The sequence below is a fragment of the Cibotium barometz genome, chromosome 53, assembly GCF_041138505.1.
Source record: "Cibotium barometz isolate CiBa-2024 chromosome 53, ASM4113850v1, whole genome shotgun sequence".
NCBI lineage: Eukaryota > Viridiplantae > Streptophyta > Polypodiopsida > Cyatheales > Cibotiaceae > Cibotium > Cibotium barometz.
The window spans coordinates 6,425,933-6,570,111 of NC_141098.1; the positions used below are offsets into that span (position 1 = coordinate 6,425,933).

The 144,179-nt window shown below is 38.4% G+C and overlaps 1 protein-coding gene across 1 annotated transcript in view; it reads right to left on the reverse strand.

The window, feature by feature from the left end:
• Window positions 1-140,243: 140,243 nt before the first annotated feature.
• The window catches only part of LOC147608234 (protein MANNAN SYNTHESIS-RELATED 1-like), a 5,011-nt gene continuing 1,075 nt past the window's right edge, over window positions 140,244-144,179 (reverse strand). The window contains exons 3-6 of the mRNA XM_086788867.1: window positions 143,830-143,900; window positions 141,967-142,052; window positions 141,287-141,869; window positions 140,244-140,715 (exon numbers count right to left, since the gene is read on the reverse strand). Coding sequence (XP_086644993.1) covers window positions 140,386-140,715; window positions 141,287-141,869; window positions 141,967-142,052; window positions 143,830-143,900 — 1,070 coding nt within the window. The 3' untranslated portion in view covers window positions 140,244-140,385. The remainder of the gene's footprint in view (window positions 140,716-141,286; window positions 141,870-141,966; window positions 142,053-143,829; window positions 143,901-144,179) is intronic.

Consider the following 144,179-nt stretch of genomic DNA (forward strand, 5'->3'; position numbering starts at 1 on the left):
CTATCGAATCTCCTCAAATTCTTAGCAGTATCTGCGTAGGCCCCCATTCCAAGACATCATTTCTATGTTGGGTTCCAATCAAGGTTTGAGACTGCTTCTCAAAACTTCTCAAAACTCTGAAGAGGAAAGGCAAGCTCATCGGTAGCCGCATTGTAGGTCAATAGCAGGGAATCGAACCTGTCTCGCCAATATTGGGCAGTCTCATTGTGTTGTTCACTATGGCTGCTCGTTGCCTCTTCTGCATCCTTCCTAGCATTGAAATTATTTTGCAATTCTTGCATCAATAGCCTGGTTTTTGCATTCTCCTTTCTCAGTTTCTCTATCATATCATCTTTCTCAATGTTCAATGGGTTCTGCATGCTACAAATCCGTTTGTAGAGAGGAGCTCCTCTTTGGATGTTTGATTTGCAAGTGTTTGCTTTGTCCTTTCTAGCTCTTCCTTTGCATCGTCCCCATCCGTTCGAATATCTCAAGGCTGCTAATTTAGCTCCTCGATGTGCTTCTCTGTTTCTTCTCTTTTCTATTTTTCTATCTCTACCAATCTTTCAATGGCCTCAGCTTGCTCTCGTGCTTGCAAGGCCTTCGCTTCTGCCTCCTCTACCCTCGCTTCTACACCCTTCCTGAGGGTTCTCTCATGTTGGGTTGCGTATGCTACATCGGTGGCTTTCATGTTCAGAGTTTTGATCTGCTTCTCGACTTGCTCAACGCATTTTTTGAGGTGATTCCCCATCAGGTACATTCCAACACTCATTGCTTGAGGTGATAATTGGGATTTGCCATTCAAGAAATTGTGCAAGTTAAGTAGCATGCTCTTGGAGATTGCTTTCGAGAAAGAGATCGGATGTTTATTCACTATCTCTATTGTTGCCTTGAACATGCCAGAAGTTTACTGTTCCCATCGTATCAGGAAAGAACTGCCTTATTTTTATCAACTCTTTATGATAATCATCAGGCAATCTTGAAACCTTGATTCCACCATCTACACTAATCTGAGCGTCAGGGAATAAATCTAAAACATCCTTTTTCTTCCACTTCTTCTCCAAGAATAATGCTTACAAGTCACCTCCATGATTTTTTAGTGCCTTTTCAATCAATCCTTCATCGATGTTGATCTTGTTACCTTTACAGATGATGAATCCATCCTTCGTGTCCACTGAATCTATCAACTTGGTGAAGTTGACAGAGATCTCTGAGGAGGAGCTCCCGTAACTCGTGATATCAAGCCGGGGGGAGATCATGTTGTGAGAAGCTCTCCGATTGTGAAGAGGGGTTCTGAAGGCTATGTGAGGAGCTCTCCGCCTATGCAGAGGGGTTCTGAAGGTTGTGTGAGGAGCTCTTGGCCTGTGCAAAGGGGACTGACACGTTTTGGAACTTGGTGCGTCCGGGGGGGGATTCATTGTGAGAGGGGATAGAAGTTTCAAGAAGAGTGCAAGGGAGTGTGAGAGGGGATAGTTGCAAGAAGAGTGCAAGGGAGCAAGGAAATGGAAGAGTGGAGGCTTAAGTAGAGTGGGGAAGGTAATTAGACCTTAGCCAGCCACCACATTGGCATATTGAGGACAGACCCATTGATTATAATTCACCTTAATTGAAGGTGGATCATGATGGCGGCTCGAATTTCGATTGAAGGAAGACCACCACCAGGCTTGCATGCAATTAAGTTCAGTGCAATAAATGCTTAAGTAGAGTGGGGAAGGTAATTAGGCCTTAGCCATCCACCACGGTGGCATATTGAGGACAGGCCCACTGAATATAATTCACCTTGATTAAAGGTGGCTCATGAGATTATCTGGACATCTGCCACCACCGAGCTTCTAATTATTAGCCCACCGGGCTTGCATGCGATTGAGTGGCGGCTTGGATTTTGATTGATTGCAGGAAGACCACCATTGGGCTTGCATGCAATTAAGTTTAGTGTAGTAAATGACCAGTTGCTCAGATTATTCAGACCACCATCGGGATTCCAACAGGATTTGGATCAAAGGTGCAGTCGGGTGCAGTCGGCTGCATGAGTATTTGGATTTCATTAAGATTAGAGTGCCATTAATTACCTAATACCAGTCATGATCATTTGGAGGGCACCATAGAGTCGATTCAGTCACCGCGCACTGGCATGTGAAGCTCTATCTTTGTGAAACCGATGATCATATGATACACTGAAGTGTTGCATATGTAATTCTAGTGCTAGCTTTATCACTTGATGACTTATATTGTCAAAGGTAGGGTTAGAAGTAGAGGATACCACTCTATTCTTCTCGGTGGTTAGAATGAATCCTTTAATCTAAACTTCTCCACCTTTTATTGTTATATCTTCCCTTACCATCTAATGGGTGATTATCACTTGAACCTAGCCGCCATCATATTTAGTTAGCAAGAACTTATTGTTATTGTCAATAGAGTGTACTAGTTCCAAGGGCCTTTTAATGTCCTCTCCCCATGGTGGCAATTCAAAGTAGTCAAACATGTTCATTCTTTGAAACAGTTCCACTATGTAAGGATCTTGTGTGTGCATGTTAAAGTATTCTTGGTTTGACACATACACAAGCACATCTTTACCACCATCGACATTGACAAAGAACGCTCTCACGATCTCCACTATAGCTATCCACATTATAGCCTTGTCAACCCATCTTTTCTCCACATAAATATATAAGTAGAGACTATATGGGATGGATTTTTTAGCTATGTCACCGTTGCCCTATGATTTCTCGTCCATGTTTTCACCTAGGTTGTGTCTGATTCAATGTGTCCCAAGCACCCAATGCTACCTAGGTTGAAAAATTATATAAGTATTGGATTTATGGAAAACTTTTGCAAGAGTTTGAATAGCCTAGAGCTATGTGTGATCACAAGGTGTGTGCTAAGCACTAGTGAGAACATTGGATGAGAAAAAATGCTCATGAATCATTGTACCTATAGCCAACATCCTCGGGGTTTAACAAAAACAGAAAATACCTAGAAAAGGTGTGTGTGTGTGTGTGTGTGTGTGTGTGTGTGTGTGTAGAACCTACCCAATATAGATGTATCACGCATAGGTAGGTTGGAAAAAAGCAAAGGTAGTGTAAGATTCCTCCCCCAACCCCTTTTTGATGTCTAATATCTTCCCCTGTAATCAATCCCTCTTCAGAAATATAAAGACCTTGTTTCTAACTGTTTTAGCCTAGAGAGAGAATATTCAAATTATGAATATTTTTGGATAGAAAAAATAACTCATCTTATTAAAATAAGTTCCCCTGAAACAGAAATTCAAAAAGAATTTTCCAATGTGCAATTGGAATTAATTGGGAATAGGTATAAAGAACCTTAGTCTAAGGGTCTAGATTTTCAGAAATTTTTGGATTATGGTCCAATTAAGGTTCCTATGGGCCAATAGCATCAATCCATGTGTAGGGAGGAGATAAATCCAAATTGTAAAAGAAGATACCCAAAAATGAGTAAATGCTCACATAAGATGAAGAGTTGAAAATGTACAAGGTTTATTAGTAAAAAACTATGAACAATAAAATTTTGACACATATGTAAGGAAGGAGAGTTCTTTGAAGAAGGTGCATATTTCACATAAGATGAAGAGTTGAAAATGTACAAGGTTTATTAGAAAAAAAACTATGAGTAATAAAATTTTGACACATATGTAAGGAAGGGGAGTTCTTTAAAGAAGGTGCATATTTCACATAAGATGAAGAGTTGAAAATGTACAAGGTTTATTAGTAAAAAACTATGAGCAATAAAATTTTGACACATATGTAAGGAAGGGGAGTTCTTTAAAGAAGGTGCATATTTCACATAAGATGAAGAGTTGAAAATGTACAAGGTTTATTAGAAAAAAAACTATGAGCAATAAAATTTTGACACATATGTAAGGAAGGGGAATTCTTTAAAGGAGGTGCATATTTCACATGCTTAAATGAGTTTTAAACTCAAAAATAATGTGATATTTTTATCTCTCATCTCTCTTGAACCAAACCAAATCAAAATGAAACCAAATCGAATCAAAAAGTAACCAAACTAGGTCCAAATCTAGTCCAAATTCAACCAAACTGACTTGGAAAATTCTAGAATCAGTTTGTTTGGTTAGGAGCTCAATTTTTCCTATAAAGAGAAGCCTTCTCTTGTTGAAAAATATATAGTGTCTTATGCATTGTTACTCTACTCTACCTAAGCCAAGAACTGTGAATTCTTTAATAATTCACTAGTTTTTGATACTTCTCTCTTTCTTCAATCCCCATTGGTGGCTCCATCAAATACTAAACCAATTGATTGGTTGGGGGCCTCTACCGTGATCAAAGAATCAAGCAAATTATAAGATAAGTATAGTGAATTTTGATCTTTTCTATAATTTCTCAATGATTCTCTCTTCTCAACCCCTCTCAAGCTTGAGAAGCTTAATTGATATGGTTTTTGAAATGCTATTGAAGTTAATTAATTAATGATATTAAAGAATTACATAAAATTCTATTTATATTTAATTCTAATGGTCTTTCTCTTTCTCACTTAAGAAATGGTCATACTCATGACCCTTTTCAATCCAAATGAAGCTTTTCATAACGCTTTTCCTTAATCCAAGATTTAAGCTATGCTTGAGGCCAAATTAATGGCTTTTTTCTATGCTTTTAGTTTATGTATATTGATGATTCAATCCATTATGGATTGATGATCCAATTAGAGACCATTCTAATTATTTCCTTAATGATAAGTTTACCCCTTAGAAAAAATTGAGATTTATTAGTCATAGTAGCAGAGCTATGGCAAAATTTTTATAGAAATTACGCATAAAATAATTTCATTCAAAGCATAAAAAGAGGACTTCCTACCATATTCTAGGAACTATCATCCTAGATTAATTAAAAGAATTTTATTATGCATGGAGATGTGGATGTATGCATGTAGAAGTAGATGTATAGATGAGGATGTAAATGGAGATGTGGATGGATGCATGTAGATGTAGATGTATAGATGTAGATGTGAATGAAGATGTCGATGTATGCATGTAGATGTAGGTGTATAGATGTAGATGTGGATGTGGAGGTGGATGGATGCATGTAGATGTAGATGTATAGATGTAGATGTGAATGGAGATGTGGATGTATGCATGTAGATGTAGATGTATAGATGTAGATGTGGAGGTGGAGGTGGATGGATGCATGTAGAAGTAGATGTATAGATGTAGATGTGAATGGAGATGTGGATGTATACATGTAGATGTAGATGTATAGATGTAGATGTGGATGTGGAGGTGGATGGATGCATGTAGAAGTAGATGTATAGATGTAGATGTGAATGGAGATGTGGATGTATGCATGTAGATGTAGATGTATAGATGTAGATGTGGATGTGGAGGTGGATGTATGCATGTAGATGTAGATGTGGATGTAGATGTGGAGGTGGATGTATGCATGTAGATGTAGATGTATAGATGTGGATGTGAATGTGGAGGGGAGGTATGCATGTAGATGTAGATGTATGGAGGTGAATGTGAATGTGGATGTGGATGTATGCATAGAGATGTGGATGTATGCATGTAGATGTGAATGTACGCATATAGATATAGATGTATGGATGTGAATGTGCATGTAGATGCGGATGTATGGATGTGGATGCATGAATGTGCATGTAAATGTGGATGTGAAAATAGATGTATGGATGTAGATATGGATGTATGGATGTGAATATATGATATGTGATGTGAAGGAATCTGAAATGATGAGATGGAAAATGATGTGATGGGATGAGTATACATATAAATGGAATATGGAATAAGTAATGTAGATTGATGAGGGATAATGTGGAAAAATGAGAGTTAATATAGAAACTGTATTTGTAAACTGTTTGTAAATGCTGTTGTAAATGATTGTTTTATGTCAAGAATGCTGGGGGGAGCATTTTGGCCGTCTTGTGATTAAGGTCGTGATGATAAAGTTGCAACTGTTGACGGAGAGTCAATGAAGGACGTCTCGCGTAGCAAGGTCGGCCGAGGTCTTGACCAACCTCGGTGCGATTAAAATGGTGAGCTTCCGGTACGGTGGATGAGGGGCCAAGGAAGCGGCCTATGAGTGAAGCGCTAGGTCACCTGCGAAGGATCCTAGAGGGTGCTGACCATACGGTGCTCGGGCTCTGGGTCGCCTAGGATACCCACGCGTGCGTCGAGGAAGATATTGGAACAAGAGTAGGAGTTGTTTTCTGAAATCGGGCATGGATCTGGTTGATTGACCTTGCTGGTCTTCAATGGATGAGTCCATGGCTCTTTATATGGATCTGTTGGTTGATCTTGCTGATCTTCAATGAGAGTCCATCTTGATAAGTGATTATATTGCCGAGTATTATGGGCTAGGAACTATCAAAACGGCCCCTGAGCGTTCTAGTTGTCAATGATGCCATAGATACTCTGATGAAGGAATGATGGGAAATTAAGAATCAATTGGATAAATTGGAAGATGGTGATCAATGATACTATGGTTTTATTAAAGGATTGCTTTAAACTGGTTGAATCTGTGAAAAGGCAATTTGTGACTAGTTTTATTTTTGCATGAACATCCGGCTAGGGGGTCTTGGAACTCTTTTCCTTGGTACCCGGGACAAAACCTAACCAAATTCTTAATTGGATCCCATCACTACAGTGGTTGGGCGGTTGGCTAACCCGTGGGACTGGATGGGGTTAGGCTGGACTGATGGATCTGTAAATCGAGACTCAAACTTTTGTTTTTACGATAGATAAAATAAATCCCGGACAGTAACTGTTCTATGGATAGGAATCAACGGCTGTGCCTCTTGAATGGGAAAAAAAGCGTTGACTCCAATGATCCAAGTGCAAGTTTCTCCCTTGATCTGACCAAGTATCTTATAGATGTTATTGGATCAGCTCGATCAGAAATGATCTTGACTACGTTAGAGTAAAAAGTTATCCTGGTGGAATCGCCCGTGCTTTCCGGTAAAGGAAGTTTTTACGGGTTCGGTTTTGGAACAACCGACGGATTAGTCTCTTATCCGGATATCCGTGGGTGAGGCCCCGAATGTGGGACCCCTGTTGGGATGGTAGAGATGCGCAGGCTCATGCCTTGATTGCGCTGTCTGTCAAACGTACCATTATCCCACATATTCGCTCTTGCAGGACTTCTAAGGATGCTTGGGATGTACTTGCCACATTGTATCAGGCAAGAAATGAGGCTCGTGTTGCTTATCTCCGAAAACAGTTGGAGAGTGAGCATATGAACGAAGGTGATTCAATGGATAGCTTTTTGACAAAGATCAAGGATTTCAAAGAGCAGCTCATTTCTGCAGATGAAATCCTGTCAGACAGTTCACTTGTGCAGACTGTTTTGAATGGTCTACCAGATTCTTATCAGGGTTTTGCTTCCACTCTTCGCTTGATGATGAAAGGCAATCCCAATGCCTTATCATTTGAGGAGTTAGTTTCTGTTTTGCTGCAAGAAGACCAGTCAAGGCAAAACAGGAATATTATGCGTGTCGCAGATCAAGCTTTTGTTGCTAGTCAGAGAAGCGGGAAAGGTAAAGCTGGCTTTTCTTCTAGTAAGCAGAAATCTGCAAATGCTGCGCAATCAAAGAAGGAAGACAAAGATGAGAAGAAGGGTGACAAACAGAAGACATTTTGCAAGTACTGTAAGGGAAATGATCATGTCATCAAAGCGTGTCCTAAGCTGGCTGTGAAAGAGGCTAAGAAGAAAGAGGCTGGTATGGCTGTTGCAGATGCCTCTCCTTCTAACAATGAATCTGCTAATGTTGTGCTAGATACGGAATGGGCATTCAATGCGCAGTGCAGTTATGACCCATCTTTGCATGACACATGTATGTCTGCAGTAGATTCAGATGTATGGTACTTTGACAGTGGTGCCACTAAGCATATCACCTCGCAGCGCAGTTTATTCACTTTCCTTGAGTCTGCTCCCACAGGGAATACTGTCACTTGTGCCAATAACTCCTCTTATCCCGTTAAAGGAGTTGGACAGATTGTGCTGAATGTTGCAAATGGCAACACCTTTACACTTTTTGATGCATTGTATGTGCCAGGGATCAAAAAGAATCTGCTGTCAGTCTCCGCATTTGCCAAAACAGGTTTGGTTGTAAAATTTGTGGATGACAGATGTACTGTTCATGATCTCTCTTGTGGTGACATCATTGTAGCATCTGGTTCACTATGTCGAGGGCTGTATAAGCTCAATATGGATGGCAAATGTGTAGAGGATTCAGCATGTGCTATTATGGATACGCAGGCTATTTCAAATGCAAAACTGTGGCATGCACGTTTTGGTCATCTGAATTTTGCAAGTTTGCTGCGCCTGCAGAAATCTGAAATGGTGTCTTCTTTGCCTAAGCTTGAGGCACCTGTCAAGCATGTTTGTGAGGGCTGCATATTGGGTAAAATGCAGCGTGCTTCCTTTCCCAAAGATGGATCAGTGAGAGCTGAACGCAGATTGCAGCTTGTTCACAGTGATGTTTGTGGTCCCATGCAAACTCCATCATTTGGAAACTACCTTTACTTCGTGACTTTCATTGATGATTTTACCAGGCATGCATGGGTATATCCTTTGAAGGCAAAGTCCGAAGTGTTTTTGTGCTTCAAACAGTTTTTGGTTATGGCTGAAAATGTGTCAGAAAGTAAGATGGGCACCCTCCGTTCAGATCGAGGGGGGGAGTATATGTCTTCAGAATTTAATGCATTTCTGGCTGAGCGTGGGATAAAACACCAATGTACAGTGCCTTATACACCACAGCAAAATGGTGTGGCTGAGAGAAAAAACAGGTCTCTCATGGAAATGGCAAGATGTATGGTTAAGAGTCAAAGTCTACCACATGGTTTTTGGCTTGAGGCTGTCATGTGTGCCACTTATGTACTAAACAGGTGTCCCACCAAAGCATTACAGGTTGTCACTCCATATGAGGCTTGGCATGGCCGCAAGCCATCTGTTGGCCATTTACGTGTTTTTGGTTGCCTGGCATATGCATTAGTGCCTGTGCAACATCGCAGAAAATTGGATGACAAAGCTGTCAAATGTATTTTTGTTGGATATAGTGCTGAGAGCAAAGGCTATCGTTTGTATCATCCACAGACAAAGCGCATTTTGGTTAGCCGTGATGTTGTATTTGTGGAAGATGCAGTTCAGCCCTTGGTTTCATGTACTAAGGAGACAGATATCAGCTCACGTGATGTCTATGATACATTGTTGCCTCTTTTCAGTGGTGCACAGTCAAGTGCAATACCTCATGAGGCAGTTTTTCAGCCTATGCAGGTTTTAAATGATGGCACAGATCAGCCTATATCTGATGCAGATGTGCATGATGCACTTGAGGATGAGAGACAAGAGATTGAGGGCTCTAGGAATATGCCTAGATGGCTGGTGCAGACTTTGCGTGACAGCAAGTTAGATGCCCCTTTGTCTAGTCGCACTCGTTCTGGCTCTCATGGTGCCTCTTATGCGTCAGATTGTTATGCATTGGCTGTTTCTAGTATGTGCGATGAAAGTGAGCCTGTTTCATTTGATGAGGCACAAAGTTCAGAAAATTGGATGGCTGCTATGCAAGCAGAATACGATGCTATTATGAAGAATAGTACATGGTCTTTATGTGACTTGCCCCCTGGCAAGAAGGCCATTGGCACTAAGTGGGTATACAAATTGAAGCGTAAGCCTGATGGCACAGTGGATCGCCATAAGGCTAGGCTTGTTGCAAAAGGTTATGCTCAAGAGAAGGGCATTGATTTTGATGAGACTTTTGCTCCCACATGTCGTATGACCACTGTTCGTAGCATCTGTGCATTAGCAGCTCATAATGGTTGGCATGTACATCAGTTGGACATAAAGACTGCGTTCTTAAATGGAGATTTGCATGAGGAGGTGTATGTATCGCAGCCTCGTGGTTTTGTTCAAAGAGGGCAGGAAAACAAAGTGTGCAGGTTAAAAAAGGCTTTATATGGTTTAAAGCAAGCTCCACGAGCTTGGTATGAAAAAATACATGCATATTTGACTGCACATGGGTTTCAGAATAGTCCAACAGAAAGCACTTTGTATGCTAAACGTGTGTATGGTGTACATCTAATCATTGCTCTCTATGTCGATGACATGCTGCTCACAGGACCAAATGAGAGTCATATTGCTGATTTTAAGGCTGATTTGAATGCCTCTTTTGAGATGTCAGATTTGGGGCATTTGCATCATTATTTGGGGATACAATTTAAGCAGTGTGATGGAGGTATTGCTTTGTGTCAGACAAAGTATATTGAAACATTGTTGCGGAGATTTGGCCTTGAAGACTGCAAGCCTATTGCTACTCCAATGGAGACAGGTTTGAAGTTGAGTCTTCATGATGCTGGAGATCACTTTGATGTCACACTCTATCAGACAGCTGTTGGTTGCCTCATTTATGTATGCATTACGAGGCCAGACATTCAGTTTGCAGTCTCACAGGTGAGCAGATTTATGCATAGCCCAGGCATTAAGCATTGGCAGGCAGTGAAGCGTATCTTTCGCTATTTGAGTGGTACTCGGCATCTTGGGTTGTTTTATCCCAAGGGGGGATCATTGCCGCCAGATTTACATGCTTTTTCAGATTCTGACTGGGCTGGTTGTTATGACACACGCGTGTCCACGAGTGGTTTTTGCTTCATGCTTGGAAGCTCATGCATATCATGGTTGAGCAAGAAGCAGCCTACTGTGGCCACTTCTAGTTGTGAAGCTGAGTACAGGGCAGCTTTCACAGCTACGGTTGAGTGTTTGTGGCTCAGACGCCTTATGGCTGATTTGGGTGTTGGGCAGCCATCTGCCACCACCATCTTCACTGACAGTCAGAGCGCATTGGCAGTTGCGCGGAACCCAGTGTTCCATGCTCGTACGAAGCACATTGAGGTGCACTACCATTATGTCAGGGAGAGACTCTCTGCAGGAGAGATCAGTTTGGCTTATGTGCCAACACAGGATAACCTTGCAGACCTTTTCACAAAGGCTCTGCCTCGTGAGAAGTTCGAAGCTTTTCGCAAAGCTTTGGGCTTACTCCCTTTTGTGGATTCGTCCACATAGCTAGACACTTCCCTATACATGAGTGCTAGCTCTTGTTCACCGCATCACTCCAGGGGGGATTTGTTACCATATTATAGTAGTGATGTGTGTGAACACACTTAGGACCGCCGGGGCACTTTTTCCCTCACTAGGAGGTTTTTTCCCCCGTGCATTGTATATACGCCCATTATCTTCTAGGGCTTGTTATCTTTCATTTTTGGCACTCATAATACACTACTGTGTTGTGCTCAAGCTTCCTTATCTTCTTGAAGTTGTGTGTGCATTCCTGCAACCCTAATTCCAACAATAATTTCTCAATGATTCTCTCTTCTCAACCCCTCTCAAGCTTGAGAAGCTTAATTGATATGGTTTTTGAAATGTTATTGAAGTTAATTAATTAATGATAGTAAAGAATTACATAAAATTCTATTTATATTTAATTCTAATGGTCTTTCTCTTTCTCGGATCTGGGGGAGCTCAGATATTTCTTGGGCATTGAGGTGATTAGGTCACCACATGGTATTGGATTATTCAGAGACAGTATGGTTTGGATATGTTGTTCAAGTATGGTATGACAAGCTGTAAGCCTATCTCACTGCCATTGGATCAGAATGGCAAGTTGAGTGCACATTCAAGAGAGATTTTAGAGAATCCTACTATGTATAGGTGCATAGTAGGAAGCTTGATCTACATGACGATCACCAGGCTAGATTTGAGCTATGCTATTGGGTTGGTGAGTCAGTTTATGCAGGTTCCTCGGATGCCACATCTGGATGCATTGAGACGCATACTGAGGTATGTGAGGTCTACTTTGCATTGTGGACTATTTTATGAAACTGGACAGAGATATGTGTACATGGGTACACAGATACTGATTGGGCTGGTAGTATCTCAGATAGAAGATCTACTAGTGGCTTCATGTTTTCTTTGGGGAGTGCTGCTGTGACTTGGAGCAGCAAGAAGCAGCCTACGGTTGCTCTATCTAGTATAGAGGCCGAGTACAAAGGTGCTGCTATGGCAGCATGTGAGGTAGCTTGGTTGAGAAAGCTACTTGCAGATTTGGGTCTATCACTGGATAGACAAGTTGTCATTTTTTGTGACAACATTAGCATTATACAATTGTCCAGGAACCTAGTTTTTCATGCTCGCACGAAGCATATAGAGGTCCACTACCATTTTGTTAGAGAGAAGGTTTTGGCAGGAGATGTTGACCTTGTTTATGTCAGCACACAGGATCAGGTCGTTGACATCTTCACCAAAGCATTGGGTACAGAGAAGCTCCGCAGGTTTAGGGCTTCGCTTGGTGTACATGAAATGGAATTGAGTTCGAGGGGGAGTGTTGAGATATCGAGCTCATCCAGTGAGGCAGTGGACACTGATGACCCGCCTGTGGGATAGGCCCCACACTTACACCACTAGCATGGTTGGTGAGATCATTGGTGATATGCGGCCAGTGGGATGATAGGCTGTGTGGTGATAGCCATTCTACTGGCATAGTTATAGCGCCAGCTCATTTAGTTGGGTTCACACTATAGAGAACCCTAGTATGTATTTGGTTGAGTACTTTTTCATTGTGTGTACTCTTATCTTTGTATATGGTGTGTTGAGTGTTGTGTGAGAAGAAGAATATTTTCAGCCTCTCACCTTGTGTGTTCTCTTTTAGGGTTTTGCTAGTGTGTGTGTGCTTGCAAGAGCTCAAGCTCTCTTCTCCCTGCATCTTTTCACGAGTGAGGGACCTTGCTCCATGCAAGAAGTGCTACTTCCGCTGCTAGCACCCTTGAATTCGTTGCTTGAATTCGTTGCGCGGTGGGGGCAGGGATCTTGCAAGATTAATTTAGAAGCATGACAAATGCCAGTAGTGCTACAAAACCAACCAAAATGGAGGAAACTCTTCATCAAAAAATATAAGACCATCAAGGAGTATGCTAAAGTGCCAAGGAATATGTTGATTGATCCAATCTTTTGCCCGATGAAGCATAGGTACAGCTAGAAGGAGTTTGAGAAAGTAGTGGCAAGGAATCCCAATGCCCTCAACTAGCCAAAGCTACCATCTATTTTTGGAATTACAGAATAGGATCATGGAGAATTTTTTAGAAAGACAAAACAAGACCAGAAAGATGATTAGAGGTATGTGTGCATAGATCGCTTATGGCTTAACTAGTCCATACTAGTCTCATCTAATCCAAGAGTGTATGCTTGTTGATGGGAGTGTGTGTGTGTATGTGTGTGTGTGGTTTGAGAGAAGTAAGTGGATTCCCCCATTGCTCTTATGTCCAAGTGGTTGAGAGTAGTAGATTGAGGAGGAGTAGGGTGGCTTGCCAATTTATAGCATTTCCCTTCTATATTAGCTTCATTACTTGCCTCATAGAGTCTGCTTCTCTATTCTTCTATGAATTGAGCTCTCTCACTTGTTTATGAGACACTGCGATGCCCTAAACGGGTTATGCAATCCTTGGATAACATTTTGTTTGAGGTGTAGCATCTTCCCTATGTGAAAGACACCCTCCCTTACCCAATGGCGCCGGTGTTGGGCTTAATTGCGGGATCCACATGTGGCCATTGTATTTATGATCCATGTCTGCTCCAGAACCCATGGTGGCAGGAAACTCAAATATTAATTCCCCATCATAGAATCTAGGAAGCTCATTCACCTTAAACACCCGTGGTATATGTCTCACCAGCTTTGTCAAAGCGTTCTTCTTTCTCATGTTCAATCAGAACTCTATAGTGATTTTTGGTTTCAAGGGTGAAAGTACTTCATGGTTGGGTAACTGGGTGTATAGAGGCACTGCATCTAATACATATGTCTTCAGTAGCATAGTATCATCAGAGTTTGTTGAACTTTCAATATTCACATAATTAGAGGTACCAATTGATGAATTGGATTTTGAGCTTACACATACCTCATATGTAAGAGATATCAGGTCATTAAGAAGGTAGAGCTCCTTGCCTTCTATATCTTGAAGTGGAACAAGGGCAACACGTGTCTCTTTATCTGCTATGAGTGTGATCGCTACCCTTGAACTGACGGGGTGAACATTTTCGAATAAGAAATTCTTTTTTCACAAAGCCTTTGCCATTACTCAAAGGCACCCTCATCTCACATGTATCATTGTTGGGGAAAATAAGCACAGCCTCCATAATAGAGATAGAGAGAGAGGTGTGAGATAGAGAGAGATAATGAGGGATGTGTGCATGTGTGAGAGAAAGAAAGAGAGAGAGACAATCACTAGTTAGGAGGTCCTAAATAAATAATTACCAAATATCATTTACGTTACCGTTTGTATTAGGGTTAGGGTTAGGGTTAGTGTTAGTGTTAGTGTTAAGCATTCTAACTTAAATGTTAAAAAAAGTAAAAAATTTAAAATTTAAAATTTTTACCCAAAAAAATATTTTTTATTATTCTTTTACTGTTTTTATTTTATGATCTTGTCGTTCCTCCTCTCTATCAAACTCTCAAACACACACACACACACACACACACACACATCACATCACACCTTCACCCTATCAACACTTGCCATACTAGAAATCATTTAGGCTAGTATAGCATATCTTAAGCTTCATGAAAGTACTCTAGATGCATTTTTTGAGTCCCAAAATCCACCACCACCTAAAGCGAATGAGGGAAGATCAACTCCATTATACATATCCTAAAAGATATGCTCCATTATAGCTAGTAAAGCACATCTTAAGCTTCATGAAAGCAATCTTTGCCCCCCATATTGTAAGGTTCCTCCTCAGCCTGAATAACAAATAAGCCTCTACTTCAATCCCTTGCAATCATTCTATTTTCTGAATACAAGAAAATATTATTTTTCCTTGTTTTGGCCTAGTGAGATTTAAAAAAATTCTAGAGAGTGGTAAATCAATATTGGGATATTTTTGGGTAAATAAATTCTACAAATATCAAAAAAATGTTTCCTTGAAATAGAAAATCAAAATAGATTTACCAAGGTGCAATTGGAAAAATGATTTGGGCGACATTAGCCTAAGGGTCAAGATTTTTCAAAAAAAATTAGATTATGGTCCAATTAAGGTTCCTATGGACCAATAAGATTAATCCAAGTGTTGGGATAAGATAAATCCAAAGAATTAAAAAAACCCAAAAATGAGTAAATGCCCACATAAGATGAAGAGTTGACTGAGTACTTGATTTATTAGTTAGAAATTATGAAGTATTAATAAAAAAATGAGATATTTTGGAGTAATCATTCATTTTTGACACTGTAAGATTCCTCCCCCAACCCCTTTTTGATGTCTAGTATCTTCCCGTGTAATTAAATCCCTCTTCAGGAATATAACAGATCTTGTTTCTAACTGTTTTAACATAGAGAGAGAAAATATTCTAGAGAGAGAATATTTAGATTATGAATATTTTTGGATAGAAAAATAACTCATCTTATCAAAATAAGTTCCCCTAAAACAGAAATTCAAAAAGAACTTTCCAATGTGCAATTAGAATTAATTGAAAATGGATATGAAGAACCTTAGCCTAAGGGTCTAGATTTTCAAAACTTTTGGATTATGGTTCAATTAAGGTTCCTATGGACCAATAAGATCAATCCATGTGTGGGGAGGAGATAAATCCAATTTTGTAAAAGATGATACCCAAAAATGAGTAAATGCTCACATAAGATGAAGAGTTGACTATGTACAAGGTTTATTAGTAAGAAACTATGAGTAATATCAAAAATATGATATATTTTGGGTATCCAAAAATGAGTAAATGCTCACATAAGATGAAGAGTTGAAAATGTACAAGGTTTATTAGTAAAAAACTATGAGCAATATTAAAAATATGAGGTATTTTGGGTATCCAAAAATGAGTAAATGCTCACATAAGATGAAGAGTTGAAAATGTACAAGGTTTATTAGTAAAAAACTATGAGCAATATTAAAAATATGAGATATTTTGGGTATAATGATTCCATTTTGACACATATGTAAGGAAGGGGAGTCCATTAAAGGAGGTGCATATTTCACATGCTTGAATGAGTTTTAAACTCATAAAAATTGAGATATTTCATCTCTCCTCTCTCCTAATTCAAGTCTAGTTGCAAAAAGTTAGCTCAACTGACCTAAAAATGGTCAAAAATTGACCAAACTAAGTTGGAAAATTCTAGAATCAGTTTGTTTGGTTAGGAGCTCACTTTTTCCTATAAATAGAGGCCTTCCCTTTGCTGAAACTCAACAATGTTTAATGCATTGTTACTCTACTCCACCCAAGCTAAGAACTATGAATTTATTAATAATTCATTAGTTTTTGACATTTCCCTCTTCCAAAGATTGGTGGCCACTCTTGTTCAAACAAGAGTTGAACCCTCAAACCATCAAGCCAAAGGAAAGCTATCAAAGTCATTAGTAAGTTGGTGATTCTTCTTTTCTTGCACTTATTTTATAGATGCTTATGGTTTCAAATGATTTTTATGCTTTATGTCTTCTCTATAATGTTAGGCCTCATTACAAAAGGCATTCCCCTCTCTTCTCTAAGCAAAACCAACCTTTCTCTATCCTAGGTGAATGGTTAATTGATTAATGTCAAGTATTTATAATGTTGTTTCAATCTAATGAAACAAATGTTTACTTTAGGATAATTTCAATACTTTTGGTGCATTTTAATTAGTTAGAAATTTGAAAAATGGTCAGCCATACAAAGGAGGTTATGGCGAAATTATTTAGAAATTAGTGAAATAAAATTCATCTTTCTAAAAGAATAATCCTTAGGGTTTCTATATTCTAAAGTATCATTTTCATGCATAAAAGATGCATTTTGAGTACATGCATAAAGGATAAATTATTATTTTAATGTAAGAGTGTTACTTTTATCATATTTAGATTTCATGCATAGAGGTATGCATAAAAATTGATTATTTTATTATTAAAGTGTTACTTTTATCATATTTAGATTTCATGCATAGAGGTATGCATAAAAGTTGATTATTTTATTATAAAAGTGTTACTTTTATCATATTGAATTTCATGCATAGAGGTATGCATAAAAGTTGATTATTTTATTATAAAAATGTTACTTTTATCGTATTTGAATTTCATGCATAGAGGTATGCATAAAGGTTGATTATTTTATTATAAAAGTGTTACTTTTATCATATTGAATTTCATGCATAGAGGTATGCATAAAGGTTGATTATTTTATTATAAAAGTGTTACTTTTATCATATTTGAATTTCATGCATAGAGGTATGCATAAAGGTTGATTATTTTATTATAAAAGTGTTACTTTTGTCCTAATTGAATTTCATGCATAGAGGTATGCATAAAAGTTGATGATTTTATTATAAAAGTGTTGCTTTTATCATATTTGAATTTCATGCATAGAGGTATGCATAAAGGTTGATTATTTTATTATAAAAGTGTTACTTTTATCATATTTGAATTTCATGCATAGAGGTATGCATAAAGGTTGATTATTTTATTATAAAAGTGTTGCTTTTATCATATTTGAATTTCATGCGTAGAGGTATGCATAAAAGTTGATTATTTTATTTATAAAGTGTTACTTTTATCATAAATGAGTTTCATGCATAGAGGTATGCATAAAAGAAAATTTTTATACTAAAAGTGCGATTTTCATCATAAATGGATTTTTTGCATAAGTTAGATGCATAAGAGAAATTCTTTTATTCTAAAAGAGTAATTCCTACTAAATTGAATTTATGCATAGGAAGATGCATAAAAGATTGATTTTAATGCAAAAGTGTCATTCTCATTTAAAATGAATTTATGCATAGGAAGATGCATAAAAGATGGATTTTTAATCCGAGAGTGTTATGGGATAAGGTAAGAAGTTTATGTGATGGGATAAGATGTATATGGGTTGTAATAGGGTGAGAATGGATGTGAATGTGGATGTGTATGTATGGATGTATGCATGCAGATGTGGATGTATGAATGTGGATGTGGATGTATGGATGTGAATGTGGATGTGTATGTATGGATGTATGCATGTAGATGTGGATGCATGAATGTGGATGTATGGATGTGAATGTGGATGTGGATGTGTATGTATGGATGTATGCATGTAGATGTGGATGTATGCATATAGATGTGGATGTATGGATGTGAATGTGCATGTAGATGTGGATGTATGGATGAGGATGCATGAATGTGCATGTAGATGTGGATGTATGAATGTGAATGTGGATGTGGATGTATGCATGTAGATGTGAATGTATGTATATAGATGTGGATGTATGGATGTGAATATGCATGTAGATGTGGATGCATGAATGTAGATGTATGGATGTGTGAATGTGGATGTGGATGTGGATACATGTATGGATGTGAATATATGATATGTGATGTGAAGGAATCTGAAGTGAGGAGATGGAAAATGATGTGATTGGATGAGTACACATATAAATGGAATGTGGAATAAGTAAAGTGGATTGATGAGGGATAATGTGGAAAAATGAGAGTTAATATAGAAATTATATTTGTAAACTGTTTGTAAATGACTGTTTTATGTTAAGAATGCTGGAGAAGCATTTTGACCGTCTTGTGATTAAGGTCGTGGAGACCTAACTGATAAAGTTGCAACTGCTGACGGCGGAGAGAGGAGGGGAAGAGAAGGAGAAGGGGAAGAGGAGTACAGGGAGAGAAGGAGGAAAGGGGGAGAAAAGGGGAGAGGGAAAAGGTATCAGAGCGAATTGGCTAATAAAGATCAACTGAGAAGCCAAATATGTCAAAGATTTATCAAGTAGCACAAAAAGGTTGTAATTGTGTGATATAATTCATACAAATTGATATTCAAACTAATTTCGTAAATTAGTAATTGGGTCTTCAAATGGAAGTACCGCAATTCTATGGAACCCTGACTTGCTTGAGGCTTAGACATGATGGTATTTACCCTCTATAATTCCAAGTATCATGACTAACCGTATATACCGAGGGTATAACTGCAGCTCTTTATCGGCAGGATATACGAGTAAATCTAAGACTTGAAATTATATCCAGATGATGATTTTGAATGTGGTTGATATGACTTTTAATTTTGTTTGAGAATTGATGAATTGATTTGGATTCTGATTGAAAAATGATGATTTCTGAAATTTAGTTGAAATATAATAACCTGAGCGAAACCACAATGTGGATGATTGGGACGAGTCCCTGCTGTGATGATATTCATAACTAGAATGATGATAATGATTTCAGCAAATCACTATGAGATTAGTGGATTGTGCTGTCAAATTGCTACTGTTAACACTTGACACGGTAGATCAAGTTAAGGGATGATAAATTGAGAACTTACTTGTCTGAAATTTCCGTGGAGGAATGTTCATAAAGAAATTTTTCGGTCTAATGGACCATTATCGTGTTAAAGATATGAATGATATGATTTGAATAAATTGTTATTTAATGATGAGTTCTATTTAAGGGATAATTATCCCCGTATTCTATTGGGTTGACCAAAATATAAGGAACCCCAGAATAAATTGAATCTTAAGAAAAAGAGTTGTCCTCTAACTTGCGAGATAAGGACATCTCGCACTTTTTTAAGTGGGGTAGAATGTAAGATTTCTCCCCAGCTTTTGAGGTATTCAGAAATAAGAACCTCCCTTCTGATCTTATAACTATTCTCTCTCTACTATATAAATTTTTGACAAAATCATGAGACGAGGAAACCGTAGCCGCCAGCAGCCAGACCCTGTCTCTGAAGATGACGAACTTGACCCTGACGTTCGCAAGGCTCTTCATAGGACTCACCCAGGAGGAGAAGGGGAGAACCTGGGTGAGACTGTCGAGAAATGGGTGGAAGCCATGGAAGAGTATTTTGACGTCACAGGTTATAATGAGCTGAGCAAAATGGCTCTTGGCTGGTTGAAAATAGTGGAAACAGCCAGGGTAGCATGGAGGAACCACTGTGACACCAACCATCTGAACAGAAATACTCAATCCTGGAACGACCTAAAAACCTATTTGAGAAAGAGATTTTGTTCCCCTAGATTTTTGGAAACCAAAATGAACGAATTTTTAGAGCTAAAGCAGGAGAACAAAACCATTGAAGAATATCACCAGCCTTTGCTCTTCTACTCAAATACTCACCACCTCTAGATGAAGAACAGCTCATGGCCAGGTTCATTCGGGGAATGAACGAACCCTTGGACACACTGGTCAAAAATGCCAAGCCAGTGTCCATGGCTGAAGCAGTAAAAATGGCAAAGGATTTTGCCAAAGCCTTTGTAATAAAGGTCCCACCAAAGCCTGCACCCTCTAACTTTAAAAGATTCCAAGCCCACGGAAGTACTTCAAACTTTCCACCCCTAAAGAGGCAGCAAGGGCCGATTCAAAATCAGCATGCAGGAAGATTCCAAAGTGAAGGAAGACCCTTCCCCTAGAATACTTTCTCAGGAGGCCCACCTATTGTAAGGATTCAGATTGACGATGAGCTCAGAAGTGAGAACCGGCGTTTTGGATGCCAAGGTTTTGGTCATCAGTTAAAAGACTGCCAACGCCTGCCATGTCAAGGGGACAGGGAAGTCTAGGGCCCCGAATTCAGAGACCAATCCCTTCATACCAGTCTAATCAGGGTCCATCTCACCCAAGCCAGGGTTGTTGAAATATACAAGTGAATAGGGTGTGTGTGGGAACAAGCTCTTGTATAGAGGCTGTAAAAGAGGAGATGTAATTGTGAAAGAACCTGTGAAAAGGTGAGAAGAATCTACTGGGAGAGAATAAAGGGTAGCATGAGAGAATTTAGGAGTGTGGAGATATTCTGGGAGATATTCAGGGAAAAGAGAAGAGGTGGAGAGAATCAGGCAAGAGGTGGAGAGAATTTAGGAGTGTGGAGATATTCTGGGAGATATTCAGGGAAAAGAGAAGAGGTGGAGATATTCTGGGAGTGAATCATGGAGAAATCAATGGGATTTGATGCTTGATGTAAACTCTATAAATTGAGGCATAGCCCTAATGAGAATTTGCTGGTTTTTGAGTATCCATGCCTACATTAATCTATTTGCTAATTATTCACTAATTACATCTTAATCATTTGCTAATCACTTTGTTAATGATGTTGATTCTAGTGTTTGATCCACCATAGCTCATCATTTTGCTCAAATTTCAACATGGTATCAGAGCCATGCCTAGAATCAACTAGGTTTATGAGCCCATTAGTTAATTAATTAGGATTAGTAGATAATTAAAAAATCAATTTTTAGTGAGTTTTTCACCTTCCCCTTCACCCCCAGCCAGTGGAGGATCTCTAGCACCTAGCACACATCAAATTAGGGCAAAAGCTTCTAACCATAGCTAGCTAAGATCCTTGGCTTCAAGCCCATCAAGAAAACGTAGCAAACCGCTGCGCGGCGGGTTCAGGAGAACTTCACGTTTTTTCCAGCGCTGATTTTTCTGAGTAAATTGCAGATCTCCACTTCATCAATTCAAATTGATTCAATTCCTCCTAGCCCAAGGGGTAATCAAGCATGCTCTACAAGTTGGTGAAGACAGAATTTAGTTTCATTTGGCCAGCGCAGACTTTTCTGATGAAATTACAGATCTTGTGCTCATTAAATCAAATTGCTTCAATTCCTCTTAGCCCAAGGTGTTTTCAAGCATGCTCTACAAGCTGGTGAAGATAGAATTCAGTTTCATCAAGTCTACAGTGAGATCCAAGCTCTTCATCAAATCTGCAGGTGACTTTGGTAAAACAGAGATTAAGCTTTCATTATTTGGTCAAATCTTGTGTTTCTTGGCTTAATCCTTTACTAGACTCATTGCTATTGATGCCTTTGAAAGCATTTGAGCTCATTTGAAGTGGAAGGCACCAGATCTGGACTCCCCGCATACTCTGTTTTCTGCACACAAACCAAAGTATTAATTTGCTAATCAGTGATTAATCAGTGCTAATCACTGTATTTTGGTGCAATTGAGGGTTCAAATTAACCATTAGGTATCTGATACAGATCCCTATAACTTCAGATTGCAAATCGGAGTTGGTTTGATATCCCAACCATCCCATACAAATTGGTTACCCTTGATTTAATGTAATTTCTGGTAAAATTATGCTGATAAATTTGTGAAAATCATCATTTTGCATTTAACCTTTGGTTAATGCCTATAAATCTCACTCAAATACAAGATTATTCACAGCCAGAGTTGTATTTGGAATGTGCATGAGAATGAATGCTTTACGCATTATGTATTGGGCACATTACATCAGTGTAAAAATGGGAACAGACACTGCCCTTGTCCGGAATAAGGCAAGAGGTGAGACCTCCCACATAAATTTGGGTTTGCATTGCATAATGAGAAAAGATAAACATAAAAAGCCCAAAGGAACTGTCAGCAAAACATTGAAACATGTTGCTCACATGGAGCAAAAAGACCTGACGGACGACCTCATGGCCCCAGCCATGAAAGAAGAAGAATATCTCTTCCCAAGAAGAGGATCCACACCGAGAAGAAGATCTGAAGGAAGACATGGACACGAGAAGAGAAGCTGCCACAAGAAGAGAAGCTGCCCCAAGAAGACTGAAAGAAGAGACGGACGCGTGGAGAGAAGCTACCACGACAAGAAGACTGAAGACAAGAGAAGATGTGAGGCTCCAAAGAGTGAGGAGCCATGTGAAAATCTCTGAGAGAGAGAGAGAGAGAGAGAGAGAGAGAGAGACCCCACAACCCAATGTAACCTGCCCCAATAAAGTAAAACCACCTCTGAGCCACCGATGATGTAGGCCACGTGGTAGATGTATGTGTGAGCACTTTAGTCAAGGTCGCGGGCACTTATAGTAGCCTTGGACACATTGAGAGAGAGAGTGTCAAGGACTATGGAGTTTAGGGACTTGAGGCACTGGTCGCGGACTGTTAAGTAAGAAAGAAACTTGATACAGGGTCCAGGTGTGCTGAGATAACTTGAGGGGAGGAGTAGACACTGGTCGCGGACTATCAAGTAAGGGGAGGCAAACTTGGTATAGGGTCTAGGTGTGCTAGGATTATTCACTTGAGGGGAGGTGTTGAAATATACAAGTGAATAGGGTGTGTGTGGGAACAAGCTCTTGGATAGAGGCTGTAAAAGAGGAGATGTAATTGTGAAAGAACCTGTGAAAAGGTGAGAAGAATCTACTCGGAGAGAATAAAGGGTAGCATGAGAGAATTTAGGAGTGTGGAGATATTCTGGGAGATATTCTGGGAAAAAAGAAGAGGTGGAGAGAATCAGGCAAAAGGTGGAGATATTCTGGGAGTGAATCATGGAGAAATCAATGGGATTTGATGCTTGATGTAAACTCTATAAATTGAGGCATAGCCCTAATGAGAATTTGCTGGTTTTTGAGTATCCATGCCTACATTAATCTATTTGCTAATTATTCACTAATTACGTCTTAATCATTTACTAATCACTTTGTTAATGATGTTAATTCTAGTGTTTGATCCACCATAGCTCATCATTTTGCTCAAATTTCAACAAGGGTAACCCCAGAAGAACTCTAACCCCCCAGAATAACTCTAACCCAACCATCTGTCTCTGTCCAGAGTAACCTCAGAAATCCTTTCCAGAACAGGAACAACCAAAGAGAAAGAATTCCACCTCAGACTGCAACAGCCAAAGCAGTCACAATTTCAGATGAAGTAGAAGAGGAAAAAAGGGCAGATCTATACTGCAATTGAAAACCAAGGGCTTAACCGACAATTCTCAAGTCATCCATACTCCAGCAGAATACCAGGGAAAAATCGACCGTCCACTTCCAAGGCGTAACGCTGGAAGTGATTGAAGAAGAAGAAGAAGATGAAAGAGATCATACTCCACCTGCGAGATGAGGACATCTCGCGTTTTTTAAGTGAGGTAAAATCTAAGATTCCTCCCCCAACCCCTTTTTGATGTCTAGTATCTTCCCGTGTAATTAAATCCCTCTTCAGGAATATAAAAGATCTTGTTTCTAACTGTTTTAACATAGAGAGAGAAAATATTCTAGAGAGAGAATATTCAGATTATGAATATTTTTGGATAGAAAAATAACTCATCTTATTAAAATAAGTTCCCCTGAAACAGAAATTCAAAAAGAACTTTCCAATGTGCAATATTAGAATTAATTGAAAATGGATATGAAGAACCTTAGCCTAAGGGTCTAGATTTTCAAAAATTTTGGATTATGGTTCAATTAAGGTTCCTATGGACCAATAAGATCAATCCATGTGTGGGGAGGAGATAAATCCAATTTTGTAAAAGATGATACCCAAAAATGAGTAAATGCTCACATAAGATGAAGAGTTGACTATGTACAAGGTTTATTAGTAAGAAACTATGAGTAATATCAAAAATATGAGATATTTTGGGTATCCAAAAATGAGTAAATGCTCACATAAGATGAAGAGTTGAAAATGTACAAGGTTTATTAGTAAAAAACTATGAGCAATATTAAAAATATGAGATATTTTGGGTATCCAAAAATGAGTAAATGCTCACATAAGATGAAGAGTTGAAAATGTACAAGGTTTATTAGTAAAAAAACTATGAGCAATATTAAAAATATGAGATATTTTGGGTATAATGATTCCATTTTGACACATATGTAAGGAAGGGGAGTCCATTAAAGGAGGTGCATATTTCACATGCTTGAATGAGTTTTAAACTCATAAAAATTGAGATATTTCATCTCTCCTCTCTCCTAATTCAAGTCTAATTGCAAAAAGTTAGCTTAACTGACCTAAAAATGGTCAAAAATTGACCAAACTGAGTTGGAAAATTCTAGAATCAGTTTGTTTGGTTAGGAGCTCACTTTTTCCTATAAATAAAGGCCTTCCCTTTGTTGAAACTCAACAATGTTTAATGCATTGTTACTCTACTCCACCCAAGCTAAGAACTATGAATTTATTAATAATTCATTAGTTTTTGACATTTCCCTCTTCCAAAGATTGGTGGCCACTCTTGTTCAAACAAGAGTTGAACCCTCAAACCATCAAGCCAAAGGAAAGCTATTAAAGTCATTAGTAAGTTAGTGATTGTTCTTTTCTTGCACTTATTTTATGGATGCTTATGGTTTCAAATGATTTTTATGCCTTATGTCTTCTCTATAATGTTAGGCCTCATTACAACAGGCATTCCCCTCTCTTCTCTAAGCAAAACCAACCTTTCTCTATCCTAGGTGAATGGTTAATTGATTAATGCCAAGTATTTATAATGTTGTTTCAATCTAATGAAACAAATGTTTACTTTAGGATAATTTCAATACTTTTGGTACATTTTAATTAGTTAGAAATTTGAAAAATGGTCAGCCATACAAAGGAGGTTATGGCGAAATTATTTAGAAATTAGTGAAATAAAATTCATTTTTCTAAAAGAATAATCCTTAGGGTTTCTATATTCTAAAGTATCATTTTCATGCATAAAAGATGCATTTTGAGTACATGCATAAAGGATAAATTATTATTTTAATGTAAAAGTGTTACTTTTATCATATTTAGATTTCATGCATAGAGGTATGCATAAAAATTGATTATTTTATTATTAAAGTGTTACTTTTATCATATTTGGATTTCATGCATAGAGGTATGCATAAAAGTTGATTATTTTATTATAAAAGTGTTACTTTTATCATATTAAATTTTATGCATAGAGGTATGCATAAAAGTTGATTATTTTATTATAAAAATGTTACTTTTATCCTATTTGAATTTCATGCATAGAGGTATGCATAAAGGTTGATTATTTTATTATAAAAGTGTTACTTTTATCATATTGAATTTCATGCATAGAGGTATGCATAAAGGTTGATTATTTTATTATAAAAGTGTTACTTTTATCCTAATTGAATTTCATGCATAGAGGTATGCACAAAAGTTGATTATTTTATTATAAAAGTGTTGCTTTTATCATATTTGAATTTCATGCATAGAGGTATGCATAAAGGTTGATTATTTTATTATAAAAGTGTTACTTTTATCATATTTGAATTTCATGCATAAAGGTTGATTATTTTATTATAAAAGTATTGCTTTTATCATATTTAAATTTCATGCGTAGAGGTATGCATAAAAGTTGATTATTTTATTTATAAAGTGTTACTTTTATCATAATTGAGTTTCATGCATAGAGGTATGCATAAAAGAAAATTTTTATACTTAAAGTGTGATTTTCATCATAAATGGATTTTATGCATAAGTTAGATGCATAAGAGAAATTCTTTTATTCTAAAAGAGTAATTCCTACTAAATTGAATTTATGCATAGGAAGATGCATAAAAGATTGATTTTAATGCAAAAGTGTCATTCTCATTTAAAATGAATTTATGCATAGGAAGATGCATAAAATATGGATTTTTAATCCGAGAGTGTTAGTCTCCTTAAATGGAATTTATGCATAAAAAGATGTGTATGAGATGAGATAGGAAGTGATAAGAGGTGTATGAGATGTGATAAGATGTGTATGGGATGAGGTAAGAAGTGTATGTGATGAGATAAGATGTATATGGGTTGTAATAGGGTGAGAATGGATGTGAATGTGGATGTGTATGTATGGATGTATGCATGCATATGTGGATGTATGAATGTGGATATGGATGTATGGATGTGAATGTGGATGTGTATGTATGGATGTATGCATGTAGATGTGGATGCATGAATGTGGATGTATGGATGTGAATGTGGATGTGGATGTGTATGTATGGATGTATGCATGTAGATGTGGATGTATGCATATAGATGTGGATGTATGGATGTGAATGTGCATGTAGATGTGGATGTATGGATGAGGATGCATGAATGTGCATGTAGATGTGGATGTATGAATGTGGATGTGGATGTATGCATGTAGATGTGAATGTATGTATATAGATGTGGATGTATGGATGTGAATATGCATGTACATGTGAATGCATGAATGTAGATGTATGGATGTGTGAATGTGGATGTGGATGTGGATACATGTATGGATGTGAATATATGATATGTGATGTGAAGGAATCTGAAGTGACGAGATGGAAAATGATGTGATTGGATGAGTATACATATAAATAGAATGTGGAATAAGTAAAGTGGATTGATGAGGGATAATGTGGAAAAATGAGAGTTAATATAGAAATTGTATTTGTAAACTGTTTGTAAATATCTGTTTTATGTCAAGAATGCTGGAGAAGCATTTTGACCGTCTTGTGATTAAGGTCGTGGAGACCTAACTGATAAAGTTGCAACTGCTGACGAAAAAGAAGAATCACCAACTTACTAATGACTTTGATAGCTTTCCTTTGGCTTGATGGTTTGAGGGTTCAACTCTTGTTTGAACAAGAGTGGCCACCAATCTTTAGAAGAGGGAAATGTCAAAAACTAATGAATTATTAATAAATTCATAGTTCTTGGCTTGGGTGGATTAGAGTAACAATGCATTAAACATTGTTGAGTTTCAACAAAGGAAAGGCCTCTATTTATAGGAAAAAGTGAGCTCCTAACCAAACAAACTGATTCTAGAATTTTCCAACTCAGTTTGGTCAATTTTTGACCATTTTTAGGTCAGTTGAGCTAACTTTTTGCAACTAGACTTGAATTAGGAGAGAGGAGAGATGAAATATCTCAATTTTTATGAGTTTAAAACTCATTCAAGCATGTGAAATATGCACCTCCTTTAATGGACTCCCCTTCCTTACATATGTGTCAAAATGGAATCATTATACCCAAAATATCTCATATTTTTAATATTGCTCATAGTTTTTTACTAATAAACCTTGTACATTTTCAACTCTTCATCTTATGTGAGCATTTACTCATTTTTGGATACCCAAAATATCTCATATTTTTAATATTGCTCATAGTTTTTTACTAATAAACCTTGTACATTTTCAACTCTTCATCTTATGTGAGCATTTACTCATTTTTGGATACCCAAAATATCTCATATTTTTGATATTACTCATAGTTTCTTACTAATAAACCTTGTACATAGTCAACTCTTCATCTTATGTGAGCATTTACTCATTTTTGGGTATCATCTTTTACAAAATTGGATTTATCTCCTCCCCACACATGGATTGATCTTATTGGTCCATAGGAACCTTAATTGAACCATAATCCAAAATTTCTGAAAATCTAGACCCTTAGGCTAAGGTTCTTCATATCCATTTTCAATTAATTCTAACTGCACATTGGAAAGTTCTTTTTGAATTTCTGTTTCAGGGAAACTTATTTTAATAAGATGAGTTATTTTTCTATCCAAAAATATTCATAATCTGAATATTCTCTCTCTAGAATATTTTCTCTCTCTATGTTAAAACAGTTAGAAACAAGATCTGTTATATTCCTAAAGAGGGATTTAATTACACGGAAAGATACTAGACATCAAAAAGGGGTTGGGGGAGGAATCTTACATTCTACCCCACTTAAAAAACGTGAGATGTCCTCATCTCGTAGGTGGAGTATGATCTCTTTCATCTTCTTCTTCTTCTTCAATCACTTCCAGCGTTACGCCTTGGAAGTGGACGGTCGATTTTTCCCTGGTATTCTGCTAGAGTATGGATGACTTGAGAACTGTCGGTTAAGCCCTTGGTTTTCAATTGCAGTATAGATCTGCCCTTTTTTCCTCTTCTACTTCATCTGAAATTGTGGTTGCTCTGGCTGCTGCAGTCTGAGGTGGAATTCTTTCTCTTTGGTTGTTCCTGTTCTGGAAAGGATTTCTGAGGTTACTCTGGACAGAGGCAGATGGTTGGGTTAGAGTTCTTCTGGGGTTACCCTGGCTTGGGTGAGACGGACCCTGATTAGACTGGTATGAAGGGATTGGTCTCTGAATTCGGGGCCCTGGACTTCCCTGTCCCCTTGACATGGCAGGCGTTGGGCAGTCTTTTAACTGATGTCCAAAACCTTGGCATCCAAAACACCGGTTCTCACTTCTGAGCTCATCGTTCTGAATCCTTAAAATAGGTGGGCCTCCTGAGAAAGTATTCTGGGGGAAGGGTCTTCCTTCACTTTGGAATCTTCCTGCATCCTGATTCTGAATCGGCCCTTGCTGCCTCTTTAGGGGTGGAAAGTTTGAAGTACTTCCCTGGGCTTGGAATCTTTTAAAGTTAGAGGGTGCAGGCTTTGGTGGGACCTTTATTACAAAGGCTTTGGCAAAATCCTTTGCCATTTTTACTGCTTCAACCATGGACACTGGCTTGGCATTTTTGACCAGTGTGTCCAAGGGTTCGTTCATTCCCCGAATGAACCTGGCCATGAGCTGTTCTTCATCTAGAGGTGGTGAGTATTTGAGTAGAAGAGCAAAGGCCTGGTGATATTCTTCAATGGTTTTGTTCTCCTACTTTAGCTCTAAAAATTTGTTCATTTTGGTTTCCAAAAATCCAGGGGGACAAAATCTCTTTCTCAAATAGGTTTTTAGGTCGTTCCAGGATTGAGTATTTCTGTTCAGATGGTTGGTGTCACAGTGGTTCCTCCATGCTACCCTGGCTGTTTCGACTATTTTCAACCAGCCAAGAGCCATTTTGCTCAGCTCATTATAACCTGTGACGTCAAAATACTCTTCCATGGCTTCCACCCATTTCTCCACAGTCTCACCCAGGTTCTCCCCTTCTCCTTTGAAGGGTCCTGGCTGAGTCCTATGAAGAGCCTTGCGAACGTCAGGGTCAAGTTCGTCATCTTCAGAGACAGGGTCTGGCTGCTGACGGCTACGGTTTCCTCGTCTCATGATTTTGTCAAAAATTTATATATTAGAGAGAGAATAGTTATAAGATCAGAAGGGAGGTTCTTATTTATGAATACCTCAAAAGCTGGGGAGAAATCTTACAGACACATTGGTAAGGAGAAGGGGGCCCTTCAAGGAGGCACCTATTTCACATGTGTGGATGAGTTTTAAACTCAAAAATAATAGGATATTTTTATCTCTCCTCTCTCCTATTAAGACACTAAGGTTATGTAGAAGGGGAAGAGACCATTTTCTCAACATCTCCTGGATCAAACCAAATCAAAAAGGGAGCCAAACTAGTCCAAAACTTGTCAAAATTCAGCCAAACTGAAGTTGGAAAATTCTAGAACTCAATTGGACTCAGTTAGTGGCCTCCCTCTCACCGATAAACAAACCCTCATTCTTTTGTACTCAATTGGACTCAGTTAGTTGGACTCAGTTAGTGGCCTCCCTCTCACCGATAAACAAACCCTCATTCTTTTGTATTCTCATCTGTAAACTAAACTATGCCAGTATTACTCTGAGATAAGCTTATTTTCTATTATCCTCTACAAATTGAAGATGTTGGAGCTTCTCTCTCTCTTTAATCTTCCTTGGAGTATTCATCAACATACCAAACCAAATGATTGGTTAGGGGCCTCTACTTTGATTAAAGAATCAAGCAATCTAGGAGGTAAAGTGTGGTTTATGGTCTTCTTTTTTTTAATCTCCAAATTTTTCTCTCTTCTCAACCCCTCTCAAGCTTGAGAAGCATTCAATTAAATGGCTTTTTAATACAATTGAAGTCTTTAATGAATTGTAGTAGTGATAAAACACATAAATTTCCATTAATGCTTTTAAGCATTTCTCTCTCCCCCCCAAAGAATGGTCATTTCTATGACCTATTCTATATTCAAATGACACTTCTCATGAAGCAATTCTCTAATCTAAAAGTAATTTCTATGCTTGTCAAAGTGAGGCCAAATAAGTGCCTTTTTAATGCTTTTATGATATTTAATTCATGGAAAAATTAGGAATCAAGTCCATAACTGGATATTGATCCAATTAATGGTTATTCTATCATATGATATCACTAAACTTTATGTTTTCAAAATTATTGAGAATTATCAGTAATAGCAGCGGAGCTATGGTAAAATTTTTAAAAAATTAATACATAAATCATTTTCATTCATAATATGAAAAGAGGACTTCCTACCATATTCTAGGAGTAATCATCCTAGATTATTTGAATGATTCTCATTATAATCATGGAAAATTTAATTTTTATGTTTATGCATAAATAGTTAATTAGTAGTAAAAAGAGAAATTTCTAGTAATTCATTTTTATGTTAAAAGAGTAATCCCCATGACAATGGAAATCCATGTATTCCAATGAAGTAAGAGAAAAATTGGGATGCTAAAATAATGTATATTTTATTTAAAAATTAAAGAAGGATTTTAGTTAAATTTATCTTTTTGCATAGATAAGTTTAAATGATGAAAGAAGAATTCCCACCATATTGGAATTCAAATATTTAAATGAGGAATGTGTAATTCCTAATGTAAAGGAATTAATAGAGATTTTTATTTAAATTTTAAAAGAAAATTTAGTTAAATTTATCTTTTTGCATAGATAAGTTTAAATGATGAAAGAGGATTTCCCACCATATAAGAATTCAAATATTTAAATGAGGAAAGTGTAATTCCTAGTATAAAGGAATTAATGAAAATTTTTATTTAAATTTTAAGAGAAAATTTAGTAAAATTTATCTTTTTGCATTCTTTTTGCATAGATAAGTTTAAATGATGAAAGAGGAATTCCCACCATATTGGAATTGAAATATTTAAATGAGAAAAGTGGAATTTTTTAGCTTAATGAAATTAATGGATATTTTTATGTAATTTTAAGAAGAATTTTAAATAGATTTACTTTATGGTAAAAGAGGAATTCCCATGATAATTGGATTGCACTCATTAAAATGAGAAAAAGAGGGATTTCAAGTTTATTAAAAAAATGGGTATGATATTTAGTTAAAAAGAAGAATTTTTATGATAATTAAGAAAAGATGGATTTGAATTAAATTTTAGTGTCAAAAGATGAAAATGGTAGTTTCATATTGGGTATATATATGGTATGCCTACCTTAATTTTTGCATGAATCGCCGGCTAGGGGGCTTGGGAACTCTTTTCCTTGTCGGTACTCGGGAAAAAACACAACCAAATATTTATAAAGGAATCCCACCAATACAGTGGTTGGCGGGTGGTTGGCTAACCCATGGGCCGTAGGCTGGATCAGAGGATTCCTGAGAAACAACTAGATACGATTAGTTATGTTAATTAGTTTAAATCCTCATGAGAAGACCTTGTTCTGTGGGAGGGGTTCAGCCGGCTGTGCCTCGTAAATGAGGGAAAAAGTGGTGATTCCATGGACCAAGTGCAAGTCTCTTCTTGATCTGACTATGTGACTTCACGTTCAGTCAGATCACTTTAACTAGTTAAGACTTTGACTCGTTCGTTAGAGTAATTCCCCCGTTAGAAGATTTTTCCCATGATGGAATTGCCCGCGCCTTCCGGGCGAGGGGACCTTGGTACGGTTAAAATGGTGCGCTTCTGGTACGATGGGCAAGGACTGACAACGCGGTCCCTGAGTGAAGTGCTAGGACACCTAAGGAGGATCCTAGAGGGTTTTGACCAGGCGATGCACGGGCTCGCGGTTGCTAGGACACCCATGTGTACGTCGAGGAAGATTTTGGATGGACTAAAAGGAAAGATTTTTGAGAACCAAATTCTGATACTGGATCATTGGTTGGCCAGCTTGTCTTCAATTTGTTATAGATGGTAATTTGTTCTATTGAAGGATTGTTTTAAAGCCAGTCGAATTTGTTATAAATGGTAATTTCATATTGGGTGTGTACGTGGTATTCCTACCTTAATTTTTGCATGAATCGCCGGCTAGGGGACCTGGGAACACTTTTCCTCACGGTACCCGGGCAAAAACACAACTAAATATTTATAAAGGAATCCCACCAATACAGTGGTCGGGTGGTTGGCTAACCCATAGGCTAGATCAGAGGATTCCTGAGAAACAACTAGATACGATTAGTTACATTAATTAGTTTAAATCCTGAGAAGACCTTGTTCTCTGGGAGGGGATCAGCGGCTATGCCTCGTAAATGAGGAAAAATGCGGTGATTCCATGGACCAAGTGCAAGTCTCTTCTTGATCTGACTATGTGACTTCAGGTTCGGTGAGATCAGTTTAACTAGTTAAAGACTTTGACTGGTTAGAGTAATTCCCCCGTTAGAAGATTTTTTCCATGGCGGAATCACCCGTGCCTTCTGGGCGAGGGGAGTCTTTCGGGCCCGGTCTCGGAGGGCGGTCTCGTAGGGACCGCCCGGGCTAGCCTCTCGTCCCCGGACATTCGCAGGCGAGGCCCCGAGTGTGGATCCTTGCCCCGCGCGGGAGGCGGCCGACGCTGCTTCCGCCCGCCGACAGGGCACCGCGGAGGGGGCAGGGACCTCACACACATATAGAATAAATTTTCTTTTAAGCATTATTAATCAAAGTGAGTGCACTTCCATAGACACATTTTTTTGAGTCCCAAAATCCGTCATCTCATTGCCTAAAGAGAAGGAGAGGAAAGATTGTTGTTAACAATTTCAAAAGGGATGCTACATCCAACAGTGTATACAGGGGGAGGGTATGTCAGTATTAAATATGTCAACAACAATAGTGTATCTAGTCTAGACATCAAGATAGACAAGCGAGGCAGCTGAGGATAGCAAACGAGACAGCAACATGGGCATCATAAGGCAATTTGACCAGTGTGACCAATGGGGCCAATGGTTGCACAACTTTTTAGAACAGTTTTGAATGCATTAGGTGAATGCAATGGTTGGACAAGTATCATCCTAATTTTCACATCTTGTCTAATGCTAGTGGTTTTGCCCTAGGTGGTGCTCTTATGCAGAAATTTCATGCAATAGCCTATGAATCCAGAAATCTCAGAACGCATGAGAAAAATTATGATGTCCATGAATTAGAGTTACTCTCAGTAGTTTATGCTTTAAAGTTGTGGAGACATTATCTCTTGGGACAGAGATTCACCTTGATGTGATAGATCATCCAAGTCTGAAGTGGATCTTCACCCAAAGGGATCTCAACATGCGTCAAAGAAGATGGATGTAGACCTTGCATGAATTTGATTTTGAGATTAAGTACCGACTAGGGAAAGAAAATTTGGTAGCGGCGGATGCGCTCAGTAGGAAGGCCTCCTTGCTTACAACAACATTGGTGTCAAATCCATTGATGAGTGAAGCAATAGAGAAAATCATGCAGGACAAATTCTTTGCTCCTATTGCTACCCTACTAATGTAGCAAAGCAAGACTCCTCATGAAATGAGTCAATTTGTTGGAGGATGCATGTATTATAATAATCGGCTATACATTCCCAATAATGAGGAAATTAAAGGAAATATTCTAAGAGACGCCCATGACAGCCTGATAGCTGGACATCCAGGGTTTATAAAAACCTACATGTCAATGAAGAAAAGCTTCTTTTGGCCAAGACTCAAAAAGGATGTACTTGATCATGTGCGGCAATGCTTAATGTGTCAGAGAGTCAAGGCACAGAGAGTCAAGATGCCAAGAAAGCTACAACCCCTAGACATTCTACATATGAAGTGGGAATGTATCAATATGGATTTTGTTACTGGACTACCTTCAATGCAATCAGGTTACAACTCCATTTTTTGTGGTAGTTAACAGACTAAATAAGGTTGCCCATCTGATTCCAGTAAAAGAAACCTACACTACAGTGGATGTTGCCAGAGTGTTTCTGAAGGAGATTTTTAGATTGCATGGCTTAATTAGGAGGATAGTAAGCAACAGAGATCCTCAGTTCACATCGAGATTCTAGACTGCATTCTTCGAAGCAGTGGGAACTTTCTTGGATCTCAGTACACCCCACGAGACAAATGGCTAGATTGAAAGAGTGAATCAGGTAATAGAAGATATCCTTTGGTCATGCTATCAGGGAGCCCAAGAAGTGGTTAAGCTATTTGCATTTGGTTGAATTTGCTTACAATGCTTCTTATCACCGAAGTATCAGGATGAGTCCTTTCAAATCTCTGTAACGAACAGGATTTCCTTACACCATTAACTTGGTCCGACCCATTGACCAAGGTCAAGATGTCTAGACAGATGCTTGATGAAATGGAGCAGCAAATACAATCAATCCGAAAAGATATTAAGGCCGCCCAGGATAGGCAAAAGCAGTATGCTGATAAAAAGAGATCAGAGAGAGTATTTGAAGAATCAGATATGGTCTTCACTCGAGTACGACCCAAAAGAAGTTCTTTATCTTTAGGGAAGTACAAGAAGCTCTCTCCCAAACACTATGGACCATATGATGTTATAAATAAAGTAGGAGGTTTAGCTTATGAACTTCTTCTGCCTCCCCATCTCAAGGTACATAATTTATTCCATGTCAGTTTACTTAAGAAGTATGTACCCAGCCTGAGTCACATGCTTCATGAGGATGAACAATTGATTTCTCTGACTCAAGGCCAGATGGTACTCCAACCTGAAGAAATCCTTGACATTCGGGAGAAGATTCTCAGGAGCAAAGTCCTCGAAGAAATTTTGGTCAAGTAGAAGTTCTTCCCTTTAGAGGACGCCACTTGGGAGAAAGAAGAAGAGTTGGTAAAGGATTACCCCCACTTTGAGAGATGAGGACATCTCACGTTTTTCAAGTGGGAGAGGATGTAAGATTCCTCCTCATCCCTGAATGATATATAAGCTATTACCTCAATCCCCTGTAACCATCCCCTATTTCCAAATGCAAGAAAATATTGTTTTCCCTTGGCCTAGAGAGAGGAAATGTTCTAGAGAGAGGTAATTCAAAATTAAGATATTTTTGGATATAAAATTTATCCTAATATCTAAGATGCATTTCCCTGAAACAAAAGTTCAAAATAAATTTTCCAATGTGCATTAGGAATTAATTGAATATGTGTATTAAAGGCCTTAGCCTAAGGGTCCACATTTTCAAAAAAAATTGGATTAAGGTCCACATAAGGTTCCAAGGGGCCAATACGATTAATCCAAGTGTTGGGATGAGATAAATACAAAGAATAAAAGAAAATACCCCAACAATGATTAAATGCTCACATAAGATGAAGAGTACAAGGTTTATTAGTAAAAAAATTAAGGTTTATTAGTAAAAAAATGAGATATTTTGGTAAAATGATGGTTTTTTGACACCTCAGTAAAAGGAGGGAAAGCCACTTGAGGTAGGCACCTTTTTTATCATGATTACTTGGCTTTTTTAATTCAAAACAATGTGATATTTTTATCTATCCTCTCTCCTGGTGCAAACTAGATCAAAAAGGGAGCCAAACTGATCCAAATCTTTTTCAAATTGGATCAAACTAAAGCTAGAAAGCTCTAGAACCCAGCTGGACTTGGTTAGTGGCCTCCCTCACCTATAAATAGGCCCTCATTCCTTTGTGTTTCTATCTTTGAGAAATACCATGCCAATATTATGTTTAAATTAACATATTTCTATTATCCCTCTACTAATTTGCCTCTTCTCTTGAGAGCTTTGGAGCTTCTCTATTCTCCATCCTCTCTTGGAGATTACCCTCCCCCTCTTGGTGGCCAAGTACTTGCTTGGGGGCTTCACTTCTATCCAAAGAATCAAGCCAAATTCAAAGCTAAACTTAATTTAATGGTTGTTTTTCAATTCTCTCAACAATGATTTTCTTCTTCTCAACCCCTCTAAAGCTTGAGAAGCTTTTAAAGCAATGGTTTTTTCTTCAAATCAAGCTTTCCAAAGATTCATAATGTTTAATTAGATTAATGTTAATCTCTATGCTTAATTATAATATTTTCTTTAAGAAAATCTCTCTTTTCGAAAGATTAATTATTCTTATGGCTAGACCCTTGGTAGAAGGATGATTCTTAGTGATAATCTCTTTACCTCAGAAGGATGATTCTTAGTGATAATCTCTTTACCTTAATCCAAAATCTAGGCTTGACAAGCTAGAGAAAGAGATTAATTTTTTTTATGATTTTTAATCTAGAAAAAAGAATGATTAATTCTTTTAAACTTGTTTATGATATAGGAGAATCATATGAATTCATCCTAAATTGAAAGAGGGTTATGCAAACATTTTCAAAAATGAGGAATGGTTATTTTAGTCTAATCAAGAGAATTAATCATAATTATGGTTATAATTATGCTATGTATGCATAATTTAATTTTAGTCTAAAAGAGGAGTTTCTATCATATTTTCATTACAAGTTTTCATTTTAAATAGAAAATTGAATATTCTCAGTAATAGCAGCAAAGCTATGGCAAACATTTCGTAGAAAAAAAAGATAAATCTTATTTTTATGCATAATTTTAATAAAGAAAAAAGAGGAATTCCTATCATATTCTAGGTATAGAGATTTTATACTAAAAGAATGATTTTTATCATATTTATGAAAAATACTTTTATAGTATTTATGCATATTTATTTAATTAAAGAAAAGAGAAATTTTTGATATATTTATTTTCATGCATAAAAATTTAGATGTAAAAAGAGGAATTCCCATGATATTTGAGATTTGATCATTTAAATGTTAAAAGAGGATTTTTTGCCATATTCCAAGATATGAAATTTTTTATTTATTAAAAAAAATAATTTTCATTGCATTTTAACGAGAGAAATGTATATATTAATTTTGATGTTGAAAGATGAATTTTCACCATAATTTCAGGTAGGAAATTATGGTATATTAATGCCGAAGATCAAATTGATGAAAAGAATATTTTAGATATTCCTATATGGATAAATCAATAAAATGATGTGTATTCATAATCGGATTATTGGAAAAAGAGTTATCTTTATAAAATCCCTTTATTTTCAAATAGAACTATTTTTAAACCTATTGTGGTCGAAAAGAATGAATTTTTATAAAGTTGGAATTTTCCTTACGGTTGGAATTCACCGTGTTAATTTATCAGTTATAGAAGAAAAGTTCGTAGGAATCAAAGTTAGAAATAAATCGAATAATTCATGGTTAGACCAAGACCACATGAGCTAGACCAAGACCACATGAGAATGGTGGGCCATAAAGATACTTGCCCATCTCTCGAATCTGAATCAAGAAAAACCTCGTAACCAATTCCAAATCTTCGTACGAAGAATAGACTATCGGCTGAATTAGAGAAGTTTTCCTTAGACCCGATATCATCAAGAAATGAGCTGGAAATTCATTGAAATTGATGGGTGAATTACCCTGATAGGGATTTCTGATTTTCATTAAGAAAGTTGGGTTTTCGAGAAAAATGGTTTTTGTGGAATTGAACTCAAAATGGGAAAATTCTTACTTGCATAGAAATCTGTTTTTGAAAAGGACTGTTTTATGCCAGAATGCAGGAGGAATTATTTGGCTTATGTTTAACTAAGGAGAGATTCATTTTGCAACAGTTGCGGGGAGTCATCAAAGGACGTCGCTCGCATGGCAAAGCTTGCCGAGGTCTTGACTAGCCTCGGTATTAAATGGTGCGCTTCCAGTACGATGGGCGAGGACCGACGAAGCGATCCTTGAGTGAAGTGCTAAGACACCTAAGGAAGATCCTAGAGGGTTCTAACCAGGTGATGCACGGGCTTGCGGTTGCTAGGACACCCATGCGTATGTCGAGGAAGATATGGATGGATTGGAAAGGAATTAATGATGTGAACTGGAATTTGATATTGGATCTCGTTGGTTGACTAGTCTTCAATGGAGAGTCCGGATGATATTTTGTAAAACAATGGACTGGATATTTTGGAGGATTATGATCAGTAATACTATGGTTTCATTAAAAGATTATTTTAAAGACAACCGAATCTGTGAAAAAGGCAATTTCATATTGGGTGTGTAAGTGGTGTGACTACCTTGAATTCTGCTTGAAGTGCTAGGGGGCCTGGGAACTCTTTTCCCTGGTACGTGGGATAAAAAATAACCAAATTTTTATATAGAGGGATCCCACCAATATAGTGGTTGGGCGGTTGGCTAACCCATAGGCTAGATCGGTTGATTCCTGTGATACAGATAGATACGATTAAGTTACGTTAGTTGGAATAAGTCCCAGGAAGACCCTTGTTTTGTGGGAAAGAATTTAGCGGCCTCGCTCTTAAGCGGAAAAAAGCGATGTTTATATGAACCACTGTAAGTCCCTTCCTTGATCTGGCCATGTGACCTACTGGTTCGGACAGATTAGAAAAGCTAGTTAGGGCCTTGACTCGTTAGATGATTTTCCTAGTGGAATCGCCCGTGCCTTCCGGGCCAGGGAAGTTTTTTTGGGCTCAGTTTCAGAGGAACCACCGGGCTAGTCTCTTGTCCGGACATTCATGGGCAAGGCCCTGAGTGAGAAGCCCTACCCTGCGTGAGAGGCTGACGCTGCTTCCTCCACTAGCGCTCCAGAGGGGGCATCGCGAAGGGGGCGGGGGTCTCACAACAAGATCAAGTGCTCTGACTGTCTCCATTAGATCACCAAAATGATCACCGATGCAAGTCTTTACAAAGGTTCCATCCTTTCTTAAGAACTCATTGCCAAGAACACATGTAGCCTCAACAAGCTCTTTATTCCAAATGTTCCAGTGAGGTACTAGCGGAGTGTCCTTGTCTATAGGCAACCCTGTGGGAAAATCTGCCCACACCATTGAACATCCTCCCAAAGATGAGGGCTGGTTTCCTATATTTTTGAACTTGTTCAAGCTCCCAAAAAACTTTGCTAGCCAATTTTAATGCCTAGGAGCCAAGTTAATATTAGAACCTTGTTGTTGGAACTACAAATACTTATGTTCAAAATACAAGTTGGGGTTTTCATGCACTTACTTTGAGATGTTTCTCCCAATTATGTTGTCAGCTATATCAGTGATGTTTCCCAAAATAGCCATGTGCTTTGGTGATATATTTTGAAACACTTGTATACAAAAAACCCAAACATGGTTACACAATTAAACACATGCTTTAAAGGAAACGATTAGAACAGCTATAAAAGAAGTTCAGTGTGTACTACTTGGAGGACTATCTGAAGTATTTGTGTCATTGTCTTCATCCCCCTCATCTTTCGTGTCATCATCCTCCTCTGAATCATCATCATCCTCCTCATCTTCTCTTACAACAACTGTTCTTTTCTTTTTGACTTTCTTCCTTTTTTGGGGACCAATTCTTTCCACATTTGACTTGCCACCCTTTTTTTGGTGCCGAGATTAGTTGCACCTTTTCCTCGCTCACTTACATCTTTTGCAACATTTTTAGGCAATGCTTCCCCACTGCCTACCCTTTCTTTCCATGGTGAGTAAGTTGCTTGGATCCCTCATCTCCAGACCGCTTAGGTTGATGTATATCTGCTTCATAAAATTACATCAAACAAATGGTTGATGTAGATGTTAACATGGAGAAAGTGTAATATATCACATGGAGCAATGCATGTGTAAGATTCCTCCCTCCAGCTTTTGAGCTGTAAAGGTGTAAGAACCTCCCCTTCTATTCTTATAATCATTCCCCTCTCTAAAATAGAAGAAAGATCTTGTTTTAACTTGTTTTGGCCTAGAGAGAGGTATTTCAAAATTGAGATATCTTTGGATACAAAAATTCTCCTAGTGTCTAAAATGGATTCCCTTTAAACAAAGTTCAAAATGAACTTTCCAATGTGCATTAGGAATCAATTAAAAATGGTATAAGGGACCTTAGCCTAAGGGTCCAGATTTTCGGAAAATTTTGGATTATGGTCCGATTAAGGTTCCAATGGGCCAATTGGATTAATCCAAGTGTTGGGATGAGATAAATCCAAAGAATAAGAGAAAATACCCAAAAATGAGTAAATTCTCACATAAGATGAAGAGTTGACTGAGTACAAGGTTTATTAGTTAAAAATTAAGAGATATTACTTTAAAAATGAGATATTTTAAAGAAATGATGTATTTTTGACACCTTGGTAAGGAGAGGGGAACCTTTGAGGTAGGCACCTTTTTCACATGTGTGATTGGGTTTTTTAATTCAAAAAAATGTGATATTTTTATCTCTCTTGTCTCCTGGATCAAACTAAATAAAAAAGCGAGCCAAACTGGTCCAAATCTTGTCCAAATTGAGTCAAACTAAAGCTGGAAAATTCTAGAACCCAGTTGGACTTGGTTAGTGGCCTCCCTCACCTATAAATAGACCGTGAATCCTTTGTATTTTCATATTGGAGCTATACCATGCCAGTAATATCTTAAAATAATCATATTTCTATTCTCTCTTAAATTTTCCTCTCTCTTGAGAGCTTGGAGCTTCTCTCTCTCTCCAACAACTCTTGAAGTTGCTCTTCTACTCTTGGTGGACCAGTTGATTGGTTGGGGGCTTCACTGCCAATATATAATCAAGCCAAACTTGGAGGTAAAATTGATTTATATGGTTTTTTCAAATTATCTCAATGACTTTCTTCTTCTCAACCCCTCTCAAGCTTGAGAAGCTTTCCAAATGCTAGTTTTTACTCAAATCAAAATTTCCCTAAGTTTCTTAATGTCTATTAGCATTCTTTATGCTTAATTGTAATGCTTTCTTTAAGTAAATCTCTCTCTCTAAAAGAGTAGCCATCTTTATGGCTAAATCTCTCAAAAAAGGATGCTTCTCAATGATAGTCTCTTAATTCAAATCTAAACTCTAGGCTGATGAGCTAAAGGATAAGAAATTGATACTTTTATGGTTTTGGATTAGTGAAAATAATGGTTAATCCTTTTTAGATTGTTTATAAATAAATAAATATTACTTTAATTCATTCTAAATGAGAAAAGGATTATCCTAGTAAATTGGAAAAAGAGGAATGTGTAAATTAACTTAATCTAGTGGAATAATCATAATATGTTTATAGTTATGGTTAAAATTATGATTTGAATACATAGTTTGATTTTAAGCATAAAAGAAAAACTTCTATCATATTTTCATTACAAGCTTTTATTCTTTTAGAAAAAATTGAGAATTATCAGTAATAGCAGCAAAGCTATGGTAATTTTTTCAGAAAATAATACATATCTTATTTTTATGCATAATGCTAAAAGAGGACTTCCTACCATATTCTAGGATTAGACATCCTATGCAAAATCCTATGCAAAAAGAATGATTTTCATCATATTCATGGGAAATAATTTTTTAGTATTTTTGCATAAATATTTAATTAAGAGAAAAGAGGATTTTTTGGTAAATTTATTTTTATGCAAAAAGAGGAATTCTCATGATATTCAAGATCCAAACAATTAAATGAAAAAAGAGGAATTTTTGGCATAATTCAAATTATGAGTATTTATCAAAAGTGAAATTTTGAGTATTATTATTTTGATTGAGAAATATGGGTAGAATTCATTTTTGTAAATCTCATGAATCTTTTATTCAAAAAGAAGAATATTGAATATATCATAATTGAAAAATTTGAGAAAGAATGTGAAAATATCCATCGAGAAAACTTGGAAAATTCTTATTCAAAAAAAGGAATCTGGAATCCCTAGGAGAATTGAGGATCCAATGAGTAAACGGAAGTTTAGATTTAGTTCTCATTAATGAAGCTTAAGGAATGAAAATACAATACGTAAATGCTCTTTCTGAGTTTTTACTATTCAATTCTGATAAGGTTTATTTTCTCTTTTTAAACCTTCAACACTCTGACACTTACATTTAATGGGATCAAGAAAAAGTACCTTTAACTAGGTCAAGCAATTGGTAGAAACTTAGAAAAGTCCTATCGAAAGTAGAGAAACTGTACTAAAAGTGGATGTGATAAGATGTGATATGGATGTGAATAGATGTAGATGGATGTGATGTGGATCTGAATGAATGTAAATGAATGTGATGGGATCTGAATGAATGTAAATGGATGTGATGGGATGTAAATGGATGCGATGTGATGAGACGAGATGTGAATGTGATGTGATAAGATGTGAATGTGATGTGATAAGATGAGAATGAGATGTGATGAGATGTGATGAGATGTGAGTGGATGTGATGAGATGTAAATGGACGTGGATGTGAATGTGATGAGATGTGATGATATGTGAATGGGTGTGATGAGATGTGAATGAGATGTGATGTGATGTAAATGGATGTGGATGTGAATGTGATGAGATGTGAATGGGTGTGATGATATGTGAATGGATCTGATGTGATGTAAATGGATGAGAATGAGATGTGATGATATGTGAATGGGTGTGATGAGATGTGAATGAATGGATGGATGTGAATGAATGTGATGAGATGTGAATGGATGAGATGTGATGTGATAGATGTAAATCTAAATGAATGGATGGATGTGGATGAATGTGATGAGATGTGAATGGATTTGATGTGATATGGATAGATGTGGATGTGATGTAATGTGGATGGAATAAATGTGATGTGATGTGGATGTGATGTAATGTGGATGGAATGAATGTGATGTGATGTGGATGGAATGAATGTGATGTGATGTGGATGGATGTGAACGAGATGTGATAAGATGAGGATGGATGTGACGAGATGTGAATGAATGTGATGTGATGTAAATGGATGTGAATGGGAGTGATGAGATGTAAGTGGATGTGAGTGATGAGATGTGAGTGGATGTGATGAGATGTAAGTGGATGTGATGTGATGTGGATGTGATGAGATGTAAGTGGATGTGATGTGATGTGAGTGGATGTTATGTGATGTGAGTGGATGTGATGAGATGTGAATGGATGCGATGAGATCTGAATGGATGTGAATGGATACGATGAGATGTGAATGGATGTGAATGGCTGTGATATCTGAATGGATGTGGTGAGATGTGAATGTGATGTGATGAGATGTGAATGGATGAGATGTTATGTGGATCTGGCTAGATATGAATGGATGAGATATGATGTGGATAGATGAGATGTGGTGTGATGTGGATCTAGGTAGATGTGAATGGATGTGAAGTGATGTAAATAGATGTGAACGTGATGTGATGATATGTGAATGTGATGTGGATCTAAATGAATGTAGATGGATGTGATGTGATATGAATGGCTGAGATGTGATGTGGATATGTTGTGAACTGGATAGATGTGATGTAATGAAATGTGGATCTGAATGAATGTAGATGGATGTGATGTGATATGAATGGATGAGATGTGATGTGGATATGTTGTGTCGTTGGGTGGTGGATAGATGTGATGTAATGTGATGTGGACCTGGATAGATATGAATGGATGAGATGTGATGTGGACAGATGTGACGTGATGTGATGAGGATAGATGTGGATAGATGTGATGAGATGTGGATAGATGTGATGAGATGTAATATGATGTGACTAGATGAGAATGGATAAAGGAAGATGGGAATACATATGACAGGATGTGGAATAAGCAATGTGAATTGATGTAGAAGAATGTGGAATAACAAAAAATAATGTTGAACAATGTGGAAAGATGTGTATTTGTTAGAACCTCTATTTATGAAACCTGTTTTCAAATGATTGTTTTATGTCAAGAATGCTGGGGAAGCATTTTGACCATCTTGTGAATGCGTGGAGACCTAAGTGATAAAGTTGCCAGCTGACAGAGAGTCAATGGAGGACGTCTCACATAGCAAGGTCGGCCGAGGTCTTAACTAGCCTCGGTTCGATTTAAATGGTGAGCTTTCGGTACGGTGGATGAGGGACCAAGGAGGCGGCCTATGAGTGAAGCGCTAAGTGACCTGCGAAGGAGCCGAGAGGGTGCTGACCATACGATGCTCGGGCTCTGGGTCACCGAAGATACCCATGGGTGCGCCCGAGAAGAAAATGCAACAAGGAGTTAGAGTTATTTTCTGAACTCGAGCATGGATATGGTTGATTGGCCTTGCTAGTCCTCAACGGATGAGTCCATGGCTCTTATATATGGAACTGTTGGTTGATCTTGCTGATCTTCAAGGGAGAGTCCATCTCGGTTTTTCTTATGTGATTATATTTCCAGGTACTATGAGCTAGGAACTATTGAAAAGGCCCTTGAGTGAACAGGTGGTGAGTGTCTGGTTTTGCCAATGATGCCATATGTACATGATGAAGGAATGATTGGAAATTAGAATTCAAGCTAGATATTTTGGAGGATTATGATCAGTGATACTATGGTTTCATTAAAAGATTGTTTTAAAGACAGCTGAATCTGTGAAACGGGCAATTTCATATTGGGTGTGTAAGTGGTGTGACTATCTTTTGAAGCACCGACTAGGGGGCCTAGGAACTCTTTTCCTTGGTACCCAGGGCAAAACATAACCAAATTTCTAAATGGATCCTATCACTCTACAGTGGTTGGGCGGTTGGGCAGTTGGGTGGTTGGGCGGTTGGGCGGTTGGGCGGTTGGGCAGTTGGCTAACCCATGGGATTGTTGGATGGGGTTAGGCAAGACTGATGGATCCCTAAAATGAGACTCAATTCTATTATGTTACGATAGTTGAAGTAAAATCCCGGATAACCCTTGTTTTATGGAAAAGAATCAACGGCTGTGCCTCTTGATGAGGGAAAAATCGTTGGTCTCTATGATCCAATTGCAAGTCTGTAAGACCTTGAAATTATAAGCAAAAATGCTATCCAGATGATGAATTTGAATGTTGGTTGATATGATTTTAGAATTCTGGTTGAGAATTGATGAGTTGATTTGAATTCTGATTGAAAGATGATGATTTTTGAATTTTGGTTGAAAGAAGATAAGTTGAACAAAGCCACAATGAGGATGAATGGGACGAACCCCAGTGATGATGTTAGTAACTGGAAGAGGATTATGACTTTCAACAGATCACTATGAGATTTGTGGATTGTGCTAACAGATTGTTGCTGTTTGACCTTTCACCCAATGGATCTAATTATGGAATGACAAATTGAGAACTTGCATAACTAAAATTCCCTTGGAGGAATGTTCAGATGGAATTTTCGGTCTGATGGACCATTATTGTGTTAAGAATATGAATGAATTGTTCTCTAATAATGAGTTATGTATGTTCTTCTTGTAGAAGGTATCTTTATCCCACGATTCTATGAGGATTGACTAGACTATAAGGAACCCCAGAATCAGTTAGATCTTAAGACAAAAGAGATTATCCTCTAGCTTGCGAGATAATGACATCTCGCGTTTTTTAAGTGGGGTAGGATGTAAGATTCCTCCCTCCAGCTTTTGAAGTGTAAAGGTGTAAGAATCTACCCTTTTGTTTTATAATCATTCCCCTCTCTGAAATAGAAGAAAGATCTTGTTTTAACTTGTTTTGGCCTAGAGAGAGAAAATGCCTAGAGAGAGATAATTCGAATTGAGATATCTTTGGATACAAAAATTCTCCTAGTGTCTAAAATGGATTCCCCTGAAACAGAAGTTCAAAATGAACTTTTCAATGTGCATTAGGAATTAATTGAAAATGGTTTAAGGGACCTTAGCCTAAGGGTTCAGTTTTTGGAAATTTTTGGATTATGGTCCAATTAAGGTTCCAATGGGCCAATTGGATTAATCCAAGTGTTGCGATGAGATAAATCCAAAGAATAAAAGAAAATACCCAAAAATGAGTAAATTCTCACCTAAGATGAAAAGTTAACTAAGTACAAGGTTTATTAGTTAAAAATTAGGAGATATTACTAAAACAATGAGATATTTTGGAGAAATGATGTATTTTTGACACCTTGGTAAGGAGAGGGGGACATTTGAGGTAGACATCTTTTTCACATGTGTGATTGGGTTTTTTAATTCAAAAAAATGTGATATTTTTATCTCTCCTCTCTCCTGGATCAAACTAAATAAAAAAAGGGAGCCAAACTGGTCCAAGTCTTGTCCAAATTGAGTCAAGCTGAAGCTGAAAAATTCTAGAACCCAGTTGGACTTGGTTAGTGGCCTCCCTCACCTATAAATAGACCTTGATTCCTTTGTATTTTCATATTGGAGCTACACCATGCGAGTATTATCTTAAAATAATCATATTTCTATTATCCCTAAAATTTTCCTCTCTCTTGGGAGCTTGGAGCTTCTATCTCTCTCCAACAACTCTTGAAGTTTATCTTCTCCTCTTGGTGGACCAATTAATTGGTTGGGGGCTTCACTGCTAATAAATAATGAAGCCAAACTTGGAGGTAAAATTGATCTATATGGTTTTTTCAAATTATCTCAATGACTTTCTTCTTCTCAACCCCTCTCAAGCTTGAGAAGCTTTCAAAATGCTAGTTTTTATTCAAATCAAGCTTTCCCTAAGTTTCTTAATGTTTAATTAGCATTAAGTCAATCTTTATGGTTAATTATAATGCTTTCTTTAAGTAAATCTCTCACTCTAAAAGAGTAGCCATCTTTATGGCTAAATCTCTTGGAAAAGGATGCTTCTCAGTGATAGTCTCTTAACTCAAATCTAAACTCTAGGCTCGATGAGCTAGAGGATAAGAATTGATATTTTCATGATTTTAGATTAGTGAAAATAATGGTTAATCCTTTTTAGATTTTTTATGAGTAAATAAAGATTACTTTAATTCATTCTAGATGAGAAAAGGATTATCCTAGTAAATTGGAAAAATAGGAATGTGTAAATTAACTTAATCTAGTGGAATAATCATAATTATGTTTATAGTTATGGTAAAAATTATGATTTGAATACATAGTTTGATTTTAAGCATAAAGGAATAACTTCTATCATATTTTCATTACAAGATTTGATTCTTGAAGGAAAAATTGAGAATTATCAGTAATAGCAGAGTGAAGCTATGGTAAAATTTTCAAAAAATAATACATATCGTATTTCTATGCATAATGCTAAAAGAGGACTTCCTACCATATTCTAGGATTAGACATCCTATGCAAAAAGAATGATTTTCATTATATTCATGGGATATAATTTTTAGTATTTGTGCATAAATATTTAATTAAGAGAAAAGAGAAATTTTTGGTAAATTTATTTTTATGCAAAAAGAGGAGTTCCCATGATATTCGAGATCCAAACAATTAAATCTTAAAAGAGGAATTTTTGGCATAATTCAAATTATGAGTATTTATTCGAAGTGAAATTTTGAGCATTATTATTTTTATAGAGAAATATGGGTAGAATTGATTTTTGTAAATCCCATAAATGTTTTATTCAATAATAAGAATATTGAATATATCTTAATTGAAAAATTTGAGAAAGAATGTGAAAATATCCCTCAAGAAAACTTGGATAATTCTTATTCAGAGAAAAGGGAATCTGGAATCCTTGGGAGGATCGAGGATCCAATGAGTAAACGAAGTTTAGAATTAGTTCTCATTAATGAAGCTTAAGGAATGAAAATACAATACGTAAATGCTCTTTTTGAGTTTTTGCTATTATCAGATTTATTTTCTCTTTTTAAACCTTCAACAACACTCTGATACTTAGATTTAATGGGATCCTGAAAAAGTACCTTTAACTAGGTCAAGCAATTGGCAGAAACTTAGAAAAGTCCTATCAGTATAAACACTATATTCGTGAGTTTGGGAATTTCCCAACTCCCATTTTTTGAATACTAAAAAGGTGGGACCTGGATAACATGCCTATAAGTTTCTCAAAACCATATCATGTGACCTATTGTTGGAAAGCGCTTGGAAAATGGAATCTAGTGAGCTATAGAGCGCTCAATTTGGAGTAATGGTGTTCAAGTTATGATTAATCCAAAGATTTGACCACGTGTCCCAAACTACTGGGAAATTCCCATATTCCCCAATATGGTGTTTATATCGAAAGTAAAGAAACTGTACTAAAAGTGGATGTGATAAGATGTGATGTAGATGTAGATGGATGTGATGAGATGTGATGTGGATCTGAATGAATGTAAATGGATACGATGGGATGTAAATGGATGCAATGTGATGAGATGAGATGTGAATGTGATGTGATAAGATGTGATAAGATGTGAATAAGATGTGAATAAGATGTGATGAGATGTGAGTGGATGCGATGAGATGTGGATGAGATGTAAACAGATGTGGATATGCATGTGATGAGATGTGATGATATGTGAATGGATGTGATGATATGTGATTGGGTGTGATGAGACGTGATGTGATGTAAATGGATGTGGATGTGAATGTGATAAGATGTGAATGAGATGTGATGACATGTGAATGGGTGTGATGAGATGTGAATGAGATGATATGTGATGATATGTGAATGGATGTGATGTGATGTAAATGGATGAGAATGAGATGTGATGATATGTGAATGGGTGTGATGAGATGTGAATGAATGGATGGATGTGAATGAATGTGATGAGATGTGATGTGATGGATGTGAATGTTAATGAATGGATGGATGTGGATTAATGTGATGAGATGTGAATGGATGTGATCTGATATGGATAGATGTGGATGTGATGTAATGTGAATGAAATAAATGTGATGTGATGTGGATAGATGTGGATGTGATGTAATGTGGATGGAATAAATGTGATGTAATGTGGATAGATGTGGATGGTATAAATGTGATGTGATGTGGATGGAATGAATGTAATATGATGTGGATGGATATAAACGAGATGTGATAAGATGAAGATGTATGTGACGAGATGTGATAAGATGAAGATGTATGTGACGAGATGTGAATGAATGTGATGTGTGTAAATGTATATGAATGGGAGTGATGAGATATGAGTGGATGTGATGAGATGTGAGTGGATGTGATGATATGTGAATGGGAGTGATGAGATGTGAGTGGATGTGATGATATGTGAATGGGAGTGATGAGATGTGAGTGAATGTGATGAGATGTGAATGGGTGTGATAAAATGTGAATGGATGTGATGAGATGTGAATGGATGTGAATGTGATGTGATGATATCTGAATGGATGTGGTGAGATGTGAATGTGATGTGATGAGATGTGAATGGATGAAATGTGATGTGGATCTAGTTAGATATGAATGGATGAGATATGATGTGGATAGATGAGATGTGGTGTGATGTGGATCTGGGTAGATGTGAATGGATGTGAAGTGATGTAAATACATGTGAACATGATGTGATGATATGTGGATGTGATGTGGATTTGAATGAATGTAGATGGATGTGATGTGATATGAATGGATGAGATGTGATGTGGATATGTTGTGACGTGGATAGATGTGATGTGATGTGATGTGGACCTGGATAGATGTGATGTGGACCTGGATAGATGTGAATGGATGAGATGTGGTGAAAGGATGTGACGTGATGTGATGAGGATAGATGTGATGAGATGTAATATGATGTGACTAGATGAGAATGGATGAAGGAAGATGGGAATACATATGATTGGATGTGGAATACATATGATTGGATGTGGAATAAAAAAATGTGAATTGATGTAGAAGAATGTGGAATAACGAGAAATAATGTGGAACAATGTGGAAAGATGAGAATAACAAGAAATGATGTGAAACAATGCAGAAAGAAACTGTATTTATGAAACCTGTTTTTAAATGATTGTTTTATGTCAAGAATGCTGGGGAAGCATTTTGACCATCTTGTGAATGAGGTCGCGGAGACCTAAGTGATAAAGTTGCAACAGTTGACGGAGAGTCAATTGAGGACGTCTCGCATAACAAGGTCGGCCGAGGTCTTGACCAGCCTCGGTTGGATTTAAATGGTGAGCTTCCGATACGGTGGATGAGGGACCAAGGAAGCGGCCTATGAGTGAAGTGCTAGGTGACCTGCGAAGGAGCCTAGAGGGTGCTGACCATACGATGATCGAGATCTGGGTCGCCAAAGATACCCATGCATGTGTCGGGGAAGAAAATGGAACAAGGAGATAGAGTTGTTTTCTGAACTCAGGCATGGATCTGGTTGATTGGCCTTGTTGGTCCTCAATGGATGAGTCCATGGCTCTTTTATATGGAACTGTTGGTTGATCTTGCTAATCTTAAACGGAGAGTCCATCTAGATTTTTCTTGTGATTATATTTCCAGGTACTATGAGTTAGAAACTATTGAAAAGGCACCTTTGCGTTCTGGTTGCCAATGATGCCATAGGTACACCGATGAAGGAATGATTGGAAATTAGAATTCAAGTTAGATATTTTGGAGGATTATGATCAGTGATACTATGGTTTCATTAAAAGATTGTTTTAAAGATAGCTGAATCTTTGAAACATGCAGTTTCATATTGGGTGTGTAAGTGGTGTGACTATTTTGAAGTTTGTTTGAAGCGCCGACTAGGGGGCCTGGGAACTCTTTTCCTTGGTACCTGGGGCAAAACATAACCAAATTTCTAAATGGATCCTATCACTCTATAGTGGTTGGGCGGTTGGCTAACGCATGGGATTTGATGGGGCTAGGTTGGACTAATGGATCCCTAAAATGAGACTCAATTCTATTATGTTACGATAATTGAAGTAAAATCCCAGATAACCCTTGTTCTATGGAAAAGAATCAACAACTATGCCTCTTGATGAGGAAAAAAGCATTGGTCTCTATGATCCAAGTGCAAGTCTCTTCCTTGATCTGACCATGTGACTTACAGGTTTCAGATTAGTTTGGTTAGTTAAGGCTCTTGACTACGTCAGATTAGTTTGGTTAGTTAAGGCTCTTGACTACGTTAGAATAGATTTTTCCCGGTGGAATCACCTATGTCTGCTGGCGAGGGAAGTTCTTCCGGATTCAATTTTGGAAGAACTGAGGGATTAGTCTCTTGTCCAGATATTTGTGGGCGAGGCCCCGAGTGGGAAACTCTGCCCTACACAAGAAGTGCTACTTCCACTGCTAGCACCCTTGAATCTGTTGCGCTAAGGGGGCAGGGATCTTTCAGTATGGATAATACCTTTCCATAAGGCCTCCTTGTCGGGGGGGTATGTGTGCCATTGGCATAATCTAACCACCATGGGCATAAACTCCAGACCTCTTTTCTAGCAAGTTCTTCTATCAAAATTTTTGGGTATATGCCATTATCCTCAACCTCACTAAACACCCGCTCATCTGTGAGATGATGAAGCTCGAGGAAAGAAACTATGTCCCTTATCAAAACCCACCACCTAGTAGCAAATAAGAAAGTTTAGAAGTTGTCTTATCACCATACCTATACCTAGTGTACAAGCTCATGAAATGTATTATACTGTTCTAAGCATACCTATACATGGCACGTCTTGTTGTCCATATGAGGTGTGGTTGAGCCGATGCTATGACCAAAGACCACATTGCTTTTTGCAATGATACAAATGCGGTGTCAAAGTCTTTTTCTTTGCAATCACTCAAATAATCTTTCAAGGTCATTATTCCCTTTCATTCTCCTTCCGCGTGAAGCTCCCAAAAGATTGGCTTCTCTTCTTCTATTTTGCACTTCATATCAAGTGACGTGGTTATTAAGCGATGCCAATACACATACTTGTTGAAGAACGTGTGGAATGCAAGTTCTCCGCATGGTACCTGTGAAGACTTCATAGAATTCTCTCCTTTAGCAATGGTTTGAACCAACTTTCCCTTTCTACAAAAATAGAGTAGCCATGCATTACACTCTCAAACTTTACTTGAACCAACTTGCGCTTTTGCATAGTAGATGAAACTTACTCATTTGGAGGCAAGCTCGAGTAGGCAATAAGTTGTGGCTTCTCGATTGTGAGTTGTTGCTGCTTCTCATGCCAATCGTGGTACTTAAATACCACATCAAAGAAATCCTTTCCATTTGTAGGATTTGCAATGGTTGCGAATGTGTGCCCCTTTTTCGTGAAAATCATCTCTGTTTCCTTCAAGTAATTCTGGTACACCTCCTCCTCATCTTCTCTTTGTTCCCCTTGGGCAATTCTCTCATTTTTGTTATAATCATCTTCTTGAAGTCATCATGTTCTTACAAATCAAGATGGAAAACTTTAAGAAAATCTGAGCTACAGAAGTAACGTCTTTGAATTAAATGCTAGAGGCATGCACAAATATTACCCGAAAGACAAATTGGGATTGAATAGTGCCATGAGGACACTGTACCAACTTGGTTTGCCCACTTTTTTATTATTATGAGCAACTATTGTGCTTGCCCACTTTCGTTCATCCTACGTTAGCTTCTGTATAGCAAAGTATTTCGGTTTGCTAGACCAAAATGTTGCATCAGAAAGATATCATGGCCTAGTGTGTGTGGTACATGCAGATGAGTCACCCTGATGAAAAAAAATAGCTTCAGAGAGAATACTTACATATAATACATTGAACATCTGTAATGTGAAATATTTATATACCTGTTGAGGTTTGCAAGTTTCATTAATAACTCGGCCTCTTCTTCCTTCGTGAAGGAAATGACACTGAAAGATCCCTGTCCCCACCACGTATAACGAATTCTGGGGTGCTAGCAGCGGAAGTAGCACTTCTTGCACGGGGCAAGGTCCCTCACTCGGGGCCTCACCCACGTATATCTAGATAAGAGACTAATCCCTCGGCTCTTCCAAAACAAAACCCGAAAAAACTTCCCTCGCAAGAAAACACGGGCGATTCATCCAGGATAGTTTTACTCTAACATAGTCAAGAGCCTTAACTAACTGAACTGATCTGATCGAACCCGTAAGTCCCATGGTCAGATCAAGGAAAAGACTTGCACTTAGATCATAGAGACCAAGGCTTTTTTCCTCATTGAGAGGCACAGCCGTTGATTCTTTTCCATAGAACAATTTTTATCCGGGATTTACTTCATCTATCGTACCATAACAGAATTGAGTCTCTTTTTAGGGATTCATCAGTCCAGCCTTTTATCAAAAGCTAGAGGGAGGAATCTTTCAGACACGACACCGAACTTGAGGATACATGTCCTTCAAATGTAACCATTCCATGTAGCCAAGAAAATGAAAAAATTATATTGCAGCTTTCAAGAAAGATAGAAAACATTCCAAAGAAAGAAGTGTGAATTTAACTTTCCTGTTTCAATGCTATTAAGCCATGACACAAGTCTATTGTTTCCATCCCAAACAACTAAATTTTTCTTAGTAATGTGAGCCCACTTCTGTGTTTCTTTGAGATTTTCATCAAACATATTCAATTGCTGCCACCAAAACCCAATCCTCTATCTTGGGTCCTCAGGGTTATGTTCTATGGGGGGTTCCCTGGGAAAAGCCTCAGAAACAATGAACTCTCCCATTGATGGCACATAATCGGGCCTATTGAAGCTCTCTTAAAATTCCAAAAGATGGTTGTCTAGAGTTTGAATGGCTGGATTCACACAAAGCCTATTCAATGGTACAGGTGGTAGTCTCACCTCCCACATTCACTAATTTTCACTAACCACTCATTGATTTGCACTAATGTTTCACTAACATTCACTAATCTTCATGTGCATACACATAAAAATTTGCATAGTTAGATGCATAAATTGCATGCTAATCTTGCCATTGGGCACCAATGGGTTCATGTTCTTTTGATTTGTGTGCTCAATTATAGGATTAGGTGGAGTAGTTTTGGAGATCCGCACATGCATGCAAAGAGGTAAGTTTATCATCTCATCGCATCCCTTGCTGCACAAAAGCATTATCTAGTTACAAGTACCATGCCGTAATTTGGGTTAGCAAGGCCACCCCGTGCTCTCGCTCATGATTGGCACCGTTGAGTGATCACACATGCATTTTCCTTTCTCTTATACTGTCGAATTTTCAAAAACAATTATGTGAATAAATTGGCAAGGCAAAATTTCATGTGGTCACTTCAATCTTGCAATGTGTATGCTTTGATTTTTTATGTTCCAATTTTGCAAGAATTTTGGCGCTGATTTTTGGGCTAAGTTTTGCTCATAATTGGATAATTTAAAGTAATTTTTGGCTTAAAATGTGGGCATTTTTGTAATGTGTGTGGGTATAATGATGATTGTTGAATTTTCATTTGAGAAAATGTGCTTCCGTTTGAACTCTTTTTTGTAGGTGCAATTTTGTCAAATTTTTGGGGATTTCTAGAGCATTTTATGCTAATTTTTGGGCAAAAACTAGGCATTTTTTGGGCTACAAATTTGGACTCCAAGCCTACCTTGAACACATTTTTCAACTATAACAAAGGGAAGGTTCAAGATGCAGGTTTGAATTTTGATCAAGCATAGTTTATTGAACCTAAAATTGTTAGGTGGTGTAAATCATAGCCTACATTTTTCTTAGTAGCCAAAGTACTTATTGCAAGCTTTGTTGATGGCTTTGATGTTGAGTGACATTCAATGGTCTTTGTTTCTCCGGAAGGAATAAGAAAAGCTAGTTAGTGAATGAAAAGGTTAGTGGTTTATTGGGAATTCCTAATGGGGTGAGGGGGTGGGGTTACGAGTGATTGCATTTTTATATTTGTGTGAGCATGTTTTCTTTTTGGGTTTTTTTTGCTCACTTTGTTTTTAGTAATCACAAGCAAGGTTACATGTGATTTGTGTTAGTGGGGATGCTAAGAGAATGGGAGAGAAGAGAGGGGAGAATCCACAGGAATGTAGACATAATCATTAGAGAACGAGATGGTGATTCTCAGTTCCTCATTTGATTCATTGAAAGCTACATTCATCATTTGAAGAAATTGGCCTTCGATGATGTCTCTTTGTGTGGCAAGATTCTTATCAAATGTTGTTGAGTAGGACCTATTCTTGCATGCTTCTTCCTATGTGCTTTTTATGTTTTTATGCATATTTAAGTGCTCTTATGAAGCAAATATACATGAAGTATAAAAATTGAGTCACTTAGACTCTTATTGAGCTGCTCTTTGTAGAGGTAGTCACTTGTTGGCGAGGCTTGAAAGAATTACTTTGACTTACGAGGCTTAGATAGATATTTTTTGCTAAGGATTGGAGATCATTATTTGTGGAGACTCTAGCTTCATTTGGAAAGGTTTGCAATTTTAAAGGAAGTTCCAAGTGATGGGTTATACCATTGACCAGGCTTTTGCCCACCATGGCCCCCGCATCTAGAGATGTGCCTAGAAATTTGTCGATGGTGGTGAGGCTTTGGTGAAAATGTCCTCCAATACATGAGTATGGATATGTACTCATGGAGCAACTCCTACATTAATTTAGCCAGAAGAATAGTAAGCTATAAGCTTAACAATTATATAATGGGTATTAAAGATTGTTGGGAAAATGTTAATGCGTGAGATGGCTTAATATGTGATATGCCTTAACCCTGTGAAAGTGCAAGTTCTTAAGCCATGAGATTGTAAATTCGTGAGAGGGGTAAACCCGTGAGAAGCTTAACTTGTGAAAGTACAGGGTCTTCACCTATGAGACTTTTAATCCATGAGAAATTTGAACTCGTGAGATTGTAGGTTTTGACCCGTGAGATTCCAGGTTTTGACCCCATGAAGTTGTAGGTTTGATCTCGTGAAATTGCAGGTTTTGACCTGTGAGATTATAGGTTTTAACCCATGAGATTGCAGGGTTCGATCCCTGAAATTACAGGGTTTGACCTGTGAGATTGTAGGTTTTGACCCCCTGAAGGTGCAAGTTTTGACCTATGAGATTGTAAGGTTTTTACCTCATGTGAAGTTGCAGGTTTTAACCCCGTGAAATTGCAGGTTTTAACCTATGAAATTACAAGGTTTGACCTCGTGAAATTTCAGGGTCTTATCCATGAGATTGCACAGTTTTTACCCCATGAAGTTGTAGGTTTTGACCTCGTGAAATTACAGGGTTTGACTCGTGAAATTGCATAGTTTGACCCCGTGAAATTGCAGACTGTAACGCTAATGGTTTATTTATTTGAAATGATTCTATGGGCCAGCTAGGGCATCACATGCAAGCAATAGGTTCTTGTGCACTTATGCTTCACATCCACCAGAGGGGTGAGAAGAGCTTGTTATTTTGTCTTCGATGCACTCATAAGTCTCCGTTGTTGTTACAGATGTGGATATTGATTCTTGAATTTGTTACTCAATCAAATGTTGTCGAGGCGGTAGGTAAGATTGTTGATTGGTTACCATTGGGGTTGCTTGAACACACAAGTTCTTGTGTAGGTGCTGAATACAGTGATTGAGTGACTTTCTTGGTGTTGCTTGGTTCTCCATTCTTGTTGAAATTTAGGTGAAGCTATTGGGGTTAAAGTCAATAGCAAGGCTGTCTTCACTTTGTTTAAATTTTGTAACCATATGATAGGATTACCATCATAGTATCCTTGTTGGTGATGAATCACGTGCATAGGCACCCATCTTTGATGAACATTATAAGTTGGTGGCTGATGCTTTTGGTGTTGAGACTTCCTTTTTTTTGCAAGCTTAGGGGACTTTTTGATGTGCTCAGGACTCCAACCTTTGGTATTACTTTGGTAGTATCCTTGTTGGTGATGAATCACGTGCATAGGCACCCATCTTTGATGAACATTATAAGTTGGTGGCTGATGCTTTTGGTGTTGAGACTTCCTTTTTTTTGCAAGCTTAGGGGACTTTTTGATGTGCTCAGGACTCCAAGCTTTGGTATTACTTTGGTAGTATCCTTGTGCTTGCAGTAATGTTTTGGATACCCACACTTGTTGACTTGGTGGAGTTCTTTGAGGAACTTGCATAGTCTTTTGTGTATGGCATGGAGTAAGTTTCTTTTTCCATGGCCTTTGAGTGCTGCGTTGAGGAAGAGGCTTTGATTGTCAAGGCACCCAAATTTGAATGGCACCTTCCTAGTAGCCTTTAGCTATAGGTAGCTTCTTCTCCACCCACATCTTGTTACCATTACGACACCTTGATTTTGGTTGTCTTGGTTGATGATGCGGAACATTTGGGTACCTCCTTCACATTGGTTGGAACTGAGGTTGCAGGTTTGAGACTCATGGGCATTGTTGACGATGATGAGGCTAGAGTCTTTTGTGGAGTGGCTGTCAATGATGAGGCTTTCAAGCATGTGATTGTCTCCTTTGGTGGGGTTTGTCGATGAAGAGGCATAGGCTTCGGGGCTTTTCCTTTGAGTTCCTTGTTAGAGATAGATGGTTATGTGGGGGGAACGTCTTCAAGAATAGCTGTAGGGTTTGGCATCTAACTTCTTTGGTGAGGATGGGATTGAAGGAGTATATGCTTTATCGAAGTCGGTGGTTAACGTAGATGGTAGGCTATTGCGTAGAGGGGCTTTCATGGAAGAGGCTTATAACCTTTTGCTTTAGCATCATAGAAATCCATTAAAGTTGGATTCTCTTCCTTGCAGTATGGTATTGTCAACTTTTTGTTGCTGACCACCATGTTGACTCTATTGTTAGCAAAGCACACTGGTGCTTGGAAAGCAATAGTCCATTTATGCCCTCAGATCAAATCTTCTTCCAAGACATACTCAACCACAAAAAAATTGCAAGTACGGGGATTAGTTTCAATATAAATTGTATGTTCAAGTCTTGTGTAAAAGAAATTCTTTCAAGATGAGCTTTGAGTGTTGGTTGACCTAAAAAATCCATAACTCGAGTGTCATATGATTGTGTTCTCATATTGGATAAAGTTGTACTTGAGCTGTGGTGATTTTATTTGAAATTTTCAATCCAACCAGAATCCTAAGGATCTTTTCAATAAGATATGTTGAAAGTTCCAGCTCCTCCAAGGTCTCTTCCTCTCGTAATAGCAACTGTACAATGCTTGCAGGAGTGTTTAAGGTGACTGTTTGCATGGATTCATCTATTGAATACGAGTCACTTATCCAAGTTCCACCAAGGATGATATCATACTCAAGGGAATCTAGAGTAACATGGAATGTAAACTCCACATCGCCACCAATTGTTTGATTAGCATAGATAAAATAACCGAGAACTTCAATGTTTTGTCCATTAGCTCCTCCCGCAAGACCATTGTTTGTAGGGATGAGTTTAGGTTGTCCCAATGACACCCAAGTGTCCATTGTCATGATGTTATGACTAGATCTAGGGCTAATCAACACACATTTGTGCTTAACATCATGTCCTGTAGGGAGATCTAACCATACTATGATAGAATCCTCAAGAGGAACCATGGATGTTTCGGTTTTTGTTTCAACGCGTCAAATCTTGTCTCGGTTTCATATTCCCATTCACTTTTATCCTCTTTTTGGCTCTCAGCTTTTTCAAGAGTAGCCAATGTGTACATTGGTACACTTGGTCCCCTGATAATTCTAACTAAGTTCTCTTTGGAAACTTGTGAATCCTTACATCATGTTCTATGGAGCTCTTTATGTCTTGGTATGTATAACTCATGTTGAGCCCTTAAGGGTGCAAGTGCTGATGTTATGCTGGCTTCACTTCTTTTTTAGGTTTGACATTATTAGTCTCAATCCGAACTAGTGATCTTATAAGACACTTATCCATGCTAAGCATGCTCTCTTGAGCTTGTTTTTTGCATTTTGCATATGTCATATGATCATGATTTTTTAATTTGGGGTGGTTGGGTGGGTTCTAGTTTCTTGATTGGTCTATTAAGTGCACTGAGTAACGAATCAGAACTTGGTTCTAGTTTCTTGATTGGTCTATTAAGTGCACTGAGTAACGAATCAGAACTTGTTTCTTGATTTTTTAATTTCGGGTGGTTGGGTGGGTTCTAGTTTCTTGATTGGTCTATTAAGTGCACTGAGTAATGAATCAGAACTTGTTTCATCCTCATCACTAAGTGATGTACTAGAACTTATGTCATCTTCTGACTTTATTTGGATTGTCAGCTTTTCATTATGTTTATCCATGCGATGAGATCGAATTCTCTTTTGGGCTTTTCTATCCTGTGTTGCACATATGGGTTTTGTGGTTTTGTGGCTTTTGAGGTGGATGCTTCTACATCATGTGTAGCTTTTGGCTCTTTTGGGTTTATGTCCTCCACTGGCTCCTTTTTCCTGTCCTTTAATTCAACCTTGGTTTCGATAGTTTGTTGTTCCTTGTTTTTCTTGGGTTTAGAAGGTTTTGTTTTCTCTTTTGGGTTCTTCTTTAAAGTATGTTCTTCTACCCATGTTGAGGTATTATCTTTTGTGTTCTTTTTTATCGTTTCTCATGCCTTGGCTTGTAAGTGTGTAAGCACAATCAAGGGTACCATGGAAAAATTGCCCGTTTTGTACACTTAAGATGTTAAGAGTTGTATTTTGTGAGACAAGTTTCATTGAAGCAACTCATCTAGGGAAATCCTGGAACATGTGATCAATGCCACATTGTTAACACATGGGTTGCAAAGTGTCAGTGACTATGGGCATGGAAGTATTCCAAACTGTGCAGTCTACCACTTTGTGAGGTCCATGACAATAGAAACACTGAAGTGTTTGATTAACTAGTTCTTGAGCAGTTTCTACCCTTTGGTTTGTTTCTATTTGGTGCAAGGGAGATGGGGGTTTGGAGTCAATTGTTGATGAATTGGGACACTTTTTAGTATCATGATCAAAGGATTTAAAATATATGCAATACAAAAAAACAGGTGCCTTGTTTGTACAATGAGGATTGGGATGATCATAGTGATTGCACTGAACATAAGGCATTTTTCTCCTCACTTGTAGAGGTATTAAGGATGGATGATTTTGAAGGATCTCATCCTCTCCTAGAGATGTTGGCTGTAAGCTTTTAAGCAAGCTTGCATAAAATTCAGGGAATGATAATTTCGAGACAAGTCTTTCTTTTGCCACCCATTGCTTCACTTGGTTTAGATGAGGAACAACTTATAGCATGATCATCTTCCAGCATGCTGTCATCTAAACGTATTACTTCTTTACAACATTGATCAAACTCTTTCGGGTTGGATACAATGATCAAGTTGTGTAAGCTATTATTCTTTAAGCCCATCATGAAACATCTCGTAACTTGAGAATCATTTAATTTCTTCCATGACTCACATCGTGAGTCCAAGAGTTCTATCCAAAGGATAAAGTCTCTAATGGTTTCGTTTTGATTACGCTCAATTGAATAGAGTTTTTTTGCTGCACTCCACCGATTACCTTGTCTTGAAAAGCCATGGATAAAGGCTTTTTTCAAGGTTTCAAAGTTGGTCTTGATTGTCGACATCAATGTGATGAACCATCGACTAGCCTTTCCCTCTAAGCATAGGTTTAACGTGTGTACCTTGGTGAGGCAGTTGGGATTTCCAAAGGCCTCGCATCTCTATTCAAACATTTGAATGAATGGAATAGGATCTATTGTGCCATCATATTTACCTATAATTGTGGAAATCTGTACGACCGTATTTCTGTATGAGTCACTGAGGCTGTATATGAGTGCTCTTGTTAGGAGGGACTCACTCAGTCCTTGGGCTAACCCCCTTCCTAGACTAGTAAGAATATAAAAGGTTTGGGCATCCAGGGCTTGAAAAGGGTTCGGACCTATAAGATTGGTGGAGATGTTAGGTAAAGGACCAAAGCCCGATGAGATTGAAGTGACAGGGGGTATAAAACCCGATGACACACTTGCTATAGGCATGGCCAATTGTATTGGGAGGTGCATTTAGGGTATAGATCTCAATGGCTCGAAGATGTCAGCCATTGGATGGATTCAATCCTTGTGTGATCCTTGGCAATCCCTCTATCATTGACATGTCTGATTGATTGCTCCTTAATGAGCAACCACGTGTTTTTTTTGTGATTTTTATATTTTCTTGTAGCCCTTTATAGCCTCAAGAGGCTTGGTGTTCTCTTCGTTAGATCAAACGCGCATCCGTTCGCCCTAATTAGCTTAGGCTCTATACGCATGTGAATCTCTTAGAGGAAATTTTTCAGAAAGAGTGCATGCTAGTAACTTCCTGGATGGAAGAGGAGGTCCTAAAACCTACTTTCCATCATTGTCTCAAGATGGAAAAAAAATTTGGGAATTTTTCCCCTGTTTCGCAGCACATTTTTGAGGGCGTTCGAAAAGGAATTTTGAAAAATTCCATATGAAAGAGTTGTAGTATTTTTGGAGTTATATGTATATATATACACCCATACACATACACATGTGTGCGTGTGTGTATGTGTCTAAGGTCATTGTATCCATGCAATCTAGATTTATCTAAGACAGATAGCATTAACCATCATCAAGAATGTGGCATTAATTATGCTTTTACAAAAGCATTGTACTTGAAATACATTCACCAAAATGACCTTACATTGCATAACAACCAATGGAAACTATTGTCTAGAAAGCTACCATTACTGATGCATTTTCATAAGCCTTCAACATGTGAGCATGTTCAACCTTTAGCTACATTCCATGTTTGCTCACACTCCCTCTATTTAGAATAACCTAGGATTTATAAATACCAAGAAACCCTCCCTCTATTCAAAATTGAAGAAGTAAGACTCTATCCCAACAATAACCTCACAGAGGGGAGGGGGATTCCCAACCTACATTAATAAACTAACACTTTTGTCGTGCTTGATATAGGTAGGAAATACCCCCTCTCTAATCATCTTGCTCGCACTTAGCCGGTTGAAAACCAAATGTCTTGGTCAGTGTAGGTTCCTCCATTGACTCTCTGAGCTCTCTCTATTGGGATGGTTTCCAATTAACTATCTTTATCAACCTAGCCTCTTGCCCCACCTTTATCCAAGCAACCTCTAAGGTAAAAGATTGTCTTTGAAAGAGAGAGAAATCATGTATGTGTGTGAGAGAGAGGAGAGAGAAATCATGTATTTATGTGTGTGTGAGCAACAGAGAGAGAGATGTGTGAGAAAGAGATAGAGAAATTGTGTTTGATGTATATTGTGTGTTTATGAATGAGAGAAGAGGTTTGGATGCATTTTATGACTCTTGAAAAGAGAGAAAACGTTGTATGTGAGATAGAGAGAGACCGTACCCAATATACATAATGAAAATAAGATCGGTCGAGTAGGAGAGAGAGACACAGAGAGAGAGAGAGAGAGAGAGAGAGAGAGAGAGAGAGAATCATGGCCAACATGTGTTGAGGGAGTCCATGAATGTGTTTGTGTGTGTGTGTGCACATGAGAGAGAGAGAGAGAGAGTTGGGCTTTAATTGTAGCCCAAAGGGAGAAATCATACCAAACCTAATCAATAGAAGGTGTTTTCTACAATTTCTTGATTAAAGTAGAGAGAGAGAGAGAAGGCATTTTCTTTAATTGTTATGTAGTGTGTGAAAGTAGAGAGAGAGAGAGAGAGAGGAGAAAGCTAGAACACATCTGCAAGAGAGAGAGAGAGAGAGAGAGAGAGGAGAAAGGTAGAGCATGTGTGCAAGAGAGAGAGAGAGAGAGAGAGAGAGAGAGAGAGAGAGAGAGAGAGAGAGACTATATCTAATGATTTTAGAGAGAGAGGGCACCTTCTCTAGTTTGGTGCGAATGGAGAGAGATAGAGACAGAGATAGAGATAAGATAGGATCATGTACATTTTGTGTGTGTGTAAGAGAGAGAGACATCATGTACATTTTATGTGTACGTGTGGTGAGAGAGAGACGTGCCCTTTTATAACTGGGAAGAGAGAGAGAGGAAGAGTCATTTTTACAACATGACACCTCTGCCCCCTTAATATATTTATAGCTTTTGTCTAAATTCCCTATGGAAAATGTGTGTTTATGTTCTGTGCCACACAATTTAACCATTATGTTCTTGAATAGTCCTATTGGGTTCTCTAGGCTTCCATCTACCAATTTTACATTCATCTAGGTTCATCTTATTACATGCTTCCCACATCTCCTACATCGAGTTTGTAGGGATGTTCACTCTAGCATTGCTATCAAAGACAGGTGTGGATATAATCTTGTTAATCCCCATTGGTAGAGTTTTATTTCTTGTGTCATCTTCACTAGATTTGCCTACCTTGTTGACAAGGATAGGATTTATCAGATTAGTTTTTGACTCAAGACTCTTAGCCTTGAGTAGGTCCTTTTAATTCAATCCTCTATCCCACAATCCTTGCTTAGAGATGCACCTAGCCACTTTTACCTAGATATCTAGTATAAGATTTAGCAACTCTGTTAGCGGTATAGTGCAAGTGATTGGAGCTAACAAGAGTGCTTCTAAGTTAAAGTGTCTCTTTTTTAGGCATGGTTATCTACTCATCATGGATGAAACATGTATGACAAACAATTTTCTCTCATACTCTCCTAAGTAGGATGGCATGGTTTGAAGCATTAACTTACTAGCATTGATGCCACAATTTGAGAATCCTTTGGCTAAGATATATTCTCTTGGAGAAGGATGGAGACTTAACCAAGGAAGCAATATGACCAATGTATATTTTTTTGGCTATATATCACCAATTTGGCTAAAAACACAATTTTAACCCTAGGAATTTGGCTATAACTAGGGATAGAAGTTTACAAAATATGACCATTATGTAATATATATATAGTTTTGTAGCCAAATTTATAAGCTTTATTTAGAAAACTTCTTGTAAATGAATGAATCTATGTAAAAATTAAGGAAAAACCTCGTCAAAATGGAAGTTAACTACAATTCATTGACTGTTTTGACTCAAATAGTGTTTGAGAAAGTAATTTTGATCACAAGTTTATTAGAAACCTTGGCACACATTCGATAAGTTTGCTAAAAAATTTACATTTTATCACCAAACAGTTGAGCAAAAAACTTAGGGATTGTCCCAAAAAAAATCACCTGTAATATCCTTTGCTTGTTTCTACACCGCCTCCAACATTTCCCTTTCCAATGCTTCCTTTACTTTAGTTATCTCATTCCCAAAGTTGGTAGTTGTCACTGCCATTCTTGATTCCTCCGTCGTGCTATAATCTCATCTAGCAGTGCTTCATGAAAAGGCAATAGAGCAATATGATTATTGCCTTTTTCCATACTAGGTATATCTTTAGGTAGTATCGTTTCCAAAGTGGGCTTGTGGGATCCCACTGCCCCCTCTGCATACACTGGATTCCCGATTGCTGGCAGTGGAAGCAGCTCCCTCTTGCACGGGGCAGGGTTTCCCACTCGGGGCCTCGCCCTCGAATGTCCCCGGGCACGAGACTAAGCTGGTAGTCATTCCGAAAACCAAACCGGGAAATTTCCCATGCCCGGAACACGGGGACGATTGCACCATTTTGAATTTCTTAACGAATTTTTCTAACGAGATCAAGATACTAAACTAACCTTCATCTGAATAAACCAGATAGAAGGGAAACTATTACAGACTTAACTTGAATGAATCAACGCTTTTTTCCTAATTGAATCAGGCATAGCCGTTGATCTATTCATGTGAGAAGTCTTCAGGTTATGATTTAACTATTCGAGTTCTAAGCGTATTCCTATTGATCAATTTTATTATTAAAACTCTACTGATTCCAGCCTAACCCCACCCGGCCCATGGGTTGAATCGGTAGAACCAGACAAGTACTCACCCACCCATAATTGAATGCCTTTCTTAACTTTTGCTTTAGAATACAGATACGCACACACTCCTCTTTAAACTTTAATTTATAAAACAATCCATTGACAAAACAATTATTGGTTATAGATGTCATAACTCAAAATTTCCATTCAATCCTTGTTTCTCACAAAACAATATCACTCTGGACTCTCAGTTGAGACCAGCAGGTCAGCAACGAGATCTAGTAATAGATTATAATAATTTTCTTGCCATCAAACATATATATATATTCCACGACATACGCATGGGTGTCTTAGGCACCGCGAGCCCGTGCATCGCCTCGTCAGAGCCCTCTAGGATCCTCCTTAGGTGTCCTCGCACTTCACTCAAGGACCGCTTCGTCAGCCCTCGCCCATCGTACTGGAAGCACACCATTTTACACCATACCCAGGCTGGTCAGGTTTTTGCCGCGTGAGTCGTCCTTTGAACACTCCCTGCTAACTGTTGCAATCGAACTTCCCTTAGAAAAACACATATACCAAATGCTCCCTCCACCATTCTGGCATAAGACAGTCCTTTAAGAAAACAGGGTTTCTATGCAAGTTTTCTGTTTTGATTTTCTTTTGAATACAATGAGTATATCTTACTTCCATATCCCAAGACTTCTAGATCACAGGTCTGGATTTCCAAGCAGAATTCTTTGAATTCTGAATTCTTGATCCTCAGATCAAAATCAAAGGTCTCAACTTAGTTTCAGATTTGGTGGGTGATTTGAGTGTAGATTACTGAACTGGTCACATCGTCCTTTCTTGAAACTGACGAAGGAGTTACGTCTTGGTCATAGGGTGATTCAAGGTTTGAGTCTGGAAAGGTTCTCCCTGAACGATCTTTCTTGAAGGGTAATATTTCAATTACTACTTTACTGAATTTCATTCATTCAGTATTTTGCTTAACTGAATTCAAAACTATACACGAATTCCTACGAGGAATAAATTAATCATTTATCTAAAATTCTGACTTTGATAGTTTCTCTCAATTTTCTCATTATCATCCTAAAGAATATGAAATGGTAGAATTTCCTCTCATAGAGTATTTACTTATTCATTTACCAATATTCATGGGATTTGAACAGATGGTTATGTGACACATCACTATGCTTATATGGCAAAAGTTGTGACATGTTTTGATGAGGCTTTTGGTAAGAAACACTTTTGCAATAAAAAAAATTCTTTTATGCATAAAAATCAATATTGATGAAAGTAACACTTTTATAAAAAAAAATCTTTTATGCATCATTTTATGCATAAAAATCAATATTGATGAAAGTAACACTTTTATAATAAAAAATTCTTTTATGTATCTATTTATGCATAAAAATCAATATTGATGAAAGTAACACTTTTATAAAAAAAAATCTTTTATGCATGTATTTATGCATAAAAATCAATATTGGTGAAAGTAACACTTTTATAATAAAAAAAATTCTTTTATGCATCATTTTATGCATAAAAATCAATATTGGTGAAAGTAACACTTTTAATTTACAAAATTCTTTTATGCATAAAAATCAATATTGATGAAAGTAACACTTTTATAAAAAAAATCTTTTATGCATAAAAATCAATATTGATGAAAGTAACACTTTTATAATAAAAAAATTCTTTTATGTATCTATTTATGCATAAAAATCAATATTGATAAAAGTAACACTTTTTTAATAAAAAAATTCTTTTATGCATCTATTTATGCATAAAAATCAATATTGATGAAAGTAACACTTTTATAATAATAAAAAATTCTTTTATGCATAAAAATCAATATTGATGAAAGTAACACTTTTATAATTAAAAAAAAAATTATGCACCTATTTATGCATAAAAATCAATATTGATGAAAGTAACACTTTTATAATTAAAAAAATTCTTTTATGCTTCTATTTATGCATAAAAATCAATATTGATGAAAGTAACACTTTTATAATAAAGAAAACTATCCAATATACATATTTCTATGTATAGAATTTTAATCTAATGAAAATCACTCTTTTATAATAAAAAAATAACCAATATGCATCTTTCTATGCATGGAATTTAAATCTAATGAAAATCACTCTTTTATAATAAAAAAATAACCAATATGCATCCTTCTATGCATAGAATTTAAATCTAATGAAAATCACTCTTTTATAATAAAAAATAACCAATATGCATCCTTCTATGCATAGAATCTAAATCTAATAGAAATAACACTTTTAAATAAAAATATTTCTACTATGCATTTTTCTATGCATAGAATGAAAATAACACTTTTAGAATACACAAACGATGGGGATTACTCTTTTTGAATAATAAAAGGTAATACTTATTTCACAAAATTTAAGAAAATTTTGCCATAACCTCCTTTGTATGGCTGACCATTTTTCAAATTTTCCTATTCTTAATTTACTTAAAAATTATCCCCAATTGGTTTAAAGCATCCTAAGCTAATCAAATTCCACTTTTAAAAGAGAAACAATATGAAAAGTTTAATTCAAACAATTTGATTACTTAACTAGGATAAAGAAGGGCTGAATTTAAGAATAAGAGAGGGGGAAAGCCTTTCCAGCAAGGCATAGCATCAGATTATCATTTTAAAGATAACAAAAATTAGAAAACCATTAAAAGAATAAGAAAAAGTAGGATTTTTAACTTACATGAAATTTTGGGAGCATTCCTTTGGCTTGATGGTTTGAGGGATCTACTCTTGTTTGCAACAAGAGTGGCCAACAATTCTTTAGAAGAGGGAAAGGTCAAAAACTAATGAATTATTAAGAAATTCACAGTTTTTGGCTTTGGGAAGGAGTAGAGTAACAGTGCATAAAACACTATTAAGCTTCAACAAAGGGGGAGGCTTCTATTTATAAGAAAAAGTGAGCTTCTAAGGAAGCAAACTGGTTCTAGAGTTTTCCAAATCAATTTGGTCAATTTTTGACCATTTTTGGGTCAGTTTAGCTTACTTTTTGGAACTAGACCTGAATTAGGAGGGAGGAGAGATGAGATATCTCAATATTTGAGAATTTAAAACTCCACCACACATGTGAAATAGGCGCCTCCTTCATGAGAGGGAATCCCCACTTTGAGGTGTCAAATATTTATTTTTTAAGTATTTCCTTTGGTCCTTAGTCCGCTCTTCATCTTATGTGAGTATTTACTCATTTTTTTAGTATTTTCTTTGGTCCTTAGTCCACTCTTCATCTTATGTGAGTATTTACTCATTTTTAGGGGGATTTTCTTTATTTCGTCTATTTATCTCCTCCACACATTTGGATGAATCTGATTGGCCCCTCAAAACCTTAATTTAAAATTTTCAGAAAATATGGACCCCTAGGATAAGGCCTTTTGAATAGATTATAATTGATTTCTAATGCACCTTCTGAACATCTTTTTGAACTTCTATTTCGAGGGAATTTATTTTAATAAGAAGAGATATTTTACCATCCAAAAATATCTAAAATCTAAATAATCTCTCTCTAGAATATTTTCTCTCTCTAAGCCAAAATAGATAGAAACAAGATCTTTTATATATTTGAAGAGGGATTTGATTATAGGGGAAGATACTAGACATCTTAAGAGGCTGGGGAGGAATCTTACATTCTCTCCCACTTGAAAAATGCGAGACGTCCTCATCTCGCAAACTGGGGGTAATCTCGTAACAGTTCGGCTTCTTTCTCTTAGGTGGCATCTTCAAAAGGATAGAGCTTCCATTTGATCAATAATTCTCTTAGAATTCTGTTCCTGAGAACCTTTTCTCAAACATCAAGGATTTCTTCAGGTTGGAGTTCCACCTGCCCTTGGGTTGAATAAGTTAAGATTTTATCATCAAGCACATGATTTGGGCTTGGGATATACTTTTTAAGAAGGCTGACATGAAATACATTATGTACTTTGAGATGAGGAGGCAGAAGAAGCTCGTAGGCTAAGTCACCTACTTTATTTGTAATCAAATATGGTCCACAATATCTCGGGGATAACTTCTTGTACTTCCCAAGAGATAGAGAACTTCTTTTGGGGCGTACTTGAATGAAGACCATATCTACTTCTTCAAATTTTCTATTTGACCTCTTCTTATCTGCATACTGCTTCTGTCTATCCCCTGGGCAGCTTTTATATCTTTGCAAATTGTCTGCATTTGCTGCTCCATGTCATCAAGCATATGTCTGGACATCTCGACCCTAATCAATGGGTCGGACCAAGTTAATGGAGTTAAGCAATCTTGTCCATACAAAGCTTTGAAAGGGCTCATCCCAATACTTCTGTGATAAGAAGCATTGTAGGCAAACTCGACTAGGTGCAGATAGCTTAGCCACTTCTTGGGTTCCCTGCCACAACATGACCGAAGTATATCTTCAATTACTTGGTTCACCCTTTCAGTTTGACCATCGGTCTCGGCGTGGTAAGCTGTGCTGAGATCTAAGAAAGTTCCTACTGCTTCAAAAAATGCAGTCCAGAATCTTGACGTGAATTTGGGATCTCAATCACTTACTATTCTTCTGGGTAGACCATGTAATTTGAATGACCAAAGGATTTACAAAGTACAGAAAAACAGGTGCCTTGATTGCACTGAAAACAAGGTATTTCGCTCCTCACTTATAAAGGCATTAGGGATGTTTGGTTGTGAAGGATCTCATCCTCTCTTAGGGATGTCGATTGAAAGCTTTTAAGCAAGGTTGCATAGACTTTAGGGAATGACAATTCCGAGATCTTTCTTTTTCCATTGCTTCACTTGGTTTAGATGAAGAATCTCTCGTAGCATGATCATCTTCCATCATATTGTCATCTAAATGTATTGCTTCTTTACAAAATTAATCAAATGTTTCTAGATTGGATATAATGATCAAGTTGTTAAGCTATTTTTCTTTAAGCCCATCATGAAACATCTCTTCAATTGAAATTGTTTAATTTTTCCCATGGCTCACATCGTGAGCCCAAAAGCCTTATCCGAAGGATAAAGTCTCTAATGGTTTCGTTTGGTTTACGTACAATTGAATAGAGATCTTTCATTGCACTCTATCGATCACCTTGTCTTGAAAAGCCTTGGATAAAGGTTGTTTTCAAGGTTTTGAATTTGGTCTTGATCACGGGTATCAATGTGATGAACCATCACCTAGCTTTTCCCACACTAAGCATAGGTTCAACGCATGTACCTTAGTGGGGCAATTGGGATTTCCAAAGACTTCACATGTTTGTTCAAATATTTGAATGAATTGAACAGGATCTATTATTCTTGTCGTATTTGCCTATGCTTTTGGAAATTTGTACAGTCGTATTTTTGTATGAGTAATTGAGGTTATATGTGAGTGCTCTTGTGGGCAGGGACTCACTTAGTCCGTAGAGGCAACCTCCCTTCCTAAAATAGTCAATAGGTGCATCTAGGGGTTGAAAAGGCTTGGTACCTATAGGATTTGTGAAAATGTTAGGTAAAGGACTAAAGCCGCGAGTGGGATTGAAGTGACAGCGGGTGTAAAATCTGATGACACGCTTGTTGTAGGCATGGAAAATGGTAATGGGAGCTACAATTAGGGCATAGATCTCGATGGCTCGAAGATGTTAGCCATGGGGTTCAATCCATGTGTGAGCCTTGGCAATCCTTCTTATCATTGCCATGCTTGACGATGTCAATTTATCCTTAATGAGTAAGCACACATGTTTTTTTTTTGGCTTTTTAGATTTTCTCATAGCCCATTACAACCTCAAGAAACCTGGCGTACTCTTTGTTAGGTCAAACAAGTGTCCGTTTGTCCTAATTAGCTTAGACGCTACAAATGTGAACCTCTTAAGGATATTTTTCCGGAAAAAGTGCATGCTAGTAAATTCCTAAATGGAAGAGGAGGTTCTAAAACCTATTTTCCATCATTGTCTCAAGATGAAAAAAAAGAAATTTTTTTCCTACTTCACAGCCCGTTTTTGAAGGTGTTGCAAAAGGAATTTGGAAAAACCTTGTGTGAGAGAGTTGTAGAATTTTTGGAGTACTACTACTTTGTTTCTATGAGTCGTTCATTTAGACCCTAAAAAAATAGCCCGAATATGGTTCAAAGTTGCTTTCGCCCTATTTTTTAAACAATTTTTAGTGCTTTTTGGGCTGTTTTTGCCTCGATTTCAGGGTCAAATTTTGAGGCTACTGGTCGAAGGCCAAAACGATCGATTTTGCCTTCAAATGGGGAGACCAAATTTAATGAGCTCGATGTTGGCTTTCCAATGAGCACTAGAGCGCCTTCATGGATTCATGGTTTAGGAGATACAGGTCTTCGAACAGGGGTGTTTTTTTGCGAACGGACCCCCTTTTACGTCGTGAACTAGTAGGGTGCAGTTCACGGCGTGAAGTGGACCTTACAAATTTTATCAAATTTGTTTTTTTTTTCACGGGGATTGTTTCACACCGTGAAGTGTCTGACGCTGTGAAACGGACTTCATGGAAAAATTAAATTTGAATATTTTTTTCTCGCGAGACGGGGACTGTTTCACGCTGTGAGAAACTTAGTGTCTCACACCGTGAAATTCTTAGGGTTTCATGCTGTTAATTGGACTTCATGAAAAATTAAATTTATTTATTTTTTCTCGCCGGGGAATATTTCACGTCGTGAAAGACTTAGTGTCTCATGCCGTGAAATGCTTAGGGTTTCACGCCGTGAATCGGACTTCACGCTTAGCTCTAATTAATCCCTAATCACTAATTAATTCACACAATTGAGCATATCATTGGATAGGGCAAAGAATTGTTAAGCTATGTGCATCAACTAATGTGTAAATTAATGTATAATTAGAGATTAATGAGACTCTTAATTTTGGTCTCTTCTTTTAAGATAAAATTAAGCAAAAGAGAGTCAAATTCTTCTAATTAACGAAGAAATTGATGTAATTAAGTGTTTTGATTCATCTAGATACTCTCAAAACACTTAAAAACACTAATTTTAACTTCTTATATGATCAATTTGGACTCCAAATAGTACATCTTCTATTTTTTTTTCTCATAAAGTGGATTAATCACCCTTAATGACAAAAACCAGTCAATTAAGAGACATTAGTCGATTTCAAAACTTTTTTGATGGTTTTGAGAAATTTCAAAACACTCAAAAATACTAATTTTGACTAATTATATGATTAATTTGGACTCTAAATAATATATTTTCTAAATTTTTTCTCTCTTAAAGTGAATTAATCACCCTTAATGACAAAAACTAGTCAATTGAGAGAGATTAGTTGATTTCAACAGTTTTTTGACGGTTTTGTGAAATTTTTTTGAAGGATTAAACAACTCCTAATGCTTGCTAACACTCTAATGCATACAATTCCAACAAAAAACACCCTAATTAAGCTAAAATTAATGATTCTAGTTTTATGTTTAACTCTAAATAGAGCTAGCATTCACTAAAAATTACATTGTTTGATGCAATGGATGAAAACTAGGCTTAATACTCTCTATGTGCAAGTCCTAAGAACATTAAAAAATACCTTAACAATAATAAAAATAATAATTAAGTAAAAAATCATTTTTACAAAACAAAAAAGAGAGCTATTTTATACAAATCTCCATCCAATCCACATCCCTTTCATGGGAAACCATTAATAAACACAATGGGCAATTGGTAATTCGTAGATTAGAGAAAAACGATGGAAAAAGCTAAGGAATGACTCCCCGACAGCAGTGCCAAAAATGTTGAGAGATTACAAGCCTAATCCTCTCCAAAGTGAATTTGTCTAATCCTCTCCAAAGTGAATTGTTGGCCACTCTTGCTTCAAACAAGAGTAGAACCCTCAATTCCTCAAGAGCCAAAGGAGAGATTACAAGCTCCATGTTAGCTAAATTTCTTACTTGTTTAATGCAAAATCTATAGTTTTCTTAAATTTTATGTTTTGCAATGTTTGAATTAAATTCAAATGCTTTGCCTTTGATAAAAAGGCCACCCCCTTTCTCTTCCTTACATTCCAACCTTTCTCAATCCTAGAAAGATTAAATAAGAGATTAATTAAACTCTTCTTATTGTTTACTCTCTTGAATTTAGAAAATTGTGTAGATTAGAGTTCTATAAATCTAATCTAGGTTAATTTAAGTTAAATAAAGAATGATAAAAATGAGAAATGGTCAGCCATACAAAGGAGGTTATGGCAAAATTTTCCAGAATTTTATGAAAAAGAAAGTTTGTTTTTATGTTATTCAAAAATAGTAATTCCCACCATTTTTGCATCTAAAAGAAATATTCTAATTACTCCATGTACATATTCACCTATGAATATGCATGGATATCATTGATATTAATTATTAAATTTGATTTCTATGCATAGAAAGTGTAAGATTCCTCCCCAGCCCCTTAAGATGTCCAGTATCTTCCCCTATAATCAAATCCCTCTTCAGAAATATAAAAGATCTTGTTTCTACCTGAAAATATTCTAGAGAGAGGTTATTCAGATTTTAGATATTTTGGATGGAAAAATGTCTCTTCTTATTAAAATAAATTCCCCCAAAATAGAAGTTCAAAAAGATTTTCAGAAGGTGCATTAGAAATCAACTATAATCTGTTCAAAAGGCCTTATCCTAGGGGTCCAGATTTAAAAAAAAAATTAAGGTTATGAGGGGCCAATTAGATTCATCCAAATGTAGGGAGGAGATAAATAGAAGAAATAAAGAAAATCCCCCCAAAAATGAGTAAATACTCACATAATGAAGAGTGGACTAAGGACCAAAGGAAATACTAAAAAAATAAAATTTTGACACCTAAGAGTGGGGATTCCCCCTCATGAAGGAGGCACCTATTTCACATGTGTCGTGGAGTTTTAAATTCTCAAATATTGAGATATTTCATCTCTCCTCTCTCTTAATTCAAGTCTAGTTCCAAAAAGTAAGCTAAACTGATCCAAAAATGGTCAAAATTTACCAAACTGATTTGGAAAATTCTAGAATCACTTTGCTTGGTTAGAAGCTCACTTTTTCTTATAAATAGAAGCCTGCCCTTTTGTAGAAACTTAATAGTGTTTTATGCACTGTTAATCTACTCCACTCCAGAGCTAAAAATTGTGAATTTCTTAATAATTCATTAGTTTTTGACCATTCCCTCTTCTAAAGAATTGGTGGCCACTCTTGTTGTAAACAAGAGTAGATTCCTCAAACCATCAAGCCAAAGGAATGCTTCAGAAATTCATGTAAGCTAGAAATCCTACTTTTTCTTTATTCTTTTTTAATGGTTTTCTAATTTTTGTTTTCTTTGAAATGTAAAATGATGCTATGCCTTGTTGGAAAGTGTTTCCTCCTCTCTCATTCTTAAATTCATCTTTTCTTTATCCTAGACAAGTAATTTAATTGTTGGAATTAAAATTTTCATATTATTTCTCTTTTAAAAGTGGAATTTGATTAGTTTAGAATGCTTTAAACCATTTGGGGAGAATTGTTAAGTGACTTAAGAATAGGAAAATTTAAAAAATGGTCAGCCATACAAAGGAGGTTATGGCAAAATTTTCTTAAATTTTGTGAAATAAGTTTTATCTTTTATTATTCAAAAAGAGTAATCCCCACCGTTTTTGTATTCTAAAAGTGTTATTTTCATTCTAGGCATTAAAAAATGCATAGTAGAAATATTTTTATTATAAAAGTGTTATTTCCATAAAAATTAAATTCTATTTATAGAAAGATGCATATTGGTTATTTTTTTTAATTATAAAAGAGTGATTTTCATTAGATTTAAATTCTATGCATAGAAAGATGCATATTGGTTATTTTTTTATTATAAAAGAGTGATTTCATTAGATTTAAATTCTATGCATAGAAAGATGCATATTGGATATTTGTTTTATTATAAAAGTGTTACTTTCACCAATATTGATTTTATGCATAAATAGATACATAAAAGAAATTTTTTTAAATTATAAAAGTGTTACTTTCATCAATATTGATTTTTATGCATAAATAGATGCATAAAGAATTTTTTATTATTATAAAAGTGTTACTTTCATTAATATTGATTTTTATGCATAAATAGATGCATAAAAGAAGTTTTTTTATTATAAAAGTGTTACTTTCATCAATATTGATTTTTATGCATAAATAGATGCATAAAAGAAGTTTTTTAATTATAAAAGTGTTACTTTCATCAATATTGATTTTTATGCATAAATAGATGCATAACAGATTTTTTTTAATTATAAAAGTATTAGTTTCATCAAAAGTATGCATAGATACATAAAAGAATTTTTTTATTATAAAAGTGTTACTTTCATCAATATTGAGTTTTATGCATAAATAGATGCATAAAAGAATTTTTTTAATTATAAAAGTGTTACTTTCATCAAAATTGTATTTTATGCATGAATAGATGTATAAAAGAATTTTGTTTTATTATAAAAGTGTTACTTTCATCAATATTGATTTTTATGCATAAATAGATGCATAAAAGAGTTTTTTTATTTAGAAAGTGTTACTTTCATCAAAATTGATTTTTATGCATAAATAGATGCATAAAAGAATTTTTTATTATAAAAGTGTTAGTTTCATCAAAATTGATTTTTATGCATAAATAGATGCATAAAAGGATTTTCTTTATATAAAAGTGTTATTTCCATAGAAGTTGGATTTTATGCATAAATAGATGCATACCAAAAAAAAAATCAAAATGAGAGTTCTCTTTAATCATTGTTTAAATCCCATGAATATTGGTAAATGAATAATTAAATACTCTGCGAAGGAAAATTCTACTGTTTCATATTCTCTAGGATGGTAATGAGAAAATTCAGAAGATCTATCGAAGTCAAAATTTTAGATAAATGATTAATTTATTCCTCATAGGAATACGTGTTTAGTTTTGAATTCAGTTAAGCAAAATACTCAATGAATGAAATTCAGTAAAGTAGTAATTGAAATATTACCCTTGGAGAAAGATAGTTCAGGGAGAACCCTTCCAGACTCGAACCCTGAATCAGACTATGACCACGACTTAATCTCCTTCAAAGTCACTATTAGGTAATTTGGGAAAAATCTCACATTTGGGAATCAATTACTCCATATAGTTTTGGACATATCTTAAACATACTAACTCCAAATTTGTCGAAGATCATAGATTTAGATTCTACTCTTCAAGAGCTTTCCGATGATATGTCACATGAGGGGGTTTTGAAAAACTTTTGGACAAGTTCACCATGCTCCCATTTTTAAAATGGGAATGGGATTTTTCCCAAATTATCTAATATGGAGTTTTCATCAGTTTCAAGAAAAGACGATGTGACCAGTTCAAGAAAAGACGATGTGACCAATTCAGGAAAATTCAATCAAATCACCCACCGAATCTGAAATTAAATTGAGACCTTTGATTTTGACTTGAGGATCAAGATTACAGAATTTGAGGAATTCTGATTGGGAATCCAGACCTATGATCTAGAAGTCTTGGGATACGGAATTAAGATATACTCGTTGTATTCAAAAGAAAATCAAAACTGAAAACTTGCATAGAAACCCTCTTTTCTTAAAAGGACTGTCTTATGCCAAAATGCTCGAGGGAGCATTTGGTATATCTATTTTTCTAAGGGAAGTTCGGTTGCAACAGCTGCCTGGCGACGGGGAGTGTTCAAAGGACCGACGACTCATGCGGGTGTTCTTTCAATACGATGGGCAAGGGCCGACGAAGCGGTCCCTGAGTGAAGTGCCAGGACACCTAAGGAGGATCCTAGAGGGTTCTAACCAGGCGATACACGGGCTCATGGTGCTTAGGACACCCATGCGTATGTCGTGGAAGATATATATATATGTATGATGATGAAAAAATTATTGTAATCTGTTACTGGATCTCGTTGCTGACCTGCTAGTCTCAACGGAGAGTCTAGAGTGATACTATTTTGTGAGAAACAAGGATTGAATGGAAATTTTGAGTTATGACATCTGTAACCAATAATTATTTATCAATGGATTGTTTTTAAAAGTTAAAGTTTAAAGAGGAGTGTGTGCGTATCTGTATTCTAAAGCAAAAGTTAAAAAAGGCATTCAATTATGGGTGGGTGAGTACTTGTCTGGTTCTACTAATTCCAGTGGTTGGTCGGTGGCTAACCCATGGGCCGGATAGGCTAGAATCAGTAGAGTTTTAATAAAAGCCTGAAGACTTCTCTAATAAATAGATCAACGGCCATGCCTCATTCAATTACGAAAAAAGCATTGAACCCTTCAAGTTAAGTCTGTAATAGTTTCCCTTCTATCTGGTTTATTCAGATGAAGGTTAGTTCAGTATCTTGGCCTCGTTAGAAAGCTCTTGAGGAATTGAGGGTTCTACTCTTGTTTGAAGCAAGAGTGGCCACCAATTCACTTTGGAGAGGATTAGGCCAAAAACAATTGAATTATTAAAAAATTCAACGTAGATGGCTCAGGACAGGAGAGTAGAGTAGCAGTGCATAAAAACCATTAAGCTTTTACAAAGGGGGAGGCTTCTATTTATAGGAAAAATGAGCCTCTAACCAAGCAAACTGATTCTAGAATTTTTCAGATCAGTTTGGTCAATTTTTGACCATTTTTGGGTCAGTTCAGCTTACTTTCTGGATCTAGTTTTGAAACAGGAGAGAGGAGAGATGAAAATATCTCATTTTATTGATTAAAAATTGGGGGTAATGATGAGAAAAAGGCACCTACTTCATTAGGGGAGATCCCCACACTGAGGTGTCAAAATTCAGTTTTTTAATTGTTTTCCTTGGTCCTTAGTCCACTCTTCATCTTATGTGAGCATTTACTCATTTTTGGAGGGTTTTTCTTTTATTTTTCGATTTATCTCCTCCCTACATTTGGATTAATCTTATTGGTCCATAGGAACCTTAATTGGACCATAATCCAAAATTTTCAAAAAATCTTGACCCTTAGGCTAAGGTCTTTTGTGTACATTATAATTTATTTCTAATGCACCTTAGGAATTTCTTTTTAAACTTCTGTTTTGAGGAAATTTATTTTAATAATAAGAAGGGATATTTTTCCAACCAAAGATATCTAAAAACTGAATTACCTCTCTCTAGGCCAAAACAAGTAGAAACAAGATCTTTTATTATTCTGAAAAGGGGATTGATTATAGGGGAAGAAATTGGACATCTTGAGGGGCTAGGGAGGAATCTTACATTCTCTCCCACTTGAAAAACGCGAGATATCCTCATCTCTCAACCTGGGGGTAATCCCGCATCAGTTCGGTTTCTTTCTCCCAGGTGGCATCTTCAAAAGGATAGAACTTCCATTTGACTAATAATTATCTCAAAATTCTGTTCCTGAGAACCTTCTCTCGAACATCAAGGATTTCTTCAGGTTGGAGTTCCATCCACCCTTGGGTTGAAGAAGTTAAGAGTTCATCATTAAGCACATGATTTGGGCTTGGTTCTTAAGTAGGTTGACATGAAATACATTATGTACTTTGAGATGAGGAGGCAGAAGAGGTTCATAGGCTAAGTCACCTACTTTCTTTGTAATCAAATATGGCCCACAGTATCTGGGGGATAACTTCTTGTACTTCCCAAGAGATAGAGAACTTCTTTTGGGGCGTAATACTATATTTGCTTCTTTGAAATTTCTATCTGACCTCTTCTTATCTGCGTACTGCTTTTGTCTCTCCTGGGTAGCTTTTATATCCTTGCGGATTGATTGCATCTGCTACTCCATGTCGTCAAGCATCTGTCTGGACATCTCGACCCTAATCAATTGGTCAGACCAAGTTAATGGTGTTAGGCAGTCTTGTCCATAAAGAGCTTTGAAAGGGCTCATCTCGATACTTCAGTCAATAAGAAGCATTGTAGGCAAATTCGACTAGGTGCAGATAGCTTAGCCACAGCATGACTGAAGTATATCTTCGATTACTTGGTTCACCCTTTCTGTTTGACCATCGGTCTCGGGGTGGTAAGATCCAAGAAAGTTCCTACTACTTCGAAGAATGCAATCCAAAATCTTGACGTGAATTTGGGATCTCGATCACTTACTATTCTCCTGGGTAGGCCATGCAATCTGAAGATTTCCTTGAGGAACACTCTGGCCAGATCCACTGCAGTGTAGGTTTCTTTTACTGGAATCAGATGGGCGACTTTGGTTAGTCTGTCAACTACCACGAAGATGGAGTTGTAACCCGATTGCACTAAAGGTAGTCTAGTAATAAAATCCATATTGATCCATTCCCACTTCATCTGCTGGGGGATGTCTAATGGATGTAACTTCCCAGACATTTTTACTCTCTTGGCTTTGACTTTCTGACATATCAGGCATTGACGTACATCCTTTTTTAGTCCAGGCCAAAAGAAGCTTTTCTTTGTAGACATGTAGGTCTTGATGAAACCTGGATGTCCTGCTATAACGCTATCATGCGCTTCATTCAGAATTTGACCCTTAGTTCCCTTATCATTGGGAATGCATAGCCTACTATTATAATACATAATTCCTTCCTCTAGGCTGTACCCTTGAACTTGGTTCAACTCATGAGGAGTTTTGCTTTCCTACATGAGGAGTTTTTCTTTCCTACATGCAGGGTCTGCATCCATCTTCTTTGGCGCATATTGAGATCCTTCTGAGTGAAGATCCACTTTAAGCTCTGATGATATGTCAGTAAAGTGAATCTTTGACCCAGTAGGTAATGTCTCCCCACAACTTTAGGGCATAGACTATTGAAAGTAGCTCCAGGTCATGGGGACAGCATAATTTCTCCCATGCTTTCTGAGTTTTCGGGATTTATAGGCCACTGCATGACCTTCCTGCATGAGCGCACCTCCCAGGGCAAAACCACTGGCATCAATTACTACCTCAAAGGGTAGAGAGAAATTTGGCAACTTCAGAACGGGATTGGATACCAAGGCGGTCTTCAGCTTATCAAAAGCACTCTAACACCTGGCAGACCATTGAAACGAGGTATTCTTCTTGAGAAGATTAGTCAGGGGGGGAAGCTATGAGAGCATACTTAGGTATAAAAATTCTGTACCAACCAGTCAATCCCAAGAATCCCCTTACTTCTTTCACTATCTTTGGTTCAGGCCAATCTATGACTGCTTGGACTTTTGCGAAATCTGGAGAAATTCCGTCTTTGGATACCAAAAAGCCCAAGTATTCAACATGGTCGACGGAGAAAGTGCATTTGCTCTTTTTTGCAAAGAGTTGGTGCTTCCTTAGAATCTCAAGAACTTTACGGACGTGAGCTTCATGGGGGTCAGCTGCATTCTTTGAGTAAATCAGAATATCATCAAAGAAAACAAGAACAAAATCATCCAAGTATTTTTGAGAATGTCCTACATTAGGCGATTGAATGTAGCTGGGGCATTTGTCAATCCAAACAGCATGACAGTAAATTCATAGTGCCCATAGCAATTATTGATCTGTCTTTGGGATATCTTGATCATTAACCCTAATCTGGTAACACTGATTTGAGATCTATCTTTGTGAAGATCTGGGCTCCATTTAGCCTGTCTAGAAGCTCATCAATTTTGGGGATAGGATACTTATTGCTGATTGAGACCTCTGTAATCCACACAGAGTCTTAATGTTCCATCCTTCTTTTTCTGAAAGAGAAGTGGTGCTCCCCACGGTGAAACACTGGGTCTTACAAACCCTTGTTCTAACAGCTGCCTAAGCTGTTCCTCCTTGAGTTCAATGGCTTCAGGGACTGGCATTTTGTACGTGCGCTAGGCTACTGGGGGTCAATTCTATCTCATGATCTACTTCCCGAATCGAAGGCATCTCAGTTAGCTCTACTGAGAATAAATCATCATTCTCACTTAACCATTCTAGTTCTTTAGCCTTTAACTTTGTGTCTATCGAATTCATTTTGATAATATAAATGAGATGCTTCTTTCTAAGTCCTTTCAGTAACCTAGAAGCTTTTACTAATTCCAGATCTGGGGATCCAGAAACTCGAGTTCCTTGAACTTTGTTCCCGTGAAGGTCACGGAAGGAAATGGTTCCATTGTGACAGTGAATGTCAGCTTGATTTTTGTGGAGCCAATCCATTCCAAGGATTCCGTCCAAAACTCCCAAAGTTAAGACTCTGAACTGGCACATTCCCATCTAGATTAAACTGAATATGATCTATCTCATGGTGTGAGTGAAAAGAATCTTCCCACTGGCCAGTTCAACTTGCATAGGTTTCCCTGATTTTTGTTATAAGACTAGCTTACACAAGCATCTTGGGGAAATAAATGAATGAGTACTACCTGAATCAATCAAAATCTTGAATGGCTTACCCTTATACTGAGCTGGAGTATGGATGATAGAGAATTAGTGATTTGTCCCTTAGTTTTCAATCGTGGCATAAATCTGACCTCTTTCCTCTTCCACTACTTTTGCTATCGTAATTGCTCTGGCTACAGATTGGGGCAGAACTCTTTCTCTTTGGTTACCCCAGTTCTGGGAGGGAGTTCTCAGATTACTCTGAAGAACAGAGGCAGATGATTGAGCTGGAGTCCTCCTGGGATTGCCCTGATTTTGGCAAGAGGGACCCTGATTTGGACTGATACAAAGGGGCTGGTCTCTACACTCTGGGTTCTTGACTTCCCTGTCCTCTTGACATGGCAGGAGTCAGACAGTCTTTAAGCTGGTGACCGAAACCCTGACACCCAAAACACCTGTTCTCACTTCTAAGCTCATCCCTCTGAATCCTTGAAAAAGGTGGGGCTCTTGAGAAAGTTATTCTCCTAGGAAAAAAGTGGCTAAGTCTAAAAATACAGCAAGAAATTCTAAAATTTTGGAGCGAATGATTGTAGAGTTGTACATAATGAACAACTCCTAGCCTTATCAAGATCATGGTTAGCGAGATATTCTGTCTTAGTCTTTGTTGTTGATTGGTATTGACGCGAATACTTTGCCCTCTAGAGAACCACATATGCTGACGTTGCTCTACTCGATCAGGAAAGTATAGATCCTCAAAGTGAGACGAGCGAGTCTCACTCTGCTTTCTCGGGTTGTAGTGGAGTTGATGAGATTTTCGAAAGTGAAGGCGATCATATCCTGACTCTAGGAGAGTCCAGGAATGCTAGACAGATTTGGGGTATCCATCAAAAAACTAGTTCAATTTAGAGTTTTCAATTTATGAAGTTCATTTCAGCATAATCTTAACAAGTGAAAACATTATTTCCTAGATTTACTTTAAAATTTTAGGCAACTTCTGCTATAGTTTCATAAGTTTACAACAGCGCTCTGATACCAGCTCTGAGACCACTCTGCCCCCTCCGCGCACCGGATTCCTAGTTGCTAGGTAGAGCAAAAGTAGCTTTCTCTTGCGCGGGGCAGGGTTTCCCACTTGGGGCCTCGCCCTCGAATGTTTGGACCCGAGACTAATTTGGTGGTCATTCCGAAACCAAAATTGGGAAAATTTCTCTTGCCCAAAAAAGGGCACGATTCCACCTTTTTTATTTTCTTAACGAATTTTCTAATAGGTATACAAAGAGTATTTCTTGAATCAGTATCCCCAAAACTTCTTGAACGAAATTATGAATTTCATACCAGAATTCCTCGAATTCTGTAACCTTGATCCAGAGATCTATTCGAAGGGTCTCAAACTTAGTTTCGGATTTGGCGGGAGTTTTGAGTGTATTTTTCTAAACTGGTCACATCTTCTTTCCTCGAAACTGACTTAAGAGTTTGGTCTTGGTCATAGTCTGATTCAAGGTTCGAGTCTGATAAGATTTTTCCTGAACTATCTTTCTCGAAAAGTTTTGATAATTCAGTTACTATTTTAATGAATTTCTTCTTTGAATATTCACTAACTAATTTCTAAACTAGTCGAATTCCAATGTAGAATAAAATAATCATTTATCTAAATATTTCAATCTCGATAGATTTCTTGAATTTTCTTTTTACAATCCATGGGAATATAAAACGATGGAAATTTCTCTCTTAGAGTATTTAATTATTCATTTATCAATTACTCATAGAATTTAAGAGAACTCTAATTTTGATATGAAAATTCTTTATGCATCTATTTATGCATAAAAATCAACTTCAATGGGAATAACACTTTTATATATAAAAAAATCCTTTTATGCATGTATTTATACATAAAATCAAATTTAATAAGAATAACACTTTTAAAATAAAAGAAATTTCTTTATGCATCTATCTATGCATAAAAATCAATTTTTATAAGAATAACGCTTTTATAATAAAAACAATTCCTTTATGCATCTTTCTATGCATAAAAATTCAAATTTAATAAGAATAACTCTTTTATAATTAAAAAAATATCCTTTATGCATCTTTCTATGCATAAAAATCAATTTTAATAAGAATAACACTTTTGTAATTAAAAAAAAATCCTTTATGCATCTTTCTATGCATAAAATCAATTTTAGTAAGAATAACACTTTTATAATAAAAAAATTCATTATGCATCTTTCTATGCATAGAAATCAATTTTAATAAGAATAACACTTTTATAATTAAAAAATTCCATTATGCATCTTTCTATGTATAGAAATCAATTCTAATAAGAATAACACTTTTATAATAAAAAAATTCCATTATGCATCTTTTTATGCATAGAAATCAATTTTAATAAGAATAACACTTTTATAATAAAAAAATGGGCCGGTAGTGGACAAGTTGGGGATGGCCGTGTTGTCTTTTGCCTAGTGGAAACTCAATCAGCCTTGGTTGTCTCCAGTGCATTAGTGTTTGGCTCCACAAATCTAACCTTGTAATGCTTTCTGATTTCGACAGAGTGGCTTGGTGTTTGTGTGAGTTGAGATGGGGAAGCCTTGTTTTCTAGTTTGACTATTGCTGGCTTAGGCTTTGGCACCTAAAGACGTTGTTTCCCCCTCATAGTAACCCTATGCAGATCTTTTCTTACCCATTGCTGCGTAGCTTTGTGCGCTTTTTCTTGCAAGTTGCCATTGATTTTGTCTTGCAGCTCTTTCTTGTGTGGCTGATTTGTAGGTGTCCTTGCGAGCACGATGGTGGTTGATTCCTCTTCAGGACCTGATAGTTGTGGACTGTTTTCAATTGGCTTAGTGCAGTGGACACTTGGTATCTTTTGCTCTTTTGATCAAATTTCTTGTTGTAATTAACCCTACAAGGAAGAGAGTATGAGAGGTAGCTAAGATTGATTGAATAATAGTGTTCTTCTTGATAATTCAGTTTTTTTTCATTGAGTAAACACTACTTGGATGACATTCTACTTGTTGGCAATTTAGAGAAAGGTTACTTACTTTAAGTGTTATTAACCGGGCCAAGCTTTTATGTTGCATGAATACTATGCTCCTCGAATATGATGCTTTTGGAATACTATGCTTTACCAAAAAAGAAGTTAGCTTTTATGCATCATAACCAATTTATCAAGAAAACCATTAGCAAATCATGAGAGCAAATCATGAGAAAAAGTTCGTGTGTGTATCACATTTCTATTTTTTTTTAATTTATCAGTTCATCTTTTTTATCCATGTCTTTTTTGTTAGTTCTCCTAGAGCACCAGGTGCCTCAAGTACCCAGCTCCTCAAATACCCAGCTCCTCGAATATCATGCTCCTCAAGTGTCATACTCGATCATTTCCTCGGTTTTTGTAAGTTTCGATACATTATTTCTTGATATCCATTTTTCCCTTAAATATTTTTTTGCATTTGTGTTTTGATTTTTTATCCTTTGTATTTGTGAATATAGAATATGATAGTTTGTAGAAGTAGATTGCATAATTATGTGTGAAATAGCTTTAATCATGTAATGATATGAACTTTTTATCTAGAATTTGAATTATTATGATGGCCTATGTTTCTTGTGTGTGATATTGTGGTTAAATAAGTATTTATATAGGTTTTTTAAAAGAAGGCATGTATGATGGAAATTTATACAAGAGACACAGTGCAATATGATCTAACCAGTATATTGGAATATTGGTAGTTATAGATTTTGCTAGAGTGTTTTCTATGAGGGTGATTCATATTGTAGTTGGTAGATTTTTACAAAGTTACATTTTATGTTTTAGCATAATAGTTTTTAATTTATGGGTTAAGGTACTTGGATGAAAAAATTCAATATTAAATTCATCGAGAATGAATGTCAAAATAGTGGAGGGAATAGTTTCCATACTAGTAATTATACTTCAAAAAAATGATCCTCGGTTAGTGGTTGGAGGTTTATATAGTGAAATAATATGCATAGGTATTTCATCGCTTTTGGGATATAGCCCAATCCTTGTGTCTATCAATGAATTGTACAAGAGCAATTCTCAATTGGTGTATATGATTATGTAAGAGTTCCCAAGATACTATGCACTTATTCCTTCTAGAGGGGTTCACTATATGTAAACCCTCTAAATCACGTGCATTCAAGGCCTAATTAGAAAACCCCTTATCTCTATATTTTTCATGAATTAAACACACCCTTTTTCTATTCTTTCTCTACATACCCCCTTTAAATGGTACATCGTATGAGATCACGTTGTAGTCCTCTCCAGAATCTATTAAAGCGTTCGTTGTTTGCACATGATGGTGTGTGATTAAGGTTCTAAACGATGGGACATAGTCATGATTATCTTCCTTAGAACAGAGAGAGAAGGCCATCATTCAAGCATTCAACATTTTTTGTTTGGCCCTCTCAACGTTTTCTTTGGTTTCCTGTTGTGCTTGCAACTTCAATAATTCTTGAATTGCTTTCCTAGACTTGGTTGCATATATATGTTGCAACATTTCATCGGTGAGAGGTTCGTGTGAAAATGTCTCAACCTACTCCCATTGATGAGACTAGCCATTGGTTCTCTATCAAGCATCTCTAAACGTACTGCACCTCCAAAAGTTAATGTATTAATCACGAAAGGTCCAAGACTTTGCATCTTCAACTTCGAGTTATCCTTTTTCAGGGTGTACAGTAGTACTAAGTCTCCTTCCCTGAATTGCTTGGTTTAAATGTTATGGTCATGCCAACGCTTTTACCTTCTCTTCTCAACATACAAACCTGCAATCGCCAGGAGGCGTTGCTCATCTAAATGTTCAAGCTGATCAATGTGTTGTGAGAATTCATGGCCTATCCAGTCAAGTTGATTGGCAACACGAAGTGCAGGTACTAAGAAATCCATTTGGTAATATAGCATCAAGTTGATTGGCAACACGAAGTGCAGGTACTAAGAAATCCATTTGGTAATATAGCATCAAGTCTATAGAGACAAGATTAAAAGGTGTTGTACCAATAAACATCTTGTATGCTATCCTATATGCCCAGATTGTACTCTTTAAATATTGCTCCCCGATCACTTCACATGCCTTTGACTATCTCTGTAAAGTGTTGCATAGAGCACTTTGTTCATGCTTTCAGCTTGCGCATTGGCTTGTGGGTGACAAGGCATTGATTTCCTGTGAAGACCATAAATTCGTTTAACAAAAATAATGACCTCATTCACAAAATGAACACTTTGATCGCTTACTATTTCTAGAGGCAAACTGTAGTGGGTAAACACGTATTCATATAAGAACTTAGCCATGGTGTGGGCATCATTCTTGACAGCGGCTTTTGCTTCGAACCACTTCTAAAGTGAGGTAGTCCGTAGCCATTATGATATATTCAGCATGCATCCCTTTGGCTAGGGGTTTGATGGGACCGATAAAGTCTATGCCCCATTTTGCAAATGCCCTGGCACTCATTTTAGGCCTCAATGGCATGTTATCATGGATTGTACGGACTCTGGAGTGTTGACACTACTCGCAACGCTTTATGAACTCCTTGGCATTGTGAAAGAGTATTGGCCACCACGAGGCCACCACAACCTAGGCTATATATTTTTTTAGCTATGGTTTCATCGGAATAGTGTCCCGTAGCTAGTCGAGCATGAGCGATACGCAAGATGGGAATATATTCTTTTTGCAGACACACAAGCAAAGATTTCCATCTACTCCTTGCTTATAGAGTTGATTTCCTATGATTTCATATTGTCTAGCATCAATCATTAAAGATTTTTTCTTGTGTTGAGGGAATGGACTTGTCCAAAACATTTGTGGTTGTGAACTTCACAATTTTCCCACTCCACTTGGGCATAGGGCTGATTTGGTAGAGTGTGGCATAAGGCACAGGCTTGTGCACACAACATTGAGCGCAATTCTTGACAAATATTGCAGCATTTTCTTGAAGGGTCAGCCACCAAAATCCTTGCCCACAAGATGCAGCGAATTGTATTGTCCTTCGAGAAGTGGTGTCCGGTCCTACTAGAATGAGCGTTTTCTAACAAATCATTGTAGTCATTAGGGCATACAACTAAGTGCAGTATATGATCATAACTCGAGTAGTAGAGTCTTCCTGAGAGAAGTTGAAATCTCTAACATGCTTCCAAAAACTCAGTCTTCTTGTAGACCTCATTGTCACGCTAATCTATTGAAGAACCTATTGTGAGGAAATAAACCATTCGATCACTTCACTTCGGAACTAACTCAACCTTGAAGGCTAAATCATCCTGAACTCAATTAGGCTCTTCTGCAGAGGTTATTTGACTTAAATGGTCCACACATTGATGCCTTGCACCCTTCTTGATGGCAACTATAAAATCAAACTCCAAAAGGATCTGTAAAACCACCTAACTATGCATCTCGTAGAACAAAGCTTATCCATAAGATAGAGTTGGGCTTGATGGTCCATAAAGAATATGAATTGGTTTACCAATAAGTAATGGCAAAAATTCTTCACTACATATACCATCAAGTCCCTCTATCTTGATTATGGCATAGTTTGTTGTACCACTATTGAGTTGTCTAATGACATAAGAGATTGAAAAATCCATGTTATGTTCTCCTGGTTGAGCCAGTATAGACCCTATAGCAAAAACTGAGGTGTCTATGTGTACATGAAATACTGTATTATTCCAATCTAGAGCTCTCAAAATAAGAACTAACATTAGAGCATTCTTTAGCTTTTCAAAAGCCTCCGCCGCAGGCGTCATTCGACTCAAAGACTACTAACAAAGCATACATGGGTCAGGCGGGCATACATATAGATGAACCTTAATTAAGCCATAAAAGTATAAGCAATCTGCGTTTATAAGCATGCCACATTGGGCAAAAGTATAAAAAATGCAAGCTCAAAGATGGGGAGCTCTCAAAAATAGCACGCTTTGCCATTGTAGAGGTATGCCATGTTGGGCAAAGATAGTGAGCTTTCTCAAAATAGCATGCTCAAAATTGTGAGTTCTCTCTTGCTCTAGAACAATTTTTAAGCAAGCTCTCTCTTGCTGCCATGGCCACTTGTCTCTTGCTGCCAAAAATAATGAGCTCGCTCCCTCTTACTACCAAAAATAGCAGCCACTTACTGCTGCTATTGTGGCTACGTGCTGCTACTACTACGAGCCATGCCATCGTGGCCACCTGTTGTTGCCATCATGCAACCTGCTATACTACTGTCGTATTTGGCACACAAGATACCACATGGGTTGCTGCTATCGTGGCCACATACTATCATTGCCATATTAGATACACTAGATGTTCCATGGGCTGCTTCCATGAGGCCACCCACCTGCCCACCATCATGACCAGTGTTTGAAATAAACCCAGATTTAGTGTAGTTTGCACCTGCATATTTGGAAAAATACTTTCAAATTTAAAATTTGGAGGTAGCAATACTTGAGAAGTTATGGAACAAAAATCTTCAGATTTCAAGATTTTTCTATATAAATAATTTCCAATTTTTACATGAAGGTTTTCCACTTTGGAAAATTACTTTTTTTCGTTTGTGGCCATCTACTGCCACTGCCATATTAGGCACACAAGAACCCGCATGGGCTAGTATCATGAGGTCACCCACCTGTTGAAGCATCCTAGCCGCATCCTTATGAAGCAAGCAATTGAGATGGAACCACACTTAGGGTGACATACCTAGGGTGATGCATACACTTGTACATGACAATCTACACACACTAACATAAAATAAAATGCCAAGATAGTGATGTAAAGAATCTTATAAGAACAATGTTATACATGAAAAAAGAATTGAAAACAAATGATGTAAAAGAGACACATAAAAGAAATATTATTTAAATCAATTTGTTTCATCGTTGAAAGGATAGGTTGCTCCAATAGAAAGGATAAGTTGCTTTGATACCATGTTGAGGAGAGAGAGAGAGACACACACACACAGATTTCTCCCAAAGATTATCCATAGGTATATATAGGTGAAATCTAGGTCAAGCTAGGGTGAGCTATATATTGCTCCAATAGTAAGATGGTTGCAAGTAATTATTATTGTTTTCTCATTATATCAACATAGAGCGTTAAGGTAGGTTACCTTGAGATGTTGCAGATTTTCTCTTTGGGAGTTTTTGTTACTTTGTTGAAATTTCTTGTTGTAATTAACCCTACAAGGAAGAGAGAATGAGAGTTAGTTAAGATTAATTGAATAATAGTGTTCCTCTTGATAATTCAATTTTTTTTCATTGAGTAAACACTGCTTGGATGACATTCTACTTGTTGGAAATTTAGAGAGAGGCTACTTACTTTAAGTGTTATTAATCGGGCCAAGCTTTTATGTTGCATGAATATTGTGCTCCTAGAATACGATGCTTTTGGAATACTGTGCTTCAACAAAAAAGAAGTTAGCTTTTATGCATCATAACCAATTTATCAAGAAAACCATTAGCAAATCATGAGAAAAAGTGTGTCAGATTCCCTTCAGATTCAGTGAGTTCACCAGAGCCATTTTTCGTTTGGATCGAGGATGGAGACAACCCCCGCCTGATAATATCCCTTTAGGTCATCTAGAACTTTCAAAAATAAAAGAGGTAGTAATAAACATGCCACATATTATGCATGCCCTGGTGGAAGGTGTAGCGGCAGCACATATGGCAGGTATTGTACATACCGACCTACATCCTTTTAATGTAGTGTTGGATTATACAAAAGAGCTAAAGCCACGCATAGGTATTATCGATTGGGGGTTGCTGCTGAGAGCGCCCAAAAAACGGGTGTCTCTCAATTTTGTTTTTGAAGCAGACAAGAACCCGGAGAAGGTGGCACAGGCAGTCTCCTACGCAGACAGAGAGCGAAATAAACGGCCGTGGATAGCCCCAGAGCTTTATGATCCATTTTTGGCAGATGCATACACTCCTGCATCTGATGTTTTTGCCTTGGGATATTTATTACAAACTTTATATGACTTTTGGAAGAAAGTGCAAGAGTTGTGGATGGATAATAGTTCCCATGACAAAGTTACCATGGATACTATTATTCATAGAGTCAAAAATTGGATGTTTCTGCCTAATCGCGATGAGCGAAAAATCAATTTTGCAAGTAGTTGAATTTTTTAGATCACTAAATACTGACCCTACGAGGGCACAACGTCCTCTTGTAGAGCTATCGGTGGCATTCACCCCAACTTTGTATTGATACAGTATCAAGAGATGAAGTTTCAGGAATTTGAAAATTTGATGTGTCCAATGTTTCAAAATTTTGTTTCTCTCTTCAAAATTTGATGTGTCCAATGTTTCAAAATTTTGTTTCTCTCTTCATTGAGTCTTTGCAATATCTCTCTCCTCTTGTGGTGTTTAAGTTTATGTTTTCTCTTCAAAATTTGATGTGCGAGCATTGTTTGAAGTGTTTTTGGAGTCAAGTGGATATTTCTCATCGAGTCTTTGCAATACATATCTCCTCTCGTTGTGTTTGACTTCAAGATTTTGAGAGTAATGGTCAATTTATCTTACGTTGATCTTTACAGTTCATTAAAATCCTAAAGTCGTTTACGTTCATGCAGATATGGAGCAGGCGCAAGCGAACGAGCATCAGGAGTTAGCCAAGAAGGCATACGAGCGAATGAAGGCCCTTGCACATGGCCTGACAGCCCGCGAAGCTACAAGAACAGCGTGCAGGTTATCGAAATGGACAAATCCAACTTATGCCCAATGGAAAGACATAAACAAACGCGTAACCACAGAGATGATAAAGGAAATATGGCCATGTCCAGATGGCGAGATTAAGAAGGGAAGATGGAAGATTTCTCGTTGCACTCACAATGATATCAAAACTAATGCCGAGCGCATTTTCTTGGAGGTGTACGGTCGTCCTCTCCACAACGCCGACGCTCCACTCTATTTTGCTAAAATGCTATATGCTCACTTTATCCTGGAAACTCCAGTGGACTTCGCCTCCAGAGAGGCCACTGTCAACACCCACGACATACGTGAAGAGACAGTGACATTCACAAGAGAAGAACTTGCTCTCATGGTGGAGGGCGCCGGACTGGAGTTAAACCAGGTCAAAGAAAGCTTAGGATCACAGCTAGCAGAGAAGGAGAAAGAAGCTGACCGATTAACTCAAGCGTCAACTCCTCCCCCGGCCAATAGAGGGATTCAAGAGCAGCTAACAAAGATCAGCCAAGATGTGCAGAGCATCTCTTCACGTATTGCTCCTGTGCGCCAAGGAAATCACATCTCTCATTTTTTGATACATCCTGATCTTGTGGGAGTTTCTGTTGAGGCTACAAGTTCCTCCACCCCCCAATGTCCTGTATGTTACAAAGTATTCGATGGGTGGAGCGGCCAGTATATACTACCATGTGGACACTACTACCACTTAATATGTTTAGTGAGACAAATGCAAAATACTTCCACATGTGCATTGTGCAATGCCCCAATAAATCAAGGTATTTATACAGTGTTCGGCATGGCTAGCGAATATAAACCACCAGGACCTTTAGATGCAACTCCTAGTGCAATTCGCAATTTATTTCAAGATGAGAGCTAAGAAAAACAAATTCTACTTTTGTATTGATAATTTCTCCAAATATGATCATTTGTACAAGTACTTTTTATTAAATTAATGAAGTGACTTCTTCCTCTATGTCAGTATCTTGCTCCAAAATTCTTTCACCGTTTACTCTCTCGTCTGCTAAATTAAGCTCATCTAAGTCAATGTCTAAATTGTCTTCTATCTCAAGGGTGGTGCACAACGTACGTCCAACATCAAAGTTCTCGTCTACTACATCTTCACAATTGTACATCCATCTGGGCATATCTTCTTCATACTCTTCGCTTTCGATGTCTCGCAAGATCTTTTCATTGCAGTACATGTAAACAAGTTTATCTGCTCGATCTGCAAGAAGTCGATTGCGAATAGTACTATGAATATATTTATACATGCTCCAGTTTCTTTCTGAGCCTGAGTTTGAAGAGCACTGACTTAGAACCTTCATCGCAAGGTTGCGCAATAAAGCATAATGCTCACCACCATTCATCATCCACCACTTCCATGCAGGTTGCTCTTTAGCCATTTGTTGAACAAGGGAGTTGGAAAATAAACCCTCTTTCAACCGAAATGAGGTCATCTCCTTTATGCACTGTACACGATCATCATCATTATTATAGAAAGTGTTTACCACTTTATAAAAATCTTGCACCACCTCAACGTTGGACATCAAATCCATATTCCAATATTCAGGATCTAACATGTAAGCAGCACTGTGCAGTGGTGAATGCGCTCCAATCCATCTAGCATGAAAGTACTTCAACAGAACTTTTCTTTGTCTACTGGAGAATGGTACACGCCATTGCTTTTCCACCACTGAATGCTCTAATTTCTCAGGACACTCCAAACTCCGCTGGACAGTCCACCATTGCATCCATGCTTTTCCGAGATTAGGCGCTCTTTGATCAAGGCTTCGTACAGCATACATAACAGGCATCATTACATGGTATGCATCCATCACACTGTTCCACCAACTTCTTCTCGTAAGCGCTCCCTTCAAGACTTTGATTTTCTCTTTCACTTTTTCAAGTTGAGTGTTCTCCCAGTCATGAAATGCCATGCATGTAAATGTTTCACAAACTGCATCTTTATTTCTAAGAAGAGACTCAAAAGTGTAAAAGTGAGTGCAAAACCTAGTCTCCGCTGGAAGCTTTAACATAACTGACATGCGAGGTCGAAACATATCCAAAACTCTCTGTCTCTTGAGCATGAATTTCACAAGCTGGCGAGCAGTGTCGACGATTGAGGCAAACCATTTGGTATCATCAGATTTATACCAATCTTTTAATACAAGATTCAAACTATGAGTATTACAGCCTACCGGAAAAATATGTGGATATTGTCGCTGTAGGATTCTGGATGCATTTTTACAATTTTTTGCATTGTCCATGACGACTTGGACTACATTTTTGGCACCCACTTCCTCTATCATAGAGCTAATGACTTGAGTAATGTAAGCCCCAGTTTTGATTGAACCAGCTGAATCCACGGCACGGATGAAAGTCTCACCTCTAGGTGAAATAACTATTACATTAATTAATGGTTTTCTTTGCACATTAGACCATCCATCACTTACTATACTACATCCAGAAAGCTCTATATTGCTAAGAATTATTCTTTGTACACGTTCTTTTACCTGCGCATAACATTTCTCTAATAGATCATTTCGCATAGCATGGTACGTAGGCGGTGAAAACCCTGGTCCAAACTCACCAATTTTCTTCCATGCTCTCTTCCAATGCTCACTGTCCACCATCATCATAGCACTCCCAGAAAAGTAAATCGCTTCAGCAAGGACGAGTTGTGCATCATCGAGTCGACCTTGACGTAGGCTTTCTTGCAATGAAGTTTGACGCATGGGTATATTTCCTACGTCAAAGTTTTGCTTGCAAGAAGATGCACTGGGTAGATTACTTTCTGGCTGCATATTGCCGTTCGGGGTACAAGTAGGCGATGTAGCGGGAGTTTGATGATTAGAACAACAGTGTTCTTGCTGCCTTGATACATTAACGGTAGGAGTGTCATGTTTTCTTGAATCTTTCTTTTGAATTTCTTCTCTTATGCGTTTGGCCACTATAGGTGCAGAGGGGTGGGTACATGACTTTTTCTTCGGTCCGCCTAAAAAGTGTTCTCTTAGTCGAGGCGCCCCACCTGATTTTACTGCATGGCATAGCTTACACTCCATATCTATGAATCGATCACCAACGTTAATTGCATATTGCCACTCTATCCCAGGTGCCTTTTTTTTCCTGCTATTTGAAATTTGGACTCTATTGGAGGTATCACTGGATCCAACATTGTCCTCCATCTCAACAAATAACCTATTCAACCAAGCATATAACAATGAATACACAAATGAAAAAACAACAAATCACTCACGTATAACAAAACATACATCTGCAGACAAAGTACTTCGAAACTATCTTGACAAATACAAAAGATCATCACATAACACAAAACTATTTCAAACTATCTTGCAAGGTCTTACTACAAAACTACTTCGAAACTATCATGCACATTGCACCCCCAATGAAGGATGCCTTTTGTACCCAATTAAGGATACTTTACACAATCAAAGATCTATGCTTGCCCAATACTCTAGTATAGGACAATAGACCTTCTCTAACATTCACAAAAAAAATCAAAGATCTATGCTTGCCCAATACTCTAGTATAGGACAATAGACCCTTGTCTACTCTAAACTATATCAAGTATCAAGAACCAATACAAGCCCCTAAGCAGGACTCTTGGCTCCATCAAACCATTCATAAAGCAGAATGAGGTAGATTACGTACGTGGCTCAAATGCAAAGCTGAATGACTCCAAATTTGTCCCTAAATCTCCGCAAGTATTAGCTACGAACCACACCCTGCCCCCAGTTCAAAGAACTAAGGACGAGTGGCCCAATAGCCTTAGGAGTGCCTACAAGGAAAGACGACAGCCCCTAAAATAAGGACGTTCTTCCCAAGAGGACACTTCTAGCAACTCGAGAGCTCTATAAGTACTTTGAGGAGAGATATCACGCCCCCAAAACAAGGACTATCTTCCCAAAAGTTGTACGATGGGTGTCGGGCAGTGTTTATATACAGAATAATACCCCGCCGGTGTTTTTTGTTTTTCCCGGCGGGCCCGCCGGGCTTCTATCATTCCCGGCGGGCCCGCCGGGAAAACTCTGTATCCCGGCGGGCCCGCCGGGAATGATAGAAGCCCGGAGGTGTTACTGGAATAGTGGGTTCCGGCAGGTCATTTCTCAGGTCATGTGAATATACAATGTGATCACAAGTTTTAATATGTTAACAATAGGTTTTGTTAACGTGATCACGAAATTGTGAAGACGTTAATGAAATCCCTGGACATAGTGCAATATAATCTAACTAGTATATTGGAATATTGGTAGTTATAGATTCTGCTAGAGGTGCATTTGTCTGAATGTTTTCTATGAGGGTGTTACATATTGTAGTTGGTAGATTTTCACAAAGTTACATTTTATGTTTTAGCATAATAGTTTTTAATTTATGGGTTAAGGTACTTGGATGAAAAAAATCAATATTAAATTCATCAAGAATGAGTTTATGTATGTGCGCAAGAGTGATAAGGGTATTGTGATTATCACCATATACGTAGATGATCTTATTGTTGGAGGTGACAAATTGGATGAGATTGAGTATATGAAAACTCTTCTCAAAAGGAAGTTTGAGATGAAGTATTTGGGAGATTTGCGCTACTTTTTGGGAATTGAGGCCATTCGCACACTTAAGGGTATTTAACAGTCACACAGAGACAGCATGTATTGGACATGTTGTCCAAATATGGGATGACTGATTGTAAGCCAATCGCAGTGCTGTTAGATCAAAATGGCAAGCTTAGTGCGGATGCAGGTTATGTGTTGGAGGATCCCACTATGTATAGGAAGATTGTGGGGAGTTTTCAATCTATGTCATGATTAGCAGTCCAGATTTGAGTTACACTGTTGGCTTGGAGAGCCAATTTATACAGTTTCTATGCAAACCACATCTTGACAGTGTGCAACGCATGCTTTGGTACTTGAGGGCCACTATTGATTATGCATTATTTTATGTAGAAGGTGTACCATTGGAGTTATATAGATACACAGATGCATATCGGGCAGGTAGCATCTCAGAGAGACAAGAGATTTACCAATGGATTTATGTTTTCATTGGAGAGTGCTGTTGTGACATGGAGTAGCCAGAAGCATCCCACAGTTGCCTTGTTGAGTACAAAGGCAGAGTACAAAGAGGAGCTGTGGTGGCAGCATGTGAGGTAGCTTGTTTACACAAGCTACTTGCTGATTTGGGGTTGCATGTGGAGAGAAAGGTTGTCATATATTGTGACAATCTTAGCAGTATAGAGCTGGCCAAGAACCGAGTTTTCATGCGCAGACGAAACACATTGAGGTGTACATTACCACTTCATCAGGGAGAGAGTCTTGGCAAGCGACATCGACTTGGCCTACGTTGTTGAAATTAGGGCATTGTGATGAGCTATGGCGGATCAAACACTAGAATCAATATCATTAACAAAGTGATTAGCAAATAATTAAGACGTAATTAGTGGTGGGTAATTAACAAATAAATTAATGTAGGCATGGATACTCAAAAACCAGCAAATTCTCATTAGGGAAATGCCTCAATTTATAGAGTTTACATCAAGCATCAAATCCCACTGATTTCTCCATGATTCACTCCACCTCTTTTCCCTAATTCTCTCCACCTCTTCACTTTTCCCAGAATATCTCCACACTTCCCAAAATATCTCCACACTTCCTAAATCTTCTCATGCTACCCTTTATTCTCTCCCAGTAGATTCTTCTCACCCTAGATCTAGCGTTGGTATATCCCAGGGGGCAGCTTGCAGTTACATGCTTACAGTGATTTCGACGGGGCTGATGCCTCTAACCAAGGGCTTGTTCCCGCACACACCCTATTCACTTGTATATTTCAACACCTCCCCTCAAGTGAATACACTCTAGCACACCTAGACCCTATACCAAGTTTCCCTCTTACTTGGTAGCCCGCGACGAGTGCCTCAAGTCCCTAAACTCCATAGTCCTTAACACTCTGTCTCTCTATGTGTCCAAGGCTACTATAAGTGCCCGCGACCTTGACTAAAGTGCTCACACATACATCTACCACATGGTCTACATCATCGGTGGCTCAGAGGTGGTTTTACTTTGTTGGGGCAGGTTACATTGGGTTGTGGGGTCTCTCTCTCTCTCTCTCTCAAAAAAGATGATCCGACTCCACGTCCTTTGGAGCCTCCATGAAGTTTGCCGATGTCGTTCCTTCTCCACTGGGTTTGCTGTAGCAGTCTCTCGCCATGTGTCTTGGCTTTCCACATTTGTGGCAAGTGAAGGTCCTTCCTCCTACTCTGCCTCTTCCTCATCCTCGTCCTTGAGAGAATCCTTCTTGGGTGAAGAATGTTTTTTCTTCTCCTGCTATTGAGTCGAGCCATTTCTTCTCTTTACCTCTGCTCTCTTGCTCTAGTAGAGCTGCTTCTATCTCGTGTAGCTTCAATTCAGGTACATTCTTTAGTGTTGCTACAATGTTTTCATATTCACCTTTGTCCACACTCTTCAGAAGCACTGCTAGTGCCTCATCATCTTCTACCTTTTTGCCAATAGTAGCCAGCTGTTGCTTAATGCTTTTATATTTGTTCAAGTGTGTGATTAAAGGTTCACTTTCCTTCATGTCCAATTTGTAGAATTACATTAACAGATTTATCTTTGAATTTTTTGCTTGTGCCAAATAATTTATTGAGTTCATCCCATGCATCTTTTGCCCATTGTATCCCTGTGATGTGATGAATGATTTCATCATTTAAACTGAGTGCAATAAGTCCTAATGCTTTTTCATTCCTGCTCTTCCACTCATTTTCCCCTCTCTCTGGGCATTCATCTCTCCCTTCAACTAATCCCCACAGATTTTTCCTCATGAGCAAATACATGGTTTTTGTCTGCCATGTGTAAAACTGCTCCCCATTAAATTTGGCTATTTCCTGTGCTGTACTCATGGTGATGTGAAGGGGGTCTTATCTCTTGATCCAATTTCAAGATTCAAGGGCAGTGTCTACCCTTTTACAACTCAATCTGGTGTTTAAGAGATGATTACAACAAATTTATCAGCATAAAATCACCAGAAATTACATCAAATCAAGGGTAACCAATTTGTACGGAATGGTTGGAGTATCAAACCAACTCCGAATTGCAATCTGAAATTATAGGGATCTGTATCAGATACCTAATGGTTAATTTGAACCCTCAATTGTACCAAAATACAGTGATTAGCACTGATTAATAATACACTGATTAACAAATTAATGCTCTGTTTTGTGTGCAGAAAACAGAGTATGTGGGGAGTCCAGATCTGGTGCCTTAGACTTCAAATGAGCTCAAATGCTTTCAAAGACATCAATAGCAACAATGAGTCTAGTAGAGGATTAAGCCAAGAAACACAAGATTTGACCAAATATTGAAAGCTTAATCTCTGTTTTACCAAAGTCGCCTACTACAGATTTGATGAAGAGCTTGGATCTCACTGTAGACTTGATGAAACTGAATTCTATCTTCACCAGCTTGTAGAGCATGCTTGAAAACACCTTGGGCTAAGAGGAATTGAAGCAATTTGATTTAATGAGCACAAGATCTGCAATTTCATCAGAAAAGTCTGCGCTGGCCAAATTCGCGATTTCTCCTCAACGCTTCGGCAGTTTTCTGCGTTTCTTGTATAGGCTGGAGGAGCATAGGGTTGGCTAGCTAGGGTTAGAAGCTTTTGAGCTAATGTTGTGTGTGCAAGGTGAATGAGTTCCTCCACTCGCTGGGGGTACAGAGGTGAGTTGAAAAAAGAGGAAAAATTATAATTTTCTACTAATCCTAATTAGCAAAATAATTAGCAAGATAATGGGCTCACAAATTAGCATGGCTCTGATACCATGTTGAAATTAGGGCATTGTGATGAGCTATGGTGGATCAAACACTAGAATCAACATCATTAACAAAGTGATTAGTAAATAATTAAGCTGTAATTAGTGGGTAATTAACAAATAGATTAATGTAGGCATGGATACTCAAAAACTAGCAAATTCTCATTAGGGCAATGCCTCAATTTAGAGAGTTTACATCAAACATCAAATCCCACTGATTTCTCCATGATTCACTCCACCTCTTTTCCCTGATTCTCTCCACCTCTTCACTTTTCCCAGAATATCTCCCTTTTCATAGGTTCTTTCACATTTACTCATTCTCTTTTACAGCCTCTAACCAAGGGCTTGTTCCCGCACACACCCTATTCACTTGTATATTTCAACATACATCAGCACCATAGGATCATGTCGCTAACATCTTCACGAGGGCCTTGGGAGCTGCGAAGCTCCACATATTTTGAGATATGCTTAGATTTTATGAGCTAGAGTTGAGCTTGAGGGGGAGTGTTGAGATGTGAAGCTAAACATGAGTTGACACCACTCACGAGGTGCCTACATGACCGTGTCACTGGCAGGTTTGGTAGCTGGCACCGACATATCTTCACCAAAGATTCTACAGGTGTACTACACCAACTAGTCCACATCTACCCACTCCTCTTAGCATGTTCACATTATGGGCCGCTTGTATATACTCTATTATGTGTCGTCACTTTATCTTCTTTGTAGACCTCTTTTGTTGTGTGAAGAAGAAGAAGAATTTTTAGCCTCTCACCTTGTGTGTTCTCTTCTAGGGTTTGTGTGAGTGTGTGTGTGCTTGCAAGAGATCACGCTCTCTTCCCCCTTGCATATTTTCATTAATTGTGGAGCTTGTGGTGTTGTGTTCAACTTATATCTTTTGGTGAGAATAAAAAAAGGGCTTTCTCACATAACTAAGCGGTTGTTCCTACGTGCAAATTTCTAACCCGAGGCTTGTTCGCCTTATCATCCAAGAATCGGTTCCCACCAAATCTTCTACAAAGTATATTTTTGGTGAGCTTTTTCACTAGCCCTGTCACATAATTAAGGGGTAGTTACCACATCACAATCTGACTCTAGTAAGGGGTAGTTACCACATAATTAAGGGGTAGTTACCACATCACAATCTGACTCTAGTAAGGGCTTGCTCACATAGTTAAAAATCAACATTGAATCTTATATTCTCTTTTGATTATGCTTCTTCTATGCTTAAGGAGTCTTCATCTCACTCTAAAGTTTCCTCACATAGGAAAAAACTACCTATAAGAAAACTAATCAAACCAAGGGAAAGAAAATTATGGTTTAATGTGGGAGAAAGAACTAAACCCTACATTCTAGTAGTACACAATTAAGCTCTTATTATTCTCCTATATTTAAATATGTGTTATCATGTACTCTCATGACATGGTGGAAGTTTATTAATGTTTCATCAAGTGTAAGATATATATCTTTATCCTCAGACAAAGAGTCCACACACTCATAGGAAGCTACTTCCAAGCCAAGCACATCTCAAAGAAAGAAACCCATAAGTAGAAAAATCACCAAGGCAATGAAGCCTAAGAATCCTTGGTACTTTAAAAGACAAATCTCCAAAGACGTTAGTTCTTTTATTGCTTCAAATGTTGATGTTTATGGGACTAGTGATATTAATATGGATATGGGTTATCTATCTCAAAGTGTTTTTGTTTTTGGGCCACCCGTAAAGAAATTGGACACTGCCCTTGTTTAATACAAGAGGTAAGACCTTTTCTATGGCTCCTTATGAGGGAAGAGAGAAATTCAAAGGAGAGAGCTTTCACACTTAGTAGAACAAGGTGAAATTTAGTCTTATGAGGAAAGGATTATGGAATATAGTAATTGGGAAAGAAGAGAAACCTATAACTAGAGAGGGGTCCAACAATTGGATTTAACACTAGTTTGGTACCAAAACAGGACACTTGAGTGTCCTTTTTTGGGGGTTGCGAAAAAAAATCAAACTCCTAATGTAGGCTTTAAAAACCAAAATGCTTCATTGGGCATGTAGAACATAACCCTATGCTTATGTAAAAAATGCTAAACATATAAAATGCCTTTTTATTTGGAAGTACATAAGCAACAAAGTAGCATATGTCTTGAAAATGAACATTTTTCAGGATTTTTCCAAATATGCAAGCATCATTCTCTCAAAGAAAAAATCCAATGATATCAATAGCATTTTTCCCAAGATATTTTGATAGCATACATCAGTCCAAGGAGGTAGAAGTTCACCAAAAAAATCATTTTCCTTTCCTAGAATTTTTTCCAAAAAAGTTGCATAAAATCAGCAAAAGTAACGCGTATTATCAAAACTCAATCACGCCACTAAAAAATAATGTAGCCCTATCAATGAGAATGTTGATTATTGGTTTTCATGCTTGAGATGAGATAAATAAGCCATAATTTGATGTGTATGACACTAACTTAGCCTCCACTTAAGTAGGTTCTTATCGCCTAGTTCTAAAAAAACTATAAAAAATAAAAATACAAAATTTGATCATCTTTTATCAAAAACTAATCATAACTATGCTTGCACAAGTAGTCTACACCTATAGAGTTACAACAAATAATGCACTTACACAGCTTTCCCCTTTGATGAAAATCAAAATTAGGCTCATAATTAGACATTTTATGTATTAAAAACAGGTTGCGCAAAAGGCCATGTATGAGAAGAGGCCCAAAAAGTGGCTCTAAAGGTTTGGAAAATTCAAAACAAAGTAGTATTTACCCTATATAACATGGGTGCACCTCAAGTTTTACATTATTAGCTTGCATATGGAAGGAGAAAAATTCATGCTCCACTTGTATAAAAAACGTCATTTCAGTATTAGCGAGTCAAAAATTTATCCAATAATTGTCGTTTGATGATTCCAGGATTTAGTTTACATCATGGGATTTCCATCAAGCCAAGTTTCATGATCAAACTATGTCCCTTCTAAAAGTTATGTCCAAATTACTACTATTTTAAAAACAGCAAAAATCATGCGTTTTATCAGCATGTGTCTAAGAAAATTAAAATATTGCCTTGCAAAAGCTAAGAAAAGTGCAATTTAAAAAATCTCAAGGATTTTTTGGGTCTTGAGGAACATTTGTGGATGTTAAGCATTTCAAAACTCTTAATAGATTGCCCACAAAAATTCAAGAAAAATGCTAACTTTTCAGGACACTTTAGTGTCTCAGGACACTTAAGTGTCCAATTACAGAACTAGTGTTAAAGAATGATAAAGCCCTAGGAATTATAGGTGAGCATTTAGACAACACCTTTGTGCATCATATCTACACTTTTGTGATACATCTAAAGATGCATGGAACACATTAGATAGGCTTTTTGGTGCCACTTGCAAGCATTCTACGATAATAAGCCTACTAGTTAAATTTTTTGGACTTCAAAAGGAATCCACCAGCACTATGGCTACACACATAAATGATTTCAAAAGTCTCTTGACTCAACTCACTGGCATAAAGAAGAAAATTGAAGATGATGATAAGATTTTTGTTCTAATTAAAAGTGTGTCACACCTTGATGAGTATTCAACACTTATCACCACACTTTTAAACCTTCCTACCCCAACTCTCATCGACATTCAGGCTTCTCTCTTAGAAGAGGAGAAGAGGGTGCTGAGGAAGAGTGAGTTCCATATTGATGGTGCTTACCTTGTCAAAGGAAAAGCCTCTTCATCAAAAACCACTCCTAAACAACAAGAAGACCTTTACTTGCACTTTTGTGGAAAACAAGGACATTTGGAGGAGTTTTGCTATGCTAAGAAGAAAGCCAAAAAGACTTGTCTTACTGAAGAGAAAGAAGGAGAAACACCAATGAAGCCAACCTTTTCTTTGAAGACTGAGAATATACTTTTTTATTTGGCTAACCGTTTCACTCTCACATATTTTCTTTTAAAGCTTAGATACTTTCTTTATTGCATTGTAAACCAGGGTTTTGCTTTGATGTACCATCTTTTACATGGACATCTTTCTTTGTGAGATAACCACTTTTGTTTGTGGTCCTCACCTTGGTCATCATAGACATTTGTATCTCAAGCCTTTTATCCATCATTTTATTGTTGGAGGGGATTCAAGCCTAGTTTACCTTTAGCATTTAATTTTTACCTTTAGCACTTTATTTTATTCATGTTTGGGTCATGGGAGGGTGTTAGATTATGTGCCCCAACCATGGCTTATTTAGCCTAAGGTTATTTCTACACTTTTATCTAGCTCTAAGATTTTATCTCTACCTAGAACTTTTACCAAAAGCTCAATCACCTCTTGTAAGCCATAAATCATCTCCACCTCTCCACAAATTTATCCTAAATCACTTCTAATTCCCACCTAGTCTTCCCTTTACCACTTTTCAAAACCACTCTTTGTAATGCCTATTTAAGGCTCATGCTTAGTTCATTTTAATCAAGTGTTTTTAACCAAATTTTGTGTGATCTCAAGGGCTTGTGTTAATTCTAGTCTAGTGTTTAAATCATGCTCATAATTAACATGCTGCATCCACCATAGCTAGTTAATTATCCACACTAATTTATCTAGCATAGTACTTTCCTAAAGACTACATGGTAAAAACAGGCAAGCCTGACGAAGGGTAAGACTGCATTGAATTATGTGGAGGTCATACCTTCACCCACAACTTTCAATACAGAAAGTGAACCTATACCATTGAGGGTGATTATACGAGAGCTCAAGACTAAAAAAGTGTACAAATCAAAATCGAGGATACAGGGAAAATGCTTAGAGCTCTAGAGAACAAAACTAAAGTGCAAGCTTTTGGCAAGCCTAGCGACTAAGAAAAGGAGAGCAGAAGAGGCAATAAATCACTTGAGAGATAAGGTTCTAGGAAAATCCTTAAAGCTTTAAAGAACTAAACTGAAGCACAAGTTTTTTATCAAGCCTAGACAAAGAAAAACACAGAGCAAAAGAAGGGAGAAATCAATTAAGAGACAAGGTTGTGAGCATCTAGAAGTACCAGAAAAAGATTCTCACCAAACACCAAATGATATACCAAAAGAGGGAGAAAGAGTAGTAGTTTCCAATGTAAGTTTGAGAGGATTTGTCTTTGTTAACAAGGTGTATGAGTCGTTGCACACACCTCTAAAAGTTTACACTACCCAAGTTTTAGCAAGCACCGAGATTCCTAAAAAGCTGCAAGAATTTTTCTTGAAGATTCTATCATGGTATGGTTAGATTTCCCTATAGGCAATGATGTTAAGCACAAACGCACGTTGATTAACCCCCCTTGAGCTAGTCATAATATCATGACAATAGACATTTGGGTGCCATTGGGACAACCTAAACTCATCCCTACAGACAATGGTCTTGCAAGAGGAGCCAATGGACAAAACATTGAAGTTCTCGGTTACTTTAGTTATGCTACTCAAACAATCGGTGGAGATGTGGAATTTACATTCCATGTTACCCTAGATTCCCTTGAGTATGATGTCATCCTTGGTGGAACTTGGATACGTGACTCGTTGTATTCAATTGATGAATCCATGCAAACAACCCCCTTGAACACTCCTACAAGCATTGTACAATTGCTATTACGGGAGGAATAGACCTTGGAGGAGCTAAAACTTTTAACATATCTTATTGAAAAGATCCCTAAGATTCTGGTTGGATTAGAGCTTTCTAATAAAATCACCACAGCTCAAGCACAGCTTTATCCAACATAAGAACACAATATCATGACCCTCGAGTTATGGGATTTGTTAGATCAACCAACACTCACAGCTCATCCTGAAAGAATTCCCTTTACACAAGACTTGAACATGCCATGTTTGGGGTACTTTTAACATAAATTGCATATTGAAATTGACCCGCTTACTTGCAAGTTTTTGGTGGTTGAGTATGTGTTGGAAGCAGATTTGATCTTGGAGCGCAAATGGACTATTGCTACCCAAGCACCACTATGCTTTGCCAGCGAGCGATAGGGTCATCATCATGATGGTCAATGGCACAAAGTTGACAATACCATATTGCAAGGAACAGGATCCAACCTTAATGGATTTCTATGATGCTGAACACAAAAAGTTACAAGCCTCTTCCATGAAAACCCCTCCACACAATGACCTACCATCTGTATCAATGACCACTTCCAATAAAGCATCTACTCCTTTAAAATTTGATGCCAAAACCTCGCAAATCAATAGCTATTGTTGAAAAAGTTCCCCCCGCACAACCATCTATCTCTAACAAGGAACTCAAAGAAAAAGCCCTGAAGCCTATTGTTGAAAAAGCTCCCCCCGCGCAACCATCTATCTCTAACAAGGAACTCAAAGAAAAAGCCCTGAAGCCTATACCTCTTCATCGACAAACCTCACCAAAGGAGACAACTGCATGCTTGAAAGCCTCATCGACATCCACTCCACAAGAGACTCTAGCCTCATCATCATCAAAAACATTAGGAATTTTTTGGACCCAAAAAGGGCCTCCTAAGGATTCCTAATTTTAAGGGAATAGAGCTTAAAAAGCTGGGCTTAAGGGAGACAAAGCCTATGATGACCCCTATTTTTTACCTTGCCACATCAGCCATACCCCCCTAGTTTCACTTTTTAAAGGGAATATTCTCATACTCTCTCTCTTACTTTTTGACTTTTCTCATACTTTCTCTTACTTTTTGAATTTTTTTATCTTCACTCTCTATAAATTGAATCTTTCTTATCAGTTTGAAATCTCCTTTCTCATTAACTCCCACCACATCTCCCTTCCACATCAGCAAAACATTCTCGTATTTAGGTGGGCCCCAAAAAGTGAAAATTTTTTATTTTTTATTTTTTTAACATTTTGAGGTGGAAAAAACACCACCCAACCAATATGTATGATGAAAATAATTTTTCCCCTGCAAAAAGCTTGTAATTCAAGGGTCACGTCAGAAGCCTATCAGGAGCGAGTACATCCATAACTAACTACTGTCAGGTCTCCACAACCCCATAAACATAACTAACTGTTGGATCCCGAAATTGTGGGGATCCCAAAAATTATTATTTTTTAAATTTTCTCATAAATGTAATTTATTGATGAAAAACTCCATGTTAGTATATTTGTATATCAAAAATATCATTTTCTACTTAGAAAAACGGATTTGTGTTAAACCTGCAATAGCAAAGTTTTAACAGTCTCTCTCTCTCTCTCTCTCTCTCTCTCTCTCTCTCTCTCTCTCTCTCTCTCTCTCTCTCTCTCTCTCTATGAGGATCTCTCTGCTTTAGCTTCTTCCTCTGCTTAGCTATGGAGCCTTGCAAACTGTGTACAGCCCCTTGTGAAGCTAGAAAATGGAAGGTTGATTTACACATTCGTATTCCTGAAGAGTATGGTAGCTCTAAAAAAACCCATCTTACTGATGTATAAAAATACATTATTTGTCATCCAATGCATTAGAATCGCTCTTGGAGGGCTGGGGAAGCTATGCCAGAACAGTGCGAATTTGGGCTCTACAGCAGCGGTGCAAGCTCAAAATTCGCACTGTTCTGGCACTCTTCCCCCAGCCACTCAGAATCATTTTTGATGCATTTATAATCAAGTTGAGTACATTGATTATGAGAAACAATAATTTACAAGATAAAAATACCTTTAATCATGTGTAAAAATATATTATTTATCATCCAATGCATCAGAATTGCTCCTGAAGGACTGGGGAAGCTATGCCAAAACAGTGTGAATTTGGGGTGCAGGCTCAAAATTCGCGCTGTTCTGGCACTACTCCCCCAAGCTCCCAAGGTCATTTCTGATGCATTCACAAAAACATTGATGGTACAAACTAAAAAAAACAATGATATACTTGATGAAACTAAGGTTGCAAAAATTGTATTGTGTTCATAATAAGAAATGATACATCATCTTTACAAAAGCTTTCTTACAGTATTGAGCTTCCTTCTCTTGTTATTAGGCAGTGTGCTCAAGGGGTGATTGGGCTAATGCCTATGCTTTTGGCTATACCTATATGAGCAAGAAGCTTACCCCTAAATCCAAATTTAAACCAAAAACATCGAAGGCAAGGGATTTTTTAATTAGAACTATACATTTGGTGCTCTATGCCATAGAGGCTACATAGAGCACCTTAGAGAGGGCTTTCAAAAAGAAGAGAATGAAGGCAGATTGAGGGGTGTAGTCCCTGTGGATAATGGCGATGCCATCCACAGGAAGTCGACCAAGATAGTGCGCCAACGCAGCATCATGTCCATGGACCTTGGCCTGGTCTCTGTTTTGCCGCCGCCTCTCCTAGCAAATGCGTCAATTTCAACCACCCTCTGCAATCAAAGGAAAAATCAAAATATTTTCCTATACATAATTACAAATGTTTCTAGGTTGTAAAAGGTCGATTATTACCTCTTGCTCAATGTCTTCTTTTGCCAAAGTGCTGGTGGGGGCAGAGAGGTCAATCGAGGACTTAGCCTTATCCTTTTTTGGTGCTTTGGTCTCCTCTATTACTCCAGCAGCAAGGGTATCCTTTTCAGCCTCTAGCTTGTCTTGTAAGGTTGTGAATTCCTCCTCTAGAACTAGGGCTTGCTCCGCGGTCTCAACCACAGTTTCCTTGACCAAAGCAACTGTCTCTGCGATAGATTCTCCAAGGGGTAATATAGCACTATCTAGGTGAGGACCGAGGTTGGACGTATCAAGGTCCACCTCACATCGCGTGCATATAATGCCCAAGCATTCATCCATTCTTAAGCCTTTGAAAACTTGAGTGATGTCTTGATATTACTTACCATCTTAAACTTTAAGCATAAGATGGTCCAAGCATCAGGTTTGGGCCATTCAGGATTGTTAAGAAAAGGGTTGGGGATCTCTTCTAGCTTGCCAAATAAACCTGGTTTTTTATCTACAAAATATGAGTGAGAAAAGAAAGAGATATTGTTCTATACAAGATCACTTGGGCTTTGAGATACAAACATTGCCTCTCCAATGGATGCACGCATAGCATAGAAAACTCCTGTGAGGCTTTGGAGTGGTTGTTCCTCAACATAATTAGAGGGGAAAATATATGCAGAGAGACATAAGAAAATGGAGAATCAAAGAGAAAGTTCAAGGTTTTCAGTGCAGCAATGGAAAGCTTAAAAGAGGGTTAGAGTTTGAGAATAGGCTTCCTGAACCTAGAGTAGACTAAAGAGGGATAGAGTTTCTGCAGCAATGGAGAGGGAGGGAGCTTGAGAGAGAGAGAGAGAGAGAGAGAGAGGGAGATTGAGAGGGACGGAGCTTGAGAAGGAGGGAGAGCTTGAGAGGGATGGAGTTTCTGCAGCAATGGAGAGCTTAGAAAAGAAAGAAAGAGGGAGAGGGAGCTTGAGACTGAGGAGCTTGACAACAAGGAGGGAGAGCTTGAGAGGTATGGAGTTTTTGCAGCAGCAATGGAGAGCTTAGAAGAGGAAGAAAGAGGTTCAAAATGAGCTTTCCAAACCTAGAGTATGTTGGGGGGAAGTTTGAGAGGGAAAACACACAAAAAATTAAAAATTTTCAATTTTTAGGGTTTTTAATCTGCACGATTCGAGGTGGTGGGACCTCTAAGTTTGGGCCCAAGAGGTAGGGGGACAAGAGTAGTAATTAGGCCCCATTAGCAAACCAAAGCCTAGGCCCCCTAGGGTCAAAGAAGTAAAAAATGTGCACCCATCCCTCTTCCTATTGGTCCATTCCTAATCAAAAGTTAATCCAAAAGGCCCTCTTTGGATCCAAAAAATTCCTAATGATACCCATGAGTCTCAAACCTGTAGCCTTAGTGCCAACTAATGTGAAGAAGGGCTCACAACCTTCCACTTCAACCAAAAAGAAAAATCCACCAAGACAACAAAAATCAAGGTATCTTAATGGTATCAAAAGGTGGGTGGAGAAGAAGCTACTTGTAGCCCAAGGCTACTACTACGAAGGCACCAATCCAATTTGGGTACCTCAATCATCAAAGCCTCTTGCTCAACGTAGCACTCTCAGGCCAAGGAAAAAAAAAGTACTCCACAACACCGTCACAAAAGCTTATGAGAGATCCTCAAAGAACTCCACCAAGTCAACAAGTGTAGGTACCAAAAAGATTACTGCAAGCACAAGGGTATTACCAAAGTAATACCAACACTTGGATTCCCAAGCGCATCAAAAAGTCACCTAAGCCTTCTCAAATAAGCAAGCGTGAGCACCAAAGGCATCACTAATTTATATTGTTCATCAAAGATGGATGCCTATGCACGTGCTTCAACAAAAAGGATACTATGATGGTAATCCCAGCATATGGTTGTCAAAATCGAACAAAGTGAAGACAGCCTCGCTCTCGACTGTAACCCCAACAGCTTCACCTAAAGTTCAACAAGAATGGAAGACCAAGCAACACCAAGCAAGTCACTCAACCACTCTCGTGCATTCAGTACCCATACAAGAACTCATGTGTTCAAGCAACCCCAATGGTAACCAACCAGTAGTCTTACCTCCCGCCTCGACATCAATTGTGCCACAAATTTAAGACCCAATTTCCACGTCTGCAATGGAGACTTATGAGTACATCAAAGACAAACTCACAATGCTCTTTTCACACCTCTGGATGTGACGTATAAGTGCAGAAGCTACGTGGCAAACATAAGAACCTATTCTCTCAAAAAGGAGAGTAGCCACAAGAACCTGCTGCTCACAAGGTGATAACTTAAAAACAAAAACACACAAACACAAGGGAGTCACACATATGGCCTACCAAACAACTTCCAAGGATCTTAAATAGCCATTACATTTTTGTTAAGCTCATAGCTTACTATTATTTTGGTTAAGTTAATGTAGCAATTGCTCCATATGTACTCATGTAGAAGTTGCTCCATGAGTACATATCCATACTCATGCATTGGAGGACATTTGCACCAAAGCCTCACCATCAACAACTTTCTAGGTATATCTCTGGATGGGGGGCCATGGTGGGTGAAAGCCTGGTCAAGGTACAACCCATCACCTGGAAATTTCTTTTAAATTGCATACCTCTCCAAACGACCCTACCATCTTCACAAATCAATGATCTCCAATCCTTAGAAGATATCTATATCAGTCTCACAAGTTGATATAATTCTTTAAATCCTCACCAACGAGTGGCTACTTGAACACAAAGCAGTTCAATAAGAGTCTATATGACTCAATTCTTGTACTTCATATATATATGCTTCATAAGAGTACTTAAATATACATAAGACATAAAAAGCACATGGGAAGAAGCATGCAGAGATAGGTCCTACTCAACAACATTTGACAAGAATCCTACCACACAATGGGACATTATCGAAGGCCAATTTCTTCAAATGATGAATGTCGCTTTAATGAATCAAATGAAGAACTGAGAATCACCATCTTGTTCTGATGATAATATCTATGTTCCTCCTCCGCATCCTTCCCTCTCTTTTCTCCCATTATTAACATCTCTTAGCATCCACACTAACATAAATCACATGTAACCTTGCTTATGATTGCCAAAAACGAAGTGATAAAAAAAAACATGCTCACACAAATATAAAAATGCAATCACTCGCAAAAACCCCACCCTCACCCCATTAGGAATTCCCAATAAACCACTAACCTTTTTATTTACTAAATAGCTTTTCTTCTTCCTTCCGAAGGAACAAAGACCATTGAAGGTCACTCAACATCAAAGCCATCTACAATCTTGTCAATTCTCCCCACACAAAAGTCTTCAACACGATCACGAGGATGAGATCGCCATCAAGAAGGGGGGAATGTTAACCCATTCCTAGGGTTAACAAGAGCTACTACCATTATCTTACATCAAGGAGTCAAGGTAAATATACCAAAAGGTCATACATTCAAGATATGAAGCAATGACTAACATTTTTCAAGCATCAAGCATACATTCCACCAGGAAAGTAAGTGTGACATCTTGAACGCCAAATGAGCACTAACCATCAACAAGTGGATGTTATTTAAAGCTTGTACTGCTCCATCCCGTGGAGTTGTAGCAAGTGCGGTGCTACCATCTGCTGCACCTTCCCCTACTTGACGAGAACCATTCAAGGAATGGCAATGAGGACAGTAATAGGCTATGTATTGAAAGTCTTCTTTCCTCGCCAGGCCTGAAAACCACATATACGATTATGCATGTAGTTTTAATAACAGATCAAAGTGTAGCATTGAGTATGCATGTAGTTTTAATAACAGATCAAAGTGTAGCATTGAGTAGGTTTTTTGTTTTTCGAGACGGGTCAGAAAAGAGCACTCTCTTTTTAAGACTCGAACAGAGAAACGCTTTTGTCATTAACTTCATCGTCTCTGTCGTGAAAACAGTTTCGCTACTTCCTTAAGACATGGCCTCGGAAGACCCAGAAACTGGGCATTCTCCAATATGTGCATAGCTTTATGCATGTGGTAGGCTTTACAGATCAAAGCATAGCATAGCACATGAGTAGGGTCTTCCCAAACATGTGCGTACCATAATGTATGTGGGAGCTTTTACAGATCAAAGCATAGTATTGAGTAAGGTCTTTCCCAAGAAGCACTGCATTGAGTGGGGTCTTCTTCCTCAAGAATTAATAATATGTGTATACAGTCAACACTAGCATATTACACGCACTGTTTCACAAAAAGCAATGTTCAATCAGGTGAGACAACATAAACGTGTGTGTACCTATAGGCATGTGGCAGCTTTTACAGATCAAAGTACAGTATTGAGTAGGGTCTTCCCCAACATGCATTTGAGTAAAGTCTTGCCCAACATGTGTGTGTGACAGTTTTTACAGATCAAAGCATAGCATTGAGTAGGGTCTTCCCCAGCAAACACAGCATTGAGTAGGGTCTTCCTCGGCAAGTAATGTTATGCTCACATTGCTTATGTTGTGGACTCTAACCATATGACAAGCACTGATTCACCAAAAGCAATGTGCAATCAAGGTGAGCAAACGTGAACATGTGCACACTATTATGCATGTGGCAGTTTTTACATATCAAAGCACAGCATTGAGTAGGGTCTTCCCCAACAAGCAGATGAGTAGGATTTTCCCAATATGTGCACACCGTAGAGCATGGCAGTTTTTACATATCAAAGTATAGTATTGTGCAGGGTCTTCCTCAACAAGTATATTGTGCTGACATTACTTATAATGTCAACTCTAGTGTAAACCAAGCACCGATTCACCAAAAGCAATGTGCAATCAAAGTGAGACAACATCTGCGTTATGCGTTGGCAGTTTTTACAGATCAGAGCATAGCATTGCGAAGGATCTTCCCCAACAAGCATGGCAGCGAGGCGAGCAAGCCACCCTCCACGTCCACCACCAACATTCATTTTGCCGGAGCCTGCTCTAGCTCCACCGCTTGCTCACTAAGATCAGCTCCTACAAATCCTACACCAGTCTCGTTCATTGTTTGTCCTGGGGGCAAAAATGATTGTCAAGCACCTGGTGTGTTCTGATGTCTCAGTCTAGTTGCGTCAAGGAGCTCTGCAGTTTGTCTCCTTGCTTCAATTGAACCATGGGTCAAAATTCATTGTTTCAGGGGATGGTATTAACCAAGCATGCAAAAGATATGATTTAACTTCTTTTTAGGTGAAAGACTGAAATGGTAAGCAAACATCAAAAACCGCGAAAAAACAAGTCGAATTTCGCATGGTTTGGATCGTTTTCGCCCAAAAAGTGACAGTTTCAAGGCCACAACTTCAATGGGAGTGGGGAATTAATGTAATTTGCTATAATAAAAAAATGAAATAGCAAGGAATGTCCAAGTTCGTCAGAAAACAGGTCACTAAAGTCCCCCGACTCCCGAGCTCAAACCGGCTAAGATCGGGAGCAGTAGGAGCCAATAACGGTTTTCGGCACTTAAAAATCAGTTTAGGGCTGAAAAAACAAGACTTTCTATTGTGAAGAATCAACAGAGTCAAAAGGGCTCAAAAGGGGCAATGCTGGCAAAATTTTAAGCATAGATCAATGTTGTGCGGAGCAGTGCGGACAAGCCGGGCAGCATAACAAAGCGGAAAAAAAGCAAGGAAAAATAGGCATCTCTCTGCCAAGGTGGCGATTTTGGAAAAATGATTGTGTTTTTGGGCACCTGCTTCTTTTTTTCCCTGCTTCACAACATGTTGCACCTCTCACAAACACACTAACATTGCAAGTGAAGACCTGAGAAGTGCAAAAGGCAACTCCTACCGCCTTCAAGGAACCGATCTACCGCACTACAAAGCTTGCACTCACATTATGGAAAAATCGCGCTTTTGCCAGACAATGTTTTTCATACGATGAAATGGGACAATGTTTTTGGATCTACATGAGGAGGAGAGCGGGCTGTGACTAAATTGTTTTCTTGCACATGTCTGCATGTGTGTGTGGGTGATTTGCATGTCCAACATAAGGTTACATGGAATGCTAGATAATTAGAACAATTGGTACTTTAAGACATCATGGATAAGGTCCTTAATAGTAGACACTAGGTGTACATGTTCAAACACCAGTAGCATAAGTAACCCACACAATCTTTCCAATCATAATGGTAACCCATTGTGCTCGTCTAGAGACTATGGCACCTGAGCCTGTCACTACTGTGGCGATAGCTCCTCACTGATAGAAATAAAAACTCCTCCTTATGTTCTTGAGGGGCCGAAAGAGGGAGACCAAAATCTGTGGCTCCTGCCTGGTAAAATCTTCTCGCAGTGGCAAGTATACCTCTTGGAAAGGTGGTGCTCCTGGAGGAAAAGAATGTCGATGAATTCTCCAACTATAGCTTTGTGAAGCTCTCCTCTTAGGAAAATAATGTCGATGGCTTTAGGTTTGAGAACTTGTTAACTTCTTCTTCTCTTTCAATTAGTAGTGGTTCTTCATAGGTAAAGGCATGAGACATCCTTGAGCTGGATCTTTTGGCATGTAACATATGTTTTCATCTCACAGGTGAGGCATCGTCTCGGATTTCAAGCAGCGGTTCCTCCCTCCACAGTACCTCACCGCATTGGAGGATGAGTTCGCCGACCTTAATAAGCAGAAATTAGGGATGCCGGTTTTGAGTTATTCCAACAAGCTTCTAACCTTAGCTCAACAGATAGGAGCTACGGAGAAGGAGAAGCTTGGGACCTTCACCCGAGGGTTGGATGCCTCAATCAAATATGCCATCAGAAACCTCAACCCCAAGACATATGAGGACGCATTGGCACTGGCCCAGAACAAGAAGCTAGAGCTTAATGGTGGTAAGACAAAGCAAGCAGCAGCCAGCACTTCCTCGCAGCAACATAATGGGAAGGGCCAAAACACCAACAACAAGAATGGGAAGCCGAGCAATCCCAGCAAACCGAAGATGACTCCCGACGAAAAGGCAAACACGGGGGTCATCGGTGGCTTCCTATCCGGAGAAGCAGAAGCCTATATGCCCAAGCAGAGATGCTTTAGATGCCATGTCAAAGGGCATCGGAAGCAGGACTGCACGAAGTGGAAGGAAAGGCAACAAGCCTTGACTTCCTCAATCGCATCGACAAGCCCAACATCGACAACCCCAGCCACAAACGCAGTGGTACATTTGGTACCAAGCCTTTGACAACCCCAGGTTTTGCTCGAAGATAAGCAGGAGGGCGTCCCCCCAACCTCAGCCGTGGCTCTGCAAAGGGCGACAGATTCATCATCCTCTTCGACACCGGTAGCACGGAGGATATTTGTCTCGATGGGCTCACACCTGGCATTCGCACGCACATCACAGAGAAAGTAGAAAAAGTGCAGTTCAGCAAGCAGCATTTGTGCGAGATTTTCTTGTTGCTCCCCTCACATTGTGTGACAGGATCCTTGGTTTGCTACACATGTGCCGTTATTAGATAGCAAGACGGCCGCGTTCTTCATCACAGAAGGCGTGCCTACCCCAGTCACCCTCGCTTGTGACCGGAGTCTTCCAGGTATCCCAATCATCTCGCATCTCCAGGCAAACCGAGCCATCAGGAAGGGAGCTGAATTTGCATTATTGTACATTCGGGTTTCTTCAAAGAATTCCGCAACTCCGAATCCCAAGCAGGTTGCCTCCGTTCATGGATCCGACACCACCTCAACTCAGTCAGCACAAGAACCTGGGATGTAGGCACTCATCGATAGATATCAGCAAATCATGCTGAGAGATGGCCTCTTCCTCTGAAACTTCCGTCGTCTTGACTAGAAGACCATCGGATCGAGCTCATTCCTAAGCAGAACCACCCAGCCAGTTTCCTTATCGCTTATCGAAAGCATTGGAAGAGGAATTGGATATGACCTACTTCGGGCCGGATTCATCCGTCCGTCGTCATCACCATTCGTAGCACCCGTCCTCATCCTCATGAAGCACAAGTCGGCCCGATTGTGTGTTGACTACAGAGCATTAAACATGTTGACGGTCAAGAACAAATTTCCTATGCCTCGTATTGAGTACATCTTGGAGAGATTAGATGGTGCTAAGTTTTTCACCAAGATTGACTCAAAGAGTGGCTAGTAGTACCACGCCTAGAATTTGAAGGGCATCCCTATTTTTTCTTTTGAAGGGCTTTCCTTTAACTAGCTTTTCTTTATGAAGAGATTGGAAGGGCATATAACTAAATCTCCCAAAACCCTTCCCTTCGGTTGAAGGGTAATTGTATTTTCACCCTTCTTGTGAAGATTTTGACCCCCTTGGAAGGGTACTCCAACCTTCACATTCTAGCGCTAGTGGCTACCACCAAGTTCGGATTTTGGAGGTCGACATTCCAAAAACGGCTTTCAAGATCGAACAAGGCCACTATGAGTTTGTGGCGATTCCCTTTGGCCTCATAGGAGCTCCAACAGTAGCTTGTACAATGGGGGGTTCTCATAGATAGATGAGGGGTGCTCAAGCATGAAATTGAAATGTGTGTGCATATCTTCCATGTTTCAAATGTTCATTAACTTACCCTTAGTGTGTTAGATGTGCATGTGCAATTACATGGGTGGGAATGGCCTCTTTATAAGTCATGGAATGGACAAAAAATGGTCAAGTATGTCTGAGTGTTACATGAAAGACGTGTCCCTCCTTCCTTTGGGGGATGGTCACCGAGTGAGCTTAGTGGAAGAAGGTTTTCTTGGTTGCCCTCTCTCTCTACTTGAACAATCTCTCTCTAACTATTGCCACTATCACCATCGCCCAGCCTAGCCCAGCCTGGCCCACACCACCCTCTCCCTCTCTCTCTTCCCTCCCTTTCCCTCTCACTGTCTCTAGGAGAGAGAGTGTAGTGTGGGCTATATCCATCTCTATATCCTCCTCTGTCCTTCTCCCCAGCCTCCCTCTCTCTCTCCCTTTCACTCTCCCACACTCCCTCTCTCTCCTTCTCCCACCCTCGCTCTCTCTCTCTCTATCCATCTCTTTGCTCACTCTCTCTATCCTCCCCCCTCTCTCTCTATCCTTCTCTCTCTCTCTCTCTCTCTCTCTCTCTCTCTCTCTCTCTCTCAACTTTTCTTTCCATTAGGAAGGAAAGTATCTATCCATCCATTGTATTAGCGATCTCCACAAGTTTGAGCTATTCCTAAGTAACATAGCCTCAAATTGCTCTCATAAGTCTTTTTATGCTTCAACTTTATTGTGTCTTGATGATAAAGATCTTTTCTAACTCTTCTTTATTCTTTAGGAGCTCTTGATTAGAGAGAGAGTGCCATGGAGTTGGCTTTTTCTTTAAGCATTTTCAAATGTTGCTAGAACATCACTACTTGCTCTTAAGTAAGTTCACTCCTTGGCTAGATTTTTGAATACCATTGCACAAGAGAATTCTTGATAAGCCACTTGCCTCTCCCAATCTTGAGTGAATTCCTTTAGCTAAACACTACAAGGCTAACTCCAGATCCTTGATGCTAAGAGGGTGGTAGTTGCAGGTATCTGTTATATGCACATTATGTGTGCATATACTAGGAGGCTAACCCACATTATGCTTGTGAGCATGGGAGCATGGGAACAAGCTCTAGTGGAGCATGGGTTAGGACTAACCTTAAGGGTTAAGGTTAAGGTCAGGCATCCAAGAGTCACACATGGGAGATGGAGAGTCAAGAGTCACTTGAGGGTCCTCCTATATAATAGGGGCATGGGACACACTCAAGGGAGGCTTAGGCTATGGTCTCTTGATGTTATCTTGAGGCTAGGTAATGTTATGTTCTCTTGTGTAGATGATCATAACTACTCACCTACCATTTCACACTATAGCTACATGCTACTAGATTGGAGTTATACCCACAACACTTTATGAAAATGAAGAAAAATTAAATTTACAACACTTTATGAAAATGAAGAAAAATTAAATTTACAACACTTTTAGAGAAACAACTTCTTGTATTCATTTGGAAGAATAAGAATTACATTGACTCCACAATCTCAAGGATGTGTGGAGCAACACATTACTTGCATGTTTTGCAATGTTCACTTCCATTTCCAACCTTCCTACCATCCAACTTAAAATAGAAATTACAAGGGGGATTATTGGACATAAGTTGGATTTCCTGCCTCAAAAAACTAAGGGGCCAATGACTGCAAAGCCTACCTTATGAATTCATACTTCTGTCTCTTGGATATACCTAAAGGGGCATGGCCTATACGGGCAGACCATATAGCTTATAGAGGTGTTCAATAATTAGGATTAGGGTTTCAACAATGCACACACAAGATAGAGAAGCTTGAGAGCACACAAACTCACTAGAATAGAATAAACAAATGTGTGCAAGATACAAAAGATAAGTACACACCCCAAAATGAGTAGATAAGAGGGTGTGCATACGCACGGGAGGAAAAACCTCCTAGTGAGGGAAAAAATTTCCTAGCGGTCCTAAGTGTGTTCACACACATCACTACCATATAATGCTACAAATTTCCCCTAGATTGATGATGTGAACATGTACAGGATATGGCCGATCAATCCTGAAAAGGCAGTAAGCCCAAAGCTTTATAAAAAGCTTCAAACTTTTCATGAGAAAGAGCCTTCGTGAATAAATCTACCATGTTGTCATGTGTAGGCACATAGATCAAGCTGATCTCTGCTGTAGAGAGTATTTCCCTGACATAGTGCTAATGCACCTCAATGTGCTTAGTACGATCATGAAACACTAGGTTCCTCGCAATTGCTAATGCGCTCTGGCTGTCAGTGAAAATGCTAGTGCTGATTGTCCAACACCCAAATCAGCCATGAGACATCTGAGCCACACACACTCAATTGTAGCTGTAAACGCTTCCCTCCTATACTCAGCTTCACAGCTGGAAGTGGCCACTGTAGGTTGCTTCTTGCTGAGCCATGATATACATGAATCATCAAGGCCAAAGAAAAACCCACTAGTGGACACTCGTGTGTCATAACATCCAGCCCAATCTGAATCACTAAAATCATGCAACTGTGACTCACTCCCCTTTGGATAAAATAATCCAAAATACTGAGTGCCATGTAAATAGCGAAAAACCCACTTGACACCCTGCCAATGCTTCGTACCTATACTATGCATAAATCTGCTCAATTACAAGACTGCATACTATATATCTGGCCTCGTGTTGCATACATAAAGAAGGGATCCAACAACCTGCTAATACAAACTAGCATCAAAAGAGTCTCCTGCATCTTGAAGACTAAGTCGAGTACCTATCGCCATAGGTGTAGCCACAGGTTTACAGTCTTCAAGATTAAACCTCTTCAATAGCTTTTGTATATATTTAGACTGCAACATAACAATGCCATCATTGTGCTGCATAAACTGAATCCCCAAATAATGATGCAAGGGTCCCAAATCTGACATCTCCGAAATGAGTGCAAATCAGCCTTAAAAACTAAAATCTGATCTATATTGGGTCCCATGAGCAGCATGTCATCAACGTATAGAATGATGACCAAAATGTGTCCTTACTCCTCTTCACATAGAGGATACTCTATGTTGGACTGTTGCAAAAATCATTTGCAACCAAGTATGCATGAATCTTCTCATTTGCAACCAAGTATGCATGAATCTTCTCATACCATGCTCTAGGAGAGCCTGCTTAAGGCTATGAAGATTCATGCAACCAAGTATGCATGAATCTTCTCATACCATGCTCTAGGAGCCTGCTTAAGGCCATAAAGAGCCTTTTTCAATCTGCATACTTTAGAATCTTTCCCTTTCACATCAAAACCAAGAGGTTGCAATACATACACCTCCTAATGTAAATCACCATTCAAGAATGCAATCTTAATGTCCAACTGATGTACATTCCACCCATGATGTGCTGCCAAAGCAATGAGACACCTAATGGTAGTCATACGAGATGTGGTTGCAAAGGTATCATCATTATATCTTAACACATTCTATCACATCTCATACACATCTTTTTACATCTCATACACCTCTTATCACATCCTATCACTTTCCATCCACCTTGCCAGCTACATTTTGCGATGCAATGGACAACTTCACCTACTCTATCCCGAATTCCACCTTGAGGTTGATTCCTTTGGAGTTCCTCTTCAGCACGAAGAGTGGATCCAACCACAAGAAGGCGGTGAACAGAGCTCTAGCTCATGTCAGACAAGATCTCCGCACTACCACTGTCCCAACCTCCTATGAAGAGCACATCCCACTCGATCTCATTGAGCGGGATATTGCTTTTGCTATTTACATCTTGAACTCTGATGTTTAAGAGACCCAGAGGATGATGACATCCAGGATCTCCCTCTAGTGGAATACATAAACATAGAGCCAGAGGAGACCACTCTAGACCTTGTTGTTTAGGCCGCAGAGAGCTCTTGCATGGCGCTTGCATCCATCCAGCCTCCTGATGAAACCCAAAGTCATGACCCACCACTAGCTTCATTGAGTGCCATCACCATCGAAGGGATGGAGTACCTCCTCATGCACGATGTGTTGGAGCTCTTGGACTTGAGAGAGGAGGAACTATATAGTATACTTGTGCGAGATGCAAGTGATGATTTCTTCGACTTGGTTACCAAAGAAGCCCTACCATAGGTTGATGAGGTAGGGCGATATGATGAAATAGTGTAGATGATATCTACTATCATTGCCATCTAAGATTGAGGATGCAGCTCCTCAATATGAGATCATAGATGAAGAGTTTGAGAGCTTGCAGAATGAACTCTTTAGACATTGACCACAGCATGCGACACCTGTGGTCCAGTCGGACGATGGCAGACCCATTCCAGGAGCAGATCTAGAGGTACCCTTGCATAAGGAGCTTGACGAAGCAAAAAAGGTATCTCCTTTTACTAGTTGCTTCTTCCCAGATTTGATATTTAGGGCCTCTAGGGCATGTAGACCCCACATGTATGATCCCATGCCCATCAGAGGCTGGGAAGTGTACTGTACAAAGGCTAGCGATCGGGGAAGCCCTGAATCTGCAAAAATCAAGGCTTCCCACACAAGCGGAGAGTGCACTTCCCACCCTCTAATGGGCATGGGATCATGCATGTGGGGTCTACAGTGAAAAGATGCAGGGGGGAAGAGAGCTTGAGCTCTTGCAAGCACACACACACTCACAAAACCCTAATAGAGAACACACAAGGTGAGAGGCTGAAAATCTTCTTCTTCTTCACTCAACACTCAACACACCATATACAAAGATAAGATTACACACAATATGAAAGGTACTCAACCAAATACATACAAAGGTCCTCTATAGTGTGAACCCAACTAAATGAGCTGGCGCTACAACTATGCCAGTCTCTAGAATGGCTGTCACACAGCCTGTCATCCCACTGGCCGCATATCACCCATGATCTCACCAACCATGCCAGTGGTATAAGTGTGGGGCCTATCCCCCAGGCAGGTCATCAGTGTCAACCACCTCACTAGATGAGCTTGATATCTTAACACTCCCCCTCGAGCTCAACTCCATCTCATGTACACCAAGCGAAGCCCTGAACGGAGCTTCTCTGTACCTAATGCTTTGGTGAAGATGTCAGCTACCTGATCCTGTGTGCTGACATAAACAAGGTCAAGTTCTCCTTCCAAGACCTTCTCTCTGAAAAAATGGTAGTGGACCTCTATATGCTTCGTGCAAGCATGAAAAACTGGGTTCCTGGCCAACTGTATACTGCTAATGTTATCACAAAAAATGACAACTTGTCTATCCACTGATAGACCCAAATCTTCTCAACCAAGCTACCTTACATGCTGCCATAGCAGCTCCTCTGTACTCGGCCTCTGTACTAGATAGAGCAACCGTAGGCTACTTCTTACTGCTCCAAGTCACAGCAGCACTCTCTAAAGAAAACATGAAGACACTGGTAGATCTTCTATCTGAGATACTACCAGCCCAATCAGCATCTGTGTACCCATGTACGCATATCCCAGTCTCATAGAATAGTCCACAATGCAAAGTAGACCTCACATACCTCAGTATGCGTCTCAATGCATCCAAATGCGGTTTTCGTGGAACCTATATAAACTGACTCACCAACCCAATAGCATAGCTCAAATCTGGTCTGGTGATCGAGCTTCCTACTATGCACCTATACATAGTAGGATCCTCCAAAATCTCTCCTGAATCTGCACTCAACTTGCCATTCTGATCCAATGGCACGGAAATAGGCTTACAGCCTGTCATACCATACTTGGACAACATGTCCAAGCCATACTGTCTCTGCAGTAATCCAATACCATGTGGTGACCTAATCACCTCAATGCCCAAGAAATATTTGAGCTTCCCCAAATCCTTCATCTCAAACTTCTGCCTAAGCAAGATCTTTACATCAAACATCTCTGCATCATGGTCCCCCGTAATGATCATCTACATAGATGACAACTTTGTTATGTTCGGAACGTGAAGTACATCTGCAAGGTACTTCACTTTGCCATCCTGCATAGATAATGGCACATCTCCAACATGGGCAATTGGATGAGCAGTGTCATCCCCTGTTTCCACAAAACCTGGTCTTTCAAGGTTTTTCATCTCCTTGAACCACTCCCCATGACTTGTCATGTGGTTCAAAGCACCTGAATCCACATACCATACATCATCTTTTTGTGCTGCTTCAACATTTTCAGACATGGCATTCACGACATGCTGCATAACAAACAACCTTTCATTATCCTCATTGTTTCTGCTTGAGGATGCATAGTTGTTCTGCTGCACTTTCCCATTTTGCATGTCAGCCTGCTTCTTATAACATTCTGCCTGCACATGTCCAGGCTTACCACAATAAAAGCATTCACGTGCATCATTATATTGCCTTTGCCAATTTCCACATCCTCTTTGACTCCCCTTGCCTCTGAATTTGCCTCTTCCACCTGTGTGTTGTTGATGTTGTTGTTGTGTATTCTGGGACTGTTGTTGTTGCTGCTTTGCTGGCCATAATTCTGATTACCTGTTCGGCCACCTCCTTGATCGCGTCCATGGCCTCCTCTACCTCGTCCTCTTCCTAAACTTGTGTAGAAGGCCTGTTGCTCTGAACTATTTTTGTTTTGTGAAGAGTGTTGGTCTTCACCCAAGCTCTTCTCTTCTATAATCAGCACATAGACACCAAATCTGTAAAGTTGGGAATGTTTTCCCAAGTCTGAATAGACGTCTTGAATGCCTTGTATTTGGCCCGAGACCACGTAGACAGACTTCCACCTTATCATCATCATCTACTGACACACCAATAGATGCAAGGGATTCCACAATACCCTTTATCTTCAATGCATAGTCATTCACAGACATGCTCTTTTTCTCCACAGTATGAAGTTCATTCTTCAACTGTATCTTACGTGCCTTGGTATTTGTTTCATAGAGTTTTACCAAGGTGTCCCACGCCTCCTTGGGGGACTTGGCATCCTGAATGTGCCCAATCATGGTGTCTTGTATACTAATGGAGAGCCAATACATAACTTTCCTGGCTCCTTGGTTCCAGTCTTTAAACTCTTTCACATCTGCAGGCAGTCGGATTTATGTCTGGTATCTCCGGTGCCTCTTCATGCTCACCTTCTATGTAGTCCCAATAGCCCTTTCCCATCAAGAAATTCGTCAACCTGAACCTCCAAGCATGGAAGTTGTTCTTATCAAGCTTCTCAGCCACAATCTAGGTTATGCCATCATTTGACATCTTGCCAGACAGACAAATTTACCAGAAATAGCACTCTGGTTTGTCCTGCACAAACTATTGTATTTTCTACAGCGGTACTGTAGTACTCTCAAATGTCACAACCAGTGACTTCAATATGCATACATACACCCAATGGCAACTGTTGACCTCTTTGTAGCACTCACCCACAGTGTCTGCACAGCCAATCTGTCTTCCTGCAGTTCTTAAAACAGATTTCTACAGAGAATCGATGACTTACCTGCCGCAGTGCTCGAAATCGCCTGCTTTCTGAAAAACGTAGGTCTAGACGTGCCCGAAACGCGTTTTTGGCCCTAAAAATTCTGTCCGATAGGATAGTATTGTTTCCCTATAGCTTCACTCCCGTGAAGAAAGCTCCTCAATCAGAGATCGTTTACCGGTGCCTCCCGTAGAGCTCCCGACAAGGGTGTAGTCACCAACACAAATAGGGAAGAGTAATTGAAGCTCTTACCCTCGTATTGCTTCCTATGGTTCTCTTGCTTGCAGCTCAGCCCTTAGCATGAACCAGGCTCTGATACCATGAAAAGATGCAGGAGGGGGGAAGAGAGCTTGAGCTCTTGCAAGCACACACACACTCACAAAACCCTAATAGAGAACACACAAGGTGAGAGGCTGAAAATCTTCTTCTTCTTCACTCAACACTCAACACACCATATACAAAGATAAGAGTACACACAATATGAAAGGTACTCAACCAAATACATACAAGGGTTCTCTATAGTGTGAACCCAACTAAATGAGTTGGCACTACAACTATGCCAGTCTCTAGAATGGCTGTCACACGGCCTGTCATCCCACTGGCCGCATAACACCCATGATCTCACCAACCATGCCAGTGGTATAAGTGTGGGGCCTATCCCCCAGGTGGGTCATCAATGTCCACCGCCTCACTAGATAAGCTCGATATCTCAACATACAGGTCCTAGTAGAGGCCCTAAATATCAAATTTGAGGCCATCCTTTTTTTTAAAAAAATCATCCTCTCCCATGCATTGCATGATCGATGCTGACATCAATTTTATTTTGGAGGAAATTATGTATCTTGATGAATTTGCATCGAGGCAGAGTGGAAGATTTGGGGGCCAAGGAAGGGTTCAGGACTCTGCACTCAAGGATTACATTGGCAATCTTGCCAATGATGTGAAGATTTGGGGGCCAAGGAAGGGTTCAGGACTCTGCACTCAAGGATTACATTGGCAATCTTGCCAATGATGTGATAATCTTCTACAAGACTTGCTCTTCGAGGTATGCGGAGAACTTTTTGAAGATTAAAGCACTTACAAAGGGTGTTGCATTCAAAATTATTCCGACTAAATCAAGTTTGAAAAAAGTTGTTCTACTTTGACGCTCAAAGTTACTTTACTTATTCTCGATTCAAAGGTCAGGGCCTTTACATTCTATGGTGACCCGTGGCATTGTTTGCGGGGATACAGGATCCCACCGTCATTAGGGTGGCAGAGCTTGAAGGCTTCCATGTTTTGATTCCGACCATCAAGGCGGCCTGCAAAAACTCTGCAACCCAAATTTCCATTCATAGCATAAAAAATTATATGGTCATCAAAACATAGTCATCAAAGTTACATAATCATCATAGCTATATCCTAGGCTTCTTACTACTAGGCTCAACCCCATCAGAGGTCTGCAGGGCCCTTGTTCGAAGGCTCGCGTGTATATATAGACCTAGTATTAAAAAAAGAAGACCTCTACACGCGAGCCTTTGGACAAGGGACCTACAAACCTTTGATAGGGCTGATATTTTATCTAAGATATACAAACTATATGATCTATGCACATAATAAATTTCAACCCATTCTGATCACTACACACCATGCATCAATTTTTTCTAGGAAAAAAAAAATTATCGTATAAAATAGCACTTCCACATGCACATGGACTTGCTTGCACATGCACATGCATGCTCATGATGTAAGCCACATGATTGATCTATGCATAGAACAAATTTCAGCCCATTATGATCTATGCACACCATGTGTCAATTTTTCCTACACATGTATAAATAAAAAAGCACCTACACATGCACATACACTTGCAAATTTTTTTCCACGAAAATATAAGAATATACACTGACATTAGAAATGAAGAAAACTTAAAATATTAAAATCAATGGGCAAGTATGATACACAACATTGGAAACAAGGAAACTTAAAATATCCAAATCCGATACATCGCATAAAGTACAACTAGTTGAGTAGAACTAAAGGAAAACATGAAAACACAAAACGATACACGAGTATTTACACAGCTCTTCAAACCATGTCATGGTTAAGGTTGAATGTATCACTATTGTTACGAATCCTATGAACAAGAGTGAGATCCGAGGGCTTGAGTGTGATGCACCGGGCATGGGTTGCTAACAGCAGCTGACCATCATGCATGAATCCACCAAGTAACTTTCAGTTGCCTCCTGAAGAGCAAGCAACACTTGGGTTGACCATCACGCCACATTATATGCTTGATCTCTTGAAAAGCACTTGCAGTGATCTCTTGAAAAGTACTTGTAGTGATTTTCCCTTTGTAGATCTTGTAGTATTTCTCACACCAACCTTGAGAAAGGCGCCTTGGGTATAATCAACTGAGGACTCTTTTGGAACCTCCTGATTTCACAAAGAGAGGCGGTGCCTGATCTCCATCTTCTCTTCTTATACGTAGGTGAAAGAGCATTTCCAGCTGGAGCAGCGAGAGCAACTTTCCTAGATGGAGCAGCGGGAGGATCTTGACCTTCATCATTGTCGATGTCAATATGTTCACTAGATCTCAATGAATGAACCGGTGTCTTGGAAGGCATCTTGTTTGCTCTTTGCTTAATACGCGCCATACTCACAAGCTAGAAGGAATGGAGAGAAATGAAAGAAGTGCCTTTATTTATAAATGGAACTTATAAGTTATTAACACTTACTTTTAAAAAATATCAACACTATCAAAAAGTTATCCATGTTGGCTTTAGTAAACACTTATTTTGAAAAAGTTATCCATGTTGACTTTAGCAAACACCTATTTCTTTTAACCATTGGATTTCTCCAATACTCTCATAAACGTAAAATGTTATTTCATAATTACAATTCTATCGATATTTCCATTTGCTACCGACTCTCTCTTGGGTTGTCAACCATTCTGCATGATGTTCTTTGGCCATGCTATTTTCATATCTTGCTTTCCTCACTTCATATATTGCCCTGCAAACAGCTTCTATATCATTGGATTTGGACTTTATTAATTTGTCCTCATATCTTATCTATATTCTCCTATACCACCATTGGAGTAATTTTCTCATAGGATTGGAATCATTGATTCCACCTCCATGTGCCATTTGCTTTTTGGAATCTACATCGAGCTTGCCAATAAGATCGTTCCATGTCTTGTGTGGACCATATCACACCAAACTTCCTTGTTCAGCAAAGTATGGACCATGAGCCTCAAGTATGTGCTGCATTCAAAAACACATGATCCACAATTAAACTTAAAATATTACATTCATAATTTAATTGTAAAAATAAAATGGAGACCACTCTAACCATATAGTGTGTAATGAAATTTGAAGTCCATGCCTCTATCATTGAGTTATGAAAGTTTACAACCACCTCTTTAAATGCATTGGCATCATCAGAATTGAATGTCATCTTTTGTAAAAGTGGGGCCAATTTATCAAGCGCAATCCACACATTTGCCTTTGCTATCCACGTCTATCTCCCATTGCTCCGATCAGGGACAACCATGTGTAATTTTTTCCATGCTTCGTACTTCTCTGGTTGTTTTACAAGCAACTTGCCATCTTCGTCTCATGGTGGAGATAAGAATTTCCTAGCCTTCGCTCCCCCAAAACACGGTTTGCATGGCAAATTTCCACTCTTTCCTGACTTTTTCTTGTCCTTTTTTATTTTTACTTATAGCCCTGGTGCAATCCAACATCAGATAAGACTTTTTCTACCTTCTTGCATTTTGCATCAGCATCTGAAGCAGGCTGCATCTTATAGGCAAAACACACGTACTCAAACGCCAACTTCTCTATTATCCTTACTATGCAATGCAAGGTGCAAAAGTGGACTCTGTTAAGGGTATTTCTAAAATAGGATCCCACTTAGGATCTAATGGCACCAACATTCCATTCCTTTGAATGCACTGGTCACATGTTGGAGCACCACGTTGTCCTGTCCTTGCAATCCATTGCTTCTTCCCATCGTTGCCTTTCTTTATGGATTGCATGCAATATAAGCAAGGGAACTCATATGATGCTAAATTTGAAACACCAAACATACATTTCAATGTTTTCAAATCACCAGCAAGATGCCATTCTATCTTGTATTCACCAAATCCATCAACATGCAAAACTTCACCATTGTATTCTATCTTGTATCCACCAAATCCATCAACATGCAAAACTTCACCATTGGTTTGCCATCGTAAATATCTGGTATCTCTGTTAAGTTTAAAAAAATCTTAAGTACTTCATGGTCCTCCTTTGGTACCTCAAATGCAGCAAGCCACCATATTTCATTCTTACACTGAAATATTTTAGATGTTTTGAATTCATGCTGGGATCCAGCCCTATTCATTAGTGTCAAGCTAACACATTCAAGCTTTTGGCCCTTAACAACTTCAATTGAAGCTTACCTCTACACTCTTTGATAGACATGTTGTAGAACTTTACCATTGCTACTTGTAGCTTGCATACATTCAATACAAAGTTATTGTCTACATGCAATTTGAAGGGCACTTCCTTTGATCCAGACTTAAGCATCTATGTATGTTCCAAATGCATTCCAAATGCATTGGCTCACCAATTGTGTCTAAGACTTTTGAATTAAGATCTTTTCATACCTACTTTACATGGAACGGTTTAGGGATGGACACCACCCATCTCTTGTTAAGAACAACCTTAAACCCTACCTTGTCACATATGCCTTGAGCATCTGTAGTAGCTGTGAGAAGGTATTGCTTACCTCCTTCAAGCGTACTCTTGCAACATCATCTCACTAATGGTTTTGAATTTGGGGTTTTCCTGCATACTTCACCATACCTTTGCTTAAGACCTTTGTAATTGCGTCATCAACCTCTTCACTTGGGTTGGAAAACATATTCTTCATGTTTGCACATTGTGCATAGACCCGCCGATTATATTTCCCACTCCCTTTGGTCAACTCATGAAGTGGTTTGAGAAACCTCACACGCTCACCTGCTTGTTTGGTTTTCGTTGAGGGTCCAGCAACAACAACAGAATTTGAAAGCATTGCTGCCATCTTTTTGCTATCCTACTCCAAACCCTGCATTTTGTAATGCAGTTCTCCATTGTCTACCTTAACAACATGCACTGCGTTTTCCATAACATGCATTGCATCTTGCAGACTCTGATTCTCTCTCTCCTTTTCACTTATAGTGATTTTGTGAGCTCCTTAATCCTTGCATCCATGCCCATCATGGTGCGCCACAGATGTGTAAACACTATGAGGAAGCATTGCTAGCCTCCTAGTGTATCCCAATAACCCTGCATTACCTTCACACACATACTTAATGAAAGATGTAAGCCCACTATAGTGTGAAGGTGTTTGGGTAATTGGATCAAGTGGATAAATACACCCCTCAACCCAAAGATTGACATGTTTTTTCCATGCATTTCTTTCTTGTTGCATTATCTCTGGTTGCTTTTTACTTGTTGTCGTTCTCTTGTCTAGCGGTGCTGCGTACTTGGCCTCCAATTGCAAGTGAATGTCTCTCGTCTTATTCCGGCCTGCATCCTAAAATTAGCATTTTGACAAAACACAGCTATTAACCAAAAATTAGCTCTAGATAAAATACAACTATTAACAAAAAAGTAGCTTTCATACATTTGTACAACTCACATTATTGAACACAACTTTAACCAGATATAACTTCAACATAATATAGAACTAAATCATAACTTGTAATCAAAATAACACACTTGTTTCACCCAAATAACACTTGTAATCAAAATAACACACTTGTTTCACCCAAATAACACAGAAATAACATCATAAATGAGAAATAACATTATTGAACATAACATATAGACTTCAATTTATCCTAAAACTAAATCATAACTATTAATCAATAATTATATTTCACACACTTGTTTCCCTCAGAAAATCACTAATAAACAATCTAAATAACACAGAAATAGCATCCTTAAACTCAACTATTATCTTCTATTTTACATGACAATCACATTTAGAACAATAAGATGGTCAAAATAGAAAAGAAAACAAAATAATTCAGACAATATTAAACCATAACAAAACAACATAATAGATAACAAGATGGACATACCTCCATTGCTCTCTTGTTCTTTGATTCTTTTACTCTCTTGTTTCCAAAACAAAATCAATACTATAAATCAATAATTATATTTCGCACATTTGTTGCACTTCAGTATAAACAATCCAAATAGCACAGAAATAACATCATTAAACTCAACTATTATCTTCTATTTCATACATGACTAAATTACATTTAGAACAATAAGATGGTCAAAATAGAAAAGAAAACAAAATAACTCAGACAATATTAAACCATAACAAAACAACATAACAAATAACAAGATGGACATACCTCCATTTCTCTCTTGTTCTTTGATTATTTTACTCTCTTGTTCCAAAACTAAATCAATACTATTAATCAACAATTATATTTCACACACTTGTTGCACTCAAAAAATCAGTAAAATAAATAATCCAAATAGCACAGAAATAACATCATTAAACTCAACTATTATCTTCTATTTCACACATGACAAAATCACATTTAGAACAATAAAATGGTCAAAATAGAAAAGAAAACATAATAACTCAGAAAAAATTAAACCATAACAAAACAACATAACAGATAACAAGATGGACATACCTCCATTTCTCTCTTGTTCTTTGATTCTTTTGCAGAGATTAATGAACAGAAAGATGATTGAAAGGGAAGATGAATATGTGGTTCCAACTAAATGGCACCAAATAATCAACCTACCCTTCAATTTCTCTGTTATTACAGAAGAGAAGAAACCCCATGATTGTTGAGAAGGTGTAAACTCATTAATGTGGTTTAGGAGAGAAAGAAATCTCTTAAGCATAGCTACTAAAGAAAACAAACACATATTTGAATTTTCTCTGTACAAAGGAGGGAAAGTGAAAAACCTAAAGCAATATCTCATCAAAGCAAACTAAAATCGCCCTAAACTGAAAACCCTACTTTTCTTGTTCTAAAAAATCTAGAAAAGTCTCTAAATGAAGAAAAAAATCATAAACCCCTATATACTTAATGAAAATGACAAAAATTAACAGTCACTCTTAGAGCATAGAGGCAGGCGTGGCTAAAAAGCAATTCGAAAATGTGATGTCTACATCAAGTTATTCCGTTTTTTAACTTCTCCCATTTCGAAATACGTAAATGCAATCTATTTTGGAAGGATTTAGAAGCTGAAAAGTCAAGTGGGCATTTAAGAGTGTCACATCTTAGATACTTCATGTTTTTAGATCAAATAGAATAGTATTATTTCATATTTGAGAATTTTGAGAACAAGTGGTCCTACAATAAAATAATAGGTGAATCTCTTTTAAAAACAATATAAAGAGATCTCCTTGGTTCTACAAGAGCTAATATTATAACATTACTTTAGAATCTTTTCTGGAGAGGAGAGAGAAGTGAGAGAAACCCCTTAAGGGGCAAAATGGAGAGTCTGTATTTCTCCTAATGTCCTAAATTCTTCTATTATTATGGATAACCTAACCTCATTCATAAATCACCTTATCAACCAACCTTGTTACATATCAACATTCAATCTCCTATCCCAAACCATGTGTAAAGAGTCAAAGAAATCATTGTGTTGGAGTTTTTATCAGAGGGATCTTCTACATGGAGCACACCTTTAGCCCAATGCCCATAGCTCCCCTATCTATGGGCTCACCCATATCTACAAGTAGATTTTACAACCAAGCTACCTCATATGTCATTATAAAAATGTCCCAAAACTCAGACTTAGTACTCTACAATGCAACCATCAAATCCTTACTGCTCTAGCTGATAGAAGCACTCCCAAAAGAGAACATAAATCCGATCTCATGTCTAAGCCCAATTTACATCTATGTACCCATGTACCTATACCTATATCCTAGCTCATTGAAAAGTCCATAATGTACTAAGGACTTTATGTACCTAAGTATCCTCCCAATCACATCTAGAATTAAAGGGGACTGTATTAAAGGGGACTGTATTAAAGGGGGCTGTATTAAAGGAATGTACTAAGGACTTTATGTACCTAAGTATCCTCCCAATCACATCTAGAATTAAAGGGGACTGTATTAAAGGGGGCTGTATTAAAGGGGGCTGTATTAAAGGGGATTATATTAATAACTCCTCCCTGTATGGCTTAACAAATTAGTGCTCGTCATCGATGACCCAACACTAGGGTGATTGTCACTCTGTTAGGGGACAATCCTTGAAAGCATCTTCGAATCCACACTTGTAACATATGCCTCTGTATGGAGTGACATTGGGGTTTGGCATTGGATTTGAGGATGAATGTGGGGCATTGGATGCGATGGTGGATTTATGAGGACACTTGACAATGTGGTGCATGCCCTTACAAAAAATTAATGCGGTGGCTTGCATGGCATACTGTTGAGATCCCTCACTCTTTGTTTCACCATGGCTTCAAACAGAGAGGTGTAGTCTATGGGTGGGGTTTGCTCTAGATATACATATGAATCATATTGCTATGCAATGCAATTAGTCCAGATTAGGTTTGTATCAAAGATCATGGGTGCATCCGGCTCAGGTATGAAAATGTTTTAAGACAAGTTTTTTTTCCCCCCTACTAGGATCACATGTCTAGGTTCACATCTCTTGGTTCATGCTGATAGTCGTTTTTTCGACTATCCACATTACCACAGGGAGCTACCTCGGCCAAGGAAAATCACATAAACTCTTTGTCATCATAAATACCTTTTCACTGTAAATAGGCGTGTGTGCGTTAGGGACTTTACCCATATCTTCTATATATTTTTATATTATTAAAAAAAGTTTTTGCTAGCTACTTATCAAAAATATATAAAATTATTACGGCCCATTTTGTGTAAATATTTCATTTCATATAAGGGCCTAAATATGGGGGTCTCTATTTTCTCTAATTATGTAAGTACTTCATTAGGTGTGTGTATTACAAAACCTAAGTATATTTTATTTATTATTATTATTATTATTATTATTTCTTCATAATACTTTTGGACCATCATTGTACATATGCTTCAACTTCACCATGCATAAGTAAATCCTATGCCTCACATTTCTATCCACACCATGTAGAAAGCCTACTACCTAAATCACTTTTTCCCTTAGACTATTTCATCTTTTATTCTCTCATCTACCCTAAAATAATGAGGGTCTCCCTCCCTTTTGACTTCCATAGTTTAGTATTTTTGTATATATTTTTTACTATTAATTATTTTTTATATATTTTATTTTATATATTTTTATTAAATAGTTTTTTATATATCAATTATTTTAGTATTTTTATTCACAATTAGATCTCTTTGTTTATTTTATTTTCCTATCATAATAGCCATATTATCATGATATGTTGACTAGTTAAAGTACTAGCTTGTTTTTTTCTTATTATATCTTTATAAAATGGAAAAAAAATCTCCTCCATGCAAGTGTCCACATACACTTGAGTCTATAAGGTCAGGATATGATGTATTGGGAGCTCACTCTTGGAGCTATCAAGAAATTCCACCAATGGAGACCCACACAAAAATTTTAAAAATTCAAAAAATACATTATTCTGCTGAATTTTTTGCGCCCAACTCCACTCCGAATTTGGACTGGTCATCAAAAGACAAAAGTTAGCTCGTGAGCTCAGAAATATGCTCAAATTTTTTGAGAATTTTTGGAACTAATGGCAGTGAGATATGAATTTTTTATTGGACCCCAGTCTGCCCACTTTTTAGCAAGGTACACCTAGTCTCTTCTTCACCTCCCTTACACATTCATCACCTATACAGTTAATCCTTTCTCACTCCATCAAACCTACAAACTTCATGTCCTCTCTCACCCTCTTCATCTTTGCCCTCTCCTTCCATCTCCATTTGCTCTCATATCTACTCTAAACCCATACCTCATCTCCATTTCTCTCCCTACTCCATAGATTGCATCGTCAGCCCGGTGAAAGAGGACCACAACGCTCAAGCTCCCCTTTGGAATGGTTGTCGTACCCCTACTAGAAGAGGGCACCCCGAACCTATCAATATCCCAAGCCTTGTCCTCCACTTATACACCACTAGTAGTAGGTAACCTCTAATGCTACACCTCATTCTTGCCTCACCACATCAACGACCCCCTCAAACCCTATTGGAGAACAAAAACGTCACGAACAAAGACAATGAGCACCCCAAACCTTAACCTCAACAACTCTTCAAGGAGATGACCAATAAGACATGGGTACCCAAAAGTACCTTGGCTAAATAGGGAAACTACGATGCCCCTACAAAAACCTTGCAAGTCACCATTTGGCCCACAGCCCAGGCATGAGCGGAGATCCACCAACAAGTGGGAGATCCCCATGCAATAGTGTTCTACCTAAACCATGGATCCCCGTCAAGCTATTAGAAGCCCAGGGCTACGAAGGGAACCCATCTGTTTGGGTCCTAAAATGCTTGCCATCCACACAACCCCAGAAGCCAAAAAGATCCATACGGCTACCTCAATACCTAGTACCACCCCAAAAGTCTACGCTTTATCAGATCCCAACAAAATTGCTAGATGCACAAGGTTTCTACGAAGGGAATCCCTACATCTTAGTGTCAAGATTAAAGAAACTCATGCCTCAAACCCCCGCAAAACACATCCTTAACATCAAATCTAAGTGGGTGTGGAGACCCAATGCCATGCCTCCGCCAACCTCAAACTTTATGTAGGAATGGAGAGCAGTGGCTCCCACCTCGGCTCTTGTGTCGAGACCACCTTCAAAAAAGTTGGAAGAGCCCATGGTCTAGCAATAAGAGACAACACCTCACCCATCTGTTGTGGCGTTAACCGTCCTTATTCCCATTGAAGATGAGCCACCCATGGTGCCAAACCCCAAGGAGAACTATGCACACACCTCCAAGCAATCTTAGGGCTCAAAAAGATTACCACACGAGCCCACAACTACTATGTGCACCAGGTGGCAACACCAACTCACAAGCTAGAACTGGAAAGACACAGCTCAATCAAGCATGCCAACAAAGCCCCAACGATGGTGGCATCCAAGCTTTGGTCGTGAATGGACAAATGATTCTCGCCCTTGCCCGGCTGAGCGTGTGCACAATAAGCCTTGAACCCTAGCCCACGTATACATATGTAATATAACCCTGCCCACTTAATTGTACAATCATTACCTTTACCGAGAATGATAAAAAACATAAAATCCCTAAAACATATCAAGAATCGTTTAAAAAAACACTAAAAACACGTAAGTGCACCTACCGTACATGCATGTGTGCACACATATTCACACATTTGCAACACTTGCATCCCCATGCTAGCACATACACACACTCCCCATTCACATTTGCACTCACTCACTTGCATTCATGCGTGTGCACCCACTCTTACACACATCACATTTTCACCCCACACGTGCACACACACCATTGCATTCACACACATTCGTATGTGCACGTGCATCCATATTTACATCTGTACGAACATGTGTATGTGTATGCAACACACCCACTACACATGCACATGCACAATATATTCACACATTTGCATGCGCATACCCCTATGCATGCACCACACATACACATACACGTATTTTTGCCCACACAAACACCCACCCTTTCATTCATATACACATATCCACATGCATGTATGCACGTATATTCATTCACGTGCACCCACACATGTGCACGTGCACATCGCACTCTCACCTTCACATGCGTGCATACACCCTTACACACTCGCCTATGCACGCGCACTTACCCTAATGCACTTTTGCACATGCACCCCCGCACACCCATCTACACATCTTGCACATGCACACGTCCTACACACCTCTTGTGCACTTTCACACATGCACCCCACACACCCATCTGCACGTGCACCCACGCATGTGCATGTGCACATCGCACTCTCACCTTCACATGCGTGCATACACCCTTACACACTCGCCTATGCACGCACACTTACCCTAATGCACTTTTGCACATGCACCCCACACACCCATCTACACATCTTGCACGTGCACACGTCCTACACACCACCCGTGCACTTTCACACATGCACCCCACACACCTATCTGCACATCTTGTAGGTGCACACATCCTCACACCTTCTGTACACCCCACACACTCCCATTCGCACTTGGCACGATACGTCACATACGTGCACATCACCGTGTGTGCAACCACACCCCCATAGGCCCCACTCCCACATGCACACCCTCTTACCTTTTCCCATGTAATCGTGGTGGACACTTACACATTGCACACTCACTTGCACATGCACATGTGAGGACATCACCCATGCATGTGCACATTGCTTATTTACACTAGCCTGCACACACACACTTGCCTGCATGCGTGCGTGCACACACATACCCACAACCCGCCCATGGTGTGCACCCCATCCCATCTAGTTGCACACGCTCTCAAAAAGTTTACCCCCCCACCTTTTTCAAAATTTACTCTTTCTTTTTCTAATGTCTTTTCTTTTTATTTTTATTAAAAAAAAGATCCCCTTCTTTTCCTTTTTCCAATTTTTTTAAAAAAGGACCTTATCACCCCTCTCTCTTGCTTTTTCCTTCCTCTCTTTTTCTTTTTCCCAAAACCCCTCTTTTTCTTTTTCTTTTTTTCTCCCTCCCTTCTTCCTTTTTTCTTTCTTATTTTTTTTTAAAGGGCCCCCCTTCTTACATATTTTCCCATTTTATTCTTGACAACAACAACCCTAGTTTTTTACGTATTTTCCCCCTCTTTTTGTCTTATTTTTCTTTTTTTCATTTTTTATTTTTGTTATTTTCTTTTATTTTTAAAATTTAAAAACCATTAAGTTTTGTTTTTCCCGCTTTTTAAATTGTTTTATAACTTTACATTTATATGTATATTTATAAAAATATAATTCTACCCTTAGCATTAATGAGATTAAAAATCCCACCCCTCTTTCTTACCGTGCGCCTGCTCCTCGCCTGGAAGCCCTCCTGTGACTCACGCCTCAGAGAGAAATTTACTTCTGCAGGCTTAAGTACAAAGCTAGCACTGGTCCATCTTTTTTACTTGATCTTGGCTCGGGTTCATACAGGGTGGAACCAATCCTTGCAAGCTTTCACATTACACCATCAAATCATCTGGACCGTAAGGTAGCTCACACTTGCAATACACTTTGTTTGTCCAGATTGTGACAACAGTCACAATCAAAGAAGTCTCGCAATTCTCAGAGAGTCTTTCCACGCTCATAGCCAAAGCGAAGCAAAAGAGATAAAATGATGTGAGTATAGTGGTATAGGATCATCGCCAGACACACTTTACCATTCTTGTCAGTCCTATCCATTTGGCCTCCCAAGCCACCCATCGTTTACCACCGTCCTTGGGTGTCCTCAATTCTTTCATTCTCATGGACGTCCTTGGGTGTCCTCAATTCTTTCATTCTCATGGACACCCCAACCAGTTTACCCTGTCCTTGGGTGCCCTCAATTCTTTCATTCTCATGGACACCCCAACCTCAGTCACACCAATCAATCTTGTTACACATCAACAATTATCAGTTTCTTATCTCAAACCACATGTAAATGTGACTGAAAACAACAGACCTCGAGAAACGTGCAGAATAAAAAGTACAAACACGAGAGAAAAACACAAGATTGGATACCAATTGTCTTTCCAAGTGTATGCCAAAAGCATCCTCGCTTGAGTACTTATAGTTTTTGTTATTTCTAAAAATAGATTACAAGGCTATTTTCAAGCAAGCATGACGGAAAACAGTAAGCCTCGGGAAGCGTGCAGAGCAAAAAGTACATGCACGAGAGATCAGTATTCCACGCCGTTGATGTCAGTTTATTTTGTCGTCATCGGTGGTTCGATGCCATGTTGGGCTGGTGCTGGGTAGTCACAACAGCGACTATTTCCAGTGTGAAGTGTGCGTTGTTCCCGGCACTATCGATGCAATGCGTTGGTTCTGCCGACTGTTGTGCTACCACTGCACACATTGTGAAGTGTGCTAGGTGTTGTTATCGATGTTCACTCTGACGACCGTTGTGGTTGCCCCAGTAGTGTGACGTTGTGTACTTTAGCCTATTCGCGATGGATCTTTGGAATTCGTGCTGCCACATTGATACCCGTGCAATTGCTCTGTACCTTAACACATAGGACCATTGGTCCCACACTGGGCCATTTGAGTACCCCAAACACACACCTTTTGACGGCGGGCTCTAATACCAGAGTGAAAAAAAAAATCAGACCTCAAGAAGCGTGCGGAACAAAAATTACAAGTGCGAGAGAAAAATATAGGATTGTGTACCAACAACTGCCCCCCCAAGCGTGTACCAAAAGTATCCCCGCTTGAGTATTTGTAGTTTTAATTATTTCTAAAAATATATTACAAGGCTATTTCTGCCCATGCTTGCTCTACAAGATTTCTTTTACAAAAATTGGGTAATAAAATATCAAAAAATCTCATTCTCGTGATAGTAAGAGTCTAAGAAAGCAAACAATAGTGTTAAAAAAAGTAGTATATTGGAGTTTTCACTGGGCAAAGCTTCTACATAGGCCCACCTTTTACCTGCAATATATCCACAAGCTCTTCATGTATTACACACATAGGCTCTGTTCGTTCATGAACTTGGGTTGAGCCTCATCGTCGACAGTCATCTAGGTACATTTTAGAATGGAGGGACCATGGCAGGCATAAGCCTAGCCCATGGTACAACTCATTGGCTTGACTTTTCCAAATCAGTAGGAACCTTAGTTCAACCACCACACTCATTTAACCCTTTATGACTCTATCCCAAGTGTAACACCATCAAATCTCTCCAACCAACAGAGGACACCTAGCTCCATGGGTAGCTATGGGCACAACCTTGCATAAAGTTCATTGGTATGCCTCAAACTAAGTACTAATTTTGACTCCCCCAGAAAAGGGATGTCAAGTAAATGTCAAAGAAAGTAGTAAAGAGATTCAAAGAAAGCAATTGAGTTGGAGAAACTTTCATAATGGATAAGTGTACATACACAGGCACACCTTCTACCCATTGCCCATGCACGTCACCTACATATTTCATGACAAGCATCACAATTTTTTTCACTTCTCGCATCTCATGACACACAAACACATGCACCAACTAACCTCATCAATGCACGCCAACCCTCCAAGTACATCTCTAGATGGAGGGACCATGGCGTGGGCATAAGTCCCCCATTGTACGATCCATCACCTAGAGAACCCTCGACCTTGTAGGTATCTCCAACGAGCTTCCATGCCTATATCCTATACTTTCCAGTTCAACAAAACCAGCAAAACCTTGCCCCTAGCTAACGTATTCTCGCCATAAAGAAGCCCAATATCTAAGCATCACCCTGTGAGATCCGGGCATAATACCATGTTTTGCCATGACGTCCTGGACCTCCATCCACCCATGCCAATCATTTCCATGGGATCCTGGCACTCATTCCACCAAACACAGGGTGCGGACAATTTCTACCGACTACCTCAGGTTAAAGGTCCACAGCACTTCGACAACCAACAAAGGCTTGGCATAAAGCACCTCTACATTGCCTATCACTTCCCATGCCACCTTGATAAGCTGCTTGCCATCAGGGCGACCCATCTATCACTTGGCCTTGTATTTAGCTATGGATTGGTCTCGAACTACCCACTTCACCACCGACTTGGGTGATGCAAGGATGTGGTCACCATCAAGAAAGGGGGTATTAAACTTTCCATTCGTTAACATGGCTTCGTCAACCCGACCTAACGTAACGCACTTTGCCATCTTACTTGCGTCATGCGAATGAGCACTTAACTTTTATAAGATGGCATTGGAACATACAAAGCAGCCTTACCATGAGCTTAATGTCAAATAGGAAAAGTCCACGGACTTAGTGCACATAGTTGCTTAAGACTAGTAATAGAAGCCGGACCATTTTTAAGTTTGGCCGGCCTAGTGTGAAAACCAGTCACTTGTATACAAATAATTTTTTACATTAAGCAATACACAATCACGCCCTTGCAATAGTTTACTTGTGAACTCTCATCCTTCCCTCTTCTTGATTGCTTGTATGCTTTTGAATCTTGCTTGCTTGATGGATACACACTAGATAGGTTTGATTGTAGGTTTTCTTTGTGCAATAGCTTCTCTTCTTCCCCTGCCTTTTGTGAGAGAGAACCATCATGAAGACGGATCTCTTGTAGTCTCCATGAAGTCATAGACAGCTCTCCCTTTACCCTTTGGCAAGGAGCATTCTAGTGTGACAATGGAGTGAGGGTGCGATGGATGAGCAAGTCTACCCATATGGGGAAGTTGTAGATTGCAGTTCTACGGCAAAACCCAGTGACACGTGCTCCAACAAAGCTAAGGTAAGCTCTTGACTTGAATAGGGATTCACACATATACCTTGTATTTTCCAAACCTTTCCGATCGTAGCCCCGAATTGGCTTCTGTCTTAACCACTTATGTCCACATCTTTTGAAGTATATTTTGCCACCCGTTTGGACCAAATTATTCACTTAAGAAAAATAAGAAAACTTGCTTTTAACAGACGTTTGCACTCCAAGATGTTACACTTCATTTTGACCCAAGGCCTTACACAATGGGTATCACTTACCCCCATGGTTTCGTGCTACAAAAGCTTGATAGCCCTAAACTTACCTCCACGCTAGACTAGATCGAGAGACACTATAAGGCATACTCAACACAGAGTCATGAGGCCGCCTCAATCTTATACAGGACTTTTTATAGGAGCTCTTTTTATATAGGACTTGATATAAGAGCTCTTTTTATAACACGAAACGTATTGTAAATGCCTTTGACACCATTTAGAGGTGTGTATGATAGGAAGGGATGCTACATCTGTAGAGGCCGTCCTACAATCCCATCCCTTTGATAAGCACAGTGAGATAATGGGATTGATATAGAAAGGCAACCAGGAAATAGAAAAGGAGAACCCTACATCTGTAGAGACCACTCTTCAATGTAAAACTGTTTCTACACATTTCGTATACATAGTCTATCAAAATGGTGCCATCTTCAATGGTTAGATACTGCATGCAATAGGATATTTGAAACTGTGAATGCAACGATGGAAACCATGTTCCCCTCTTGCAAGGATGAGAGTATTAACGCCATTGCACCCCCTCGAGGGAATGAAAAAAGTGAGCAAAACGTGGTATTTGAAGCTCCCATCTCTCTCACAAATGGTCAGATATTGATGTTTGAGAAAATAGTGCGGCATCCCATCTAGCAAACAAATGTTTGTTATCTATGATCCACGCACTGTTTCTTGTACTTTTCCATGCAATCCTTGTGCTCAACCGTACTTTGGATTCCTAATACCTTCTCTTTGATACAGAGACAGACCCCTGTGCTTAGTTCCTTATTGCCATAAAATGTGATACCACCAAATTGCCATATCTTTGAGAGAGAGAGAGAGTGTGTGTGTGTGTGTGTGTGTGTGTGTGTGTGTGTGAGAGAGAGAGAGAGAGAGAGAGAGAGTCTGAACTTCAGAAAAAACTAATGATTATAATAACAAAAAAGATTCATTGGAATCCAGCTACTCTTTTTCATCTGGCAAGTTGTCATTGTATAGAATTCTACCAACTTGCATCAATGGAAGGATGTTCTTTCAAATGTTTCTTCAAGTATGTCATTAGGTTTCCACCAATCTACATAGATAAAACATAAGGAATTTATCCACACATTACCATATCAAAGGTTCTAGTTCTTGCCTCGGACTGCTTTCGGAATTCTCAATCTGAAACTGCGTTAATGCATATTGAAAGGTGCCGAGAGGTAAAAATAAGGTCGTCAAAATTTTGCATGGAAGTCCTTCCAATTTATATCAGGAAAAAATAACTGTATGCCTTACAAGATAAACTTCACAAACTGAATATTGCAGTAACCTTAAAAAACCACTCCTCTGAAAAATCAAGCTGCTTTTCATTATCGAGGGCAGCTACAAGACCCTTCTCTTTGACTCACTTGTACTACTTGAAGAAGCCTTGCAAAAACAAGAGTAGACAGCATGGTCTTTCGTTGTAACAAACCGTGAAAGAGCTCCAGAAACCTTTAATTTGGAGGAAGAATCTCCAGCTGTTGTGGGGACAAGTATCTGCGTCTTGCCAATGGCGATGCGCCCCCCCGCAATACTCACATATGATATCCCCGATATCGCAGGAACAAACACATCACTATGTGTGCAGACATAAAAATCTATAGCCTTTTCAAACTGTGTGTTGCCTGAATACAGAATTTGCTTCTCTTCATTAAATGGCATGCTGTACTCCTGTGAAAAAACCATGCATTGGTTTAAGGTGCACAAGCCTTTGATGCCACAAATTCTCTTTGCAAACAGTTTTGAGCAAAAAACACAGGCATACAAACACATGCTACCAGTTGCAATCTACATCTTTCATGAGAACTTCTAACTGAATTTCAGTTACGGCAGTCATGTTGAAAGAATCTCCCCACCTATGCCAGACAATTGGATACTGATGGGCCACCAAAATGAGCATGCACGACCAACCTATGTATCTTGAGATGATTTCTTTCTGAAATTCATCTGCAACACTCATCTGACTGTTGGGTGGCCAACGTGGGCACCCCGTCAGTGTGTTCTATAACTCGCCTTTATATCTTGTGGTGAATGCCACAGTTTGTGGTTGCTTATTTATCCACCTACATATCAGTTGAGATGCACCATATGGCATTTTACGCATACTAAACACATCAATAGAATGATTTTTCCTTTGCAAGATCCTATTTAAGCAAGAAATGTGCATAAAATGGATGCAAAGAGTGTACATGAACTCAAGCTACTAAGCCAAAGACAGAAAGCAGATCCAATGAAATGTTACCTTGGTGTAAACATTTGGAAAGATGTCCTTAAGTGAGTCAAGGCTTTGATCCCACCTTGACTGTGTCAGATAGATTGCCGTATCAGACGAAAACCCTAGTCTTTTCAAAAACGAGCCCACATCATATGCATTGAAACACTTCTTGCTTTTGGCAGTTCCTGATTGAGTGCAGCCCTTCTGTTTCAGCACATCGACTCGCAAATCGACAGCAATAAAACGGCCACCCGATGCCTCGCCAGCTTCTCTCACTCTACTGATCACCCTTTCCCCCAGCTTCTGCACTTGTGAATGAAAGCGTAGGGCACTGTAAGTCACCAGACACCTTATGGCTTGTACTTCTTTGGTAGATAAATCTTTGGCCTTCAAACTTGATGTGGAGAAGACGCTTGTGATTTGAATGATCATGTTCTGCTTCAAGATAGGCTGCACATTCTCCTCTATGTACTCTGGAGTTACTTTGTAAGGCACCTTGACAACTGTAGGTTTCATTGTGCGGACATCCTCAGGTAATCGCCCCACAACACGCACCACATCCTTGAGGCTTGATATAAAGTTATTCACATCATAAATTTTGTCAAAATCTCTGCAAAAAAGCATTACATTCCAACTATTACTACACAGCGAAACGAAGAGCCAGTAACAAGAATGTTATGAAGAAGTTGTCAGCCTCAGAACAATACCCATTAGGTTCCTTTGGGGCTTCCTTTATTGTTGGCAGCAATAAAGTGGCTCCAAGATATCGAGCTACGATGACAGCATCTGCAACCTGCCAATACAGTACCAATGATATTACTGTCAGCAATGTAACGGCACACATCGAAATCCTGTTATCTGAAAATCACCAGATGAAAAAACATTCGGTGCCCTCTTTCTTAAGCTAAACTATTGGCCATGTTGGGAGGTGGCTTGAATCAATCCCCTGCTTCTGAGGGGTGGCACACAAACATTATCCCACTGACTCTTCCCCTTGCACGGGAAGCTTGGACTGGCATATACTGTAGAGTTTGTGTTCCTTTTGAGCTTCCACCGCACCATCAAGATGGCCAGAAGTAGAAGTCAAGCCCATGATCCATCATATTGCCTATTGCACTATTGGTGCTAAATAATCAAACAAGTTCATACCCCATCTTCCTTGTTTTTTGCTTGCCTTTGTAAAGGGACTGAACAATACCTTTTTAAAAAGAATTTAAGGAGCATGAAAAACTCTCTCTCTCTCTCTCTCTCTCTCTCTCTCTCTCTCTCTCTCTCCCCCAGTACTCAAAAGACACAAAGATATGGATCTCTAAAGAATTGACTCCAATGCAACTCAGGTAAAAGCCAACAGAGTTAGCCAAAGTTTGAGTAGCTCGCAAAAGAAGGAAAGTGGACAGTCTACCACAAGGGAAGAGCCCTCAGTGAAGACTTCTACGGCATCATAGATATGCTAGAGAATTAGATCAGTGTGATTTTCTATTGTTTTCAGTCTTTTCTTTGCTGGACAAGATATTTGGCTTAAGACCTTCATGATCTTTGTATTATGTCTTGGTCTCATGAGTCACTTTGGCCTACCACAGACATCAATATAAGTTTCTTTCTTTCTTTCTCCCACACCTAGAACCCCTTATAGATAAATTCTTCTCTTGTTGTCAGAAGGACACATCTTTACCCCTAGCTTTCTTTGAAAGCCGCATAACTGCAGGAGCAAAGAGTCTATCTAAATTTGCCCAAACGCAACAAAACACCAATAGAATGGAAAAGAGGAAGGTAATACATGAAAATATTTTATTGCATAAAAACTGATCGTATCTCACTGACTGTGAGCTGTACTACTTCACCCTTCTAGGCTGAGGTGAAAGTGGACCTAAGTAAACATTGAAGGACAAGAGATCAGCATTAGTTACAAGCATAGAGACAAAAAAATTAATTTGTACCCTTAAAACTCTCCTGAAACTGTCCCCGGTGAGTTGGTGGTTTGGAGGTAACTTGCTTATAATTATAGCCTCACAATGCAAGATCCAATCCCACTGCTCATGAGTAAAATGGCTATAACTCCTCCTTAAAGAAGTGCCCACCTTGCTGACCCTTTTAAGCCAGGCACGGCCTTGCTAATGCCTCGTCGATTCACAAGCACCCAAGTACATCGCAGTTGATTGCGTGCCAATGATATAACTATCTGATATTTTATTTTTGATTTTCCATAAGCTCAAAGACAGATTAATCTTAACTCCAAAAATATCTACTCAGAAAGCTTGAAACCATCAACCATAGCATTGGCTACCTGCTATGATGCCCCTGATTTTGGCATCAGTGCCCAGGAGCAGATGCTTTATTTGAAAGATGTGGAACGATCTTCAAGCATAAACTACCATGCTAAGTTTCTTCTCTCCAGGTGAAGGGCAGACCTAACCATGATGAAGGCTAGCACCAACGAGCATAGGGCGAAAACATGATACTTCTAGAGTGCAAAGAAGATCATATGCCAGTTTTCAAAGGATTAAGGACAACACATGGCACTGTGTTTAAAACTTTTTCCTCGAAAACAAAGTAAGGGTTAGACCCATGACCTGCAATGGATGGTATTGGGGGCCATTGGATAACCTGACCAACACGTAGCCCCATGTCTTGCCCTGTCTACCTGCAGAAGGCAACAATTTTTCTTAGAGGCTTTTCAGAGCAAAAACTTGTAGATTTGCAAACAAATAATGCATGGCCTGAAGCAGTGTACATTTACGCAGCTGAAAGTGAGCATGGAGCCAGTCTAATGACAAAGAAAACATAACAATGCCTTATTATCAAATCCTTGTAAAGTTTTTGCAGCCATGCAATCAGTCAAAACTGCATATTTAGGGATCAACCGCACACCCACAAAAAAGCCGGAGAGAGTCATCTCATTGCCGCCTCATGTGCAAGCAAG